The sequence below is a fragment of the Pan troglodytes genome, chromosome 22, assembly GCF_028858775.2.
Source record: "Pan troglodytes isolate AG18354 chromosome 22, NHGRI_mPanTro3-v2.0_pri, whole genome shotgun sequence".
NCBI classification, from domain to species: domain Eukaryota; kingdom Metazoa; phylum Chordata; class Mammalia; order Primates; family Hominidae; genus Pan; species Pan troglodytes.
In genome coordinates this window covers 2610860-2755038 of record NC_072420.2, presented here as the reverse complement: position 1 = coordinate 2755038, position 144179 = coordinate 2610860, and the positions used below count along the sequence as shown (strand labels likewise).

The 144179-nt window shown below is 41.4% G+C and overlaps 1 protein-coding gene, 1 long non-coding RNA gene and 3 pseudogenes across 8 annotated transcripts; 2 read left to right on the top strand and 3 right to left on the bottom strand.

Annotated features, from left to right (window-relative positions):
• Positions 1-34298: 34298 nt before the first annotated feature.
• LOC129138286 (protein VCF2-like) lies at positions 34299-35631 on the bottom strand. Its single transcript, XM_054675121.2, has one exon. The coding sequence runs from the start codon at positions 35450-35452 to the stop codon at positions 35321-35323; it is 132 nt and encodes a 43-aa protein (XP_054531096.1). The 5' UTR covers positions 35453-35631; the 3' UTR covers positions 34299-35320.
• Positions 35632-35845: 214 nt separating this feature from the next.
• On the bottom strand, positions 35846-41184 carry LOC104004661 (C-terminal-binding protein 2-like; annotated as a pseudogene).
• Positions 41185-73267: 32083 nt separating this feature from the next.
• Positions 73268-117809, bottom strand: LOC100614484 (uncharacterized). 7 transcript variants are annotated; one of them, XR_010154478.1, is made up of 5 exons: positions 117194-117391; positions 114698-114791; positions 113082-113179; positions 99261-100455; positions 73268-98099 (listed from the first exon to the last, which is right to left on the bottom strand). It is a non-coding gene; the product is annotated as an uncharacterized LOC100614484 (long non-coding RNA). The 7 variants fall into 7 exon arrangements; XR_010154476.1 differs by adding an exon at positions 103253-103332 and having other exon boundaries at positions 73268-100455; positions 117194-117390; XR_010154479.1 differs by having other exon boundaries at positions 99261-99303; positions 117194-117387.
• LOC134809242 (carboxy-terminal domain RNA polymerase II polypeptide A small phosphatase 2-like) lies at positions 111638-112500 on the top strand (annotated as a pseudogene).
• Positions 140110-140539, top strand: PANTROV1R-PS236 (vomeronasal 1 receptor panTroV1R-ps236 pseudogene; annotated as a pseudogene).

Here is a 144179-nt window from a genome sequence, read left to right as displayed (position 1 = left end):
TTTGAGGGACAAACACTCAGACAACGGCAGGAAAGTTTTGGAATCCTATGTGAGGGAGAAATATTCAGGCCACTGCAGGATTGTTCCGGAATCCCATGTGAGGCACAAACATGGATACCAGCGCAGGAGTTTTCTAGAATCCTATGTGAGGGCCAAACATTCAGAACACAACAGTAGAGTTCTGGAATCCTATATGAGGACAAACTTTCAGACCACATCAGGCGTGTTCTGGAATCCTATGTAAGGTATAAGCACTCAGACTACAGCAGCAGTGTTCTGGAATCCTATGTGAGAGACAAACACACAGAAGCCAGCAACAGTGTTTCTGGAATCCTGTGTGAGGGCTATCATTCAGACCACAGCTGGGTTGTTCTGGAATCCTACGTGTGGGAAAAACATTCAGACCCTCGTAGCATTGTTCTCCAATCCACTGTGAGGAAAACACATGGAGAAAACAGCAGGAGTGTTCTGGATTCCTATGTTCGGAGCAAACATTCAGACACTCATAGCAGTGTTCTGGAATCCTATTGAGGGAAAAACTTTTAGACTCATGAAGCAGTGTTCTGTAATCGTACGTGAGGGACAAACACTGAGAACCCAACAGCAGTGGTCTGGAATCCTTAGTGAGGAACAAACATTCAGACCACAACAGGAGTCTCCTGGAATCCTTTGTGAGGGAGAATAATGCAGACCCTCATAGCAGTGATCTGGAATCCTATGTGAGGGAGAAACATTCAGACTCAAGTTGCAGTTTTCTGGAATCCTATTTGAGGGACAAACCCTCAGACCACAGCAGGAATATTTTAGAATCCCATGTTAGGGGGAAACATTCAGACCACAGCAGGATTGTTCCAGAAACCAATGTAAGGCACAAACACGGAGAACACAAGAGTGTTCTGGAACCCTATATGAGGGTCAAACTTTCAGACCACAGCAGTAGTGTTCTGGAATCCTATGTGAGGGAGAATAATTCAGATGGTCATAGCATTGCTCTGGAATCCTATGTGAGGGACAAACATTTAGAACCCAGTAGCAGCGTTCTGGAATCCTATTTGAGGGACAAACACTCAGAACACTACAGGGATGTTTTGGAATCCTATGTTAGGAAGAAACATTCAGATGACCACAGGATATTTCTGGAATCCCATGTGAGGCACAAACCCTCAGACAACAGCAGGAGTGTTCTAGAATGCTATGTGAAGGTCAACCATTCAGACCACAGCAGTAGTGTTCTAGAATTCTATGTGAGGGACAAACATTCATACCCTCGTAACAGTGTTCTGGAATCCTACGTAAGGGACAAACACTAAGAACCCAGCAGCAGTGTTCTGGCATTCTATCTGAGGGACGGAAATTCAGACCAAAGCAGGAGTATTCTGGAATCCTATGAGAGGTACAATCATTCAGAACCTCATAGTAATGTTCTGGAATCCTATGTGAGAGAGAAACACTCAGAACCCAGCAGTAGTGTTATGGAATCCTATGTGAGAGACAATCATTCAGACCATAGATTGGGTGTTCTTGAATCCTATGTGAGGGACAAACATTCAGACCCTCATAGAAGTGTTCTGGAATCCTATGTGAGGGACAAACACTCAGAACCCAGCAGCAGTGTTCTGGAATCGGATGTAAGGTATAACCATTCAGACCACAGCAGGAGGGTTCTGGAATCCTATGTGAGGGACAATCATTCAGACCCTCGTAGTGGTATTCTGGAATCCTGTGTGAGGGAGAAACCCTCAGAACCCAGCGGCAGTCTTCTGTAATCCTATTTGAGGGACAATCATTCAGACCACACCTGGGGTGTTCTGGAATCCTACATGTGGGACAAACTTTCAGACCCTTGTAGCATTGTTCTGGAATGCTATGTGAGGAAAAGACATTCAGAAAACAGCAGGAGTGTTCTGCAGTCTTATATGCGGGACAAACATTCACAACCTCGTAACAGTGTTCTGGAATTCTATGTGAGGGACAAACATTTAGACCCACATAGTAGTGTTCTGGAATCGTACGTGAGGGACAAACACTCAGAACCCAACATCAGTGTTCTGGAATAATAAGATAGGGACAAACATTCAGACCACAGCAGGAGTGTTCTGCAACCTTATGTGTGGGAGAATAATTCAGAACCTCGTAACAGTGTTATGGAATCCTATGTGAGGGACAAACATTCAGACCCCAGTACCAGGGCTCTGGAATCTTATTTGAGGGACAAAGACTCAGTCCACAGCAGGAATGTTTTGGAATCCTATGTGAGAGAGAAACATTCAGACAACAGCAGAATTGTTCTGGAATCCCATGTAAGGCACAAACACCCAGACCACAGAAGGAGTGTTCTGGAATCCTATATGAGGTTCAACCATTCGGACCACAGCAGGAGTGTTCTGAAATCCTATGTGAGGAACAAACATTCAGAACACAGGAGCAGTGTTCTGGAATCTTATGTGAGTGACAAACATTCAGAACCCAGCAACAGTGTTCTGTAATCCTGTCTGAGAGACAAACATTCATACCACAGTAGGAGTGTTCTGGAGTCCAATGTGAGGTACAATCATTCAGAACCCAGTAGCAGTGTCCTGGTTTCCTATGTGGGGGAGAAACACTCAGAACCCAGCAGCAGTGTTATGGAATCCTATGTGAGGGACAATCATTCAGACCACAGCTGGGGTGTTCTGGAATCCTACCTGTGAGACAAACATTTAGACCCTCGCAGCATTGTTCTGCAATCCTATTTGAGGAAAATTCATTCACAATACAGCAGGAGTGTTCTGGAGTCCTATGTGCGGAAGAAACATACAGACCCTTGTAGGAGTGTTCCAGAATCCTATGTTAGGGACAATCCTTTAGACCCAAGTAGCAGTGTTTTGGAATCCTATTTGAGGGACAAACACTCAGACCACAGCAGGAATATTTTGGAAGCCTATATGAGGAAGAAACATTCAGAACACAGAAGGATTGTTCTAGAATCCAACGTGAGGCACAAACAGCCAGACCACAGCAGTAGTGTTCTGGAATCCTATATGACGGTCAACCTTTCAGACCACAGCAGTAGTGTTCTGTAATCCTATTTGAGGAACAAACATTAAGACCACAGCAGGAGTGTTCTGGAATCCTATGTGAGATACAATGGTTCAGACCCTTGTAGCAGTGTTCTGGAATCCTATGTGATGGAGAACCACTCAGAACCCAGCAGCAGTGTTCTGTAATCCTATGTGATGGAGAAACACTCAGAACCCAGCAGCAGTGTTCAGGAGTCCTATGTAAGGTACAATCATTCAGACCACAGCTGGGGTGTTCTGGAATCCTACGTGTGGGACAAGCATTCAGACCCTTGTAGCATTGTTCTGGAATCCTATGTGAGGAAAATACATTGAGAACACATCAGGAGTGTTCTGGGGTCCTATGTGCGGGACAAACATTCAGACCCTCTTAGCGGTATTCTGGAATCCTATGTGAGGGAAAAACATTTAGACCCACATGGGAGTGTTCTGGAATTGTTCGTGAGGGACAAACACTCAGAACCCAACAGCAGTGTTCTGGAATCCTAATGAGGGACAAACATTCAGACCACAGCAGGAGTGCGCTGGTATCCTATGTGAGGGAGAATAATTCAAACCCTCGTGATAGTGTTCTGGATTCCTATGTGATGGACAAATATTCAGACCTCAATACCAGTGTTCTGGAATCGTATTTGAGGGACAAACACTCAGACGATAGCAGGAATGTTTTGGAATCCAATGTGAGGGAGAAACATTCAGACTACTGCAGGATTGTTCTGCAATCCCATGTGAGGCACAAACACCCAGACCACAGCAGGATTGTTCTGGAATCCTATGTGATGGTCAGACATTCAGACCACAGCAGTAGTAGTCTGGAATCCTGTATGAGAGACAAACATTCAGATTACAGCAGGATTGTTCTAGAATTCTATGGAGGAACAAACATTCAAACCATATCAGCACTGTTCTGGAATCCTATGTGAAGGGACAGACACTCAGAACGCAGCAGCAGTGTTCTGGAATCCTATTTTGGGGACAAACACCCAGACAAGAGCAGGGGTGTTCTGGAATCCTATGTGACGGTCAACCATTCAGACAACAGCAGTAGTGTTCTGCAATCCTATAAGAGGGAAAAACATTCAGACAACAGCAGGAGTGATCTGGAATCCCATCTGAGGAACAAACATTCAGACCACAGCTGTGGTGTTCTGGAATCGTATGTGAGGGCCAAACACTGAGAACCCAACAGCAGTGTTCAGGAATCCTAAGTGAGGGACAAACATTCTGAGCACAGCAGGAGTATCCTGGAATCCTATGTGGGGTAGAATAATTCAGACCCTCGTAGCAGTGTTCTGGAATCCTATGAGAGGGACAAATATTCATACCCCAGTAGCAGTGTTCTAGAATCCTATTTGAGGGACAAACACTCAGACAACAGCAGAAATGTTTTGGAATCATATGTGAGGGAGAAACATTCAGACCACAGCAGGACTGTTCTGGAATCCCATGTGAGGCACAAACACCCAGACCACAGCAGGCATGTTCTGGAATCCTATGTGAGGGTCAAACATTCAGACCACAGCAGTAGTCTTCTGGAATCCTAGATGAGGGACAAATATTCAGACCCCAGCAGTCGTGTTCAGGAATCCTACCTGAGGGACAAACATTTAGAACCCAGTAGCATTGTTCTGGAATCCCATGTGAGGGACAATCATTCAGCCCACAGCTGGTGTGTTCTGGAATCCTACTTGTGGGACAAACATTCAGACCCTCGTAGCATTGTTCTGGAATCCTATGTGAGGAAAATACATTCAGAACACAGCAGGATTGTTCTTCAGTCCTATGTGTGAGGCAAACATTCAGACCCTGGTAGCCGTGTTCTGGAATCCTCTGTGGAGGGCTAACATTAAGACCCACGTAACAGTGTTCCGGAATCGTACGTGAGGGCAAACACTCAGAACCCAACAGCAGTGTTCTGGAATCCTAAGTGAGGGACAAACATTAAGATGCCAATACCAGTGTTCTGGAATCCTATTTGAGGGACAAACACTCAGACACAGCAGGAATGTTTTGGAAGCCTATGCGAGGGAGAAACATTCAGACTACAGCAGGATTGTTCTGGAATACCATGTGAGGTAAAAACACAGACCACAGCAGGATTGTTCTGGAATCCTATGTGAGGGTCAACCATTCAGACCACAGCATCAGGGTTCTGGAATCCTATATGAGTGACAAATATTCAGAACACAGCAAGAGAGTTCTGGGATCCTGTGTGTTGGACAAACTCTCAGAACCCAGCAGCAGTGTTCTGGAATTCTATTTAAGGGGGAAACACCCAGACCAGAGCAGGGGTGTTCTGGAATCCTATGTGACGGTCAACCATTCAGACCACAGCAGTAGTGTTCTGCAATCCTATGTGAGGGACAAACATTCAGACCACAGCAAGAGTGTTCTGAAATCTTATGTGAGGGACAAATATTCAGAACCCAGCACCTTTTTTCTGGAATCCTATCTGAGTGACAAACATTCAGAACAGAGCAGGAGTGTTCTGGAATCCTATGTGAACTACAACCATTCAGACCCTCGTAGCAGTGTTCTGGAATCGTATGTGAGGGAGAAACACTCAGAACCCAGCAGCAGTGTTCTGGAATCCTATGGGAGGGACAATCATTCAGAACACAGCTGGGGGGTTCTGGAATCCTAAGTGTGGGAAAAACATTCAGACCCTGGTAGCATTGTTCTGGAATCCCATGTGAGGAAAATACATTCAGGAAACAGGAAGAGTGTTCTGGAGTCCTATGTGCGAGAGAAACATTCAGACCCTCCTAGCAGTGTTCTGGAATCCTATGTGAGGGACAAATATTTAGACCCACGTAACATTGTTCTGGAATCGCACATGAGGGACAAACACTCAGAAACTAACAGCAGTGTTCTGGAATCCTAAGTGAGGGACAAACATTCAGACCACAACAGGAGTGCTCTGGAATCCTATAGGAGGGAGAATAATTCAGACCCTCCTGTCAGGGTTTTGGAATCCTATGTGAGGGACAAACATTCAGACCCCAGTAGCAGTGTTCTACAATCCTGTTTGAGGGACAAACACTCAGACTGCAGTAGGAATGTTTTGGAATCCTATGTGAGGGAGAAACATTCAGACCACAGAAGGATTGTTCTGGAATCCCATGTGAGACACAAACACCCTGATCACAGCAGGAGTATTCTGGAATCATATCTGAGGGTCAACCGTTGAGACCACAGCAGTAGTGTTCTGGAATCCTATATGAGAGACAAACATTCAGACCACAGCAGCATTGTTCAGGAATCCTTTGTGAGGGACAAACACTCAGAACCCAGAAGCAGTGTTCTGGAATCCTATGTGAATGACAAATATTTAGACCCTCGTCGCAGTGTTCTGGAATGCTATGGTAGGGACAAACTCTGAAAACCCAGCAGCAGTGTTCTGGAATCCTATGTGAGGGACAATCATTCAGACCACAGCTGGGGTTTTCTGGAATCCTACATGTGCGACAAGCATTCAGACACTCATAACATTCTTCTGGAATCCTATCATAGGAAAATACATTCAGAACACAGCAAGAGTGTTCTGGAGTCCTATGTGCGAGAAAAACATTCAGACCGTCGTAGCACTGTTCTGGAATCCTACGTAACAGACAAACATATAGACCCACGTGGCAGTGTTGTGGAATTGTACCTGAGGGACAAACACTCAGAACCCAACAGTAGTGTTCTGGAATCCTAAGTGAGGGACAAACACTCAGACCGCAGCAGGAGTGCTCTTGAATACTTAGTGGGGAACAAATATTCAGACAACAGCAGGAGTGTTCTGGAATCCTACGTGAGGGAGAATAATTTATACCCTCATAGCAGTGTTCTGGAATCCTATTTGAGGGACAAACATTCAGACCATCTTAACAGTGTTCTGGAATCCTATGTGAGGGACAAATACTCAGAACCCAGCAGCAGTGTTCTGGAATCCTATGTGAGGGACAATTATTCAGACCACAGCTGGGGTGTTCTGGAATCCTAAGTGTGGGACAACCATTCAGACCCTCGTAGCATTGTTCTGGAATCCTAAGTGAGGAAAATACATTCAGAACACAGCAGGAGTGTTCTGGAATTCTACATGCGGGACAAACATTCAGACTCTCTTAGCAGTGTTATGGAGTCTTAGGTGAGGGACAAACATTCAGACCCTCATAGTAGTTTTCTGGAGCCCTATGTGAGGGACGAGCATTTAGACCAACGTAGAAGTGTTCTAGAATCGTATGTGAGGCACAAAACACTCAGAACCCAACAGCAGTGTTCTGGAATCCTAAGTGAGGGATAAACATTCAGACCACAGCAGGAGTGTTCTGGAAACATAAGTGAGGGAGAAACATTCCCATGACAGCAGGAATGTTCTGGAGTCCTATGTGAGGGACAAACACTCAGACCACAGCAAGAATGCTTTGTAATCCTATGTGACAGAGAAGCATTCAGACCACAGCAGGATTGTTATGGAATCCCATGTGAGGCACAAACACCCAGACCACAGCTGGAGTGTTCTGGAATCCTATGTGAGCATCAACCATTCAGACCACTGCAGTAGTGTTCTGGAATCCGATGTGAAGAGCAAACATTCTGAGCCTCGTAGCATTGTTCTGTAATCTTATCTGAGGGATAAACATTCAGACTCTCTTGGCAGTGTTCTGGAATATTATGTGAGGAACAAATATTCAGACCCTCGTAGCAGTGTTCTGGAATCCTATGTGAGTGAAAAATACACAGAACACAGCAGCAGTGTTCTGTAATCCTATGTGAGGAACAAACATTAGGACACTCGTAGCAGTGTTCTGGAATCATATGTGAGGGAAAAACACTCAGAACCCAGCAGCACTGTTCTGGAATCCTATTTGAGGGAAACTTTCAGACCACAGCAGGAGTATTCAGGAATCATATGTGACGGACAAACATTCAGACCCTCATAGCCGTGTTCTGGAATCCTATGTGAGGGAGAATAATTCAGACCCTCATAGCAGTGTTCTCGAACCCTATTTGAGGGACAAACACTCAGAAGACAGCAGGACTGTTTTGGAATCCTACATGAGGGAGAATCATTCAGACAACAGCAGGATTGTTCTGGAATCCCATGTGAGGCACAAACACGCAGACAACAGAAGGAGTGTTCTGGAATCCTATGTGAGGGTCAACCATTCACACCACAGCAGTAGTGATCTGGAATTCTATGGAGGGACAAACATTCAGACCCTCTTAGCAGTGTTTTGAAATCTTATGTGAGGGACAAACACTCAGAACCCATCAGCAGTGTTCTCGAATCCTATGTGAGGGACAAACCTTCAGACCCTCGTAACATTGTTCTGGAATCCTATGTGAGGGACAAAGACTCAGAACCCAGCACCAGTGTTCTGGAATCTTATGTGAGGGACAAACATTCTGACCGTAGCAGGAGTGTGCTGGAATCTTATGTGAGGGACAAACATTCACACCCCCGTAGCCGTGTTCTGGAATCCTACGTGAGGAACAAGCACTCAGACCACAGCAGGAATGTTTTGCAATCCTAAGTGAGGGAGAAACACTCAGACGACAGCAGGATTGTTCTGGAATCCCACGTGAGGCACAAACACCGAGACCAAAGCAGGAGTGTTCTGGATTCCTACGTGAGGTAAACCATTCTGACCAAAGCAGTAGTGTTCTGAAATCCTATGTGATGTACAATCATTCAGACCACTGCTGGAGTGTTCTGGAATCCTATGTGAGGGAGAATAATTCAGACCCTCGTAACAGTGTTCTGGAATCCTATGTGAGGGACAAACATTCAGACCGTTGTAGTAGTGTTCTGGAATTGTATGTGAGGGACAAACAGAACCCAGCAGCAATCTTCTGTAATCCTAAGTGAGGGACAAACATTCAGGCCAGAGCAGGAGTGTTCTTGAATCCTAAGTGAAGAACAAACGTTCAGACTCCAGCAGGAGTGTTCTGGAATCCTATGTGTGAGAGAAAAACTTAGACGCTCATAACAGTGCTCTGGAATCCTATGTCAGGGTCAAACATTCAGACCCTCGTAGCAGTGTTCTGGAATCGTATATGAGGGACAAACACTCAGAACCCAGCAGCAGTCTTCTGGAATCCTGTGAGAGAGACAATCATTCAGACCCTCGTAGCAGTGTCCTCAAATCATATGTGAGGAAAACACATTCAGAACAAAGCAGGAGTGTTGTGGAGTCCTATTGGCGGGACAAACATTCGGACCCTCCTTGCAATATTCTGGAATCCTATGTGAGGAACAAACATTTAGACACATGTAGCAGTGTTCTGGAATCGTAAGTGAGGTTAAACACTCAGAACCGAACAGCAGTGTTCGGGAATCCGAAGTGAGGGACAAACATTCAGATCACAGCAGGAGTTTTCTCAAATCCTGTGAGGGAGAATGATTCAGACACTCTTAGCAGTGTTCCCGAATCCTATTTGAGGGACAAACTCTCAGAACCCAACAGCAGTGTTCGGGAACCCTATGTGACTGACAATCTTTCAGACCATATCTGGGGTCTTCCGGAATCCTATGTGTGGGAAAATCATTCAGACCTCGTTGCATTGCTCTGGAATCCTATGTGAGGAAAACACATTCATAATACAGCAGGAGTGTTTTGGAGGCCTATGTGCGGGACAAACATTCAGACCCTCGTTGCAGTTATCAGGAATCGTACTTTAGGGACAAACACTCAGAACCCAAAAACACTGTTCTGGAATCCTAAGTGAGTTACAGATATTGACACCACAGCACGATTGTTCTGGAATCCTATGTGAGGGACAATAATGCAGACCCTCACTGCAGTGTTCTGGAATCCTATATGAGGGAGAAACACTCAGAACCCAGCAGCTGTGTTCTGGAATCCGATGTGAGGGACAATCATTCAGAACACAGCTGGATGCTCTGTAATCCTACTTGTGGGACAAGCCTTCAGACCCTCGTAGCAATGTACTGGAATCCTATGTTAGGAAAATACTTTCAGAGCACAGCAGGAGTGTTCTGGGGTCCTATGTGCGGGACAAACATTGAGACACTCGTATGAGTGTTCTGGAGTCCTATGTGCGGGACAGATATTCAGACCCTCGCAGCAGTGTTCTGGAATCCTATGTGAGGGAGAAGCATTTAGACCCACGTAACAGTACTCTGGAATCGTACGTGAGGAACAAACACTCAGAACCCATCACCAGTGTTCTGTAATCCTATGTGAGAGACAAACATTCAGACCACAGCAGGAGTGTTCTGGAATCTTGTGAGAGGGACAAACATTCAGATCACAGCAGCAGTGTTCTGGAATCCTAAGAGAGGGACTCACATTCTGAACCTCATAGCAGTGTTCTGGAATCCTATGTGAGGGACAAACATTGAGAACCTCGTATCAGTGTTCTGGAATCCTATTTGAGGGAGAAACATTCAGACCCCAGCAGAAGTGTTCTGGAATCTTATTGCAGGTACAAACACTCAGAACCCAGCAGCAGTGTTCTGGAATCCTATGTTAGGGACTCACATTCAGAACCTCGTACCAGAGTTTTGGAATCCTCTGTGAGGGACAACCTTTCAGACCAAAGCAGCAGTGTTCTGGAATCCTATGTGAGGAATAAACATTCACAGCACAGCAGGAGTTTTCTGGTATCCTATTTAAGGGACAAACATTCAGACCCTCGTAGCAGTGTTGTGAAATCCTATGTAAAGGACAAACATTCAGACCACAGCAGTAGTGAACTGGAATCCTATGTGAAGGACAAATATTCAGAACCCTGCTGCAGTGTTCTAAAATCCTATGTGACAGACAAACATTCAAATCTTCGTAGCAGTGTTCTGGAATCCTATGCGAGGGACAAACATTCAGACCACAGCAGCACTGTTCTGGAATCCTATGTGAGAGATAAACACCCAGACCACAGCAGGAGTGTTCTGGAAGTCTATGTGATGAACAAACATTCAGAACACAACAGGAGTGTTCTGGAATCCTGTGTGAGTGACAAACATTCACACCCAGCAGCATTGTTCTGGAGTCCTGTGTGTGGGACAAACATTCAGACCACAGCAGGAGTGTCCAGGAATCCCATGTGAGGGACAAACATTCGGACACTCATAGCAGTGTTCTGGAATCCTATGTGAGAGAAAAACACTCAGAAGCCAGCAGCAGATTTTTGGAATCCTATGTCAGGGACAAAGATTGATAACCCCGTAGAAGTGTTCTGAAATCAAATGTGAGGGACAAACTTCCAGACCCCAGCAGCAGTGTTCTTGAATCTCATGTGAGGGACAAACATTCAGATCAAATCAGGAGTGTTTTGGAATCCTATGTGAGGGACAAACATTCAGATTAAAGCAGGAGTGTTCTGGAATCCTAATTCAGGGACACACATTCAGACCACAGCAAGAGTGCCCTGGAATCCCATGTGTGGGAGAATAATTCAGACGGTTGCTGCAGTGTTCTTGAATCCTATGAGAGGGAAAAACATTCAGACCTCATAGCACTGTTCTCGAATCCTATGTGAGAGACAAACACTGCGAACCCAGCAGTGTTCTGGAATCCAATGTGAGGGACAATCATTCAGACCACAGCTGGGCTGTTCTGGAATCCTACGTGTAGAACAAGCATTCAGAACCTCGTACCATTGTTCTGGAATCCTCTGTTAGGAAAATACATTCAGAACACAGAAGGAGTGTTCTGGAGTCCTATGTGCAGGACAAATATTCAGACCCTCGTAGCTGTGTTCTGGAATCTTATATGAAGGAAAAACACTAAGAACCCAGCAGCAGTGTTCCGGAATCCTATGTGAGCAACAAACATTCAGACCACAATAGCAGTGTTCTGGAATCTTATGTGAGGGACAAACATTCAGATCCTCTTAGAAGTGTTCTGGAATCCTATGTGAGGGGCAAAGTTTTAGAACAAAGCAGCAGTGTTCTAGAATCTTATGTGAGGGGCAAAGTTTTAGAACAAAGCAGCAGTGTTCTAGAATCTTATGTGAGGGAAAAACATTCAGACCACAGCAGGAGTGTTCTAGAAACCTATGTGAGGGAGAAACATTCAGTCCCAAGGAGCAGTGTTCTGGAATCCTATGTGAGGGACAGACATTTAGACCGACGTAGCAGTGTTCTGGAATCGTACGTCAGGAACAAACACTCACAACCCAGCGGCAGTGTTCTGGAATCCTATGTGAGGGACAAACATTCAGACCACAACAGGAGTGTTCTGGAATCCTATGTGATGGGCAAACATTCAGTACCCAGGAGCAGTGCTCTGGAATCCTATGTGAGAGACAAACATTTAGACCCACACAGCAGCGTTCTGGAATCGTAAGTGTGAGACAAACACTGAGAACCTCACAGCATTGTTCTGGAATCCTAAGGGAGGAACAGATATTGAGACCACAGCAGGAATGTTTTGGAATCGTATGTGAGGGACAAACATTCAGACGACGGCAGCAGTGTTATGGAATGCTTTGTGAGGGACAAACAGTCACAACCCAGCAGCAGTGTCCTGGAATTCTATTTTGGGACAAACACTCAGACAACAGAAGCAATGTTTTGGAATCCTATGTGATGGAGAAACGTTCAGACTGCAGCAGGATTGTTCTGGAATACCAAGTGAGGAACAGACAACAGCAGGAGTGTTCTGGAATCCTATGTGAGGGTCAAATTTTCAGTTGATAGCAGTAGTGCTCTGGAATCCTATGTGAGGGACAAACTTTCAGACCCTCGTAGGAGTGTTCTAGAATCCTTTCTGAGGGACAAACACTCAGAACCCAGCTGCTGTGTTCTGGAATCCAATCTGCGGTACCAATATTCAGAAGACAGCATTAGTGTTATGGAGTCCTTTGTGATTTACAATCATTCAGACATTCGCAGCAGTTTTCTGGAATCCTATGTGAAGGAGAAGCCATCAGAACCCAGCAGCAGGGTTCTGGAATCCTATGTGAGAGAAAATCATTCAGAGCACAGCTAGGGTGCTCTGGAATTCTACGTGTGGGACTAGCATTCAGAACCTCGTAGCATTGTTCCGGAATCCTAGGTTAGGGAAACACATTCAGAACACAGCAGGTGTGTTCTGGAGTCCTATGTGCGGGACAAACATTCAGACCCTTGTAGCAGTGTTCTGGAATCCTATGTGTGTGGCAAACATTCAGACCCTCATAGCAGTGTTCTGGAATCCTATGTGAGGGACAAGCACTTAAACCCAAGTAGCAGTGCTCTGCAATTGTATTTGAGGGACAAGCACTCTGAATCCAACAGCAGTGTTCTGTAATCCTGAGTGAGGGACAAACATTCAGACCACAGCAGGAGTGTTCCGGAATCGTAAGTGAGGAACAAACATTCAGACTCCAGCATGTGTGTTCTGGTATCCTATGTGAGGGAGAATAATTTAGACGCTTGTAGCAGTGTTCTGGAATCCTATGTGAGGGACCAACATTCAGACCCTCGTAGCAGTGTTCTGGAATCCTATGTGAGGGACAAACATTTAGACCCATGTAACACTGTTCTGGAATCAAACATGAGGGAAAAACACTCAGAACCCAAAAGCAGTGTTATGGAATCCTACATAAGGGACAATAATTCAGACCCTCGTCGCAGTGTTCTGGAATCCTATTAGAGGGGCAAACATTCAGACCCTCGTAGCAGTGTTCTGAATTCTATTTGAGGGACAACACTCAGAAACCAGCGACAGTATTGTAGAATGCTTTGTGTGGGGCAATCATTCAGACCACAGCTAGGGTGTTCTGGAATCCTACGTGTGAGACAAACATTCAGATCCTCGTAGCAGTGTTCTGGAATCTTATGTGAGGGACAAACATTGAGACTCTCGTAGCAGTGTTCTGGAATCCTATGTGAAGGACAAACACTCAGAACCCAGAAGCAGTGATCTGGATTCCTATGTAAGGGACAAACATTCAGACCACAGCAGGAGAGTTCTCGAAACCTAAGTGAGGAACAAACACTCAGACCACAGCAGGAATGTTTTGGAATCCTATGTGAGGGAGAAATATTCAGACCACAGCAGGATTATTCTGGAATGCCATGTGAGGCACAAACACCCAGACCACAGCAGGAGTGTTCTGGAATCCTATGTGAGGGTCAACCATTCAGACCACAGCAGTAGTGTCCTGGAATCCTATGTGAGGGACAAACATTCAGAACCTCGCAACAGTGTTCTGGAATCGTATGATAGGGACAAACACTCAGAACCCAGCAGCAGAGTTCTGGAATGTTATGTGAGAGACAAAATCTCAGACCCCAGCAGCAGTGTTCTGGCATCCTATGTGAGGGATAAACACTCAGAAAGTAGCAGCAGTGTTCTGGAATCCTATTAGAAGGACAAACATTCAGACGAGAGCAGGAGTGTTCTGGTATCCTATGTGAGGTACAATCATTCAGTCCCTCGTAGCAGTGTTCTGGAATCCTATGTGAGGGACAAACATTTAGACTCTCGTAGCAGTGTTCTGGAATCCCATATCTGGGAGAAACACTTAGACCCATGTAGCACTGTTCTGGATCCCTACGTGAGGGACAAATACTCAGAACCCAACAGCAGTGTTCTGGAATCCTCAGTGAGGGACAAACATTCAGACCACAGCAGGAGTGTTCTGGAATCCTAAGTGAGGGACAAACATTGAGACCACAGCAGGAGTGTTCCGGAATCCTATGTGAGGGACAAACATTCAGACACTCGTAGTAGTGTTCTGGAATCCTATGAGAGGGACATTTAGACCCACGTACCAGTGTTCTGGAATAGTATGTGAGGGACAAACACTCAGAACCCAACAGCAGTGTTCTGGAATCCTAAGTGAGGGACAAACATTTAGACCCACGTACCAGTGTTCTGGAATCCTAAGTAAGGGACAAACATTCAGACCACAGGAGGAGTGTTCTGGAATCCTATGTGAGGGACAAACATTTAGGCCCACGTAGCAGTGTTCTGGAATCGTATGTGAGGGACAAACACTCAGAACCCAACAGCAGTATTCTGGAAACCTAAGTGAGGTACACACATTCAGACAACAGCAGGATGGTTCTGGATTCCTATGTGAGGGAGAAACACTCAGAACCCAGCATCAGTGTTCTGGAATCCTATGTGAGAGATCGTCAGAAAGACCACAGCTGGTGGGTTCTGGAATCCAAGTTTGGGACAAAGATTCAGACACTCGTAGCATTGTTCTGGAATCCTATGTCAGGAAAACACAATCAGAACACAGCAGGAGTGTTCTGGAATCCTATGTGCAGGACAAACATTAGGACCCTCGTAGCAGTGTTCTGGAATCCTATGTGAGGGACAAACATTTAGACCCACGTAGCAGGGTTATGGAATCGTACGTGAGGGACAAACACTCAAATCCCAACAGCAGTGTTCTGGAATCCTAAGTGAGGGACAAACATTCAGACAACAGCAGGAGTGTTCTGGAATCCTATGTGAAGAGAATAATTCAGACACCTGTAGCAGTGTTCTGGAATCCTATGTGAGGGACAAACATTCAGACCTTCGTAGCAGTGCTCTGGAATCCTCTGTTAGGGATAAACATATAGACCTATATAACTGTTTTCTGGAATCTTACGTGAGGGAAAAACTCTCAGAATCCAACAGCAGTGTTCTGGAATCCTATGTGAGGGAGAAACACTCAGAATCCAGCAGCAGTGTTCTGGAATCCTATGTGAGGGACAGTCATCAAGACCACAGCTGGGATTTTTCTGGATCCCTACGTGTGGCACAAACATTCAGACCCTCATAGCATTGTTCTGAAATCCTATTTGAGGAAGAACATTCAGAATACAGCAGTAGTGTCCTGGAGACCTACGTGCGGGACAAACATACAGACCCTCGTAGCAGTGTTCTGGAATCCTATGTGAGGGTCAATCATTCAGACCACAGCAGTAGTGTTCTGGAATCCTATGTGAGTGAAACATTTAGACAACAGCAGGAGTATTCTAGAATCCCATGTGCGTCACAAACACCCAGACCACAGCAGGAGTTTTCTGGACTCCTATGAGAGGGTCAACCATTCAGACCACAGCAGGAGTGTTCTGGAATCCTATGTGAGGGACAAATATTCAGACCACAGCAGGAGTGTTCTGGAATCCTATGTGAGGGACAATAATTCAGGTGCTCGTAGCAGTGTTCTGGAATCCTATGTGAGGGACAATTTTCAGACCCTCATAGCAGTGTTCTGGAATCCTATGTGAGGGACAAACACTCAGAACCCAGGAATAGTATTCTGGAATCCCATGTTAGGGACAATCATTCAGACCACAGCTGAGTTGTTCTTTAATCCTACGTGTGGGACAAGCATTCAGACCCTCATAGCAGTGTTCTGGAGTCCTATGTGCGGGAGAAACATTCAGACCCTCGTAGGAGTCTTCAGGAATCCTATGTGAGGGACATACATTTAGACCCACGTAGCAGGGTTCTGGAATCGTATGTGAGGGACAAACAGTCAGAACCCAACATCAGTGTTCTGGAATCTTAAGTGAGGGACAAACATTCAGACCATAGCAGGAGTGTTCTGGAATCCTATGTGTGGGAGAATAATTCAGACCCTCGTAGCAGTGTTCAGGAATCCTATTTGAAGGAGAAACACTCAGATCACAGCAGGAATCTTCTGGAATCCCATGTGAGGCAAAAACCCACAGACCACAGCAGGAGTGTTCTGGAATCCTTTGGGTGGGTCAACCATTCAGACCACAGCAGTAGTGTTCTGGAATCTTATGTGAGGGACAAACATTCAGACTTTCGTAGCAGTGTTCTGGAATCCTATGCGAGGGAGAAACACTCAGAACCCAGCAGCAGTGTTTTGGATTCCTATGTGAGGGTCAAATATTCAGACCACAGCAGTAGTGTTCTGGAATCCTTTGTGAGGAACAAACATTCAGACCCTCGTAGCAGTGTTTTGGAATCCTATGTGAGGGAAAAACACTCAGAACCCAGCAGCAGTGTTCAGGAATCCTATGTTAGGGACAGTCATTCAGACCACAGCTGGGGTGTTCCGGAATCCTACGTGTGGGACAAGCATTCAGACCCTCGTAGCATTGTTCTGGAATCCTATGTTAGTAAAATGCATTCAGAACACAGCAGGAGTGTTCTGGAGTCCTATGTGTGGGACAAATCTTCAGACCCTCGTAGCCGTGTTCTGGAATCCTATGTGAGGGAGAATAATACAGACCTTTGTAGCAGGGTTTTGGAATCCTATTTGAGGGACAAACACTCAGATGACAGCATGATTGTTCTGGAATCCCATGTGAGGCACAAACATCCATACCACAGCAGGAGTGTTCTGGAATCCTATGTGAGGTTCAACCATTCAGACCACAGCATTGGTGTTCTGGAAATGCTATGTGAAGCAGAAACATTCAGACCCTCGTAGCAGTGCTCAGGAATCTTATGTGAGGGACAAACATTCAGAACCTCTTAGCAGTGTTCTGGATTCTTATGTGAGGGACAAACATTCAGACTTTCTTAGCAGTGTTCTGGAATCCTATGCGAGGGAGAAACACTAAGAACCCAGCAGCTGTGTTTTGGAATCCTATGTGAGGATCAAATATTCAGACCACAGCAGTAGTGTTCTGGAACCCTTTGTAAGGGACAAACATTCAGAGCCTCGTAGCAGTGTTTTGGAATCCTATGTGAGGGAAAAACACTCAGAACCCAGCAGCAGTTTTCAGGAATCCTATGTTAGGGACAGTCATTCAGACCACAGCTGGGGTGTTCCGGAATCCTAAGTGGGGGAAAAACATTCAGACCCTCGTAGCATTGTTTTGGAATCCTATGTGAGGGAGAATAATACAGACCTTCGTAGCAGTGTTCTGGAATCCTATTTGAGGGACAAACACTCAGATGACAGCATGATTGTTCTGGAATCCTATGTGAGAGACAACCATTCAGACCACAGCAGTATTGTATTGGAATCCTAAGTGAGGGAGAAACATCCATACCACAGCAGGAGTGTTCTGGAATCCTATGTCAAGGAGAATAATACAGACCCTCGTAGCCGTGTTCTGGAATCCTATGTGAGGGACAAACACTCATATCCCAGCAGCAGTGTTCTGGAATCCTATGTGAGGGACAGACATTCAGACCCTCGTAGAAGTGTTCTGGAATCCTACGTGAGAGACAAAGAATCAGAACCCAGCTGCAGAGTTCTGGAATCTTATGTGAGGGACAAACATTCAGACAAGAGCGGGATTGTTCTGGAATTAAATGGGATGGACAAACATTCTGACCCTCGTAGCAGTGTTCTGGAATCCTATGTGAGGGAAAAACTCTCAGAACCCAGCAGTAGTGTTATGGAACCCTATGTGAGGGAGAAACATTCAGACGACAGCAGGGGTGTTCTGGAATCCTATGTGAGGGAGAATAATTCAGAACCTCGTAGCAGTCTTTTGGAATCCTATGTGAGGGAGAAAATCTCAAAACACAGCAGCAGTGTTCTGGAATCCTATGAGAGGGACAATCATTCAGACCACAGCTGGGGTGTTCTGGAATCCTATGTGTGGGACAAGCATTCAGAAACTCGTAGCATTGTTCTGGAATCCTATGTGTGGGACAAGCATTCAGAAACTCGTAGCATTGTTCTGGAATCCTATGTCAGGAAAATACATTCAGAACACATCAGGAGTCTTCTGGAGTACTTTGTGAGGGACAAACATTCAGACTCTCGTAGCCGTGTTCTGGAATCCTATCAGAGAGAATAATTCAGACCCTCCTAACAGGATTCTGGAATCCTTTTTGAGGGACAAACACTCAGACCACAGCAGAAATGTTTTGGAATCTTATGTGAAGTAGAAACATTAAGACCACAGGAGAATTGTTCTGGAATCCCATGTGAGGCACAAACACCCAGACCACAGCAGAAATGTTCTGGAATCCTGTGTGAGGGTCAACCATTCAGATCACAGCAGTAGTGTTCTGGAATCCTTTGTGAAGGACAAATATTCAGACAAGAGCAGGAGTGTTCTGGAATCCTATGTGAGGGAAAATAATTCAGACCCTCGTAAATTTGTTCTGGAATCCTATGTGACAGACAAACACTCAGAACCCAGCAACAGTGTTCTGGAATCCTAGGTTTGGGACAAACATTCAGACCACAGCAGGAGTGTTCTCGAATCTCATGTGAGGAACAAACATTCAGACCCTCATAGCAGTGTTCTGGAATCATCTCTGAGGGACAAACACTCAAAATCAAGCAGCAGTGTTCTGGAATCCTATCTGAGGGACAAACATGCAGACCACAGCTGGGGTGTTCTGGAATCCTATGGGTAGGACAAGCATCCAGACCCTCGTCGCATTGTTCTGGAGTCCTATGTGAGGAAAATACATTGAGAACACGGCAGGAGTGTTTTGAAGTCCTATGTGAGGGATAAATATTCAGACCCTCGTAGCGGTGTTCTAGAGTCCTATGTGCGGGACAAACATTCAGACCCCTGTAGCAGTGTTCTGGAATCCTATGTGTGGGACAAACCTTTAGACCCACGTAGCAGTGTTTTGGAATCATACGTGAGGCACGGACACTCAGAACCCAACGGCAGTGTTCTGGAATCCTAATTGAGGGACAAACATTCAGACCACAGCAGGCATATTCTGGAAAGCTATGTGAGGGAGAATAATTCAGACCCTCGTAACAGTGTTCTGGAATCCTATGTGAGGGACAAACATTCATACCCCAATGGTAGTGTTATGGAGTCCTATTTGAGGGACAAACACTCAGACCACATCGGGAATGTTTTGAAATCCTATGTGAGTGAGAAACATTCAGACCACAGCAGGATTGTTCTGGAATCCCGTGCGAAGCACAAGCACCCAGACCACAGCAGTAGTGTTCTGGAATCATATGTGAGGGTCAACCACTCAGACCACAGCAGTAGTGTTCTGGAATCCTATGTGAGGGATAAACATTCAGAACCTCGTAGCAGTGCTCTGGAATGTTACGTGAGGGACAAACATTCAGACCGCCTTAGCAGTGCTCTGGAATCCTTTTTGAGGGAGAAAACTCAGACCACAGCAGGAGTGTTCTGGAGTCCTATGTGAGGGAGAAACATTCAAACCACAGCAGGATTGTTCTGGAATTCCATGTGTGGTGCAAACCCCCACACCACAGCAGGAGTGTTCTGGAATCCTATGTGAGGACAATCATTCAGACCACAGCTGGGATGTTCTGGAATCCTACGTGTGGGGCAAGCATGCAAACCCTCATAGCGTTGTTCTGGAATCCTATGTGAGGAAAATACATTCAGAACACCGCTGGAGTGTTCTGGACTCCCTTGTGCGGGACAAACATTCAGACCATTTGTAGCAGTGTTCAGAAATCCTATGTGAGGGACAAACTTTCAGACTCTCGTAGCATTGTTCTGGAATCTTAGGTGAGGGACAAACATTAAGACCCTCTTAGAAGTGTCCTGGAATCCTATGTGAGGGAAAAACACTCAAAACCCAGCAGCAGTGTTGTGGAATCCCATATGAGGGACAAACATTCAGACCGGGGCAGGAGTGTTCTGGAATCCTATGTGAGGTATAAACTTTCAGACCGTCAAGGCAGTGTTCTGGAATCCTATGTGAAGGAGAAACAGTCAGAACCCAGCAGCAGTGTTCTGGAATCCTATATGAGGGACAAACATCAGACCCTCATATCAGTGTTCTGGAATCCTAAGTGAAGAACAAACAATCAGAACCCAGCAGCAGTGTTCTGGAATCCTTTGTCAGGGAAAAACATTCAGATCACAGAAGGAGTGTTCTGGAATCCTATGTGAGGGACACACATTCAGAACACAGCATCAGTGTTCTGGAATCCTATGTGAGGGACAAACTTTCAGACCACTGCAGGAATGTTCTGGAATCCGATGTGAGGGACAAACTTTCAGACCCCAGAAGCAGTGTTCTGGAATCGTATTTGAAGCACAATCATTTAGACCCACGTAGCAGTGTTCTGGAATCTTACATGAGGGAAAAACACTCAGATCTCCAGCAGTGTTCTGATATCCTAGGGGAGGGACACACTTTCAGATCACAGCAGGAGTGTTCTGGAATCCTATGTGAGGGAGAATAATTCAGACCCTTGTAGCAGTGTTCTGGAATCCTATGTGAGGGACAAACTGTCAGACCCGAGTAGCAGTGTTCTGGAATCCTATTTGAGGAACAATCACTCAGATCACAGCAGGAATGTTTTGGAATCCTATGTGAGGGAGACACATTCAGACCACAGCAAGATTGTTCTGGAATCTCACCTGAGGAACAAACACCCAGACCACAGCAGGAGTGTTTTGGAATCCTATGTGAGGATCAGCCATTCAGACCACTGCAGCAGGGTTCTGGAATCTTATGTGAGGGACAAACATTCAGACCCTGTTAGCATTGTTCTGGAATCTTATGTGAGGGACAATAATGCGGACCCTCTTAGCAATGTTCTGGAATCCTATGTGAGGGACAAACATTTAGAACCCCGTAGGAGTGTTCTGGAGTCATACGTGAGGGACAAACACTCAGAACCCAAACTCAGTGTTCTGGAATCCCATCTGAGGGACAAACATTCAGACCAGAGCAGGAGTGTTCCGTAATCCTATGTGAGGTACAATCATTCAGACCCTCGTAGCAGTGTTCTGGAGTCCTATGTGAGGGACAAACACTCAGAACCCAGCAGCATTGTTCTGGAATCTTATATGAGGGACCATCATTCAGACCACAGCTGGCATCTCCTGGAATCCTACGTGTGGGACAAGCATTCAGACTCTCGTAGCACTGTTCTGGAATCCTAGGTTAGGAAAATACATTCAGAACACAGCAGGAGTGTTCTGGAGTCCTATGTGCGGGACAAACATTGAGACCCTCGTAGCACTGTTGTGGAATCCTATGTGAGGGAGAAACACTCAGAACCCAGCAGCAGTGTTCTGGAATCCTATGTGAGGGACAATCATTCAGACCACAGCTGGAGTGTTCTGGAATCCTACTTGTGGGACAAGCATTCAGACCCTCGTAGCATTGTTCTGGAATCCTATGTTAGGAAATCACATTCAGAACACAGCAGGAGTGTTCTGGAGTCCTATGTGAGGGACAAAGATTCAGACCCTCGTAACAGTGTTCTGGAATCTTATGTGAGGTACAAACATTCAGACCCCCCTAGCAGTGTTCTGGAATTGTATGTGAGGGACAAACACTCAGAACCCAGCAGCAGTGTTCTGGAATCTTATCTGACGGACAAACATTCAGACTAGGAGAGGAGTGTTCTAGAACCCTGTGTGAGGTACAATCATTCAGACCGCAGCAGGACTGTTCTGGAATCATATGTGAGGGGCAATCATTCAGACCACAGCTGATGTGTTCTGGAATCCTACGTGTGGGACAGGCATTCAGACCCTCGTAGCATTGTTCTGGAATCCTATGTTAAGAAAATACAAATGTAAGGCTGAAAGCTGTAAAACTCCTACACAAAAATATAAGGGAAAAATATGCAACGTTATGCCATTGAATTTGGCAGTGGGTTCTTGACTGCCAGCTCCTCCACATCCCTGGAGCATCCATCCGCTCACCGCTGCCGCGTGCTGGGTCCTTCCACACCTGTCGCGCTGCTTTGTGAGGGGCTCTGAGGGGCACCAGCCAGGACCCCACGCTGAGCACAGGGCACAGGCCGGGCATTGTAGTGCTATTCGCTGGCAGGCTATCCCCATGCCCTCCTCAGACGCCAGGAGGAAGGGCGGCCTGATTCGAGTCTGCGGAAGGAGGAAGAAGCACGTTTCCTGAGCCAACAGGGACACAGAGGCAGATGCCATAAAAATATATGGCATATATTTTGAAACATGGCCGCAATTTGAATAATTAGAATATCTAAAAACTCCAAAGATTATTATGCTGAAACGGCACCAAAAATTATCATTCCAGTGACTACAGGGAATTTTTAATAGTTGCTATTTTTATAATAAAATTAAACTTTAATGAAATAACTGACTTTCAAACTTCAGCAACAGGACAAATATTCAGCCAGAGATATCAGTTCCCAGTTTCTGCCCCGGGTCTTCTCTGGTCTTCCACAGCCCCTCCTGCATCACCCAGGGCTAAAGGGCCACCTGGCCTGGCCTGAATCCCCTCGTCCCTCCGCTTCCCCACTCAGCTCCTTCAGCGCCCTCCTGGAGCAGGGGCGGCAAACTGTCCAGAGCTGGAGGCTCCCTCGACCAGGGCAGCACCGCTCCGCCCCTCTCCTCACCTGCCCAGCCCCTGGCAAAGGACGTGCCTGGGCCTGGCCCACTGCACGTCCCCCAACGCCTGCCCTGTGCCTGCAACGGCGACGCTGCCAACAAGAGGTGCCAGAGGCTGCGGCGCAACCCCCCCAGAGCGCAGGGTTCCCACTCACCTGGGAGTGGGGACACGCCCCTCCTGGTAGGTTGTACTAAGATTATTTCCTTATTTATTTTACTTAAAACTGGTAGAATGTTACTATTATATGACGTACCCATGATTCTGCCAGTAAATTTGGGCATACGTTTATTAGTTTTTGTTAGATTAACTAGTTCTTTTGTTTCTGTTATTAAGGTGAAATTTAAATTCTATCTGAAATCAGTAAGATACAGAGAGATTTTAATGAGAAGTGAATATTTTTTTCTAAAGGGGAACTGATATCTCTGGCTGAATATGTGTCTTCTTGCTGAAGTTTGAAAGTCAGTTATTTTATTAAAGTTTAATTTTACTATAAAAATAACAACTATTAAAAATTCCCTGTCATCATTGGAAGGATAAATTTTGGTGCAGTGTTAGTATAACAATATTTCGAATTTTTAAATGTTCTAATTATTCAAATTGTGGTCATGCTTTAAAAATATATGCCATAGAAGTTATGTTATTTTAAAATACCATTCTTTATTATGGGAAGAAGCAGTAAATTCACCGTAGCAGACTCTAGAGCTGGCTAAAACACCCTTTAGAGGTTAAATTGTAATGAGGTAGACCATCAATGCAAAAAAACAGTTTTTTTAGTTGTTCTGCTACCTGTACAAAACTTATTAGAAGAATGTTCAGAAATTAAAATCTGTGTTTGTTAAGACTTGTTTCTGCTGGGGGTTTTAGAATGTAATAAAAGCTAAAAATAAAATTCTAAGCCCCGTATCAACTGAACATACTTCCTCTTGAGCAAGAAGACCCCAGAAAAAAACTTAAAAACTGAATTTCTGGCTATGACAGCAAGAGAGGTGTTATGTGCAGGAGATGCTCCAGGGAAGAAGAAAACACACACACACAATACCTTTAAAGGTCAACAAACTCGATCCCACACAAATGGCAATGCAGATATAATAAGCAAATGATAGAATAAGCAAATTGATACAATAAGCAAATTGCAGTGGGAAGGGGAGAAGGAAAAAAATGTGTATATATATATATATGAGGATAGACTATGGAGGATTCATCACCAGACCGAGAAGCAACAGCCTGGGCTCCAGAGTCAGCCACTCATCCATGCACAAAGGAACACAAAAAGGTCAATTTGCTTTTGCCGTTGTCTGTTGTTTTTCAATAACTAAAGTATAGGAATAGATTGAAATAGAGATTTCTCTGAAACAGTGCTGGATGAATGCCTCAAGGGGCTCAGAAAACCTATTCCGAGACTTGGTGACCATTATTTGTGTCCATGTTCAATTGAGTTTAAATATATTATTTAACTTTTTCTGCGTATTCGGTCCCAATTGATACTCAATTGTAGGAAAATACCCTTACAGATATACGAGGAATACATAATTGGTAGAGGTTACAGAAGCAGGGTAAGCAGAGGAGAATTAAAACACAGTTAATAAAAACCGCACCCACCAAGGCCAACGCCAATGCCAGTTGGACAGCCAATTCATGATGGGGTCCTGACAGTTAGATTCTGTTTTGCTTGTCCTTGCATGTCTTGGGCGAGGAGAGTAATATTGTGAGAACTGTCAGGGATACACACACAAAATTCAGTATGCAGCAAGGCTGAAATGCTCCTTGGGTTGTGGTAAGCATACCTAATGCCATTTGATTTTGCAACACAACAGTACACAACTGAGCAAATTCCTCTGATAACAACATAAGTCCAGTGCTACTACCATTAAGAGCTTTTTCTACACGTAGCTTAATATTTAAATTTTTTGCTGAAGCAGAATTGTACCAGTGGCAGAGGAGAACACTGTTATAGGGTACACCCCATTAGGGATTCTGGCGCATTTGTAACCAGTGATGTTTGGAAGCATCTAGATTTAGGAAAGAGGTTGTGTTTCACTGGGGATAGTGCTGTTGATTTGGAGTATGTGTTGACAATTGTCTGGTGGGAGAAACCCCAGAGTAACATTAAAAGAGCCATTTAAGGCCTCCAGACAAAGGGGGGTGCGGTGCCATATGGAGTTCAGCTACCGGTATGGTAGGTTCCCTGTATATGTCTTTCCAGGTATATTGGGTAGAATACAAAGGCCTTTGATGCATTGCAAAAGTGGATTTCTCCTTTTGTCAGACTTGGGCAAAAATAGACTCTTTGATTTGGTTAAAAGAAGTCCAGGTGGGATTACAGGTGCTATTCTCCTGACCCCCTTGGTAGTGATGTAACCACTTGGAAATGTTGGCAGAGACAATTTTTTAAGGGAGCCCGTTCCCTGCAGCCTGTGGCAATTCGATGAATAGGCAGCACTAACTGCAGTTGACTTCTTTTGCAGCGGTGGCTACCCAGTTGCTAAATGCATTCTTGGCCTCAGACACAAAGAAGCAGGTGCTGACCATCATTCGATAGGCTATTCCTTTTAATAACAAAAACAGAGGGGAACATAACATTGTTTTTAAAATTTTACTACTCCCCTCATTTTCTGCCCCCATACTGTGGCCCCAGGATTTAAGCTGCCCACTTTGGTGGACCCAAATCCTCCAGTTCTATATGATGTTCCTATTGAGGCAGAAATTTCCTCGGGGGTTAATTGGTGACAGGGTACTACCAGTAGCTGAGCAATCTGCATCTGCGGCTTTATGGCAAAAGAATTTTCGGTGGTATTGTGTTAAAAGATTTTTAACTCTCCCTGGTAATCACTATCAATTACACCACCATACACTATAATGCCTCTCATTCCAATGCTTGGACGTGTTGTAATCCATTCATCCACATTTGAGTTTGCAGTTATGGTGGAAATTTTGGCCTGTTGACCTGCCTGCTGATTAATTAGCCTGCCAAGAGAAAGCAGAGATGCATGAGCATCAACATAACAGTGTTAATGGTAGGGTGCACAGGGATTCAGATATCTTCCCTGTATTCTTTCCCCAAACCTCTTTATTCCCAATTAACCATTTGCCTCATTGCCATTGAGGCATCTAGGTAGTAAGACCATTTGCTACTGACCAAGAGTTGGTATACAAGTGTCAAATCCCTCTGGCCTTCTTCTGAATAGCTGGGAAGATGGCTACTAGCTCAGCCAGCTGGCTGCTCCCATCCCTTCCTTCATCAGAAATACTTATGTTTTTAACAGGATTATAAGCCACTGCCTCCCCGCATCGGGTCCCACCAATGTATTTGGCAGATCCATCAGTAAACCAAGCATGTTTCTGATGCTTTTGATGAGGCAGGTCTCTTTCCCTGCCTGCAGGACTTGTTCGGTGGCTTTCTGAGTTGGCAAATTTTTTAAAAACGATACCCCCTTTGGTCCTGGCTTTGCCCAATCTTGTACATACCATTCCATTATGTGATGCTACTTTCTTGAGCATGCCCTATTCGATGGGTTTTGGTGGACCTCATGACCCAAGTCATAATAGGAATTTCAGGCCTTATGAAGACATCATGGTTGAAGCAGAGAGTCTCCATTTCCAGCAAAGCCCGATAGCAAGCTAACAGTCGCTTCTCAAAAGGATTATAAGCTTCGCCAGCCTCTGGCAGCTTCCGGGTTTGAAACCCCAAGAGTCCCCTCTTCCCATCTTGTTTCTGCCAAAGGCTCCAATTAGCATGTTAATCCAGGACAGTTGTTTGCAATTCTACTGGCGCATCCCATATGGGCCATCCAGGGCCAGATGCACTGCTTTCTTAGCTTGCTCAAAGGCTGTGTTCTCTTTCTACCTCCAGTGAAAGTCATTATATTTTCTAGTGACTGCATACAGAGGTTGTGAGATGTTACCCAAATTGGGAAGATGTCTCCAGAATTCAAACAAGCCAATAAATTTCTGGGCCTCCTTTTTAGTGGTAGGGGTTGCAAATTCTAGTATTTTAACGATAGCCTTTGGTAAAATGGACTTTTTCCTTGCGTTTCATGGGATGCAAAGCAATTTTATAGTTTGTGCAGGTTCTTGAAATTTGTAAAGGCTAATTTCCCATTCTTCAGATAGGAACTGGGTTTTTACCCACTCCAAGCCCCAGCTGACTCGTTCTTCAGTTTTACCCTGACCACACCACTTGCACAGCTGTTTTTTTCATCAATAATCTGTTAGCTTTGAGCCTGATCAGTCAAGACATAGGCCTGAAATTGAGCCAGGGCCAGTCTGGAAGTCAGAGTAGTGTTTTCTTTTTCCAGCTTACATTTATCTTGTAGCAATTGATTTCTATCTCAACACATTAACTTATAAGCAGTAAGCAAGCACCATCTATGCTAAGAGATCCCCCTGGCATCTCCTTTGCTGACTGAAATCCCCTGCAGCACTTCATGCACAGTCAAAGGTTCAAATTCCACTAATTTAGATACCCAATTTTCACTAAGGTCAGTTCCCCCGGACCATTCAATTGCCAAGAGGGAGAACTGGAGGAGTTTCTATCCTGGAAGGTGGGAAGTTCCTGAGCTTCCAGCCGTGATCTTGAAGCTGAAAAGTGAATCCTCCACAGTCTGGTGGGTGTAGTAGCCAACTCTGGAGCCTAGGCTGTTGCTTCCCCATCTGGCCATGAATGGTGTATAGTCTGGTGAGTACATATACATAGATATAGATATAGAGAGATAGATACATACATACATAGATATAGATAGATATAGATATAGATATCTGCAATGCCATTTACATGGGATAAAAAGTTGTTTACCCTTAAAGGTATTGTGTGTGTGTCTTTTCTTCTCCCATCAGCATCTCCCACACAGAACAGGAGGAGACAGACAGGCCTTGTTACACACCTGTTTGCTGTTGTACCTCTGTTTGCTCTTTAGGTACAACAAATCATCAGCACTAATGTTAAAATAGAGATCATAAGACTGACAAAACTGACTCTGTGGCAATATAATACCAAATTATTGTCACAATTTAAGGCAGTGCAAGGCAAGTGTTAAGCCATGCCTGCAGGTCAGCAATCTTGCTACATAGCATCCCTATCTCCACTTAAGAGTTAAAACTTTTATATCTGCTGACTCCAAGTTTTAGATAGAACATTACCCCTTTAACAGTTAAGCAAGAGGGAGGAGCCAAGATGGCTGAATAGGAACAGCTCCGGTCTACAGCTCCCAGCCTGAGCGACGCAGAAGACGGGTGATTTCTGCATTTCCATCTGAGGTACGGGGTTCATCTCACTAGGGAGTGCCAGACAGTGGGCGCAGGTCAGTGGGAGCGCACCGTGCATGAGGCGAAGCAGGGCGAGGCATTGCCTCACTCGGGAAGCAAAAGGGGTCAGGGAGTTCCCTTTCCTAATCAAAGAAAGGGGTGACGGACAGCACCTGGAAAATCGGGAAAATCGGGTCACTCCCACCCGAATACTGCGCTTTTCCGACGGGCTTAAAAAACGGTGCACCACGAGATTATATCCCCGACCTGGTTCGGAGGGTCCTACCCCACGGAGTCTCGCTGATTGCTAGCACAGCAGTCTGAGATCAAACTGCAAGGCGGCAGCGAGGCTGGGGGAGGGGCGCCCGCCATTGCCCAGGCTTGCTTAGGTAAACAAAGCAGCCGGGAAGCTCGAACTGGGTGGAGCCCACCACAGCTCAAGGAGGCCTGCCTGCCTCTGTAGGCTCCACCTCTGGGGGCAGGGCAAAGACAAATAAAAAGACAGCAGTACCCTCTGCAGACTTAAATGTCCCTGTCTGACAGCTTTGAAGAGAGCAGTGTTTCTCCCAGTACGCAGCTGGAGATCTGAGAACCGGCAGACTGCCTCCTCAAGTGGGTCCCTGACCCCTGACCCCCGAGCAGCCTAACTGGGAGGCACCCTCCAACAGGGGCACACAGACAACTCACACTGCAGGGTACTCCAGCAGACCTGCAGCTGAGAGTCCTGTCTGTTAGAAGGAAAACTAACAAACAGAAAGGACATGCACACCAAAAACCCATCTGTACATCACCATCATCAAAGACCAAAAGTAGATAAAACCACAAAGATGGGAAAAAAACAGAACAGAAAAACTGGAAACTCTAAAAATCAGAGCGCCTCTCCTCCTCCAAAGGAACGCAGCTCCTCACCAGCAAATGAACAAAGATGGATGGAGAATGACTTTGATGAGCTGAGAGAAGAAGGCTTCAGATGGTCAAATTACTCTGAGCTATGGGAGGACATTCAAACCGAAGACAAAGAAGTTGAAAACTTTGAAAAAAATTTAGAAGAATGTATAACTAGAATAACAAATACAGAGAAGTGCTTAAAGGAGCTGAAAACCAAGGCTCGAGAAATACGTGAAGAATGCAGAAGACTCAGCAGCCGATGTGATCAACTGGAAGAAAGTGTATCAGCAATGGAAGATGAAATGAATGAAATGAAGTGAGAAGGAAAGTTTAGAGAAAAAAGAATACAAAGAAACGAGCAAAGCCTCCAAGAAATATGGGACTATTTGAAAAGACCAAATCTATGTCTGATTGGTGTACCTGAAAGTGATGGGGAGAATGGAACTAAGTTGGAAAACACTCTGCAGGATATTATCCGGGAGAACTTCCCCAATCTAGCAAGGCAGGCCAACGTTCAGATTCAGGAAATACAGAGAATGCCACAAAGATACTCCTCGAGAAGAGCAACTCCAAGACACATAATTGTCAGATTCACCAAAGTTGAAATGAAGGAAAAAATGTTAAGGGCAGCCAGAGAGAAAGGTCGGGTTACCCACAAAGGGAAGCCCATCAGACTAACAGCGGATCTCTCAGCAGAAACCCTACAAGCCAGAAAAGAGTGGGGGCCAATATTCAACATTCTTAAAGAAAAGAATTTTCAACCCAGAATTTCATATTCAGCCAAACTAAGCTTCATAAGTGAAGGAGAAATAAAATACTTCACAGACAAGCAAATGCTGAGAGATTTTGTCACCACCAGGCCTGCCTTACAAGAGCTCCTGAAGGAAGCACTAAACATGGAAAGGAATAACTGGTACCAGCCGCTGCAAAATCATGCCAAAATGTAAAGACCATTGAGACTAGGAAGAAACTGCATCAACTAACGAACAAAATAACCAGCTAACATCATAATGACAGGATCAAATTCACACATAACAATATTAACTTTAAATGTAAATGGACTAAATGCTCCAATTAAAAGACACAGACTGGCAAACTGGATAAAGAGTCAAGACCCATCAGTGTGCTGTATTCAGGAAACCCATCTCACATGCAGAGACACACATAGGCTCAAAATAAAAGGATGGAGGAAGATCTACTAAGCAAATGGAAAACAAAAAAGGCAGGGGTTGCAATCCTCGTCTCTGATAAAACAGACTTTAAACCAACAAATATCCAAAGAGACAAAGAATGCCATTACATAATGGTAAAGGGATCAATTCAACAAGAAGAGCTAACTATCCTAAATATATATGCACCCAATACAGGAGCACCAAGATTCATAAAGCAAGTCCTGAGTGACCTACAAGGAGACTTAGACTCCCACACATTAACACCCCACTGTCAACATTAGACAGATCAATGAGACAGAGAGTCAAAAAGGATACCAAGGAATTGAACTCAGCTCTGCACCAAGCAGACCTAATAGACATCTACAGAAGTCTCCACTCCAAATCAACAGAATATACATTTTTTTCAGTACCACACCACACCTATTCCAAAATTAACCACATAGTTGGAAGTAAAGCTCTCCTCAGCAAATGCAAAAGAACAGAAATTATAACAAACTATCTCTCAGACCACAGTGCATTCAAACTAGAAGCCAGGATTAAGAATCTCACTCAAAACCACTCAACTACATGGAAACTGAACAACCTGCTCCTGAATGACTACTGGGTACATAACGAAATGAAGGCAGAAATAGAGATGTTCTTTGAAACCAATGAGAACAAAGACACAACATACCAGAATTTCTGGGACACATTCAAAGCAGTGTGTAGAGGGAAATTTATAACACTAAATGCCCACAAGAGAAAGCAGGAAAGATCCAAAATTGACACCCTAACATCACAATTAAAAGAACTAGAAAAGCAAGAGCAAACACCTTCAAAAGCTAGCAGAAGGCAAGAAATAACTAAAATCAGAGCAGAACTGAAGGAAATAGAGACACAAAAAACCCTTCAAAAAATTAACGAATCCAGGAGCTGGTTTTTTGAAAGGATCAACAAAATTGATAGACCGCTAGCAAGACTAATAAAGAAAAAAAGAGAGAAGAATCAAATAGACACAATAAAAAAGGATAAAGAGGATGTCAGCACCGATCCCACAGAAATACAAACTACCATCAGAGAATACTACAAACACCTCTAGGCAAATAAACTAGAAAATCTAGAAGAAATGGATAAATTCCTTGACACATACACTCTCCCAAGACTAAACCAGGAAGAAGTTGAATCTCTGAATAGACCAATAACAGGAGCTGAAATTGTGGCAATAATCAATAGCTTACCAACCAAAAAGAGTCCAGGACCAGATGGATTCACAGCCGAAATCTACCAGAGGTACAAGGAGGAACTGGTACCATTCCTTCTGAAACTATTCCAATCAATAGAAAAAGAGGGAATCCTCCCTAACTCATTTTATGAGGCCAGCATCATTCTGATACCAAAGCCAGGCAGAGACACAACAAAAAAAGAGAATTTTAGACCAATATCCTTGATGAACATTGATGCAAAATCCTCAATAAAATACTGGCAAACCGAATCCAGCAGCACATCAAAAAGCTTATCCACCATGATCAAGTGGGCTTCATCCTTGGGATGCAAGGCTGGTTCAATATATGCAAATCAATAAATGTAATCCAGCATATAAACAGAGCCAAAGATAAAAACCACATGATTATCTCAATAGATGCAGAAAAAGCCTTTGACAAAATTCAACAACCCTTCATGCTAAATACTCTCAATAAATTAGGTATTGATGGGACGTATTTCAAAATAATAAAAGCTATCTATGACAAACCCACAGTCAATATCATACTGAATCGGCAAAAACTGGAAGCATTCCCTTTGAAAACTGGCACAAGACAGGGATGCCCTCTCTCACCACTCCTATTCAACATAGTGTTGGAAGTTCTGGCCAGGGCAATTAGGCAGGAGAAGGAAATAAAGGGTATTCAATTAGGAAAAGAAGAAGTCAAATTGTCCCTGTTTGCAGACGACATGATTGTATATCTAGAAAACCCCATTGTCTCAGCCCAAAATCTCCTTAAGCTGATAAGCAACTTCAGCAAAGTCTCAGCATACAAAATCAATGTACAAAAATCACAAGCATTCTTATACACCAACAACAGACAAACAGAGAGCCAAATCATGAGTGAACTCCCATTCACAATTGCTTCAAAGAGAATAAAATACCTAAGAATCCAACTTACAAGGGATGTGAAGGCCCTCTTCAAGGAGAACTACAAACCACTGCTCAAGGAAATAAAAGAGGATACAAACAAATGGAAGAACATTCCATGCTCATGGGTAGGAAGAATCAATATCGTGAAAATGGCCATACTGCCCAACGTAATTTACAGATTCAATGCCATCCCCATCAAGCTACCAATGACTTTCTTCACAGAATTGGAAAAACTAGTTTAAAGTTCATATGGAACCAAAAAAGAGCCTGCATCACCAAGTCAATCCTAAGCCAAAAGAACAAAGCTGGAGGCATCACACTACCTGACTTCAAACTATACTACAAGGCTACAGTAACCAAAACAGCAAGTACTGGTACCAAAACAGAGATATAGATCAATGGAACAGAACAGAGCCCTCAGAAATAATGCCACATATCTACAACAATCTGATCTTTGACAAATCTGAGAAAAACAAGCAATGGGTAAGGGATTCTCTATTTAATAAATGGCACTGGGAAAACTGGCTAGCCATATGTAGAAAGCTGAAACTGGATCCCTTCCTTACACCTTATACAAAAATCAATTCAAGATGGATTAAAGACTTAAACGTTAGACCTAAAACCATAAAAACCCTAGAAGAAAATCTAGGCATTACCATTCAGGACATAAACATGGGCAAGGACTTCATGTCTAAAACACCAAAAGCAATGGCAACAAAAGCCAAAATTGACAAATGGGATCTAATTAAACTAAAGAGCTTCTGCACAGCAAAGGAAACTACCATCAGAGTGAACAGGCAACCTACAAAATGGGAGAAAATTTTCGCAACCTACTCATCTGACAAAGGGCTAATATCCAGAATCTTCAATGAACTCAAACAAATTTACAAGAAAAAACAAACAACCCCATCAAAAAGTGGGCGAAGGACATGAACAGACACTTCTCAAAAGAAGACATCTATGCAGCCAAAATACACATGAAAAAATGCTCATCATCACTGGCCATCAGAGAAATGCAAATCAAAACCACAATGAGATACCATCTCACACCAGTTGGAATGGCAATCATTAAAAAGTCAGGAAACAACAGGTGCTGGAGAGGATGTGGAGAAATAGGAACACTTTTACACTGTTGGTGGGACTGTAAACTAGTTCAACCATTGTGGTAGTCAGTGTGGCGATTCCTCAGGGATCAAGAACTAGAAATACCATTTGACTCAGCCATCCCATTACTGGGTATATACCCAAAGGACTATAAATCATGCTGCTATAAAGACACATGCGTATGTTTATTGTGGCATTATTCACAATAGCAAAGACTTGGAACCAACCCAAATGTCCAACAATGATAGACTGGATTAAGAAAATGTGGCACATATACACCATGGAATACTATGCAGCCATAAAAAATGATGAGTTCATGTCCTTTGTAGGGACATGGATGAAATTGGAAATCATCATTCTCAGTAAACTATCGCAGGAACAAAAAACCAAACACCACATATTCTCACTCATAGGTGGGAATTGAACAATGAGATCCCATGGACACAGGAAGGGGAATATCACACTCTGGGGACTGTTGTGGGGTGGGGGGAGGGGGGAGGGATAGCATCGGGAGATATACCTAATGCTAGATGACGAGTTAGTGGGTTCAGCGCACCAGCATGGCACATGTATACATATGTAACTAACGTGCACAATGTGCACATGTACCCTAAAACTTAAAGTATAATAAAAAAAATAAAAAATAAAAATAAAAAATAAAACAACTGCCCATTTTACCATCTCTTCAGTCCTTGACAAGCACCATTCTAACTTTTTTTTCCTGTGAGTTTGTCTACTTAAGATACCTGATTATGAATGGAATCATAGACTGTCACTTTGTTCCTGGCTTATTTCAATTAACATGATCTTCTCCAGAATTATCATATAATGTGTCTTTTTAAAGACCGAATAATATTCGACTTTGTGTATGTGCCACTTATTATTAATCTGTTCATTGGTCAAGGGACATCTGGATTGTTTCTGCCTTTTGGCTTGTGTTAATAATATTGCAATAAATTTGGTTGTGCAAATATCTCTTCCAGATCTGCGTTGTATATTTTAAGTACATAGCCAGAAGGGGGTTTGCTGGATTATATAATAATCTCATTTTAAATTTTTTGAAGAGCTGTCATATTATTTTAAATATCGGCTTGAGGCCATAGATTATTGTGACTTTGTTTTGCATTTTTCTAGAAGAGTGATGTCGAGTATCCTTTTATTTTTTTATTTTATTTTTTTAATTTCATAAACATTTATTCACAGCCCCTTTAAAAGTACAGCAGTGAAGTAAAACCCCAATTAAACAACTGCCCATTAACTTGTTACTTAAAATGTAGACTTAAAAACCAATAGACTTTTTTTTGGTGTGTATGCAATTACTTTTATAAACACAGTTTAGGTTGGAATAAGGAAGTCCTAATTCATCATGTTGGAACTTGCCCTCACTACTGCAGGCTGTTGAAGTGAGCCTCCTTCAAGGTCTGGTTGATATGGGAGTAAAGACCTTAGCATGGTACATACCCCTCTTGCAAGAACTGGGGAAAGTTTGCATTGGGTCCAGTAACAATGTGGTTTAAGTTGCCTTCTGGTCCACCTGCTCTCTCTGGGATATTAAGGCGGCTGCTGCTCCTTTCATTATCACTCCATGAAAACTGTGTCTTGAGAATCCTGAAAGATAGGGTTTCTCTTATTCCTTTTGGGCTGGGTGGAATGATGGTTGCCCTCTTTACTGCCATTTCTTCTTCTTTTCCGTACAGGGCAGCCTCCCATAGTCCTGCCCTCGGACGAGTATCCTTTTAAATACCTAGTTATTTCTATGTCTTCTTTGGAGAAAGGTCATTTCAAACATTTACCATTCTAAATCAAGTTATTAACATTTTGTTGTTGTTGAATTTTAGGAGTTTATATCTTTCGGAAATTAACACCTACCAAATATGTGATTAGAAAATATTTTTACACTTTTTTGTTATATGTATGTATGTATATGTACCCTATACAAGACAGGGTCTTGATATATTTTCATGGCTAGTCTCAAACTTTTGGCCTCAAATGATCGTTCTGCCTTGGCCTCCTAAATTTCTAGAATTATAGGCATGAGCCAGCATGCCCAGGTTTCACCCACTTATTAGGTGACATTTGTATGCCACTAAATGTTTTCTTTGATGTTTAGAATACTTGAAGGTTAATGTAGTTCCTTTCTTTTTTGTTCTTTTCCTTGTTTCTTATGAATTTGATGTCATACTTAAGCAAAGTTTTAAGACTTATGTCATAAACTTTTCCCCTATGTTTACTTCTAAGAATTTTATTAGTTTTTATGTTTAAGCATTAAATCCATTAAAAAACAACTTTTCTTTTTATATATAATACAAAAGAAGCATCCAACTTTATTTTTGCTCTGTAAACATTCAATTTTGAAAATTCTTTGTTAAAGAGATTCTTATTTTTCTATTGCATGGTCATGGAAAGCATATGGAAGATTATTTTATCACGTATGCGAGGGTTTATTTCCAGGATGTCTATTTTGTTTCATCATCTATGTATCCGTTTTTGTGGCAATACCATATTGTTTTTATTTTTGTAGCTTTGTATCATGATTTTAAATCAGAAAATGTAATAACTCTTTGTCCTTTTTAAAGGATGTTTGCCTAGTCACAGTTCCTAAACAACTTTTAGAATTATACACAAAAATTCTGCAAAAAAAATACCATTGGGATTTAGATGAAAATTACATTACATTTTTATATCATCATGGGTAATACTGACAACTTTTTTTTTTTCCTTTGGAGATGGAGTTTTAGTGAGTCACTCAGGCTGAAGGGCAGTGGTGTGAGCTGTGCTCACTGCAAGCTCTGCTTCCCATGTTCAAGCAATTCTCCAGTCTCAGCCACCAGAGTAGCTGGGATTACAGTCATGCACCAACATGTATAGCTAACTTTTGTATTTTTAGTAGAGATAGGGTTTTGCCATGTTGGCCAGGCTAGTCTCAAACTTCTGATCTCAAGTGATCCACACACTTTGGCCTCCCAAAGTCCTGGGATTACAGGCATGAGTCATGCGCCGGCCCTGACATCTTAACAATATTAAATCACCTGACACTTGAGCAAGACTATATGTAAGATTTTGCTTAATTTCCTCTTATTTACGTATCTGAAACATTTTCTTGCTTTTGATTTCTAGTTTCATTTACATTGCATGACTTCAGTTTTCTTAAATTTAATAAGACATGTATCCTAACAGAATGTACCATGTGTGATTGAGAATATTGCATATTTTGCTGCTTTCGATCGCAGAGTTCTGTAAATGCTTGTCAGGTCTATAATGTTCAGGTTTGGCTTTCTTACTGATATTACATCTGACTATTCTAGTCATTATTGAAAGTGGAGTCTTGAAGTCCGCAATTGTTGTATTGCTATATATTTCTTGCTTGATTTCTGTCAATATTTGTTTTACATATTTGAAAGACGAGAATCAGTTGAACCTGGGAGGCGGAGGTTGAAGTGAGCCAATCGCGAGATCATGCCATTGTCCTCCAGCCTGGGAGACAGAAACTCTATCTCCAAAAAAAAAAAAAATAAGAAAGATATCAGTGTTATTTATAGTAATATAAAAATTTAATGTAATTTTTATCAAAATCCCAATGGTATATTTTTGCAGATTTTTCAAATTATATATATGATTTCTAAATTATTGTTAAGGATTTCTTGCAAGTTAATCCATCTCACTGTTACATAATAACAATCTGTCTCTTTTTAAAATTTTTAACTTAAAATATATTTTGTTTAATATAATTATGACCATGCCCCTCCAATTGTAGCTACTCTTTGCATAAAATATATTTTCTTTATACTGCTACTTTCAACTTATTTGAGTCCTTAGAGCTAAAGTGACTCTTGTAGAGAGTACATTGCTGGATCTTCTGTGTTCTTAATCCATTAAATCATTTTATGCATTTTCTTTAAGGTATTTAACTTTTTGTATTTGAAGTAATTACTGTAGTTAATGAAGTTACTATTATTATTTGTAATTGTCTTCTGTGTTTCTTGTAGATGTGTTATTTATCATTTTTTTCTCTTACTGCTTTATTTTTCTTCATTGATTTTGTAGTGACATGATTCAATTTCTTTCTCATTTGCTTCTGCATACCATCTACAGGTTTTTTTGTAATCATCTTGAGAAATAAAGACTTCATAAAACATCTTAAAGTTATGACAATATATAATGACTATATTTCAATGGAATGCAAAGCTTTACCTCTTTATACCCCCACTTTGTTATTAATATCACTTGTTATCTTTTCTTATTGAGTATCTATGAACCCATATTTATGCAGCTTTCTGCTTCATTTTTTAAATTCCATAGCAATAACGTGAAAGTTCTGTGCACCATCATTATGACAGTAGAGATTTCTATAGCTGTTTATGTATTTACCTTTAATAGAGAGCTTTCTATTTTCATATGCTTTTATGACGCTGTGCAGTATATATTGTCATTTTTGGACGTGATAGACTTTCTTTTACATTTCCTTTAGCACTGTTCCAGTGGTTAGTAACACACTCAACTTTTATTTGTTTTGGAAATGCTTAACTTTTTTTTCTGAAGTGAAATTATTCCAGTTGAAAGTTTTTGTTTAGCATGATTTCTTCTTGTTTAATTACCTTGTCATCTAGGGAGTTCTCAGCTACTTTTTAAAAATATCCTCTTTATTATTTTTCTCCTATACTGTTTTTCTAAGACTCCTTTTATAAATACAGTGGTCCACTTGGTGGTGTGCTGTAAGTCCCAATTTTCATTTTTTCTCTATTCAGTTTAAAAAATTTGTTTTCATGAATCAGTATTTATAAGTGCAATGTTATCAACTGTCTAATTTTTTCTGCTTTATTAAATCTGCTCTTCTGACTGCTGATTAAATTTTTAATACAGTTACTGTGTTCTTCAGAATCACAATTTTTCTTGGTTTTTAAAAATCTTTTTATTGATATCTCATTTTCTTCATGCATCACTTCTAATATTCTTTTGTTGTCTATGTTCTGTTTTTGTTCATTAAGCACTTTTTTCTAATTACATTTTAATGTAATTAGAATGTCCACCTTTACAATACACAAATACAGTAACGGTAACTCGCACTAAAACAAAGCATACTTCTGATAGCCGTTATTTTTCTCTTTGGGACAAATTTAAAGTTTTTCTTTTGTCACAAAAACAGGAATGTACTTATACAAAGGCTCAAAATAGGCCATCTTTTTAAACAAAAAGGCAATGATTCACAAAAGACTATGAATAGAACATGTAACTAATTGATACAAATCTAATAGGATTTGTGAAAATCAGCCACATCCAATACATCTGAAGTGTTCTTGTATAAAATATCACGTGAAGAAAAGAAGACTTTATCAATATCTTAAAAAGTGGGTTTGTTCATAGTCTGACAAGTTACCATTAAAAGTGTTTCCTGTGACATAAGGAAATGCAATATTATTTTTCTTGAACCCTTTCAGCGCAAGACTTTCCACTCAATAAAATCGCAGAGGATCTGAAACTGAGAAAATATACTTGATTACTAACAGCTTGTGAAACTTAATACTTTTTTTTTTTTTTTTTTGCATCATCAGCGGCTTTTACTGAACTTACGACCAACTTGCCCCTCAATATGCAGCTCAAATGTGAGAGACGCGTCTCCGTACAGGAGCCGGTACTGTCTTCAATCTTTTGCATGCAGGTGTTTACCACAGGCAAGCAGTTTACTCCACATTTTCTAGTAATGTAATCTTCCTATTAGCAAAAAGCGGTAACCAGTCCCTGTAGACTGAAGGGACTCAAGTCACAGGATGCAGATTTCCTCTTCATGGTTTTTATTTTGATATTTGAACTGCTGATGCAACATATAAGCAGGGTGTTCAGGACCTGCTGTGCCTAAGGGACTGATAAAGGGAAAAGTTCTATTTATTCTTTGTGATTTGATGCACAGATGAAAAACTTAACACACAATAATAGAAGTTGGTCGTTAATAAATCACACCCTAGTCTTTCAGAGCTTCCGTAAGCAGACGACATTGTCAGTTTTCTAGCTCTTGTTTTAACACTGCAACAACAATGATGCATATGTCCGGAATCAGCTAAAAAGGCCGTCAGATTCTTTTTCTCTTAGATTATCTATTTTTCACTGTTCCCAAGTATATCTGAATAATTACCTTCCAGCATTCTCTGCTATTGCTCGTTGGGATGCTCTCGATTGTCCCCGTGTTTTGTGGGCTGTTGGGAGAGGGCCCTTGGGAAGGATGTACCACTGTTTGGGAGGTTGTCAGTCACTGGGATGTCTCCAGGGATGATGCCTTCCCTGGCTGCAGAAGTCCTCCTGGAGCCACGCCCACCATGCCTGGCAGATATCTGTTGGTAGCACCACTGAGCTCAGGATGAATTTCTTGCTGGTCTATTACGGACCAAAGCGCTGATGTGACAAAGAATTCCTTGTTCACACAGTTTCTTAAGCTTCCCGGGTTGCGACTTATGATGGCTTGGCGGATCTCAGTGGCAACTGCCTCGCTCATCTCCAGTGACACCTGCTGGCTGTAGCAGGCAGTGAGAGGAGTGCAGATGAGATTCCAGGCATCTTTCAACAGACCCTGAGCAAAACTAAAGTGTTCCGACTCATTCACGTCGAGGGCTGCCCCTCGTATTCTGCCCTCCTTGAGGGTGTGTGCTCAGGCTTTCTCGTCCACCAGGCCACCACGGGCTGCGTTCACAAGGAATGCTCCCTGCCTCATCTGCTTTATGGTAAAGTCATGGATAAGGTGGTAGTTTTGTTCGTTGAGATTGCAATGCAAGGAGACGCAGTCGTTCTGATACAGCAAATCCTGCTGGGTGTAGACCCTATGCACACCCAGGGACCGCTCGATCCCATCCTGCAAAGGCCTTGGCTCGAACTGCAACCTCCTGCGTGAGACCGAAGCCGATGAGGCCCAATATCTCCCCACGAATGCAGGCCTTTACTGAGGCCACCTCGCCAATCTGCTCCACGCTCTGAACTCGCTTGCCTTCCCTCAGTGCCTGGTACAGCGACCTGTTCCCCCAGTACAGATTGAGGATGTGGCCGGTGGTGGAGTCGGCTGTCTCTTCCACGGCTGCGGACGGGATGCTGCACACAGCAATTTCGAGCTCGCCAGCAGCCTTGATGGCCACGTTGTCGTAGCCACTGCCCACCTGCACGATCACTCCCAGGGCCTTGAAATTTTCCAGGTCCTCCCTGGTGAGGGAGAAGGTGTGGTACATCATGGAGCCCACGACTTCGTTTAGAACTTTCTCGTGGATCTCCTGCATGGACTGAGCCTCACAGAAGGCCAGGTGGCCAGGTCCTTCAGGATGGGCATGTCCACAGTGCAGTCCCGTCCATCCAGCAGAGCCACCACGAGGCGGGGTTCAGGGTGACTTTCATGATCTGGGGGCGAATTCCTCACAAATTGTGTCCAATCGCTGTCTCTTGACTTAGCGCTTATCCACAAGGGCCATTCTTTAGGGAACTTTGCAACTCTCAGATCAAAAGGCAAAACAGTCCTCTAAGAACTTAGGGGAACTCGCAGGAGTCTGCGTGCCTGACGCCACTATGAACCCAATATAAATTTGTTCACAAACTCTATAATTCACACGATGGGCTGTCCGTCTTTTTAAGGGAATACAGCTTCTTTCGTTCAAAACCATTTAAGGTGATGAAACCGGTTTGCTTGCAACTCCGCCACAATCGCGCAGCCACCAACGAATCTCACCACGACACCAGGCCGAAGACGCCTCCATTCCCAGGGATCGCGGACTCCGGGCGCTCTAGACCTGGGGTCGTGGTGAGATTCTCCCTTGGATGCCCCTGTTCTACAGTAAAGGAAATATCTTTGGAATGTAAAAAGAGAGAGAATAATAGGCATCACCCCAATAGGCAAGAATGAACAAATAACAAAGATGAGAGGTGCAAAGGCCAAGGAGGAAACTTTAAAAATGTTATGTGGGAAGTTCTGCTTCAATGAAATTGGTTCTGGAAAATCCTAGATTTACTTCTTTTGCTGCCACAGATGGACATTTCCTACCCTATGCTTATTATGCTCTTAAATCTTCTAAGGCTCCTCCTGTCCCTCCACTAACATTCCAGGGCATTCACAGTGACAGCCAAAGTTCTCCTCTTCTTTCTGTTATTCCCTTGAAGGCCTTGTGGTCTGAGTGCTTTTCCATTGTTTTGGAGGATCTGGGGAAATCTGCACATTTTGCGAGACTTCTATATTAAGCTATTTTGTAAAAATCTGTGCCTCATGTCAGAAGTTTTTGAGAGTAAAAGTGCAGGCATTGGGGTTTGGTTCACATATTTCAGAAACACCAAGGACAAATGTTTCTGCTTCATAATTTTCAGTCCTATGATTTCAAATGTGATCCTGCAAAAAAATCGGAAAAACTTTTATCAGAGCCCAAAACACCTCAGCACATATGATATAGTGAAGCTTCTATTTCACTTTATTCTTTTTTTTCATCTCTGGTAATGTAGGTCAAAAAGTTTTCTTTTCTTTGGTAGAAATTAACTTAAAAACGTGAACTCTCTATGCCAAGCACCTCACCTGTGGAATAGTTTATTGTATCTACTCACCTCAAAGAATTTTTAAAGACCTTAATGCCATAGAAAAACTTAGAAACCTGCCAAGAATAGAATAAATTCTTAATTGTTACATTATTTCTTATTGAGTTACTTTATTATTTAATCTTATATAAAGCTTAGTGGGACTGTGATCTGCACGTTTTCACTTTTTGATTTTTATGTATCCCAAATTAGCCTATAATTTTAGCTTCAGGGATTTCAGAATAGCATACTTGAATTTATATGTTATATAAAAAGTGAATTAGTATGCACCTCATATTAATAAAATTTCAGTTTGTGTGTCTAAGTTTACTGCATAGAAAAACTTATCATTAGTGTTTCTATTTACTTTCCTCAACATTATCTGAATGATAGTATAATTTATTTCTCATTGCTTATTATATAGTAGTGTTTCATTGCATATTTTTCAATATTCATGTTTTTCCCATATTTAAAAATGTAAAGCTTTTCTTTACTTAAAAAAAAATAAATTATAGGCCAGTGCGGTGGCTCATGCTTGTAATCCCAGTACTTTAAGAGGCTGAGGTGGGTGGATCACAATGTCAGGGGTTCAAGACCAGCCTGGCCAACATGGTGAAACCCCGTCTCCACTAAAACCACAAAAAGAATGAGCAGGGCATGGGGGCGGGTGCCTATAATCCCAGCTACTCGGGAGGCTGGGGCAGAGAATTGCTTGAGCCTGGTAGGTGGAGGATGCAGTGAGCTGAGGTCTCGCCACTACACTCCAGCCTGGGTAACAGAGCGAGACTCTGTTCTCTAATATCATTGAAATCTTCATTAAAATTTTCTTCTAAATGTTCTTTATAGAAGATTATAATGCATTTGTTGTGAAATTTTGTTACTCTAACCATATGCTAATAATTCAAAATCTGTTCTTTATGGGTGTCCAGTTATGGTCGAATATTTCAGTTATCTAGAAAGAGTCTTCTTCAGTTGCATGATTTGTTTATTCAGTATTTCACAGGTTAATGTTTATCCAATTTTGTTTTGTAATATTTTATATTCCTGTATTTTCCTGTTAGGATAGGCTGTCTTACATCATTTAATTGTGTTTTTAGTTTCTGCTTATATGTTATAATTTTTTATGACTATATTTAACTGTGTACACTTTAAAAGAGTGTAGAAAAAAGTCAAATATGAATCAACCATATGTGTATTGCCAACATAATTCTCTGTTCGTTTGACTGTATAAACATTACCCATGCTTTATTTATGACTTCTGTATTTATTTAATTAGTTGGTGGTCAATTATTTTTTTAATCCTCTCTGGGTGAGTAGTTGTGGAAATTGCCCTAATTTCCACATCTATGTATTAATGAATCTATATTACGTTTGCGTGAGGAAAACACCTCTGTGATGCGAGGGTAATTTTTTTTTTTTTTTTTTTTTTGACCACAGAAGTTTTTATTGCCCTCCTGCTCCGCAAAGGGACCTTGCTTCTGCTGGCTTAGCACCTCAGGACGTCTGTGATGTTGGTCTCAGACACCATTTTGCCGTCCACTATCCTGTGGGTGTTGGTCTTTTGGAGGCTTTACAGGTATTTGCTGCTGTCCAGAATACCACCAAGATTGAAGTCCTCCCTATCTTCTAGCAGGCGGCAGTAGGTGGCAATCTCTGTGAAATGGGACACAGAGATCCAGGAGCCCCAGACCCCATGCCTGCATAGAAGCTCTCCGCGCTGCTGACCTGCTGAGCACTTTAGCTGGGCGACTGGACAGATCCCAGGGACAGGTAGTAGTTGATGGAGAAGGTGCGGAGCAAGTGGTGAAGCTCGCTGTGTACGGGGAGGAAAGCGAGAGGACAGGACTCAGGTTTTGCCGAGGTCCTGAAGATAATTATTGAAATGCATTAAAACGGTATCTCACTTAGATATTATTATTGTTTACATTGTTATAAGAAACATATAAAATTGACAATTATTTACAATTTTACAATAATTTACAATGACAATAATTATATAGTTTAGACTTTTCAGCACATTGACATTATTCGACATAACTCTAGAACATTTTTATCTTACAAAACTAAAACTCAATACACCTGAAACAACTGCCTGTCTTCTTTGTTCAGCCCTTTACAAATGCTATCTCATTCTCTGTTTCTAAGGATGTTACTACTTTAGATATTTTATACATGTGGATACACTCAGTATCTGTCTTGTAGCTGGCTTATTTTATTTAGCATAATGTCATCAAGATTTTATTTTTATTATAGACAAAAGGTTTTCTTCTTTTCAAAAGCTGGGTAATATTCTATTGTTTTTATATTCCAAATTGTACCCATTCATTTGTTTGTTGAAGGAAGTATGGATTGCTTTAACCTATTGATTTTTGTAAGTAAAGCTACAATAAATATGTGAGCATTTACATCTTTTTTGCATTCTGTTTTATTAGTCTATTTGTCTGTCTTTATGCCAGTAACAAACTACTTAGATTACTGTAGATTTGTAACAGGTTTTGAAAACAGGAATTGTAATGTTTCCAAAATTTTTCTCTTTTTGAAAACTATAGAGTTCTTTGTGGTCTCCTGAAATTCCATATACTTTCAGGAGTCACATTTTCTGTATCTGTCAAAAATAAAATTAAGAATTTTATAGGGATTGTATTAAATCTGTAGGTCACTTTTGGCATTATAGACATGTTCAAAATATTAAGTTTTCTAACTGTTGAACAAAAGCATGTTCAAGAGTAAATTGCTTAATTTTTACATATTTGTGAATTTTATGAATTTTCTTCTGTTATCGATTGCTAGTTTTAATCCTTTTTGGTCAGAAATTATAGTATGTAACATTCAATTTTTTTATTATACTTTAAGTTCTAGGGTACATGTGCAGAACGTGCAGGTTTGTTACACAGGTATATATGTGCCATGTTGGTTTGCTGCTCCCATCAACTCATCATTTACATTAGGTATTTCTCCTAACGCTATTCCTTTCATAGTCCCTCACCCCCAAACAGGCCCCAATGTGAGATGTTCCCCGCCCTGTGTCCATGTGTTCTCATTGTTCAACTCCAACCTATAAGTGAGAACATGCGGTGTTTGGTTTTCTGTCCTTGTGATAGTTTGCTGAGAATGATGGTTTCCATCTTCATCCATGTCCCTGTAAAGGACATGAACCCATCCTTTTTATGGCCGCATAGTATTCCATGCTGTATATGCTCCACAATTTCTTAATCCAATCTATCATTGATGGACATTTGGGTTGGTTCCAAGACTTTGCTATTGTGAATAATGCCGCAATAAACATATGCGTGTGTGTGTCTTTATAGTAGCATGATTTATAACTCTTTGGGTATATACCCAGTAATGGGATTGATGAGTCAAAAGGTATTTCTGGTTCTAGATCCCTGAGGAATCACCACACTGTCTTCCACAATGGTTGAACTAATTTACACTCCTACCCACAGTGTAAAAGTGTTTCTATTTTTCCACATCCTCTCCAGCATCTGTTGTTTCCTGAAATTTTAAAGATCGCCATTCTAACTGGCGTGAGATGGTATCTCATTGTGGATTTGATTCGCATTTCTCTGATGACCAATGATGAGCAATTTTTCATATGTCTGTTGGCTGCATAAATGTCTTCCTTTGAAAAGTGTCTGTTATATCCTTTGCCCACTTTTTGATGGGGTTGTTTTTTTTTCTTGTAAATTTGTTTTAACTATTTTTAGATTCTTGATATTAGCCCTTTGTCAGATGGGTAGATTGAAAAAATTCTCTCCCATTCTGTAGGTTGCCTGTTCAATCTGATAATAGTTTTGTTTGCACCCTGGTTTCGAACCAGGTACGCTACGGTCCCGGGGCCGTGAGCAAGGGCTGATGAGAAGGCACTTTCGTGCATGGGGGACACAGGCCCCGCTTCTCGGCTGTGAGGTTTTTCTTTTCTTTTTTTTTTTTCCCTGCCACATGTGACTCACCTCCCCTCCCTCAAACCTAACCTTCCCCTCAGGGGCCTTCTGCCCGCTTTGGGGTACCCATAGCGGGACCGAGACGCTCCCTGGGTTCGAACCAGGGTCCGGGGCCATGTGCAGGGGCTGATGGGAAGGCACTTTCGTCCGTGGGAGACCCAGGAACGCTTCTCGGAGGCGCGGTTTTTTTGTTTTTTTTTTTTCCCTGACACAGGTGCTTCACCTCCCCTCCCTCAAAACTTACCTTCACCTCAGGGGCCTTCTGCCCGCTTTGGGGTACCCCTAGCTGGCCTGAGAAGTTCCATGGGTTCGAATCAGGGGTGCCAGGTTCCCTGGGACCCAGAACAGGGGTTGAAGGGAAGGCAGTTTCGTGCATGGGGGACCCAGGCCCCGCTTCTCGGCGCGATTTTTTTTTTTTTTCCTGCCACACGTGCCTCACATCCCCTGCCTCAAACCTAACCTTCCCCTCAGGGGCCTTCTGCCCGCTTTGGGGTACCCCTCGCGGGCCTGAGTCGCTCCCTGGGTTCGAACCAGGGACGCCGGAGTCTCCAAGGCCCAGTGCAGGGACTGATGGGAAGGCACTTTCGTCCGTGGGGGAACCAGGAACGCTTCTTGGCGGCGAGTTTCTTTTTTGTTTTGCGTTTTTTTTTTTTTTTTTTTCTGCCACAGGTGCCTCACCTGCACTCCCTCAAACCTTACCTTCCCCTGAGGAGCCTTCTGCCCGCTTTGGGTACGCCTAGCGGGCCCTTTACAAGAAGCTCTTTAGTTTAAGTAGATCCCGTTTGTCAATTTTGGCTTTGTTGCCATTGCTTTTGGTGTTTTAGTCATGAAGTCTTTGTCCATGCCTATGGTATTGCGTAGGTTTTCTTGTAAGTTTTTATGGTTTTAGGTCTTACATTTAAGTCTTTAATCCATTTTCACTTAATTTTTGTATACAATGTAAGGAAGGGATCCAGTTTCAGTTTTCTGCATATGGCCAGCCAGTTTTCCCTGCACCATTTATTAAATGAGGAATCCTTTCCCCATTGCTTGTTTTTGTCAGTTTTTTTCAAAGATCGGATGGTTGTAGATGTTTGGTGTTATTTCTGAGGCCTCTGTTCTGTTCCGTTGGTCTATGTATCTGTTTTGGTACCAGTACCATGCTGCTTTCCTTGCTGTAGCCTTGTATTATAGATTGAAGTCAGGTAGCGTGATTCCTCCAACTTTGTTCTTTTTGCTTAGGATTGTCTTGACTATGCGGGCTCTTTTTTGGTTCCATATGAACTTCAAGGTAGTTTTTTCCAATTCTGTGAAGAAAGTCAATGATAGCTTGGTTGGGATGACATTGAATCTATAAATTACCTTGGGCAGCATGGCCATTTTCACAATATTGATTCTTCCTTTCCATGAGCACGGAATGTTCTTCCATTTGTTTGTATCTTCTTTTATTTCGTTGAGCAGTGGTTTGTAGTTCTCCTTGAAGAGGTCCTTCACATCCCTTGTAAGTTGGATTCCTAGGTATTTTATTCTCTTTGAAGCAATTGTGAATGGGAGTTCACTCATGATTTGACTCTCTGTATGTTATTGTAGGAATGTTTGTGATTTTTGCACATTGATTTTGTATCCTGAGACTTTGCTGAAGTTGCTTATCAGCTTAGGAGATTTTTGGCTGAGACGACGGAGTTTTCTAAATATACAATCATGTCATCTGAAAACAGGGACAATTTGGCTTCCTCTTTTCCTAGTTGAATATACTTTATTTCTTTCTCTTGCCTGATTGCCCTGGCCATAACTTCCAACACTATGTGGAATAGGAGTGATGAGAGAGGATATTCTTGTCTTGTGCCGGTTTTCAAAGGGAGTGCTTCCAGTTTTTGCCCATTCTGTATGATATTGGTTGTGAGTTTGTCATAAATAGTTCCTATTATTTTGAGATACATTCTATCAATATCTAGTTTATTGAGCATTTTTTAGCATGAAAGGCTGTTGAAATTTTTCGAAGGCCTTTTCTGCATCTATTGAGATAATCATGTGGTTTTCGTCATTTGTTCTGTTTATGTGATGGATTATGTTTACTGATATGCATATGTTGAACCTGCATCCCAGGGATTAAGCACACTTGATCTTGGTGGATAAGCTTTTTGAAGTGCTGCCTGATTCGGTTTGCCAGTATTTTATTGAGAATGTTTGCATCGATGTTCATGAGGAATATTGGCTTAAAATTTTCTCTTTTTGTTGTGTCTTTGCCAGACTTTGGTATCAGGATGATGCTGGTCTCATAAAATGAGTTAGAGAGGATTCCCTCTTTTTCCATTGATTGGAATAGTTTCAGAAGGGTTGGTACCAGCTCCCCTTTGTACCTCTGGTAGAATGTGGCTGTGAATCCGTCTGGTCCTCGACTTTTTTTGGTTGGTAGGCTATTAATTATTGCCTCAATTTCAGAACCTGTTATTGGTCTATTCAGAGATTCAACTTCTTCCTTGTTTAGTCTTGTGGGGGGTGTATATGTCCAGGAATTTACCCATTTCTCCTAGATTTTCTAGTTTATTTGCTTAGAGGTGTTTATAACATTCTCTGATGGTAGTTTGTATTTCTGTGGGATCGGGGTGATAGCCCCTTTATCATTTTTTATTGCTTCTCTTTGATTCTTCTGTCTTTTCTTTATTAGTCTTGCTAGCAGTCTATCTATTTTGTTGATCTTTTCAAAAAATAACTCCTGTATTCATTGATTTTTTGAATTTTTTGTAACATTCAATTTTTCAAAAATTCTGTTAAGAATTGTTTTTTGGCTTAATAGTTATTTTTAGGAGAATGTTTCATGAGCTTTTGAGAAGATTGTGAGTTTTGTTTTTGTGTAGAGTGTTCTCTATGCATCTGTTATATCTAATTGCTTTACAGTATTTTCATGTCATCTGTTTACTTTTTAATATTCTATCTGGCTTTTTTATTAATTACAGAACTGGTGTATTAAAATATTATACTTTTAATATATTGCCGTTTTTGCTTATGTTCTGTCAAGATATTATTGATATATTTAAAAATACTCATGTAAGGTGCATACATATTTGTGTGTATACATAATTAGATATATACACACAATTATATAAATGTGTATAATTGTCATGGGTTTCCAGTGAATAAACCCTTTTGTTATTTTGTCCTTTGTTTTTTTAACAATTTGATTTCATAATATATTTTACAAACTAAGACAGTTATTTAAAAAGCATTTTGCATACTATAATTGTGACATAGTCTGTCCTCATTTGGTTATGATTTGCATAATTTTTTGGATGCATCTTGCCACATTTAGTCTGTTTTTGTTACTATAGAGTAAGATGGCTCATATCTGTCATCCTAGCATTTTAGGAGATTGAGGTGGGAGGATCACGTGAAACCAGCAGTTTGAGACCAGCCTGGGAAACAAAGCAATACCAAGTGTCTAAAATAAATAAATAAATAAATTGAGTCCCTTTAGACAGATGTAGTTAGATTTTCTTTCTTTTTTTTTTTAATTCCTATACTCAATTTATGACTTTTGTTTGAGAAGTTTAGTTTGTGAGTAGTTACATAATTTCCTGCATTTAAAGGAATTACTTTTGACACTATGTGGAGTAAAATTTAAATATTAAATTTGAACTCAATTGAATCTGGACTCAAACAATGGTCACTAAGTCCTGGAACAGGTTGTGTGAGCCCCTTGAGGCTTTCATCCAGCGCTGTTTCGGATAAATCTCTATTTCAATTTATTCCTATATGTTAGTTACTGAAAAACAACAGACAATCACAAAAAACAAGTTGACATTTTTCTTTTCCTTAAGCCCAGAAATGAAGGGCCCTCCTGACTGGACGTCATGCCAGATAACTCATTACAAAAAGAGCTAGGGTTCCAGACTGTGCCAAAACTTCATGAGATCTCTTCTCATCTGTTCACGGACAAGTGGCCAACTCTGGAGCCCAGGCTGTTGCTTCGCAGTCTGGTGGTGAATCCTCCATTGTCTGATGAGTGTAAATATATATATCTCTTTTCCCTTCTCTCCGTCCCATTGCAACTTGCTTATTATATCATTTGCTTATTATATCTGCATTGCCATTTACATGGGATACAGTTTGTTTACCCTTAAAGGTATTGTGTGTGTGTGTGTGTGTGTTTCCTTCTCTCCTTGAGCATTTCCTGCACAGAACATTTTTGGCTTCACGAACAGGATCCGAAAGCAAAAGCATGCCATTTTTTGGTGCAGGGACCAGACTGGGAGCTCAGGGACTTTCCATGTCTTCAGAAGGGAACTCTCCTAGTTCTTCCCCTTGGCCATTCAGTGATCCAAGGGAGCTGGCCTTTGTGAAAATTGGGAATCTAAGTTAGTGCATTTTGAACCATTGGCTATGTGTGAGGAGGTGCAGGGAATCCCAGTTGGCAAATGGGATGCTGAGGGAATTTCCCGGCATGGATGGTGCTTGCTTACTGCTTATAAGTTAATGTGTCAAGATAGGAATCAGCTGCTACAACAGAAATGTAAGCCAGAAAATAAAATGCTAATCTGACTTCCAGGCTGGCCCTGGCCCATGGCCAGGCCTACGTCTTGACTCATCAGCCTCAAAGTTATCAGCCTATTGCTGAAAAAAGCAGCTGCCTGAGTGGCCCAGTCAGGGTAAAACTGAAGAACTAGTCAGCTGGGGCTTGGATCCGGTAAAAACCCAAATCCTATCTCAAGGATGGGAAGTTAACCCTAGTAAAATTCAAGGACCTGCACAAACTGTAAAGTTCCTTGGCATCCTATGGAATGCAGGGACACAGTCCATTTTACCAAAGGCTATGGCTAAAATACTAGAATTTGCAGCCCTACCACTGAAAAGGAGGTCCAAAATTGTATTGGTTTGTTTGGATTCTGGGGACATCATATTCCCCACTTGGGTAACATTTTACAACCTCTGCATGCAGTCACTAGAAAACGCTATGACTTTCACTGAAGACAGAAAGAGAGCGTGGCTTTTCAACCAGCCAAACAAGCAGAGCAACAGTATGGCCCTTACAGGATGGGCCAGTAGAACTGCAAGTAACTGTCCTAGATCAACACGCTAATTGGAGCCTTAGGTAGAAACAAGATGGGAAGAGATACCTTTGGGGTTTTAGACCCAGAAGCTGTCAGAGGCTAGCAAAGCTTATACTCTTGGAGAAGCAGCTGTTGACCTGCTACTGGGCTTTACAGGAAACAGAACACCTTTGTCTTAATCATGATGTTTTTATGAGGCCCCAAATTCCTATTATGACTTGGGTCATGAGCTCCCTCAAACCTCATTGGATAGGGTACACTCAAGAAAGTAAATGGAAATGGCACATACAAGACCAGGCTAAGCCGGAACCAAAACAGGTATCATTTTTAAATGAAGATGTGCAAAACTTGCCAGCTCAGCAAACCACTGAGCAAGTCCTGCAGATAGGGAAGGAAACCTCCCCTGCCCAATGGGGCAAATCCTTTAAAGAACCAAGCCCAGATGATCAGAGACATGCTTGGTTTGCTGATGATTCCACCAAATACACTGATGGGACCTGATGCTGGGAGGCCGTGGCTTATAATCCTGTTAAAAACATTAGCATTTCTAAGGAAGGGAGGAGTGTGAGCAGCCAGCTGGCTGAACTAGAATCTGTTCTCTGAACTATTCAGGAGGAGGCCAGAGGGATTTGTTACTTGTATACCTACTCTTGCTTAGCAGAAAATGGTCTTACTACCTAGTTGCCCGAATGGCAATGAAACAAATGGTGAATTACGAATAAAGAGGTTTGGAGAAAACAATACTAGGAAGATATCTGAATCCTGGTGCACACTACCATTATTGCTGTTTTCCAGATTGATGCTCATGCATCTCTGCTTTCTTTTGACAGACTATTCCATCAGCAGGTAGATCAACAGGTGTGAGATTCGGAACCTTAACATTGGGCTGTGTTCATGTGAAAAGATGACAATTTTTGCTCTTGGCTCAGTGTACATATGAGTATCACAAACTCACCTTTGTTCTGGGCCCTATCAGGACACTCTCTTCACCACATGAAGCCTTTATAGAGTATGCATGAATGTAACAATTCTCTCTGAAACCTTAAGCAGGCACGGACCCCTCCTTGTACCTTTAGCTTTAAGCCCTGGTATGACAGTCAACATCTTTCTGCTTGGATGGGTCCAAATAAGAGTTCTTAACTGCCTATGAGCTGCGTTTAAAAATGAGTCACCATCCCACCTGTGGCTGGATGTTCACATATGAAAGTCAGAATCCCAGTTGTGGACTATGTCTGCATGTGTAATTCAGGACCTCAAGAGTGGGCTCTCTCCACATGTGATAGAAACCATCCTGAATATTGGTGTGGTGTGAATCTGAGAAGTATAATCTCACCAGTGTGCTGAGCCCTTTGGTGACAATTTCTCTACCATAGTTTACACAATATGCAAGACAGTGGTACTCCTCCATGTGATGTATCACTGGGTCTTGCACACAGGTAATGTGAGTCTCCTCTCCTGCCTTGGAATGCTCACAGGAGGCATTGGGACATACCACTGATCCTGATATTCAGGTTATGTGACTGTCTTTCCTGTGCTCTGTCCATGGGCTTTTGTGACATATTTCTGGGTCCAAAACACAGGCGACATAGCTCTCCTGTCTGGATCCTGCCTAGAGAGGGCATGGTGGCATATCCCTGCACCAGCCACCAGATGATGTAACTCTATCTTCTGTCTAGTCCCTGCTTACAGGGTGAATTGTGACTTATCGCTAGGCGCAGCATTTAGCTAATATGACTCTTCCCTTTTTTCAGGTTCTGCCCACGGGGAAGATTGTGAAATATCGATGGGTAAAACACCAAAATGATTTTACTCTTTTGTCTTTGTTCTGTCCTTAGAAGGCATTGGGACATATTGCTGAACCAGCACCAAGGTAATGTAAGGGTCCTACCTGAACCCTGCCCACAGGGAGCATAGTGACATATCTCTGAGCCCATGAACTATTTGATATGGCTCTATTCTCTTACCTGGACTTTGCCCATGAGAAAGATTGTGACGTATTTCTTGGTCCAGTGCTTAGGTAATGTGATTCTCCTCTCCAGCCTGAGACATGCCCACAGAAGTAAGAGTGACATCTCTGGGCCTAGCCCACAGGTGATGTGAATCTTATCCCTTCTTTCTGCCCAGGGGAGTCATTGCGATGTATATCTGAGACCATTATAAGAATGATGTGACTCTCCTGTTCTTACTGCGACCTGTCCACAGTGGGGATGATGATGTATCACTTAGGCCAGCACATATGTGGTGAGACTCTTCTCATGCCTGTGCCCTGCCCCCTGGGCTAATTGTGACATATAACTGGGCCCCTCCCCTAGGTTATGCAACATATCCCTGTGATAACACACTTTGTACCATTTAAGGGCTTTATATAATATAAGAGAGAGTGGTATTCCTCTCAGACCTTCATACAAAAGGAAGACTTAAGACCTACCGATTTTCCAAAGCCTCACTAGGAAAAACAGCATTTCTCTTAGTGGCAGGTTTGAGGTATGAGAGTCATTATTACACCTGTGAGCTGGCCAAGATATATGTTTCAATCTCTCCTGTGGGTAGGGAGTGAGCAGGAGAGTCGCATCACCTGAATGCTTGGCCAGAGATCTGTCAATATCTCCCCTGATGGCAGGGACCAGGTAGGAGAGTCACATACCTAAGGCTGGGCCAGGGATATGTAACAATCTTTTATGAGGTCGGAGGCTAGGAAGGGAGTCCCATTACTTGTGTGCTCACCCAGGATATGTTACAATCCCCTCCTGAAATCAGAGTACAAGCAACAGTGTCAAATCACCTGAATATTGAGCTCAGTGATATGTCACCAGAGCAATTAGGCAACAGGAAGAATAAAACTCATCCAAATTGGAAAGGAAGAAGTAAAATTGTCCCTGTTTGCAGACAACATGATCTTATATATAAGAAAACCCTAAATACTCCATTTAAAAAATGTTAGAACTAATAAACCAATTCACTCCCTGTGGGTAAAGCCATGGCAGGAGAGACACATCACCTGATTACTGATTACTAGGCCCAGTGATATGTCAGAATCTTTCCTGTGGGCAAGGTGCAGGCAGAAAGGAGAGTCACATCATCTGGTGATGGAGGCAGAAATATGCTACAAGGCAGAAATATGCTCTGCCTCCCTGTGGGCAGAGTTCAGGCAGGAGCCCCCAATCTCCTAGGTGTTAAGTTCAGTGATATGTTACAATGCTCCCTGTGGGCAGCACAAGGCGAGAGAATAGAGCCACATCACCTACGTTCTAGGTCCAATGATATGTCCCAATTTTATTTGTGAGCTGGGCTTAAACAGAAGAGTCTAGTCACTCAGGTGCTGGACAAATGTGTATGTTTGTCACAATGACACCTGCAGGAAGTTCTAGACATGGGATGAATCCCGCACATATTCTGGTTTTAGGCATGAGAGTGAACACCTTCTGTATGTTTGATCTAAGTACACAAGTCACTATCTCAATAGTGGACTAAATTTGTGCATGGCAGCCCCATTTTCTCTTGCAGACTTTCTCCCCTAATTGAAATCACGGCTTCACAGTTGTGCCGACACATGATATGAGAGTCATCAACATATCTGTGACTCTCACATATGAGAGTCAGTTTTTCAACTTTTTTTTATTGTACTTTAAGTTTTAGGGTACATGTGCACAACGTGCAGGTTTGTTACATATGTATACATGTGCCATGTTGGTGTGCTGCTCCTATTATCTCCTTATTTACATTAGGTATATCTCCTAATGTTATCCCTTCCCCCTCCCCCTATCCCACAACAGGCTCCGGTGTGTGATGTTCTCCTTCCCGTGTCCAAGTGTTCTCATTGTTCAATTCCCACCTAGGAGTGAGAACATGCTGTGTTTGGTTTTTTGTTCTTGCGATAGTTTGCTGAGAATGATGATTTCCAGATTCATCCATGTCCTTACAAAGGACATGAACTCATCATTTTTTATGGTTGCATAGTATTCCATGGTGTATATGTGCCACATTTTCTTAATCCAATCTATCATTATTGGACATTTGGGTTGGTTCCAAGTCTTTGCTATTGTGAATAATGCCACAATGAACACACGTGTGCATGTGTCTTTATAGCAGCACAGCATGGTACTGGTACCAAATCAGAGTACATGGTACTGGTACCAAATGGAGCAGAACAGAGCCCTCAGAAATAGTGCCACACATCTGCAACTATCTGATCTTTGACAAACCTGACAAAAACAAGAAATGGGGAAAGGATTCCGTATTTAATAAATGGTGCTGGGAAAACTGGCTAGCCATATGTAGAAAGCTGAAAATGGATCCCTTCCTTACACGTTACACAAAAATTAATTCAAGATGGATTAAAGACTTAAATGTTAGACCTAAAACCATAAAAACCCTAGAAGAAAATCTAGGCAATACCATTCAGGACATAGGCATGGACAAGGACTTCATGTCCAAAACACCAAAAGCAATGGCGACAAAAGCCACAATTGACAAATGGAATCTAATTAAACTAAAGAGCTTCTGCACAGAAAAAGAAACTACCATCAGAGTGAACAGGCAACCTACAGAATGGTAGAAAATTTTTTCAATCTACTCATCTGACAAAGGGCTAATACCCAGAATCTACAAAGAACTCAAACAAGTTTATAAGAAAAAAGCAAACAAACCCATCAACAAGTGGGTGAGGATATGAACAGACAGTTCTCAAAAGAAGATATTTATGCAGCCAAAAGACACATAAAAAATGCTCAATTTTTCAACTTTTGAAACTGCCTTTGGGTATGGGATTCAGAGCCTCAAAAGTGAACTATGATCATGTGAAAGAACGACAATTTTTAATGTTGGCTGGGTGTGCATCCCAATGTCATTATATTACTGTGTGCTGAGCCCTATTAGGAGTTTCTGTGTTGCATCTGAGGGCTTTATATGGTATGCATGACAGTCTCAATTCTTTCAGAGATTTTCATGCTGGTATGGACCCATGATCAAACCTGTGGCCCTAAGCCTATATATGAGTCAACATCTTTACAATTGGCGGGGTCCAGATAAGAGAATCATCACCTTTCTATGCGGTGGGTTTATAACGAAGTTCCCATTCCAACTGTGGCCAGAACTTTATATATGAGATTCGCAATTCCAACTATAAACTGCATTCATGTGTGAAATTCAGGACCTCACAAGTGGGTTCTGTTTATACGTGAGGGTGAAAATCATAATGGCCAGGAGGGTGCAGGGGGTGCATATGAGAAAAAAATTTCACCTGTGCGCTGGGCCCTGTGATGAGACTCTGTACCACCTGAGGGCTTTATGTAATATGTGAGAGAGTGGATGATCTTAACGAGGAGACCCAGGGATTTTTATTTTTATTTTTTCATTTCCCTCAGTGTCGGTAGGAGAAGCAGGATCTCTCCTATTGGCTGGTTTGACATATGAAAGTCATCATTGTGCCTGTGAGTTGTGCTCCAAGATATATGTCACAATTACACCTGCATAAAGGAAGAGAGCAGGAGAGTAAAATCAGTTGGACGCTGGGCCAGTGATATGTCGCTTCCCTGAGAACAGGGACCAGGGAACAGAGACACATTACCTGAATACTCAGGCATGGGTATGTAGCAATCCACTCCTTAAATTAGGAACCAGACAGCAGAGCCACATCACCTGGGTGCTGGATCTAGCAATATGTCACAATCCTCTCTGTGGTCAGGATGCAGGTAGGAGAGTCACATCTCCTTGGTGATGAATGCAGAAAAACATCACAAGTTTCTCTGTGCATAAGGTAGAGGAATAAGCCTTTTATCCCCTAAGTGTTGGGCCCAGGGATATGTCACAATACCCAAAATATGCAAACCCAGGCAAAAGAGAACAGTCACATCACCTTGGTGGTAGGGTCACTGATATGTCACAATCCCCTCTTTTGGAAGGGCCCAGATAAGAGTGGAGAGTCACATAGCCTAGGCAACGAATAGAAAGGTATGTCATAATACCCCTGTTGGCAAGACCTATGCAGAAGAGTCACATCACGTATGTGTTCAACCCAGATATATGTTACTGTACACAATGTATGCAGGGCCCAGGCAAGAGAAAAGGCCACATCACCTCGGTTCTGGGCCCAGCAATATATCACAATACCTCCTAAGAGGAGGTAACAGACAGGAGAGTCACATCACCTAGGTCTGAGGAGCAGAGCTATATGGTAATGCCCTGTGTGTGTGCGCCCCAAAATAGAGGAGAGTTACATCACCTGAAGACTGTACCCAGCTATGAGTCACAATGACCCCTGTGGGCAGCACCCAGGCATGAGAAGAGAGGACCATCATGTAGGTGCTGTGCCAGGCTGTATTTCACAATCTCCACTATGGATAGGTTTCAGGGAGAAGAGGACCGTCACATCATCTAGTTGATGAGTCTGGAGATATGTCAAAATGACCCCTCTGAAGAGACCAGGATGCAGAATCACATGACCTGTGTGCTGGGTCTAGGAATAACCCACTCTCCCTTCTGTAAACATGGCCACGCAGAAGATGAGGGTCACATATTTAAGGTGATGAACGCGGAAATATTTCACAAGTCTCCCTGTAGGCAAGACCCAGACAGGAGATTCCCTTCCCTCAGTTGTTGGGACCAGAAATACATCACAATGTGGGACTCAAGCAAAAAAACTAAAGAAACATCACCTATTTTCTGAGCTCAGAATTAGTCACAATCTCTCCTGTAGGCAAAGCCTTTGTTAAAAAAGAAGAGTTTTATCAAATAGTTGATGGGCTCAGAGATATGTCCCAATGCCATATGTTACAAATTGCTGTAGGCAGGCTTCAGGCAGGAGATGGGCCTAATAATGTGTCACAGTGCTTTCTGCTTGCAGGGCAAAGTCAACAGAGTAATGTCACCTCAGAGTTGGACCCACCAATGTATCACAATCTCCTTCCAAACAAATCCTAAAAAACAAAAGAAGAGTAACATGAGCTAGGTGCTGGGCACAGTGATATGTCACAATCCCTCCTTTAAGCAGGGACTAGGCAGGAGAAGAAAATCACACCACATGGGTGATGGGCACATAGATATTTCACAATGTCCCCTTAGGCAAAACTCAGGAAGGAGAGGTAGATCATCTAGGTTTTGGATGCAACAGTATGTCACAATGGCCATTGTGGCCTGGGCACCGGCAGAAGAGTCACATAACATGGATGTGGGACCCAGCAATACATCACAACGCCCCGGTGAGTAGCACTAATGCAAGACAGAAAACTTACATTACCTAGGTGCAAGGCCAAGTGATATGTCCCAATGTCCCTTGTGGGCAGCACCAAGGCAGGAGGTAAGAGTCACATAACTTAGGTGCTGGCTTCAGTGATATATCAGAATCCCATCTGTGAGCTGGGCACAGGAAACAGAGCTAAAACTCTCGGGAGCTGGGCAGAGATGTATGTCACAATCCCACCTGCAGAAAGCGACAGGGATGAGATGAACAACTCCACACATGTCTGGATTCCAGGTATGAGAATTTGCATGTTGGGCCTAAGTACACCAGTCCCAATCTCAACAGTGAACTGGATTCATAAATGTGTCTTCTCTGGCTGACCGTGTCCCCTTAGGAGAGTTACAGTCTCACAGATGTAATGAATTTTGGTTTGAGAGTCACACACCTACCTGTGGACAAGATCCATATATGAGAGTCAATTTTCTTTTTTTTTTCTTTCTTTCTGTTTCTTTCTTTCTTTCTTTTTTCTTTTCTTTCTCCCTTTCTTTTCCTTCCTTCCTTCTTTCTTTCTCTCTTTCTTTCGTTCTTTCTTTCTGTCTTCTTTCTTTCTTTCTTCTTTGCTTTCTTTTTTTTTTTTTTTTTCCTCCCTTGAGATGGAGTCTCACTCTATTGCCAGGCTGGAGTGCAGTGGGACGATCTCGGTTCTCTGCAACCTCTGCCTCCTGGGTTCAAGCGACTCTCCTGCTTCAGCTTCCTGAGTAGCTGGGATTACAGGTACATGCCACCATGTCCAGCTAATTTTTGTATTTTTAGTAGAGATGGGGTTGCCAGGCGCAGTGTTCCATGCCCATAATCCCAGAACTTTGGGAGGTCGAGGTGGGTAGATCACTTGAAGTCAGGAGTTTGACACCAGTCTAATCAATATGGTGAAACCCCGTCTCTACCAAAAATATAAAAATTAACTGGGCATGGTGACATGAGCCTGTAGTCCCAGCTACTCAGGAAGCTGAGACAAGAGAATTGTTTGAACCTGGGAGGTGGAGGTTGCAGTAAGACTAGATGGTGCCACTGCACTCCAGTCTGGGTGACAGAGCAAGACTCTGTCTCAAAATAATAATAATAATAAATAAATAGTAGAGAGGCGGGGTTTCACCATGTTGGCCAGGATGGTCTTGATCTCCTGACCTCGTGATCCACCCGCCTCGGCCTCCAAAAGTGCTGCGATTACAGGCATGATCCACCGCGCCAGGCCGGTTGTGCTCATTTTTGAGGATAACTTTTATTGTCACCAGAGTGTGCATGAGTGTTAGAATCTCACCTGTTTGCTGGGCCCTGTTAGGACACTATGTACCTCCTATGGGCCTTGTCGAGTATGCATTAAACATAATCCACTCTGAGGTCTTCATGCTGATATGAACCTATGATCATACCTGTGGCCATAAGCCCAGGTATGAGAGTCAACATCTCTCCAGCTGGCTGGATCCAGATTAGAGGATATTTACTTGGCTGTAAACTGGGTTCAGAAATAAGTCACTATCCCAACTGTGACTGGATGTTCACATGTGATAGTTACAATTCCAGCTGTGGACTGCATTCAGGTATGAGATTTAGACCTCCCTAATCACCTCTGTTCCTGTGTAAGAATGACAATTCTGATGATTGGTGGGTGTGTATACAGAGAACAAAATCTCACCTGTGTTCTGGGCCCTGTGATGACACTGTACCATCTGAGTGCTTTACATGATGTGCAAGAGTGCTTATTTTCTCTGACCTTCATAGTAAAAGAAGACCCATAATTTTGTACATTTTGTAAAGCCTGGCTATGAGACAAAGTATCTCTCCTATTGGTTGGTTTAAGGTATGAATGTCATCATCACACCTACATGCTAGGCCAAAATATATGTGACAATCTCACATTTGAGTAGTCAGCAAGCAGGAGGGTCTCATCACCTGGGTCATTGTCAGGGATATGTCACATTCTCCCCTGAGGACAGGGACAAGGCAAGAAAGTCACATCCCTAGGTATTCTGCTAGGGATATGTTCTTGCCCCCTCCTGAAAGCATGACACATGCAGCAGAGTCACCTCACCTGGCTTCTGGGCCCAGCAATATGTCACAATTTTCCCTGTGAGCAAGGCACAGGCAGGAGAAACACATCACCTGTTTGCTGGGCCCAGAAATATGCTACAGTTTTTCTTGTGAGCAGGGCTCAGGCAGAAATGGGGGGATCACATTTTCTAGGTGATAAATGCAGAGCTATGTCACAAGGTCCCCAGTAGTCAGGGCCTTGGCAGAAGATTCCTATTGTCTAGGCGATTGGCCCAGTGATACAACACAATAGTTAAATTATGCAGGGCCCAAGGCAAAGAGGAGAGTTGCATCAGCTAAGTGATGAACAAAAAGATACGTCATAATACCCAGGTGGAAATGGCCCATGCAGGTGAGTCACATTACCTAGGTGTTGGACCCAGTGATATGTCACAATACACAATATATGCCCGGCCCAGCCAAGAGGGGAGAGTCAAATCACCCAGGTGCTGGGCCCGATGATACATTGTAATCTCTCTTTGGTCAGCGCCCTAGCAGTAGAAGAAACTCACATCACCTCGATGCTGAGGTCAGCCATATGTCACAATACCCCTGAGAAATGAGCCCAGGAAAAGAGTCACATCATTTAAGTGAGAGGCCCATAGATATTTTGCAATTCCTCCTGTGGGTAGTCCTCAGTAAAAAGACAGTCACATTACTTAGAGTCTGTCCCCAGCGATGTGTAAGAATCCCAGCTGTGAACAGGCACCAGACAGGACAAGAGAGTCCCATCACCTGGGTGAACAGTGCACAGATATGTCACAATGACCCCACGTAGGCAAAGTCTAGACAAGAGTTACATCACCTGGGTGTTGGACCCAGCAATATGTCACAATGGCTCGTGTGGGCAAAGCACAGGACCGAGTCATATAACAAAGTGCCAGGACCAGTGTTAGGTCAGGATACCCTTTATGGGCAGTGCCAAGACAGGAGATTAGATTCATATTAATTAGATGCTGGATTCAAGGATATATCACAATCTCATCTGTGGGCTACACCCAGGCAAAAAAGTCAAATCACTCAGGAGCTGGCTAGAGGTGTACGTCAGAATCACACCTGCAGGAAGGTCCATGGACGAGACTAACAATCCCTCATAAGTGCCAGTTCTGGATATGAGAGTGAACGCCTCCTGTATGTTGCATCTATGTGCATAAGTCACAATCTCAATGGAGGAATGGGTTTTTTCCATGAGAGTCTTAATCCCTTTTGAAAACTGAGTTATCTTAGTGTAGTCACAGCCTCACAAGTGTTTTGGATCTTGGTCAGGGAGTCACAAACCCACTTAAGGACAATATCCACTTATAAGAGCCAATTTTCCAACTTTTGGCTGCCTCTGGGTGTGAGTTTCAGAACCTCATTTATGTTCCATGTTCGTGTAGGAGAATGACAATTTTGACAGATGGCTGGGCTCAGGCAGGAGCCTTTCATCCTGCAGGTGTTGAGACAAAGGATACATCACAATACCCAAAATATGCTGGGTGCAGGCAAAAGAGGAGACTCATATTAGCTGGTTGCTAGGTCGTTATATGTCACCACCTCCCTTTTTGGCAGGGCTAAGGAAAAAGAGGAGAGTCAGAGCTAAAGAAATGTCATAATGTCCCTGTGGGTAGGGCCTATGCATGAGAGTTGCAACACCTAGTCATTGAACCCAGCCATATATTATAATACACAATGTATACAAGGCCCAGGCAAGAAAGGAGAGTAATATCACATAGGTACTAGTTCCAGCAATATGTCACAATACACCCTGAGTGGAGGCTCCAGGCAACAGGGTAACATTACCTAAGTGAAGTGCCCAGAGAGATGTTTCAATGCCCCTGGTGGGTAGGATTTTGAAAAAAGAGAAGTTACAGAACCTAGGGGCTAGGCCTAGCTATGTGTCACATTCATCTCCAAGACGGAGCCCAGACATGAGAGAAAAGTCACATGATGTAGGTACTGGGCAAAGTAATATGTCACAATCCTTATGTGAGCAGGCCCTAGGAAAAAGTAGAGAGTCACATTACCAGGCTGATGAGCACAGAGATATGTCACAATGCCCCTGCAAGGCAGGGCCCAGACAGTTGGGTTACATCGCCTGAGTAGTGGACCCAGCAATATAACACAGTGTCCCATATGGGCAGTGCACAAGCCGGAGAGTCACATAACCTGGGTGCGAGGCCAAGCTATATATAAGAACGCTTCCTCTGGGCAGCGCCAAGGCAGAAGAGGAGACTCACATCTCCAGGTGCAAGGTCTAGCGATATGTCAAAATGCTCACTGTGGGCAGTGCCAAGGAAGGAGAATAGAGTTACACCCTCAATGTGCTGGATCCAGCAATATGTTAATATCCCATCTGTGGGCTGGGTCCATGCAAGATCATCAAGTCACTCAGGTGCTAGGCACCGGCAAATTTCACCATGAAAGCTGCAGAATGGTCCAGGAATTAGATTAACAATCCCACAACTGTCTCAGTTGTAGGCATGACATTCAACACCTCCTGTATGTTGGGTCTAAGCCCACGAATAACCCTCTCAACAGCAGACTGGATTTGTGCATGAGAGCTTCAATTCCTCTGCAGACTGACCTGTGTTCCCGTGAGAGGATGACAATAGTTACTGTTGGCTGGGTGTGCATATGAGTGTCACAATCTCACCTGTGTGCTCGGCCCAGTTAGCACTCTCTGTGTACTACCCAATGGCTCTATATAGTATGCATGAGAGTTGTAATCAATTTTGAGACCTTCCTAACGGTAGGGACCCATGATCGTACTTGTAGCATTAAGCCCGGTATGAGAGTCAACATCATTACAATTAACTAGGTCAGGATAGGAGAGTCCTCCCTCGCCTATGAGCTGAGTTTAGATGTGGGACACCATTTCAACTCTGGTTGAATGTTTATATATGAACACGGGCCTAACACCGACGTGATGTGAGTGGCCTAGACACTTCAAGCAGGAGGCAATGTTACATATCTCTGGGTCTATCAACTATTTAATGTGACCTTCCTTTTTTACCTGAGCTTTCCCCATAAAAGAGATGTGACATATGTCTAGAGCAAGCACCTGGGTGATGTGACTCTCCTTTATTGACTGAGCCCTGTGTATTTTGGGTATTCTGACGTATCCCTGGACCTAACTTCTGGAAGATAAGAAGATCCAACATGGGCCCTGCCTAAAAAGTTTCTTGTGACAAATTTCTACATGAATCACCTTGGAGATTTGACTCTCCTCTCTTACCCGAGTTTTGCCCATAAGAGAGATTGTTACCTCTGCAGCAAGCACCTAAATGCTGTGGCTCTTCTTTCTTGCCTGGGTCATGCCCAGAGATGAAAGAGTGGCTTATCGCTGTGTCCAGCACACTGGTTATGTGATTATGCTGCCTGATCTCTGCTCACAGGAGCCATTGTGACATATCCCTGGGCCCAGAAACTATTTAACACGACTCTCTTCAATGACCTTAACTTGGTGCCTGGGATAAGTTGTGACACATCTCTGGATCCAGCACCTAGGTGATGCGACTCTCCTTTTCTGCATGGGCTATGCTTACAAGAAGGAGGCTGACTTATTGCTGTGTTGACAACTGATGTGATACCTCTGTTCTTGTCTTCTTAGTTTTTAAGAATTTAAACAAGAGACACAAGGAAAAAAAGTACAGCATAATTTATTGGAAAAGAAAATATTTGAAAGTTAAGTGCAGAATACAGTACACCCTGAGAGAGATACTCCAGGGTGGGCTGCTCGTAAGAGTGAGACAGCGTGGATTGTCGCTGGAGAAACCCGCTTACGGGAGTTTTACATTATTATTAATAAGGAGGAGGGAAGAGGAGTTGCCAATAAGCATGTTCTGAGTGATATTCTGGGTGCACATACGCAGTGACTGTACATGCTTGTTCATATGTTGCATGTCTCGTTAGCATCTTAGATCTCCACCCAGGAGTGTATTTCTGTTTGTTTGTTTGTTTGAGACAGAGTCTCCCCGTGTTGCCCAGGCTGGAGTGCAGTGGTGTGATCTCTGCTCACTGCAACCTCCGCCTCCTGAGTTCAAGCCATGCTCATGCCTCTGCCTCCAGAGTATCTGGGATTACAGGCATGCACCACCATACCCTGCTAATTTTTGTATTTTTAGTTGAGACGGGATTTCACTATGTTGGCCAGTCTAGTCTCAAGCTTCTGGTTTGAAGTGATCCATCTTCCTCAGCCTCCCAAAGTGCTGGGAGTACAGGTATGAGCCACCTTGCCTGGCTAGGGCCTATATTTTTTGCTATTAAAATAAGCAAAAGTTAAGTTTGAGGACAGGTGAAATCAAAATGCACATGCTTTCTAGAACAGAAAGTCCTTGATGAGGATAACTTTGCTTGAATAAGCCCAATTACAATGCGAATGCTACGGCTTATTGTGTTGGCTGTACAGTCACCATGGTTTCTGTATCCTGAGATCATGGTCATTTTCTGTACTATCTATTCTGCCTCAATTTCCCCCTAAGAGATTTTAGGGCAATAATCATATTGGAGGTTGAGGGGTTAGGCCATTATTTCTGGAGCTGTTTCCTGCTGAGTGGGTGTTACTTCTGCCTAGCCTGGGCCTTAAAGTTTCTTCCTGTGTGATCTAACAGGGTGTAAACCATGTCGTTCGTGGAACCAGTGGGAAGATGTTGGCAGCCAAAGGTTGAAAGCCTTGCAAAACCATCATGCAAACATGGAGTTGCCGTAAGCAAGAGAGCAAGAAATCAGTTAACATTTTAAACAAAATTGGAACAAAACTAAAAGCTGAAAATATAATAATGACTCGTACTATTAAAGAGAGCAAGGCAGACAATGGACATTGCTTTCATGTTCCCATGGAAGTTCCTAGAGATTCAATTTTGTCTGCCTGGGTGATGATATTATTAATATTTTCTTCGACTAAACCAGACTGATTGATCTCAAAAACAGCATTCTGCTTTTAGATATAAACATGTTCCTCTTTACCCGGCTGGGAGAAGATCCCAGGCTCTTTGGTTTTGTCAGACTACAGTGGCCATGGAGTCCAGATGTTGCTGAAGTCTATTGAGGCCCTCTGCTGCTTGTTGGGGACCCATTGAGTTTTCCTGAGATAGTTTCTATTGGATTCCCGAGGCTCCACCTTATGGTGACATTTGTGCTGCAAAGGAATTCTGCATTAAAATGGTGAAAGCAGCAAAAGTTTTAAGTCTTTTCTATTTTTTGCCAATAAGCAAAAGTTTTCTGCAGCTACGTGGTCAGCAGTCATTGGGTCCATTTATGGATGGTGAAGTTGAATGGTGGTCAAAGTTAGAGCCTGGAAGTCTTCAGTAAATGCGCTGAAGTTCTCTGGGAGCCATCAGAGCTGTTGCTTGCATTGGATTAGATCATTTGTTGAGAAGAGAACAAGCACTCTCATGGTCCTCTCTCCATTTGGGACTTTCTGTAAGGGGATCAAATTCTCTGGCCCTGCATGGTGTGAAGTTCCACCGTGAGTAACTACAGCTGGGCTGGTCACTATTGTACCTGGCAAAGGCTGATAGAGAGGAGCATAAGGAGGAGGTGAAACAAGCTTAGATTCTACAGAAGACTCTGATAGTGTGGGGATGCTGCGGATTCTACAGGAGGTGTAGGCCCCTGAGGGTCCCTATCTGGAGCTGGTGTTGGGCTGTTGGGTCTGGGGTCCCTTCCCCTTAATAAGATATGATCTTCTAATGCTTCTGAGGGGCTTTGTGGCTTACTAGGCTTTAGCCCACAGGTGCTGCATAGAGCTGGGTTTTGTTGTCAGTCCATAAAGGTTTGCACATAGGATATTTCAGACCATTTTCCCTGATTTCTACAGAAAAGATCTAGCTGTAGGAGGGTGTTAAAGTTCACAGTCTCATTCCCCAGACATGTTTTGTGAGATAATCTGTATGCAAGCTAAATAGTATTACAAAAGAAGATAAGTTTTTTTTTATTATTATTATTTTTTGGTTCATCTAGCCAAAAGCTGTTTCAATTTTTAAATATACATCTCAGGGGTGTTTCAATGACAGTAGAGGAAGCAGCTCCCATGGTGCCGACAGAATCTTGCAACGTCAGAACATGTACTAAAGTCCAGGAGGCCATGGGCATCACAATGGGACAAGTGGAACCACCAAGGTGTCCAGCACATCCCCTCAAGACCCCATTAACTGAAGCTCTAGGAGGTCATAGGCATTTGCCATACACCTTCCTATCTCTCACCAGCGCTGCCCATCTCCAGCCCTGCCGAGATGACCCCCACTGCTGGCTGGGGGGCACATGTCTGGCTGACAAGCCTTTCCCTAATTTACTGGTTTGCCATTTATGATGCCCAATTATAACACCTGCAATGCTCAGACTCAAACCCCACGACCGGGCATCTACATGACTTTGAATCGTTTGTTCAGCAAAGAAAACCTGTTGAAGAACAATTTCAAGGAGGTGGGAAATGCATAAAGCCTGAAGGGACAGGGTTCTCTTAATATTCCACTCAAAACAAAACAAAACAAAATTGTAAACAGAAAACCCGATCAGAAAATAAAGTACAATAGCCACTAGGTGGCGATCGAGTATTGCTGAAGGGACAGCAAACGATAAGCTGAGTCTGAAGGGTGGCCAGAAAGATGTGAAACTAAGCAGCAAACTAGCCCGAATATGAAATGTTGAGAGCAACCCATGTGGTTAACGTCATTTATGGATAGTACAGATTCAGCAGCCAAAAGGAGAGCAGACATATATTCTCTCTGTAGAGAATATAGGTGATTTAAACACGTTTCCCCCAGAACTTTAGTGAAACAGCGCTGGAACAACCAGCGATAGTTAACCAGGTATTCTGGAAGTGCCATAGTATTCACTGCAAGTAAAGGGAAACTGAAATTAATGAAGCAGACAAACCTCTCTCCGGGCCATGGCAAAAGAAATGTTGATGGCTGATGTAATACCTTGGTTCTTATCTTCTTAGCTTAAAAGAATTTAAACAAGAAACATGCAGCAAAAGAAGTACAACATAGAGTAATTTATTGCACACAAAAAAGGAAAGAATACGTTGAAAATCAAGTGCAGAATAGACGGTACAGTCTGAGAAAGAGATTCCAGGGCAGCCTGCTCATAAGAGTGAGACAGCATTAATTGTTGCTGGAGAAACCCTCCTTCAGGGAGTTTTACATGATTATTCATAAGAAGGTGGAAAGAAGTGTTATAGAAGGCATGCTTTGAGTGGTCTTCTGGGTGCACATGTGCAGTAGCTGTACATATTTTTGCATATGTTGCATGTCTCATTAGCATGCAATGACATTTCACCCAGGAATGTCTTTTTACTTGTTAAAATGAGCAAAGGTTCAGCTTGAGGACAGATAAAATCAAAATGCACATGCTCTCTAGATGTAAAAGTCCCTACTGAAGATAGTGGGTTTCAAACGACCCCAAGTGCTCCACAACTAAAAAGTCGCTCCCACGAACCTGGAACACTATCTGTTCCTGAGGGATCAGGTCCCATTTGTGTCTCTGAGACACTGGCAAGTCAGGCACGACTTGGGATGAGACGGATGATTTTAATTGTAAAATGCCTAAATAGTCAGCAGCTTCAGGTTATATTTTGGAGCTTGTCCACTTAAATGGGTTGATGAAAATGGCTCCCAAAGCTCACGCTTTGGAAAGGGGGTTTTCTCCTTTGCTCTTAGATTTTCTGCAACCCATTAAACTAACCTTCCTGATGCCTCGACTTTCACATTCGTGAAAAAGGCGCCATTGAGAGTGACGTTTCCAGGAAGGCTCAGCCCTTGTCAGCCCCTGCAGAGCTCTAAAGCTGTTCACAAGCAGGCCATGTGGAAGATTTCTCTCAAAAGCGATTGAGCACGCGCTCTGGCTAGACAAAAAAGAGGGCTGCTGCACAATGGACAGTGTCTCAGACATCAGGATAGTTTCCACAGCAGTTTAGGAAAGAAGGCAGTGCCCTGAGCTGCAGAAGGTGCAATGCTCTGGAAGGAACCCTGGGTGCAGCTGAAAGAGGAACCTGAGAAGCATAGGGCCAATCGGGTGAGGACAACCCGCCCGATTTGGGCAAAGGTAAGGTGCCTACATAGGGTAATACCCTCCTCAATGCTCAGCCCAGACCTGTCCTCCAATTCCACCTCTGTACTCACTCTCTGTGACAAAGAGTCGGCATAGCATAAGAACTCAGCAGTGCTTTGGACACTGGGAAGTCCACACCGCTCTGTCCCTCCCTCCAGGGCTATGCACCCCGGATCCCGGTATATGCTGGGATTATGGTTCTGAAGCCTACCGACAAATAGGCTGACAGCAGTTAATGGACTACAGCTCCCAGCATATTAGGTGGGGCATGTACCACTTTGCCCCTTCTTCCAGGGCTATGCTTTACCCCGGAGACTGGCGCATGCTGGGATTGTAGTCCTGTAGCCATTTGACCAAAGGGCTGGGAGTGTTTATGAGAATACATCTCCCAGCAATCCTAGGGAGGAGCACACAGCCCCGCCTCTTCCTCCAGTGACACTCATTGTCCCTGAGACAGGTGCATGCTAAGATTGTAGTCCTGAATCTCTGCGACCAAAGAGCTGGAAGTGTTTATGAGCATATATCTCCCAGCAAGCCTAGGAAGACGCACACAGCCCCTCCTCTTTTTCCACTGACGCGGACTGTCCCTGACCCCAGTGCATACTGGGATGGTAGTCCTGCATCCCTGTGATGAAAGTTCTGGGAGTCTTTATGAAACTACATCTCCCAGGAAGCAGAAGGAGGCGTCCATAGCCTAGCCTTTTCCTCCAGTAATGCGCACTGTCCCTGAGCCGGGTGCATGCTGGGATTGTAGTCCTGCAGCCCGGTGATGAAAGGTCTGGGAGTGTTTATGAGACTACGTCTCCTACCAAGCCCAGGAGGTGCACACAACCCTGCCTCTTTCTCCAGTGACGCCAACTTTCCCTGAGCCCGGTGCATGCTAGGATTGTAGCTCTGCAGCCCTGTGACTAAAGGGCTGTGAGTGTTTATGAGACTGCATCTTCCACCAAGCCCAGAGAGGCGTGCAGAGCCTCGCCCCTTCCTCCACTGATTAGCGCATGCTCCCTCAGTCACATGCATGCTAGGATTGCAGTGCTGCAGCCCTGTGACCAAAGGGCAGCCCAGTGACCAAATGGCTGGGAGTGTGTGAGAATACATCTCCGAAAAAGCATAGCGAGAAGAGCACAGGTCCACTTCTTCCTCCACTGAGGCGCGCTCTCCCTGAGCACGGTGCATGCTGGGATTGCAGTCCTGAAGCCCTGTGACAAAAGGGCTGGGAGAAATAATGAGACTACATCTCCCAGAAAGCCCAGCGAGACGCACGTACCCCTTTCTCTTCCTCCATTGAGGTGGACTGTCCCGGTGCCCCGTGCATGCTGGAATTGTAGTCCTACAGCTATGTGATGAAAGGGCTGGGATTGGTTATCAGAATGCATCTCCCAGCAAGCCCAGCGAGGCACGCACAGCTCCACGTCTTCCTCCAGGGACACACACAGTCCCTGAACTCGCTTCATGCTGGGATTGTAGTCCTGCAGCCCTGTGACCAAAGGGCCAAGAGTGTTTATGAGACTACATCTCCCAGAAAACGTAGGGAGACGCACACAGCCCCACATATTTTCCCAGTGACGCATACTGTTTTTGATCCTGATACATACTGGGATTGTAGTCCTGCAGACCTATGACAAAAGGTCTGAGAGGCTTTATGAAACTACATTTCCCAGCAAGCGCAGCGAGGTGCGCACAACCTTCCCATCGTTATCCAGTGAAGGGGAATGTCCGTGAGCCCCAAGCATGCTGGGATTGTAGTCTTATAGCACTGTGAGCCAAGGGTAGGGAGAGGACACGAGACTACATCTCCGAGAAAACCTAGGGAGACGCACACAGCCCCACATCTTTTCCCAGTGACGCATACTGTTTTTGATCCTGATGCATTCTGGGATTGTAGTCCTGCAGTCCCGTGACAAAAGGTCTCAGAGTCTTTATGAAACTACATTTCCTAGCAAGTGCAGCGAGGTGCACACAACCTTCCCCTCATTCTCCAGTGACGTAGATTGTCCGTGAGCCCCAAGCATGCTGGGATTGTAGTCTTATAGCACCGTGACCAAAGGACAGGGAGAGGCCATGAGACGACAACTCTCAGGAAACCCAGCAAGGCGCACACTGCCCTGCCTCTTTCTCCTTAGACTAGCGCACTGTCACTGAGCTGGGTGCATACTAGGAATGTATTCCTGCAGCCCTGTGAGCAAAGAGCTGGGAGTGTTTATGAGAATACATCTCCCAGTACTCCCAGGAGGTGCACACAGCCCTGCCTCTTCCTGCAGTGACTAGCGCACTGTCCCTGAGCTGGGTGCAGGCTGGGATTGCAGTCCTTGGCGATCTATGACCAAAGGGCTAGGAGTGTTAATGAGACTACATCTCCCAAAAAAGCAGAGTGAGAAGCGCACAGCCCTCCCTCTTCCTCCAGTGATGCGTGCTGTCCCTGAGCCCAGTGCATGCTGGGGCTGGAAGTGTAGTCCTTCAGCCCTGTGATGAAAGGGCTGGGAGGATTGATGAGAATACATCTCCCAGCAAGCCCAGCGAGTAACAAACAACCCCGCCTCTTCCTCCAGTGACGCGCAATTTCCTTGAGCCCGGTGCTGGCTGGGATTGTAGTCCTGCAGCCCTGTGACCAAAGGTTTGGGAGTATTTATGAGACTACATATCCCACCAAGCCCAGCGAGACGTGGACAATCCCTCCTCATCCTCCAGTAACGCGCACTATCCTTGATCTTGGTGCATACTGGGATTGTAGTTCTGCGGCCCTGTAATGAAAGATCTGGGTGACTTTATGAAACTACATCTCCCAGCAAGCCAAAGGAGGCACACAAAGCTTTGCCTCTTCATCCAGGCACACGCACTATCCCTGATCCCGGTGCATGATGGAAATGTAGTCCTTCAGCCCTGTGACCAAAGGGCTGGGAGTGTTTATGAGATAGCATCTCTCAGCAAGTAAAGCAAGGCCTGCACAGCCCCGCCTTTTCCTCCAGTGACGCTCACTGTTCACTAAGGAGTGTTCATGAGATTACATTTTCCAGCAAGCCCAGCGAGTTATGCACAGCTCTACCTCTTCTTCTAGCGACGCGCACTGTGCCTGATTCTGTTGTATGCTGGGATTGTGGTGCTGCAGCCCTGTGACCAAGGGGCTGGGAATCTTTATAAGACTACATCTCCCAGCAAGCCCAAGAGGCTCTCACAGCCATGCACCCCCACCTCCCGCCCCACTTTTCCTTCAGTGACGCGCACTGTCCCGTGAACATGGTTCATGCTGGAATTCTCCTGTTGCGGGATTCAGGAGGACGAGACAGACCTCAGGTTGAAACAGGAGAATCTTTATTGAGTGCACTCAGGACCAGCTGACTCACGTCAAAAAGACTGGGCCCGGAACAGAGACAACACCTGACTTTTATACACACTTCACAAAAGGGGGTGGGCTAGCTTGAAGCGAGCTTACAGTGGCGTGAAAGCAGGAATACAGAGGCAGGACAAAGACAGGATTGCACATGACCATTGCCAAGCAACCCACACGTCCATTATCTAGGTTTCCCTGGGCATGGGCTTATCCTATAACCCTCACTATGGTTCCCAAACAGCTGTAGTTCAGCCTACTCAGGCTTCTCATGACTTTCATTGTACTTCTTCGATAAAACACAATATTTGAAGTCACTAGTTACAGAGAACAAGAATCTATAAACTCATTCCATAAAACAAAGGGAATTTCTTTTTCTTTTCCCTGTGTTGGGGGAGTGTTGGGAGAACCTCCAGAGCACATTACATAATATTATCAAGAATTTTCCTGGGTCTGGGCTGTGCCTATTGCTGCCTCTGGGACAAGTCAGCCTAATACAAGAAAACTTATTTCTCTTTCTTTTTAATTTCATTTTTCTTTAATTTCCTTCCTTAGTCCTGCAGCCCTGTGACCAAAGGACTGGGAGTGCACAGTTACACATCTGTTCACTTGTCATGAGACAGTTTGCCTTTACCCCCATGAACATACTTACCATAGCTTCTTTCAAATCTTATCTACAGATTACAGCATCTTGCACATCTTGAGAATAGGTTCTATTGTCTGCTTTTTATCTTGTGAATCGATTACATTTTCATGCTTCTTCACGCATCTCATAAATTTTTAAATTGTGTGATAGGAACTACAGGGACTCTGGATTCTGTTGTATTTCTTTGAAAATTATTATTTTATGAGGGAGTTAATTTGAATAGGTGCAAACCCCAATCCTTATCTCTTCTACAGTGGCACAGCTAAAATCTTCATTCAGTTCTTCTAAACAGTGTGCGTTTCTATATAGCAAAATATAGTATTTCATTAAACTTTATTATAGTATCTGTGAAACAGTTATTGAACAATCTACTCTACTTCATTATTACTGGAAGCCAGAACCTCAGTTGTGTTCACTTTCTGGATTTTATATAAGTGAAATTGTACAACATGTATACTTTTACATCTACTTTCTTCTATGCAATTTTATATTTATGATATTAATTCATCCTATTGCAGATAGCTATAGTTTGTTTATTTAAAAAATATTTTTTACATTGTGGCAAAGTATACATAAAATTAACCATTTTAGCTATTTTAAGTGTGCAGCTCAGAAAAATTAACTACACTCACATTGTTTTGCAACTATTATTCCCATTCATAGGGACCTTCTTTCAACTTCCAAAACCAAATTTTAATTTACATTAAATAACAGCTCCCTGTTACTCCCCCTCCAGATCCTAGGAACCACTCTTCTACTTGGATTTCTAGAATTTAACTACTCTAAGTATCTCATAAGTGGAATGATACAGTATTTGTCCTTTTATGACTGGCTCATGTCACTTTGCACAATGTCCTTAAGGTTCTTGCATAACGTACCATGTGTCAGAATTTTCTTATTTTACATAACTGAATAACGTTCCAGTGTATGTATAAATTACATTTTATCTATTTATTCATTGATGATAATTCAAACAACACGGGTAATTCAAAAACCTTTTGGGTGATGTGAGTAATGCTGCTATGAGCCTAGGTGTACATGTATTATTTTGTGTCTTTGCTTTCACATCTTTTGCTACATACCCAGATGTGAAATTGTGGGATCATATGGTGACTTTAGGTGTACATTTTTTAGTTATTATACTGTTATTTTATAGCAGCTGCAGCATTTTACATTTCCAACAACAGTGTACAAGGGTTCTAATTGCTCCACGTCCTCACCAACACTTGTGATTTTCTGTTTTGTTTTGTTTCTTTTGGTAGTAACTATGCTGATGTGTATTAAGTGATATGTCATTTGGAGTTATATTTGCATTTTACTAATGATTAGTTTTGTTGAGCACCTTTTCATGGACTTATTAGCCATTTCACATAATTTTTAAAGAAATGTCTGTTTAAGTATTTTGCCCATATTTTAAACAAGCAGTTTGTTTTATTATTGCTGAATTGTACTTTGTATATTCTGGATAGAGTCCTCTTTATTTTTCTTTTGTTTCTTGCATTTTTTGTGTCCTGTTAAAAAAAATCACTGCCAAATCCAGCGTTATGACGTTTTACCTACATTTTATACTAAGAATTTTGTAGTTTTAGCTCTTACATTTAGGTTTTTGTCCAGTTAGTTAATTTTTTCTTATGGTATAAGTTAAGGGAACAGCTTCACTCTTTTACTTGTAGGTACCCAATTTCCCCAGCACTAACTGTTGTAAAGGCAGTTCATTTCCCATAAAAATCATTTGACCATATATATGAGGGTTTATTTATATTGGCTTTCTCTATTACTCCATTAGTCTATTTGTAGCGTGCTATTTTGGAATTTTGTAGTAAGTTTTGAAATCATTAAGTGCGACTTCTCTAACTTTGGTATTTTTTTTTCAAAATTATTTTTGCAATTTAGGGTCCCTTGAGATTCCTCATAAACTTAAAAATTGATTTTTTAATATCTACACAAAATAATTGGCATTTTGCTTCTTGGTTACTTCCTAAGTATTTTATTCTTTTGATGCTATTGTAAATTGAGTTGTTTTCATAGTTTTCTTCTCAGATTATTCGTATTAGTACATAAAATACGGTTTATTTTTCTATGTTGATTTTGTATGCTACTACTCTGCTGAATTTATTAATTTTAATATTTTTTGTGTGGAATCTTTAAGATTTTCTACATAAAAGAATATATTTTCTGTACACACTTTGATGCAGTTTATTTCATTGTCTTTTTTAATTTCTCTGAATGAAACTTCTAATACAGTGTTGAATAAAAGTGGCTGGCAAGAGCAGACATTCTGTCTTCTGAGCTTAGACGAAATAATTTTGGTCTTTTCCTCTAGAACATATAGTTTGCTGTGGGTTTTTTATACGTGAATTTTACAAAGATGGTTTTCTTTTATTCGTAATTTATTGTGTTTTTATTATAAAATATTTTGAATTTTGTAAAATACATTTTCTGTATTAGATAATGTATTCTAAAAATTTTGTTAATGTGTCATATGCATTGATTATTTTTCATATGCTAAAACTTTTGTTAAGAAAGGCTAGCTAAGTGAACCAGTGAGACTGGAAAAAGGATAAAGAAATCTATGCTGGTTGTGATCAATTAGTTGTAAACACCATTGCACTGAAACCATCCATACGCTAAATCTTCCTTACATTCCAGTAATAAATTCCCCTTGGTCATGTGGTGTAATCTCCCTAGTATGCTGCTGAATGTGGTTAGCTAGGATGTTGCTGAGTAGTTTTGCATCCGTGTTCATAAGGGATATTAGTCTATGGGTTTTTGTAGTCTCTTTGTCTGGCTTTGGTATGAGCTAATGCTGGCATCATGGAATAAGTTTGGAACTGCTCTCTTCAGGCTTTTGGTAGACTTTGGAAAGGATTTTTGTTCTATATATGCTTGATCTAAATCACTAGTGAAGCCAACAAGACAAGGGCTTTTCTTCATGAAGAGGTTTTTAGTTACTGATTCCATTTCCTTAGTAGTTTTGTATCTATTCAGATTTTGTATTTCTTTGTAATCAAGTCTTGTATACCTAGGAATCTGCCCAATTTATCTAGGTGGTGGCTCACACTTGTGGTCCCAGCACTTTGGGAGGCGGGCGGATCACCTGACGTCGGGAGTTCGAGACAAATTTTGTCTGCTCAGAGATTATTGATAAGTGATCTCCATTTTAATTTATTTTAACAAATTTTCTGTACTTTTACTTTCCATCCAAACTGTAACTTATAAATTATTATTGTTGTACATATGTAGGCCCATGTTGTGTATGCTTTGAAGACATGTACTGCTTTCAAACTCATTTGTATTATGTTATTATTGAATTTGCCCCATTTATTGGAATTATATACTGCAATCTCCCAACTACAAGAGGTATGAGTTCTGAGGAGATCACAGTAAAGATGAGTCAGAAGTGAAAACGGTTCTCCAACTCATGCATGCAGTAAAAACAAATTTCACGTGGATACAATGAGTAATTATTTAAAATTTAAAATACCCTGAAAACATTAACGTTTATCTCATTACTATGTAATATGGAAATTACAAGACCAAAAAACCCAAAGACTTATTTTTAAAATAGAAATAGAGTTTTTTATATGATGAAATGGTCTATAATTTAAATGTAAAAAGTGAATAGGAAATATATGAAATAAAATAAAATTATTTGTAAAAGTGACAATGCCTGTATTAGATTTAACAATATCTTACAATAAAATAAGTTGAAACCTACAAAATAGAAGAAATTTTAAAATTAGGCAAATGTTATGAGCCAGATGAAGAATAAATACATATATCAATAAGTATTTAATGTATTTAGTCATAGATTTTATATGAAACAATAAAAAGTAAGCAAACCAATAGCAAGGTAATTTCACCCTGATTGATTCAAACTGAAAACATATTAACATTTCTCCATTAGAAGTTGGATCCATGGATTGGACTCATGCTGCTTTCAAGGCACTTTGGCCAGGACCCAACACTCATTGCCAAGAGTCAGCAGGCTAGAAGTTTGCTTTTAAGATGTTCCCCGGCCTGCAACCCAGACACTTTTTCTTGACTACTTCTTCAACTCTGACATAGGTTTTGCTGATATAAATGGAAACCCAGCTCTATATCTACCAAGCATCTACGTGGCTAGAGCTGCACATTGAGCATTTAGGCACTAGGCAAGAGGTCATCCGAGGTTTCCAAGCAGACTTTCTAGAATTTCCCCAAAATACTGACATTGTCTTTTTCAGACCCCATCTCCCAAAGAGAATCAGAGAGGCGGTCTGGAAGCCATTTAGAATCTCCAGCCTCCAACCTAGTAACAACGGACTTGGATACAAAGACGCAACCTACTGACCTCAAAGACACCAGCCCAGATTCTGGGCATTGAATTCCTGCCTCCCCATGAAAGATGTCATCTGAGTCACATCAAAGCCCACACTCTTCTTCAACGTTCACCTTCCAGACACGCTCCAAAACAGCCCTTCAGAATTGTCTTGAGATGAAACAAAAGGTGATGAAGCTTCAGGTTTGGAATGCCTGCCTCATTCCTCACTCCTGAAAGTCTACACCTGCTGTTTAGAACTCTCACACCTTAGGGAGCCCGGGCTCTCAGAGTGCATCCTCTAACAGGACCTCCTGGCCTTTTCCTCCTTGGAGGAGAGTGCCCAAGAATAAGAGGGAATACATGGCCTCCACTCTCACTTGACTTGGTTGACTGATGAACTGATGTCGGAGGAGGAAACATATGTAGGGAACAGCCTGGGTCTTTTGAATCCCTGTTTCCCAGCTATGATGCCTGTGCAAATGGAGGGAGAATCCCAAAGTATTATCGGGTGGTAGAGAGACACTGGCTAACACAATTAAGTAAATATAAGGTTACTTGAAGGGGAATTTATCATATGTCATATACAAAATTTTAGTTAGTGAACTTTATTTAAAAACAGTCACAATTTGTAAGGGGAGTAAAATATAATTGTAATAGGGAGCTATGAAAATTATCTGCACTTGCTATGTAAATGATTGAGTTAGGGGTAACTATCTGAAGGTCATGAGCTTGATATCTGCTACTTAATTTCATAAGACATTTACTTGCAAATGGTTGTCATTTTTGCTCTCACCATATGAAAATTTTTTCTTGCTAAGAGCATTCCTATGAAAGAAAAACTAGAAATTTTGCCAATTTCGGTTATTAAAACAATAAAATTGGTTTGTTTGTTATTCTTAACAAAATGCTCCTACAGATGGCACATAGTACCCATGCTTTGATTGTTTTTTTTTCCCACCTTAAGTCAATTGCCTTTCAATTTATTCATCAAACCGTATTTACTGTGGATAGACATTGCAGTTGTCATGTGCCCTATGGATTTGTACTTTGTTAGAAATATGAATTCTCAGGCCGAGTATATTGGCTCATGCCTGTAATCCCAGCACTTTGTGAGGCTGAAGAGAGTGGATCACCTGAGGTCAGGAGTTCAAGACCAGCCTGGCCAACATGGCAAAACCCCATCTCTCTACTATTTACAGTTGGCATTGTACCTTGCAATGAATATACGCTTTATCCAAAAAGCCTAAAAACAATAATGAAATTGGGGGTGGGGGCATGGCTGGAAGTATAGATAAAACAAAAATGACAATGACTAGTAGCTGTTAAAGCTGGGTGACTGGTCTGTTATACTTTTTTTGTATTGTGTATACTTTTTTAATGATCTGTAATAAAACACTTGTAGAAAATGACAAAGTTTATCTGCACTTAGATCTTAAGATCTTGGTTACCTTTGGGAAGGAGAAAGTGTCAAGGGCATGAACAAATCTGATTCTTATATACACAAGTGCACTTATTTAGTAATAATTCATCAAGCATTCCCTAAATGTTTTGTGCCTATATTGCTGTATGCATGTTATACATCAATAAAAATTTAAAGAGTACATATTTGCATAACAATCTTAAATTAATATTTTAGAATAATAGCAATGTTTTGTTTTGTTTTAAAGTGGGGCGTGTTCACTCAGGACATCATCAGGTGTATGTTAATGTTCCAAGTTATTTATTTATGTTTTAACTTTTGGGTGAGCCCCCCTGGGTCTTTTAATTTTTACTTCAACACTGTAAGTAGCATGGTTTTAACTTTTTGGAATGCAGCTTTGTTTTCAGAAAGGTTCTCCCCGAAGAATGATGCTCACCCAGGCCAGGGCACACAATGATCCGTGCACAGGATGCACTGAGCACACACAGTACTGGGTGAATCAGGAACAGAGGGAGCAGCACTGCCTGGGTCTGCAAAATATACTTTGCAAGAAAAGCAGGTAAAATTGAAAGGTCACAATTCAGCAGCAAACGTTTTTACATTCATTTGAGAAATCATTTCTAACAAAAGCTCCTGGTTAAAGCCATGGTTTTGTGGCTTGCCTACACATTGTAATCACCTGCACAACTTTCAACCATATTTTTTTTCAGATCCAGCTCCAAGGATTCTGATTTAATTGAGCGGTTACAACTTCAGTTTAAGGGATTTTGAAAGTTTTCCTCCCCGCAGGTGATTCTCTTGCGCCAGGGGTAAGAAGCGCTGGATAGGGGTGAGGGATGCTTTAGCTGTGAGAGATAGCCATGTACACTTCAGGATTTGCCCCATCGCATATCTGGAGTTCGGGGTCTTAGAAAGCTTTCTTGCCCTGTTAAAAATTAAAGGATGGCTTCAATACTTACTTAGCTGCTTGGCTACATTGCAGAAAAAGAAAATGCCTTTCCAGAGATCAGTTTTTTGAGTCAGGGTTTTGTTCTGTCAGCCAGGCTGGAGTGCAGTTGTGTGATCATGGTTCATTGCAGCCTTGACCTCCCAGGCTCAGGTGATCCTCCAGCTTCAGCCTTCTGAGTAGCTGGGACTGAAGTCACGCTCCACCAGGCCTGGCTAATTTTTCAATATATATATTTTTTTTTTGTAGAAATGGCTTTCTCTATGTTGCCAGGGCTGATCTCAAACTCCTGGTCTCAAGTGATCCTCCCACCTCAGTCTCCCTAATAGTTCGACCTACAGGCACAGGCAAGCACGCCCGGTGTATTTATTAAAATGTAGCTACTAGAATATTTAAAATTTGCATGTGCCTCACATATTATTTCTTAGAGAATTGCCTCCCTTTTAAATCTCAGGCTGCCTGCTCTAAAGCCTAGATGTACCAGGAAAGTAAAGCATCTGAAATTTTAAAATAATTCTCATTATATTGTTTCCATGTATGAATAACACATATATATTATTCATTAATACAAATAATCTTACATACAAATGTAAATGCAAATATTTTACAGGCAGGGCCAGTTTCTAGTTCGCGGAGGAAGCCCTGCCAGAAAAGGATCCAGGGAAAACCTGTAATTCTTGCTTTATTCAACCCAGTGTCAAATCACATATGTCACTCATGGCCTGAGGGGGCAGGGTAGGGATTTGAACTATATCCAATCATGGGTGCCGGAGTGGAAACTATATAATCAGGTGCACAGCTGGAGAAGAATGGGCAGCTTTTTGGAACTGGGGGGGCCTTGGCCTGTCTCTCCACTCAGAGCTCAGGACACTAGAGCCACCTCAACATAATCACCTGTTTTTTAGTTATTTTAACACTCCAAAAGAGAACTAGTTTTCTGATGCATTTTCCAAACGTGTGGCAGGCAGAGACTCAAATCTACCTCCCTGTTGCCCCAGCCTAACTCTGGCTTGCAATCGGATTTTAAATTTCCAGTTCTTTCCTGACACTTACCAACAATAACTAACCTTCGATAATCCACAACATTATCAACTGTTCTTTACTGTACATTTCAGACACAGTATTTTAATTCTTCATTTTGTCAAAAAGCAGTGGACGTCATTTAAAAAATTTTCATTTGTAAACATTTTACAGGAGATGAAAGCAGAGAATAATCCCCTGACACCCCACTGTAAAAAAAAAATAAAACGCAGAAAACCTTTGTGCCCCTTTCTTTAATCTTCCCTTGGCACAGACACCCCATCAGAATGTCTTTGGGTTGAGGTTTCGTTTTGGAAACTTCACAGGGCAATACATCCTCAGCCATCCTGTTATTTTCTTGGTTTTGAGTTTCAAAACTGCTTGAGAATTCCCAAAGATGCCAACAGTGGCCATGACTCTTGAGGTGTCTAGTAAATAGCATCCCTTGTGTCACCTCCTCTCAGGGAACAGCCCAAGGTATGGGAATGCAGCCTCTCTGTGGAGTGGTTGGATGAGCTGTGCCTGGAAGGAATCTCCAGGTATACCCTTGCACTAAAAGCAAACCCCTTAGGACATTAAGATTTTCTTACCCCAAAGATTAGTTTCCATTCCTTAGAGACACATTGCAGGCCAGGCAAATGGATGCTGATATTGAGGAAAAAATGTCCTCAGAATGGTGAAGGGAGAGAAAATATTTCAAAGCACAAAGAAACCCAACCCGGTGAGGCAGTGCAAAAACCTGCAAAGTAAAATGCACCTCACAGACACAGTGGAGCACAGCGTAGCGGCTCCTGGTAGGACGCTCATCACCCACTTCACTGAACCAGATGTGAGTGGGGAAAATATCCCAAGTTATAGAATGGCTTGACTTGACACTTGGGTCTGATATGTCTGTGTTTCAATTGGCATTGTCACCTCCTAAGTTTGTCACCTTGAAAATATTTTTGTACTTAGTTTAAATTCACTTTTTAATTAAATGTAAATTATGTTTTTATCAGTAGAGCTTGAAAGGTATGAAAATATTTATAAAGCACATTAAGTTGGTGAATTTTGAATAAAATTAAGTAGTAATATATTTCACTTGTTAAAAATTGTTACTTGCCTATTTCTTTAACAGAATGAGCATAGTATCTTTCCCAGTTCTGTTTTTTATTTGTTTGAGAGGTGATTTCAAGCAGAATCTCATGGCTTACTGTTGGAAATGTTAAAGACAGTGATAGTCTCTCTTCCACTACTATGGTAGGAAATGAATACATATCTACAAGCACATGAGGTAGATTAATTGTCAAATTACATACATTTATTACATCAGTTGTTCTTTTTTTCAAAACAGAGAATTTGTGAAAGTGAATATCTCTGTTCCATATGCTGCTATCTGGGTGTTTGAGGGTAATGCTAAGTTTTAGGAGCTGGGACTTGGCACCTCCTGGAAGTGTTCACATATGATTAATTGTTTACTAAATGATTTGTTTTGAACATAATTAAATTACATGTTTATTTTCTGAAAGGGGTAGATACTTTGGCTTTTCTTGTTGAGTTATAAAATGTAAGCCCCTTATAATTTTCTTTTTTTATTTTTATTTTATTTTTTAGACTTAGTTTCACTCTTGTTGCCCAGTCTGGAGTGCAATGGCACGATATTGACTCACTGCAACCTCCACCTCCCAGGTTCAAGCAATTCTCCTGCCTCAGCCTCCCAAGTAGCTGGGATTACAGGAATACACCACCACCCCCGGTTAAGTTTGTATTTTTAGTAGAGAGGGTGTTTCTTCATGTTGATCAGGCTGGTCTCGAACTCCTGACCTCAGGTAATCTGCCCACCTCGGCCTCCCAAAATGCAGGGATTACAGTCATTAGCCACCATGCCTGGCCATAATTTCCTCTCTTTTAAACCTTAGATTTGAATAATTTTTGCTGGATTCTTCAAACATGAAGTATTTTTTAAATTGAAAACTAACTGAATGAATAATTGGGAAGTAGAAGTCTTAGACCATTGACTAAAAGCTAAGGCTAACGGTGACCCTGCAAAAGGGGGCCACTGATGGCCCAGTTGATTATTCCTGAGTGTCTGTCCTGCAGGTATCGAAGCCTGCTGACACCAACCATGGAAGAAGCCTTTGTCACTGTCAGAAGATACAGAGCTTTGGTAAGTTGGAAGTTCACAGGCAGATGCAGTTGAGATTGAGATAGAAGAAATGTTGGGAGATTCTTTCTTGAATAGAATTGTTATTGTCCTGAGACTGTTTCTAGGCTTTGTCTAAGAAGTTACTTAAGAAGTGTTGCAACAAAGAAAAAGTACAAATGATTAGATCTTTGGGGATCTCAAAGGTTAGGCGGAAAAGGGCTTTATTTCCTAGGAAGGAGAAAACAAGTTTACAAAGAAGGTTGGAAGGGAAGCACAGGATGGAGGGTAGCAAAATCAGATCCCAGATAAGATAATGTTTCACCTTGAAGTCAGCCTGTTCTTAGGAGGGATGTGTATAAGTATGGGTTGTAGGTTCTCTGAGGCTGTGGGTGAGTCAAAGTTCAGGGGCTGAGGGAAGAAGAGGAACAAGCAAAGTTTTGTTAACAAGTACTCTGTTTTGACCACTGAAGACTAAATTACAGAATGGTTGTTCATTTTTAAAAATGGGAATTTGCAATCTGTGTCCATCTTTGTGATAGGTTAAAAAAAAGGGGGAGAACATCCACAAAGTCATAATGGGAAGCACGTTCTCTTCACTAAGCTGTTCTTTGAGAACACAAAGAATGGGGGAATTTCTTTAAATATAGCTATTTCAAGGATTACCTTCACCCACAACTGTTCCTTGTCCTAGACATCTCTTCCATTTGGCAGTTTCTGAGTTATATTTTTATAATAAAGTAGTAAATATAATTAGGCTTATTTGTTGAGTTTTTTTTGAGTAATTCTATCAAATTATTTAACTTGAAAAGGGGTTTATGGGAGTCTCAGATTTATAGGAGGTAGCTCAGAAGTATAGATGGGCTTCTGGGATATGTGACTCTCCTCTGCAGTGAGAGCGGTGATGTGGGACTGAGCCCTGAATTTGTGGGATCTGTGCAAACTCTAAGTGGTGTCAGAATTAAATTTTTGGGCAACAAATGGATGTTGGAGAATCAGTGGGTTTTCAGGGAACTTTACACATTTAGGATCAAAATTGTTGTAAGAAGAAAGACAATGTGGAGCCTCTGCTGGAGAGAGACTCCAGGTATCTTGGGGAAGGTAGGCTCTGCTCTGCACACAGGCTGCTACACCATGCACTGCCCTGTGGTTCCACGCATCCTCCCACGGTGAGAAGGACCGAGGACTCTGAGGGAAGAAGTTCTGAGAACAGATGCCTTCTACCCTCCTGCCAACCTGAGGCCACCACATATCTTTCACCCACTGAACATACGCACTGCGTGTTGATGTGATCAAGCCCCTCCCAGCACAGGTCTCTGGCATCAAGATTTTTGCCCATGCTACTTTTCCTCATAGACTTTCCCACCAAAAACCCACACACATGCCTACAAGATCCCTGGCATATGTTCTATCTTAGACACCGAATCTGCAGTGGCAACCTGTTTTTTTCACCATCCCAGGTTTCTGTGCCACCTGATCATAATCTCGTCTTCCTGCATGGACATAGAAATAACTCAGAGGAAAGTTTCACCTGGGTCAGTATCCATAGCATGAACCAGTCCTTCCACCAACCCTGTACTGTCTCCCAATTGTGGGTTCTTAATAGCACCTTCCCCTCTTTTACCTTTTAGTACACCTCAAACTCTTTCTTTTATGTGCACACAGTGTGCCCAAGGCCACCCCTCAGTTGCCTGAATCCAGCACCTACTAAAATCCAGATGTCCAGTAGTTCAAGACCATGGGCCTAGACCAAGTTTTTGCAGAAGGAAATACAAATTAGAAATGAGAGGCTCTATTCTCCCATTTGAAAATAAAAAAAGATTTTTTTCCCTTTTCTTAAACAATGTAATTTAGAAAAATTTCATTATTAATTTTTTGAGACAGAATCTTACTCTTTTACTTACCCTGAAGTGCAATGGCATAATCATAGCTCACTGTAACCTTAACCTCTTGGGTTTCAGCAGTCCTCCTGCCTCAACCTCTTAATTACCTAGGAATATAGGCATGAACCACCATGCCTGGCTAGCTTTATTTATTTTTGTTTTTATTTTTTTTTCAAGACGGTGTCTTGCTCTGTGGACCAGGCTGGAGTGTAGTGGCATGATCTTGTCTCAATGCAACCTCCACCTCCCAGGTTTAAGCAATTCTCCTTCCTCAATCTTTTGAGTAGCTGGGATTACAGGCGCACACCACCATGCCTGGTTAATATTTTATTATTATTATTTTTAGTAGAGAATGGGTTTCACCATTTTGGCCAGGCTGGTTTCAAACCCCTGACCTCATTATCCACCTGCCTCCAACTCCCAAAGTGCTGGGATTACAGGTGTAGGCCATCATGCCCAGCCATATTTATTTTATTTTATTTTATTTTTTTGTAGTGACAGAATTTCACCATGTTGCCTGCACTGGACTCAAATATTTGGCTTCAAGGGAACCTCCTGCCTTGCCCTCCCCAAATGTTCGGATTACAGGCAGGAACTACCATGCCTGGCCTGGAAAACTTGTATATGTACCTTTTTTTCTCTGCTTCTTTGAAATATAAGCAAATCATTTTAACAGCTAAATAAGCCTTTTGTCATTCTTCATGACAAAGAATTGTCTTTATCTAAGACCTGGAAACTATTGCTTTATTTTTAATTTGGCAAAGATTTATCGATTTTTTATTTTCAGTCTTTTGAAGTAGGCACAGCTCAGTACAGTGGCTCATGTTTTTAATCCCAGTGTTTTGGGAGGCTGAGATGAGAGAACTGCTTGGGCCCAGGAGTTTGAGACCAGCCTGGGCAGCATAATGAGACTCTTTCTTTATAAAAAATTAAAATCAACTAGCAGGGCGTGGTAGCACAGGAAGCTGAGGTGAGACAATCATTTGAACCCAAGAGTTTGAGGCTGCAATGAGCCATGATCACAACACTCTACCACTGTACTCCAGCTTGGGTGACAAAGGGACACCCTGTCTCTAAATAAATAAGTAAATTTAAAAATGCGTTTTTCCATACATAAAAATAAGTAAACAGATAAATAAAATAGACATAGATTTGCTTAGAATAAAGCTAATTATGAGATAACAGAAAAGTGAGCACCAAAGATGAGGTTCACCCTAGCAAGTGAGTCCAGCCTCTTAAGACACTCACAGAATATTCCCTGCAGCATGACCGACATGAAAGTAGAATGTCATCATGTCAGGCTGTACCAGCGTCGGAAGACTAAACACTGTGGGGAAGAACCTCCCTTATGGAATATTATCAAAAGGTGAGAGCCCAGCCCCTACCCTGATGCACTACAGAGATGAGTTCTTGAGATAACACATTGCAGAAACATGCATAGAAAAGTTTAACCTTTTTTGTGTGTAACCCTTTCTCCATTTTCCTGTGAAATCCTCCCTAGTAATAGTGTTAGCTTTTAAGTTTTGAGGGTCTGGTAGGACTGAAGCTGCATGCTGCAGCAGATACCTGGGGCAAGAAACTAATACAAACTGCAGCCACAGGCACAAATACTCATGGCCTAATGCAAAGTGAAAACAATAGAAAGGCCTTTACTGTTATTCACACAAGTTGAGTGAACAGAGACTTTCCACATAACCAACTTGCAACTGACACTAATGTAGGCCAGATTCCACTGGATCAAGACTATCAGTTACTCATGGGAAGGCCATAGGACACAGCCCAGAGAGTTTTCCTATATGAGTCTGGGTACTGGGTCTGTCCCGGTCTTCTCGGGTTTCTGTCTGTAGAGACCCCTATGTGGCTGCTCTTACCACAGCCCGGTGCTGGCTGTGGTTGCTGGTTTAGTGCACCTGCTCTTTTTCCAAAAAGAGGGTGGAGTTGGCCACATCAAACAGCTCCTCATCAATCTGAACGCAGCTCTGAAAAACGTGCCTAGAAACCACGCAAAGAAAAATCAGTGGTCTGCCTTGTTTTCACCATATGTGACACCTCCACTACAAATTCTGCTTTTCTCTGCACTCCAGCCTGGGTGACAGAGAGAGACTTCCTCAAAAAAAAAAGAGAAAGAAAGAAAGAAGAAAAGAAAAGAAAAGAAAGAAAAGAAAAGAAAAGAAAAGAAAAGAAAAGAAAAGAAATTCTGCTCTTCAGATTAGGCACATAAGGAGAATCTGTATAAATCTCCAGCAAGGAAGGAAACCAGAGGACAAGTTAAAGTCTTGGAATTCACATCTGAGTACACAGACTCGGTCTTCAACCCTCTTCTTTTTATTCTGACAGCTTTGGCCTAGGTATGAACATGACAGGTACACAAGAGTTCCAACACCTGACAATCTGCTTCAGTCCAAGAAGAGTGCCCTCCCTCTTGCTCCCCATACAACTCATGGTACTAAGAAGTGGTGTGGGACTGCCCAGATGAGTTGACAAGAGAGGACTCACGTGGAAGGGCCTGTCCTGGGCTGCCCTGTGTTATTTGTAGGTGCACTCGACCAATAGCCAGGGACATCAGTGATGAGGGCTGAGTTGACATCCGTGTTTTCAGATAAGACTTTTACATTGAGCCTTTGTAAGGCTGAAACTCAGAAATTTCAGGGCACAATGAAAGAACATCTCACTCTCTTGAGCATCTCTCACTAACAGAGGTGGATACAGAGCTGTCTCAACGATGTGGCTTCCTGGTTTCTTAACTGCTGTTGGATTTTGTCACCAAGAAAGTGTGTTAAACTCTTCAAGGTTCCATCTACTGGGCCCCTTCTTTCTGTAAGACCTACCCAAAGGTCCCACTATGCTACTAACTGCTCAGTCTCCTCTTCAATGTCAACTCTTCATTTGTACACAATTATGCAAACACAACTTCCCCTTAATTCCCTGGAAAGAACTAAATGCAGCCTAGGTTCCAGGATATAAGAGACAGCTGGAACATAAACTTGTTTTTCTTACCAGCTCTGGGACCCAATAAAAGTCACTGTGTATTCGAGGCTTCCCCAGCCTCCTAGCATGCACAGTGGGGATGATGCTAACATCTACTTCCTAGGGATCGTATTAAGTGTATATAAGATAAAACATAAAAATCATGATGTGGTGTTACCTGTAGATAATGCACACACTTAGAGATGGAAGCATTAGGAGAAAAGCTGGGAGGTAGCATGGGCCACAACTCAAACAGTCCTGGGTCTGGCAGGGTGATCTTGGGAATGTCACTTCTCCACTGGGCCTCATTTTCATTCTGCTCCAGTATGGAGTTGAAATTAAATGTAGATATTGTCCTCTGGCATTCATATAGTTTAGCTGTGTGTCCCACCCAAACCCCTCTGTGTATTATAACCCCCAGGTGTTTAGGGAGAAACCTGAGGGGAGAGGATTGGATTATGGGGACGGGTTCTCCTCATGCTGTTCTTGCGATAGTGAGTTCTCATGAGATCTGATCGTTTCATAACCATCTGGTACATCCCATGCCCTCACTCACTTCACTTGTCAGCCACTGTAATTGGAAGGTTTCTGAGGTGCGCCCCCAATTATGTGGAACTGTGAGTCAATTAAACTTCTTTTCTTTATCAATTACCCAGTCTCAGGTACTTCATCATTGCAGTATGACAATGACATAATACAGCCATTCAACTTTCTAGTGCTTTCTCTGTATATTTAGAATCATATCCATGTGCCTTATCACACCTGTGACAGGGGAAGTCTTCACAAAGCCTCCCAGTACTAGGTGGTGAGTGACTCCGTTTTTTATTGAATAAAATGGCCTACTGCCTGATGCCAGTAGTATGGCCCTTGGGTTTTGAGGAAAATATCATGTTGTAGGTTGGCCAACAAGGAGATAGCAGTCCAGCTGAAATTTGTTTTCTTATACTGGCTTCAAGACAGTGATTAGAAAAGGCCTAAGAGGTGGGTTCTATAAGGGATTGCTGGAAGGAAAGTAGGAATATGGAAAGTCATGAGACATACACAGTCATCTCTTCTTGCTTCCTCTCAGGTGACATGCAAATTCAGGGAGAGTTAGTATGAAACACACAATGGAAATTTGGGCTCTAACATCTGCAAAGTGGTTCTTCATGGACTTCATTTAGCCATATTGGTTCCAACAATTTCAGCCAATGTTCAAAAATCTTATAAGCCGATAAAATTTTAGTGTTTCAACAAGCCGTTTCCTATCTTTCATTATGAAAATCCATTTTAAGTCTTTTTTTTAACAGTGTAGTGGTACAAATTCAGCTTCTGTCCAATGAAATACAGAGAAGGATATCACTTTTCTATTACTTCAGGCTGCTATGCCAAAGAACCATAGATAGGCAGCTTACAGACAACAGTACTTAATTTCTCATACTTCTAGAGGTTCGAAATTTGAGATCAGGTTGTCAGCATGGTTGAGCTCTGGTGATGACTAGCTTCTGAATTTCAGACTGCACACCTCAAGTTTTATCCTCATTTTGCAGTAGGAGGATGAGAGGCCTCTGTGGTTTCTTGTATAAAGCCGGTAATCTCTATAATGAGGGTCCCACCCACGGGAGTTAATTACATCTTACATCCTTACAGCATTACACCGGGGGTTACAATTTTAACACAAATATAGGAGAAAAATTATTTTAACTCTCAAGATTTTTTTTCCTTTTTTTTTTTTTTTGAGACACAGTTTCGCTCTTGTATCCCAGGCAGGAGTGCAGTGGTGTGATCTCGGCTTACTGGAACCTTCACCTCCCAGGTTCAAATGATTCTCCTGCATCAGTCTCCCAAGTAGCTGGGATTACAGGCATGTGCCACCACACCTGGCTCATTTTGTATTTTTAGAAGAGACCGTGGTTTCACCACGTTGTCCAGGCTGGTTTCAATCCCGTGACCTCAGACGATCCACCTGTCTCAGCATCCCAAAGTGCTGGGATTACAGTTGTGAGCCACCGCACCCTGTCAAGATATTCTAAAGCTCTCATTTTTCTCCTACTGGGTTTTTCCTGTTTGTGCCCTCGATTTTTCTCTCTCTGTGTCTTTTTGTGTAAACCTTTTTGTCTAATTCTGTCCCTATATTGTATTCCTCAAACACAGGAAGCAAGCTTCAATGCTATGAGATGCTCCATGTAGTGACTCACATAACAGAGAGCTGAGGGGGTGCTCAGACCAGTAGAAAGAAGGAAAGTCAGGCTCTCCAGCCACACTAAACCCTACCAATTTTCACATGAGTCAGCTTAAAGGCTGATGCTTTCCCAGTCCTGCTTCAGTTAAGACCACAGCCCCAATCTCATAAAAGACCTGAAGGCAGAGGTAGCCAGCTGAACTGTGTCCAAATTCTGGTCCACACATTATGAGATATTATATGTTGTTGAAAAGTGCTGAGTTATAGGGCAAAGTTGTCAGAAAGGAGCAGATATCTAACCTCATCTCCCAGGCCCTAGGATTCTCCAGCCCTCTGCTTATCTCTTCCTCAGGCTGTCTGCAGCCAAACTAGTCCCTTTCTAACCTCTGCCAAACTCACACCTATGAACCTATTCACTAAGGGTGGCTTCTTCCTGACACATACTTGTGCAGAGACACCTCCCTGTTGTCATCCTTATCATGGATTAAAAGTCAACTCAGTGAGGCCTTAGGTCCTCCCATGCAATAATTTTCCAGCTTTTCTTCTCAACATTCTACTTTATATTATAGTCCTTGCTCTTTTCTTTCACATATACTTGCTTTAGTGCTTTTGTCCAGCTGTCCTCAGACTGTTTGGTCCTGAGTTGGGGGGTGCAGGCATCATGTAATAATTTTCTGTACCACGTTGCACCCACCTGGTTAGCTGGCAAAGGGTGAGCACAAGGGAAAAAAGACTGGCTAAGTGATTATATGGGGGATCTCTAATATCCCTTCCTCTTTTGACCACCTGATAATGTGGAGATCATTGATAACATGAGGTGTGTGACTCTTACTTGTTCCAGCTGCTCCAGCAAAGCTCAGTGGGCACCAGAAACAGAGGTGGCTGTAACCACCTCCAGGCCATCACTAACCCTACAGCCCCATGCAGGAGCACTATGGAACAAATCAGGTACCTTGATTTTTCTGTCCTCAAGACACTGGTTCTTCAAGGTCCTAGGGGATAAAGTAGCAGAATCTGAAGGCCCCAAGTACAATGAGTGACCTGGGAATCCCCCTTTGCCTTCTGTTTGCCTCTGCCTTTTAGGTTGTGCTATTTATTCATGAGGTATCCTCCCCTTATCCAGTGAAATTATTTTCTACCACTTTCAAATGAGGACCTTAAGAGCCCAACAGGAGCTGGGATTTTCCGTGGACTTCAGCCTCAGAGTCCAATGCTCTGGCATATTTAGCTCCGTCTCATCTTCATCTACCCAAGATGCCTCTGAAGCTGCCATGCCTCCCTCTGATTTGAAGGACCGGAAGAGAGTGGATGCATTTTTGCACAGTCTCAGAGCAAGAACCCAGGCTGGCAGACACTTATGAGTATGTGAAATCATCGAGGTCACGCACTTCAAGCACTCCTATTTATGAGGAAGAAAACAGGCTTTCCTGTAGGCATTGTCTACATTAGGCTGAGGTGGAGCATAGCTCATTTTACTTCCAGGTGCCCTCAGAGCTGGATGCAAAACCCCAGTCCTGTTATCTTGAAACTCACATGGAGAGGTCCCCATGTGAACAGAACCCTGGATCTGCTCATTCTCTGTGCCCCTGAATGTGAAGCTACAGGCTCTAACTTCCAAAGCAAACCTGATAGGTGGGATGGAGCCAAGGCCTAGGAAGCTGGAGCCCTCCCTAATGCTCTGGAGCCTGCCCACCTCCTGAGATCTGGATCAGTCCCTGCCTCTTTTGGGGCCTCACTTTCCCAATTGTAATGTAATGAGAAATTAAATGTAAAACTGCATAAGCATATGCTCTGGGAGAATTTGGTGTCAGAGTCCTCGATACTGGATGATATATTAGGATGGGATGGGTTTGGGCCCCAGGGGTTCTTAGGCTGCCTAACATATCCAGTGCAGTAGGTGTAGAGCTCAGGAGAGCCAGGTCTTCTTTCCTGAGCCAGCTGATTACAATACAATGGAGCAAGGGCTCTGAACTTAAATATGGTTTCACAGGATATCCCACCTTCAGCCACCACCTGCTCTGTGTTTCCCATATTTTGGGGATCTGATGACAACCCCCATTATAGTGAGGAAGTCCAAGAAACTAGACTTGTGGGCCTGGAGAAAACAAAAAACACTTTTCTATTTCTCTCAAACTGTAGAATCTGTTGTCAAATATTTAATTTTGATTATATCTGAGCTTGATATTATGTTCATGTGTTAACAGCTGCTTAAATTTATTTTTTCTGTGAAGTGTGGGATAATGCCTTTTCTCATATTTTAAATCAACTTCTAAAAGCTCTCTTTAGAGTGGAGATGTGAGCATCTTTGTGATATAAACTGCACGTATTTGTTGCCAGTGTGTTCTTTTTGTTTTTGTTAAAATGTTTTGTTTTATTCTGGTTTGGATGTCCTTCGGGGTTTTGTTTTGTGGCTATTTATTACTACAGTGCAACTTCTCCCCTAATTCACTGACTGGTTTGTACATTCTCAATAAAATATTTTGGTAAAATATTTGTAAAAACTGTGTAGTCAATTTTACAGTTTACATAAACATAAAACAGTCAAGACTATCATGATGAAAAAGAAAGATTGAGGGCTTAAAAAGTAAAATACGACACAGCTAAAGTAGTGTGCAAAGGGAAATTTATAGCACTAAATGCCCACAAGAGAAAGCAGAAAGGGTCTAAAATCGACACCATAACATTACAATTAAAAAAACTAGGGAAGCAAGAGCAAACAAATTCGAAAGCTAGCAGAAGACAAGAATTAATTAAGATCAGAGCAGGACTGAAGGAGATAGAGACACAAAAGCCCGTCAAAAAAATCAATGAATCCAGGAGCTGGTTTTTTGAAAAGATCAAGAAATAAATAAACTGCTAGCCAGACTAATAAGGAAGAAGAGAAGAATCAAATGCATGCAATAGGAAATGATAAAGGGGATATAACCATTGATCCCATAGAAATAAAAGATACCATTAGAGAACATTATAAATACCTCTTTGCAAATTAACTAGGAAATCTAGACGAAATGGATAAATTCCTGGACACATACACACTCCCAAGTCCAAACCAGTAAGAAGTCGAATCCCTGAATAGGCCAATAACAAGTTCTAAAATTGAGGCTGTAATTAATAGCCTACCAACCAAAAGAGGTCCAGGACCAGAAGGATTCACAGCTGAATTCTACCAAACGTACAAAGAGGAGCTGGGACCATTCCTTCTGAAACTATTTCAAACAATAGAAAAAGAGATACTCCTTCCTAACTCATTTTATGCGGCCAGCATCATCCTGAAACCAAAACTTGGCAAAGACATAACAAAAAAGGAAAATTTCTGACCCGTATCCCTGATGAACACCAATGCGAAAATCCTCAATAAAATACTGGCAAACCGAATCCAGCAGCACATCAAAAATCTTATCCACCACGATCTAGTCAGCTTAATCCCTGGGATGCAAAGCTGGTTCAACATATGCAAATCAATAAATGTAATCCATCACATAAACAGAACAAATGACAAAAACCACATGATTATCTCAAGATGCAAAAAAAGCCTTCAATAAAATTCAACACCTCTTCATGGTAAAAGCTCTCAATGAATTATGTATTGATGGAACTTATCTCAACATAATAAGAGCTATTTGTGACTAATGCACAGCCAATATCATACTGAATGGGCAAAAACTTGAAGCATTCCTTTTGAAAATCTGCACAAGACAAGAATACCCTCTCTCACCACTCCTATTCAATATAGTATTGAAAGTCCTGGCCAGGGCAATCAGTCAAGAGAAAGAAACAAAGCGTAATCAAATAGGAAGAGGAACTCAAGTTGTCTCTGTTTGCAGCTGACGTGATTTTATATTTAGAAAACCCCATCGTCTCAGCCCAAAATCTCCTTAAACTGATATGCAACTTCAAAAAAGTCTCAGGATACAAAATCAATGTTCAAAAATCACAAGAATTCCTATACACAATAATAGACAAACAGAGAGCCAAATCATGCATGAACTCTTATTCACAATTGCTACAAAGAGAATACCTAGGAATCCAACTTAAAAGGGATGGGAAGGACCTCTTCAAGTAGACCTACAAACCACTGCCCAAGGAAATAAAAGAGGACACAAACAAATGGAAAACAATAAGTGCTCATGGATAGGAAGAATCAATATTGTGAAAACGGCCATACTGCCCAAAGTAATTTATAAATTCAGTGCTATCCCCATCAAGCTCCCGTTGACTTTCTTTACAGAATGATTAAAAAAACTACTTTAAATGTCATATGGAATCAAAAAAGATCATGCATAGACAAGACAATCCTAAGCAAAAAGAACAAAAGTGAAGGCATCACGCTAGCTGTCTTCAAACTATACTAAAAGGCCACATTAACCAAGACAGAATGGTACTGGTACCAAAAAAGATATATTGACAAATGGAACAGAACAGAGGCCCCAGAAATAACATCAAACATCTACAACCACCTGATCTTTGAAGAACTTGAGGAAACCAAGTAATCGGGAAAGGATTCCTTATTCAATAAATGGTGTTGGGAAAACTAGATAGCCATATGAAAAAAAAATGAAACTGGACATCTCCCTTACTAGTTATACAAAAATTAACTGAAGATGGATTAAAGACTTAAATGTAAGACTTAAAACCATAAAAACCCCGAAGAAAACCAAGGCAGTACCATTCAGGACATAGGCGTGGGCAAAGACTTCATGACTAAAACACCAAAAACAATGGCAACAAAAGCCAAAATTGACAAATGAGATATAATAAAACTAAAGAGCTTCTTCACAACAAAAGAAACTATCATCAGAGTGAACAGGCAACCTACAGAATGGGAGAACATTTCTGCAATCTATCCATCTGACAATGGGCTACCATGCAGAATCTGCAAAAAACATAAGCAAATTTACAAGAGAAAACCAAACAGCCACATCAAAAATGGGCAAAGGACGTGAAGAGACACTTCTCAAAAGAAGACATTTATGCAGCCAACAAACATGAAAAAAAGCTCATCATCACTGGTCATTAGAAAAGTGCAAATCAAAAACACAATGAGAAACCATCTCACACCAGTTAGAATGGTGATCATTAAAAAAATCAGGAAACAACAGATGCTGGAGAGGATGTGGAGAAATAGGAACACTTTTACACTGTTGGTGAGAGTGTAAATTAGTTCCACCATTGTGGAAGACAGTATGGCAATTCCTCAAGGATCTACAATGAGAAATACCATTTGACCCTGCGATCCCATTACTGGGTATATACCCAAAGGATTATAAATTATTCTACTATAAGGACACATGCACACATATGTTTATTATGGCACTGTTCACAAGAGCAAAAACTTTGAACTACACCAAATGCCCACCAGTGATAGACTGAATAAAGAAAATGTGGCATGTACACATCATGGAATATGATGCAGTCATAAAAAGGATGAGTTCATGTCCTTTGCAGGGACATGGATGAAGCTGGAAACCACCATTCTCAGCAAACTAACACAAGAGTAGAAAAGCAAACATCACATGTTCTCTCTCATAGTTGGGAGTTAAACAAAGAGAACACATGGACACAGGAAGGGGAACACCACACACTGGAGCCTGTCAGGAAGTGGGGGACTATGGGAGGGATAGCATTAGGAGAAATATTCCCGGTCTAGGCCACTATTTACATTTTCTAAATTTTGTTTCAAAAACATGATATGTTTCAAAAATCGTTATTGATATGTAATTATACAAATATATAGTTCAGAAAAAAGAATCAACATTAATTATGCTTTTTCCAAAATACTTTATGGTTTTGAGCTCTTCTAGCAGTGACATTTTTGCTGTAGGTAATTGCTGTATATCTGGTATATTCATCATAACATCCTTTGTGCCCTTTACACTTATCCTTCAATTTCCCACTTTCCTTACGTGTAAATTTTCAAGGCCAGGGCTCCCAGATCTTCCCAATAGTACTTTTTGAAAAGAAGCTTCTATGTACTGTTTTCTCTGGGTCTTGGTTGGATATAATGCTAAAAGAGCTGAAAAATATTAATTTTTTAAAAAATTCGGTTATGAGATTAAGGAAAATATATTTTATAAATCGAATGTACAAAATGAGGCCAGCTGAGAACACAATGACAGTTGAAGCAGAACCTGAGATCCTGTTTCTCTCAATGGATGTATGAACTTAACTACAATTGGGCGAGCAAAGCCAGTTGAGTTTGTAGCACCCCACATCAGAAAAAAGCCAACCATAACCACATTTAGAAGAAAGAAAATTTGGTTACATTTGTGCACTACAGAACAGTGCAGTTAGATAAAAATCTGTCCATTCTATGATTCTCCCTCGGGAAAGAAAAAAGGGTGAAATGTGTATGCAAACTTCTGACTTATTGAGTCATACCGGGGTTCTCCAAAGACTGGATATTGCTTCCTTTAACATTTAATGTTGACCAGAATAGAGATAGAGTTTAAATGACAGCTTGGGTCAACTGAGAATAAAGATAAATATTTCTTACAACAACAGAGATGGTAGTGCCTGTAACAGTGACAAAGGGAAGAGGCTAAAGGCTCCTAAAAGGAAACAGAGGTAAACCTTATTAACACGAAAATACATACACTAGTCCAACGAAGACACATTTTGACAACAGATTGGAGAAGCTCCCAGAATGACTAGTGTGGCAGAATGTTGTCAATTTTCCCATGTACAAAGCTATTTCATAAAGGATAAAATAGGTAGTGGTTTCTTAATTGACCAAAACCTTAACAAAACCACAGTATGTAAAAGCAACCAGGAAATATAGCCTAATCTAATGAGAAAAATATATATTCAAGAGAACCAAAAGAAGTGGAGATCTATGAATTTATTTTTAACTTAAAATAATTTTATTTTTCTTTATTTTTTCATTTTATACACAGGATCTTACTCTATATCCTGGGACAGAGTGAAGTGGTGCAATCACAGCTCACTGTAACCACAAATTTCTGAAGTCAAGCAGTCATGCCGCCTATGTCTCCTGAGTAAATATGACCACAGTTCTGCACACTACCACACCTGTGTAGTTTCTTTAAAAAAATTTGTACAAACAGAATGTTGTTATGTTGCCTCAGTTGGTCTCAAACTCCTGGTCTCAGGCAATCCTACTGCCTCAGTCTGAAAGTGCTGGGATGAGCCACCATACCTGGAATTGTTTCTCTTTTAAGAAAAAAGGACTTTAAATCATTAATAGTAAAATAAAACAAAGAAAGGCATTGCATAATGATAAAGGGTTCAATTCAACAAGAAGACTTAACTATCCTAAATGTAGATGCACCCAACTTTGGGGAACATAGAGTTATACAAGTACTGCTAGACCTACAATAAGACTCAAGTAGCCACACAATAATAGTAGGAGAATGCAACTCCCCACTAACAGTGTTTGTCAGATTATCTAGGCAGAAACTTAACAAAGAAATTCTGGAGTTTGATTTCAGGCTTGATCAATTGAAACTAATAGACACTTATAGCTAAGCCACACATCATCTAAGGAACATAAATTCTTCTCATCACTCACAGAATATACTCTAGGATTGACCACTTCCTAGCCATAAAGCAATTATCCATACATTTTTTAAAAATGAAAATTATGCCAACCATACTGTCAGGCCACAATGGAACAAAGATAAAAATCAATACCAAGAAAATCTCACAAAATCACAGAATGACATTGAAATTAAACAACTTGCTCCTGAGTGAATTTTGGGTAAATAACAAAATTAAGGCAGAAACTTTAAAAAAATTTTGAAATAAATTAAGAGACACAATTTACCAAAATGTCTGGGTTGTAGGGAAAGCACTGTTAAGAGGAAAGTTGAGAGTGCTAAATACCTGCATCAAGAAGTTGGAAAGATCTCAAACTAACAATTTAACATCACACTTAGAGAAACTAGAAAAATAAAAACAAACTAACCCCAAAGCTAGCAGAATGGGAAAAATTTTCACAACCAATGAACCTGACAAAATCTAATACTCAGAATCTATAAGAAACTTAAAGAATTCACAAGCAAAAAATTACCCCATGAAAAAGTGGACAATAACAGACACTGTTCAAAAGAATACATACAAGTAGCCAAATAACGTGAAAAAATATTATCATCACTAACCATCAAGGAAATGTAAATAAAAACCACAATAAGACACCATCATACAACAGTTAGAATGGCTTTTGTTAAAAAGTAAAATGATAGTAGTTGTTGATGAGATTTTAGAGGGAAAAAAACCACTGATACAGTGTTAATAGGAATATAAATTAGTTCAGCCACTGTGGAGAGCAGCTTGGAGATTTTCCAAATAACTGAGAATTGAACTATGATTCAACCCAGCAATTTCTCCACTGTGTATATACCAGAAAGACAATAAATTATTCTACCAATATAGCACATGCACTTGTTGGTTCATCGCTGCATTATTTATAATAGGAAAGTCATAAATCAACCTAGGTGCCTATTAATGGTAATTTTTTTTTTTTTTTTTTTTAGATGAAGTCTCACTCTGTTTCCCAGGCTGGAGTGCAGTGGCATGATCTCAGCTCACTACAACCTCCACCTCCCAGGTTCAAGGAATTATTCTGCCTCAGCCACCGGAGTAGCTGGGACTATAGGCACATGCCACCACGCCCGGCTAACTTTTGTATTTTCAGTAGAGACCGGGTTTCATTATGCTGTCCAGGATGGTCTCGATCTCCTGACCTCATGATCCACTCACCTTGGCCTCCCACAGTGCTAGGATTACAGGCATCAGCCACCGTGTCCAGCCTATTAATGGTAAATTGAATTTAAAAAGTGTCACTTGTACAGAAATACTACTTAGCAAAAAAAAAAAAAAAACTTGTCATTTGCAGCAACATTAATGCAACTAAAGGTCATTCTACAAAGCAAATTAATGCAGAAATGCAAAACGAAAATACTGCATGTTCTCACTTATAAATGGAAATTAACACTGGGTACACACGGACATAAAAATAAAAATAATAGACAACTCTTAGAGGGTGGAGAGAGGGAGGGAACAAGAACTGAAAAACTGTCTATTTAGTATTATGCTCGCTGCATAAGTGATGGAATTACTTATACTTCAAACCTCAGCATTATACAAAATACCCATGTAAAAAACCTGTGTAGGTACCTCCTAAATCTAAAACAAATTTGAAATTCTAAAAAGAGGTCTTACTCTCTCACCCAGACAGGAATACAGTACCATGGTTATAGCTCAATGCAGCCTCAAATTCCTGGGAGCTCAAGGAATAATCTTACATCAGCCTCCAACTTCCTGAGACTACAGGAACATTCCACCATGCATGACTAATCTGTAAAAATATTTTTTACATATAGCTTCTCACAATATTGCCCAGGTTGGTCTCAAACTCCTGGCCTTAAGTAATTGATATTGTTTGGCTCTGTGTCCCCAACCAAATCTCACCTTGAATTGTAATAATCTCCACATGTCCTGGGAGGGACCCTGTGGGAGGTAATTGAATCATGGGGGTGGGATTTTCCTGTGATGTTCTCATGATAGCAAATAAGTCTCATGTGATCTGATGGTTTTATAAGTGGAGATTTCCCTGAACAAAGTCTCTTGCTTGCTCCAATAATTGTGAGACCTCCCCAGCCATGTGAAACTGTGAGGTCATTAACCTTTTTCATTATGAATTATCTAGTCTTGGTTATGTCTTTATTAGCTGCATGAGAATTTATTAATACAGAAATCCTCTTGCCTTAGCTTTCAAAGTAGCTGGAATTAGACACACATGTCATTGTGCCTAGCTAAAACACCTAGCTTAAGGATGCTCAGTCAGCTAAAGAAGAACATAGAAAACTAAACAGAAAAAGAAAACAACGCATGAAGATAATGAGACAATCAACGAAGTGATTAAAAGTACAAAATAGAAACATAAAGTGTGGAGCTGAAAAGTAAAATACCTGAATTTAGAGAGTCACTAGAAAGTCCAACAACAGGTTTGATCTAGCAGGAAAAAAATCCAACAAGATTGATAAGAAGTCATTTGAAATTATAGGGTGAGGAGGCTAAAAATAATTTAAAAAATTAAGAGAGCCTAAGGGACTTATGGGATACCATTAAGATAGCCAATATACTTATAATGGGAATTCTAAAATTAAAAGAGAGAAAAGAGAGCAGCAAAGTTATTTCAAGAAACAAACAGTGTCTGAGAACTCTCAAAATTTGAGGGAGAAAATGGCCTAAAATTTAATGAAACTTTACCAACTCTAACTAGTAGCAACACAGGGAGACCCATGACAAGACACATTATAATCAGAGATTCAAAAGTTAAAACACCGAGAATCTTGAAGTCAGCAAGAAAAAAGTGGCTTAGCATGTACAATGTTACCCCTATAGGATGACCTGCAGGTGTCTCAGCAAAAAGCATACAGGCAAGAGGTTGTAGGATGACATATTCAAAGTGCTGAAAAAATGTTAAGTACCAACCAAGAACACTAAGTCTGCCGAAACTATCATTTCAAATGAATTAAAAAATAAAAATAAAGAATATTCAAGATCAACAGAAACTGTATAAATTTATACACACTAGGCCTGTCTTAAAAAATGCTTGTCATTCACATTGAAAAATAAAATAATGATGAGAGCAACACAGAATTATGTAAAATATAACGTTTTCTAATAGATAATTATGTGCACAATTACAATATTCTTTGTTATTATAATGAAGATGCACAGAATACTTTTAATTCTGTTATGTATTTGAGATAACAAAGACTTAAAAATGACTATATAACTTTGCCAATAGATTCACAATACAAAATGATGTAATTCGCAACATCAATAAAACACATACGGAGCCATAAAGAGGCAGAGTTTTACATGCTAGCTATAGTAGTTATTTTTGGTAATATTTATAGTAACAACAAAGAAAATACCTATAGTATTTAGGATTTTGAGACTAGTCTGGGCAACATGGCAAAACCCTGTCTCTATGAAAAATAACAAATATTAGCCAGGAGTAGTGGTGCACATCTGTGGTCCCAGGTACTCAGAAGGCTGTGGTGGGAGGATTGTTTGAGTTGAGCCTGAGAGGCAGAGCTTGCAATAAGCAGAGATTGTGCCACTGCCCTCCAGCCTGGACGACAGAGAAAGACCCTGTCAAAAAAAAAAAAAAAAAGGAAATACCTTTAGTACACACAAACAAAGACACACACACACTCAGAGTAGTGAGAAAAGAATTAAAACATGTCACTGCAAAAACCAATAATACACTAAGAAAGAGAACAAGAGAGAAAAACAGGAACAAAATAGCTACAGGACCAGCCAGGAGCGATGGCTCACGCCTGTAATCCTAGCAATTTGGGAGGCCGAGGTGGGTGGATCAACGAGGTCAGGAGATTGAGACCATCCTGGCTAACACGGTGAAACCCCGTATCTACTTAAAAAAAAAAAAAAATAGCCGGGCATGGTGGCGGGCTCCTGTATTCCCAGCTGCTGGGGAATATGAGGCAGGAGAATGGCATGAACTCGGGAGGCGGAGCTTGCAGTGATCCATGATCGCACCACTCCACTCCAGCCTGGGCGACAGAGCGAAACTCCGTCTCAAAAAAAAAAAAAAGAAAAAAAAAAAAAAAGCTACAGGACCTAAAACAAAAAAGAAACAAAATTCAATAGGAAGTCATAGGAAATCATTCCCTTTTAGTAATGATTTTATATATACATAAATTATGTCAATCAAAAACATACTTTCACTAAACAAATTCATGAAACAAGATTCAACTCTCTGCTTCCTACAAATGACCAAATTATGACCTGGAACAATTATAACCTGTACATGAAAGAATAAAAAAAAAATTAAATGCAAAATCAAATACTGTCATGGTAGACTGAATATATATTATATCAAAAACTTCCTCAAGAGAGAAGAAAAAAAGGACAATAAAAACAACAATAAAAGCAACAACAATAAAACAACATACATCAATAAAAGCAACAATAAAACAACATACAACAATAAAAGCAAGAGTAACGTATGGGCCTTACATCACAGTTCCCAAAATATGAAGCAACATTTTACAGAATTGAAACATGAAGTAGCCAGCACATGATAACAGTAGATGACTTTTATATCTGACTTTTAGTAACGTAAATTAAAAAACAAACATAAGATGAATAAGTAAACAGAGGATTTCAACAACACAATAGAACAATTAGACCTAACAATCACATTTATATCTCTCCACTCAACAGTAGAATACGCAATACTTTTAATCACACATGCCACAATATTCCAGATAGACCACCTGTTAAGTTAAAAAACACATCTTAGCAAATTTAAGCAGATGGAATTACACAAATTATTGCTAACTATGATACAATAAAACAAGAAGTTAAAAACACTAGCATGTCAAAGAATAAGTAAAAATTAAACAACAAATTCTCAAACACACTCTCGTTCAAGAGGTTATAGACTTAATATTGTTAACATGTCGCTACTACCGAAAGTGGTCTACGGATTCAATGTTCTTTCTTTTCTTTTCTGTCTTTTTATTTTGAGACGGAGTTTTGCTCTTGTTGCCCAGGGTGGAGTGTAATGGTGTGATCTCAGTTCACTGTAACCTCCACCTCCTGGGTTCAAGCAGTTCTCCTGCCTCAGCCTCCTGAGTAGCTGGGATTACAGGCATGTGCCACCACACCTGGCTAATTTTGTATTTTTAGTAGAGATGGGGTTTCTCCATGGCTCGTCTTGAACTCCTGACCTCAGGTGATCCACCTTCCTCAGCCTCCCAAAGTGCTGGGATTACAGGCATGAGCCATGACCCTCAGCTGATTCAATATACTTTCTATCAAAATACAAAAGAAAATTTTTGTGGAAGTTTTAAAATGTTCTACAATTTTTATGGAATTTCAAGTGATCACAAACAGCCAAAAAATATAGGGAAAAAAATATAAAGACAGAGGCATCATACTTTCTAATTTCAAAACATACTACAAACATATAGTAATCAAAACAGTTTGATACTGACATAAAGACAAATGAATGATGAAACAGATGAGAGAGTCCAGACATAAGTCCTCATGGGTATAGTAAACATATTTTTAAGATGTGTTACAAGAATTCACAATAAGGAAAGAACAGTCTCTTCAACAAACAGTATTGGGAATAATAAAAATTTACAAGGAAAAAATAACACAGTTAGACCTTACCTTGCACCAGATAAAAACATAAACTCAAGGCCAGGTGCAGTGGCTTACACCTGTAATCCCAGCACTTTGGGAGGCTGAGACAAGTGAATCACAAGGTCAGGATATCAAGACCATCCTGGCCAACATGGGGAAACCACGTCTCTACTAAAAATACAAAGAAAAATTAGTTGGCGGTGGTGGCACACGCCTGTAGTTCCAGACACTCGGGCGGCTGATGCAGGAGAATCTCTGGAACCCTGGAGGCAAGAGTTTCAGTGAGCCAAGATCACGCCACTGCGCTCCAGCCTGGTGATAGAGAAAGTCTCCACCTCAAATAAAGAAATAAACTCAAAATAACTAATTTTGGTAGCTATTAAAATGGAATTTAAAATTTTATTTTTCAGACAGTTTGCTATCATCATACAGAAAGCTACTAATTTGTTGATTTTCTGCAATTTTACTGAATTTGTTTAGTAGTTCTAATAGTTTTTGGTGTAATGTTTAGAGTTTTTCACATATAAGATTATTTTGTCCACAATGAGAGACCATTTGACTTCATCCTTTCCAATTAGTATGACTTTTATTTCTTCCTCTTGCCTAATTTTCTTGGCTAGTACTTCCAGTACTATTTTGAATAAGAGGCCTGAAAGTTTGGATGATATGTCTTGTTCCAGATCTCAGAGAGAAAGCTTTCAGCCTTTCCTTATTCAGTATAATGATAGCATTGATTTGTCATAAATGGCCTTTATTGGGTTAAGACACATACCTTCTATTCCTAACTTGTTGAGAGTTTTCATCATAATGAATGCTGAGTTTCATCCAATTCTTCTTCTGCATAAGCAAAAGCTAAAAAAATGAAAATACTTAATGTGATGGCTAATACCGGGTGTCAAATTGATTGGATTGGAGGATAGAAAGCATTCATCCTGGGTGTGTCTGTGAGAGTGTTGACGAACGAGATTAACATTTGAGTCAGTGGGCTGGGAAAGGGAGATCCACTCTTAATCGGGTGAGCACCATCTAATCAGCTGCCAGTGAATATAAAGCAGGCAGAAAAACAGAGACTGGCCTAAGCTCCCAGCCTACATCTTTCTCCTGTGCTGGACGCTTCCAGCCCTCAAACACCAGACTCCACGTTCTTCAGCTTTGGGACGTGGACCGCCTCTCCTTGCTCCTCAAACTTGCAGACAACCTATTGTGGGATCTTGTGATCTCTCTAGGGAAGCCCGACTAATACACCTAGCAAAAAAAAACTAAAAAGGTAAAAGCTCTCTACTCTGAAAACGACAAAACATGGATAAAAAATATAAAATACAATTGAATAAAGGAAAAAATATTGTGTTTATACACTGGAAGAATACTGTTAATATAGCTACCCAAAGTGATCTACAGACTTAATGTGATTTTTATCAAAATACCAATGACATTTTTTCACAGAAATAAAAAATATTTTAAATTTATATGGATCCACAAAAAACTCTGAATAAACAAAGCAACATTGAGCAAAATAAGCAAAGCTAAAGGCATCACTTTATCAAACTTAAAAACTTCCTATAAAGCTACAGTAACCAAAACAGCACTGTACTGGCATGAAAACAAACTCATAGACTAATGTGCCCAATAAGCCCAGAAGTTAATTTATGCACCTAAAGCCAACTGATTGTCAACAAAATTGCCAAGAACACACTTTAGAGAAGAGCTAATCTCTTCAATAAATGGTGCAGGGCCATTTAAATATTTACATTCAGAAAAATAATACTAGACCCTTGTGCCTTGCCATATTTGAAAATCAACTAAAACTAAAGACTTAAATGTAATGCCATCAATTATGAAACTATTAGAGAAAAACATTAAAAAATGCTTTATAACATTGGACAGTGAAAAGAATATTTAAATAAGATTTCAAAACATAGGCAACAAAATCAAGAATAAGCAAACAACATTATGTCAAACTAAAATGCTTTTTCATATTAAAAAACAACTAAAAGATTGAAGAGACAGCTTAGGCGATGAAAGAAAATGTTTTCAGGCTATACATGTGACAAAAGGTTAATATTCAGAATATATAAGAAACTTTAAAATCTCAAAATGAAATACACTTATAATCTAATTTAAAAAATGCAAAAGACCTTAACAGATGTTTGTCAAAAAGAGATACAAAAATGGCTAACTGGAACATAAAAAGATGTTCTACATTAGTAATCACCAAGGAAATGCAAATCCAAGCCACAATGAGGTACCACCTCATTCCCATTGGAATGGCTATAGTAAAAGTAAATAAATAAATAAATAAAAAATAAAACAAGTACTAATGAGGATATAAAAAAGAGTGAATGTATACCTTGTTGGTGGACTTGTAAATTAGTATGGCCATTATAGAAAATAGTATGGAGGTTTCTGAAAGAAATTAAAAATATATCTATTATATGATCCCGCAATTTTACTTCTGGGTGTATATCCAAAAAAAAAAGGATATCACTTTGTCAAAAAGATATTTGCATTCCCATGTTCGTTACGGAACTATTTATAATAGCTTACATATGGAATCAATTCAAATGTACAGCAACAGATAAATGGATAAGGAAAATGTACTATATATACACAGTGAAATCCTATTCAGCCATAAGAAAGGATAAAATTCTGTCAGTTAAAAGAGCATGGATGAACCTTGAGCATACCATGTTAAGTAAAATAAGCCACATAGAAAAACACTTTATGATCTTATTATCTCACTCATTTGAGGAACCTGAAAAAAAGGGTTGATATAAGCAAAGAGTACAACAGGGGTTACCAGAGACTGAAGCGGGAGGCACAAGTATTGTGTTATGATTAGATAGGAGAAATAAGTTTTTGTTTTTTATTACACAGTAGGATAAAAATAATTAATGAAAAGTTATCTCATATTACAAAATAGCTAAAAGAGACCAGTTGTGTTGGCACATTCTTGCAATCCATACATTTTGGGAGACTGAGGCAGGAGAATTACTTGAAGCCAGAAGTTCAAGATTAGCCTGGACAACATAGTGCGACCCCGTCTCTATGAAAAATTAAAACATTAGCCAGGCATAGTGGCAGCTTCCTGTAGTCTCAGCTAATTGGGAAACTAAGGTTAGAAGATTGTTTGAGGTTACAGTGAGCTAGGATTGCACCACTGCACTCCAGTCTGGGTGTTAGGGCAAGATCCTGTTTCTAAAAAAAATTAATACATAAAGATAAAATAGCTAGAGAAGAAGTTTTTGAATATTCTCACCACAAAAATAAAACATGCATGAGGCAACAAATATACTAAGTACTCTGATTTTTATTGTTATACAACATATATATATAATTATTTCCCCCAAATATGCACAACTACATGTGTCAATTTTTAAAAATGAATGAAGATTACAATGTAAAACCTATAGCTGTAAAATTCCTGGCAGAATAGAGAAGGGTGAAGCTTCATGACAATTGGTCTCAGCAATAATTTGGGGGATGTAACATCAACGGATCAGACAACAAAAGCAAGGGAATACACATACAACTGAATCAGTGTATGAAAAAATCCCAAACAGGCAAAGCAGAACATGGAATAGATATATGCACATTTATGTACATTGTAGTATTACTCACAAACGTGCTACCTCGAAGCAAATGTACCTTTAAGGATGAGTAGATTCAAAAAACAGGGCTTGTATATTCAATGGGATAGCATTCAGCCTTAAAAATAAGGAAATCTTGAAAAGTACTACAATAAGACAAATCTTGAAAACATTCTGTTAAGTAAAATAAGACAGTCAAAAGGAAAACTGTATAATTACACTTAACGTAAAATATTTAGTCAAACTCAAAGAAACCAAGTGTTGTAGTCTCAGCAGTGCACCAAGATGTAACAGTCCCTCGTAGTCTGAGATAACACCCAGAGTTCTTTGTTCTACCTCTAAGGAGATTAAGGAGCATGAACACAAAGGTGAGGTTGGAGTGAAAGTTTGATAAGCAAGAGAAGAAAGCTCTTTGCCAGCAGAGATAGGTGTCTGAAAGGGGTGCCCTCTGCGACGCTGGGGTCCAGGGTTTTTATGGATTGGGAAAGGAAGGGAATGTGCCTAGTTCACAGGCTGTCTTGAAAAACGTGTGGCTCAACTTGGCCCAGGACTTTGGCCCGGGAACAATAAGGAGCTGAAGGGATGATTGACAGAAGCTGCTTAGCTTGGCCCAGGACTTATCAGAAGCTAAGGTGAAAGCTTGGCGTGGGAGCAATCAGGGACTGAAGTAATTATTCATACAGGTCAGACTTACACAGTCCAAATAAAGGAGAGCATCGACAGGAACGTACCCGAGCCCACTGTGCCCATGCCCACAAAAAGAGAAGAAACTTTTTCCTGGGAGACCACTGACTGCACAAAGACAAAGGCATTTCTTTTTTTCTTTTTCTTGTCTTTCTTTTTTTTTTTTTTTTGAGATGTACTTTCTTTTTTTTTTTTTTTTTTTTTGAGTTGCAGTTTTGCTCTTTTTGCCCAGGCTGGAGTGCAATGGTGCGATCTCGGCTCACAGCAACCTCCGTTTCCTGGGTTCAAGCAATTCTCCTGCCGCAGCCTCCCAAGTAGCTGGGATTACAGGCATGCAGCACCATGCCCGGCTAATTTTGTATTTTTAGAAAAGACAAGGTTTGTCCGCCTTGGTCATGCTGGTCTCGAACTCCCGACCTCAGGTGATCCACCCACCTCTACCTCCCAAATTGCTGGGATTACAGGCATGATCCACCGTGCCTGGCCAAACAAAGGCATTTCTATGCTAGGTCGTTCTTGTTCCTTTATCTGAGTAAGCTGGAGTTTTGTACAAATTTTTATCAAAATGGGCCAGAGGTTTTTCTATCTGTGCAGCCACGGGCATGTCTCCAAGCACAACAACATATGCTAGTTCCCTTGTTAGTGTCTGCAGCTTGATTTTTTCCAGGCTTCTTTATATGTTATGCAGGGATGAGGCACTGACCAGGGACTTTCCAGGGACTCTTCTCTTGCTATCTACCTAAGGCAAGCTAACTAACTTCTTTCACAAGTAATGAGTATTCACTTTTACTTTTGTAAGACACAAATTATCTAAAACCTACTGCAAAACAATAGAACCATACTAACCACTTCTAAACCATATACTTAAAATGTCAGAAATGACAATGGCATGTTTTTAACTACAATTAGAAATTTAAGACTAACTAAAAGGCACAGTTAGAAAATCTTTCAAACATCACCTTCAAATAACAAAGCGTTCTTCTCACACAATTATATGGATTTAAACTATATGTTGATTGTAAATTTAAGATTATTTCCCTGATGACTCACCAAGATAGAATAAAATAATCACTGGACACCAAGAAAAGAGGGAAATTTATAGCACTAATGTCCACATTAAAAAGCTAGAAAGGGCTGGGCGTGGTGGCTCATGCCTGTAATTCCAGCACTTTGGGAGGCTGGGGTAGGCAAATCACTTAAGGCCAGATGTTCAGGACCAGTCTGAACCACACAGCAAAACCCCACCTCTACAAAAAAAATTCAAAAATTAGCTGGTTTTTGTGATGCACATCTGTAATCCCAGCTACTCAGGAAGCTGAGACAGCAGAAATCACTTAAAACTGAGAAGTGGAGGTTGCAGTGAGTGGAGATCATGCCACTGTACTCCAGCCTGGGTGACAGAGTGAGACTCTGCCACAAGAAAAAAAAAAAGAGAAACTAGACAGATCTAAAGTTAACAGCCTAACATCTTGATTAAAAGAACTAGAAAACCAAGTGAAAACTAACCAGAAAGGTAGCAGAAAACAAGAAATAACCAAGATCAAAGTAGAGCTGAAGGAGATAGAGACACTGAAAACTCTTCCAAAAAAAAAAAGTCAACAAATCCAGGAGCTGTTTTTATGAAAAAAAGTAATAAACTAGATGGAACACTAGCTAGGCAAATAAATAAGAAAAGAAAGGAGAACCAAACACAATTAGAAATAATAAGGGAGATATCATCACTGATCCCATGGAAATATGAACAACCATCAGAGAACACTATAAACATATGTATGCACATAAACCAGAAAATCTAGAAGAAATAGACAATTTCCTTGCAAAATAAACCCTCCACAAGACTGAACCCTGAATAGATCAATAATGTGTTCTGAAATTGAGGCAGTAATAACTAGCCTACCAAGCAAGCTGAATTTGACCAGAGGTACAAAGAGGAGATGGTACCTTTTCTCCTAAAACCATCCAAAAAAAATTGAAGACAAAGAAGTTCTCTCTAACTCATTCTATCGGGCCAGCATCATCCAGATACCAAAACCTAACATAGATACTACAACAACAACAACAACAACACATCATGCCAATGTCTTTGGTAAACATTGTGCAAAAATCCTCAATAAAATACTGGTAAACCAAATACAGCAGCACATTAAAAAGTTCATCCGCAACAATGGAGTTGGCTTTGTCCCCAAGATGCAAGGTTGATTCAACATATGCAAATCAATAAATGTGACTCATCACATAAAGAGAACTAAATACAAAAACCACATGATTATCTCAATAAATGCAGAAAAAGCATCCAATAAAATTCAGCATTCCTTCAGGTTTAAAATTCTCAATAAACTAGGAAGTGAAGAAACATACCTGAAAATAATAAGAGCCATATACAACAAACCCACAGCCAATATCATACTGAATGTGCAAAAGCTGGAAACGTTCCACCTGAAAACTGGCACAAGAAAAGAATGCCCTCTCTCACCACTACCATTCAATATAGTATCAGAAGCCTTGGCCAGGAAAATCAGGCCAGAGGAAGAAATAAAGAGTATTCTAATAGAAAGAGAGGAAGTCAAATTATCTTTGTTTGCAGATAAGCTGATCCTACATCTAGAAAACCTCATTGTCTCAGGCCCAAAGCTTCTTAAGGTGATAAGCAACAGTAGCAAAATCTCAGGATATAAAATCAACGTGCAAAAGTAGCTAGCATTCCCATACACAAACAACAGGCAAGCAGGGAGACAAATCATGAATGAACTTTCATTCACATTTGCTACAAAGAGAAAAAAATACCTAGGAATACAGCTAAGAAAGAAAGTGAAGGACCTCTTCAAGGAGAACCACAAACAACTGCTCAGAGAAATCAGAGTGGACACAAAACAGATGGAGAAAGATTCCATGCTCATGGAGTGGAAGAATCAGTATCATGAATATGGGCATATTGCCCTAAGTAATTCATAGATTCAATGCTATTCCCATTGAACTACTGACATTCTTCAGAGAATTAGAAAAATAAAAACTTTTAAAGTTCATATGGAACCAAAAAAGAGCCCAAATAGCCAAGCCAACCTTAAGAAAAAAAAAAAAAGCTGGAAGTGTCACTCTACCTAACTTCAAACTATACTAGAAGAGTACAGTAACAAAAACAGCATGGTACTGGTATAGAAACAGACACATAGACAAATGAAACAAAGTAGAGAACCTAGAAATAAAGCCAGAAACCTACAACAACCTGATCTTTGACAAAGTCAACAAAAACAAGGAATTAGGGAAAGGTCTCCCTATTCAAAAAATGGTGCTAGGAGAACTGGCTAGCCATATGCAGAGAATTTAAACTGGAACCCTTCCTAACACCATATACAAAAATTAACTCAAGATGGATTAAAGACTTAAATGTACAACCCAAAACTATAAAAGCCTTAGAAGAAAAAATCTAGATAATACCATTCAGGATATAGGCATGAGAAAAGACTTTATGACAGAAAGGCAAAAAGCAATAGCAACAAAAGCAAAAATTGACTAATGGGGTCTAATTAAACTAAAGAGCTTCTGCGGAGCCAAAGAAACTATCATCAGAGCAGACAACCTAGAGAATGGGAGAAAAATTATGCAACCTATCCATCTCACAAATGTCTAATATCCAGAATCTAGGAGGAATTTAACAAAATTTACAAGAGAAAAAAAAAAGGCCTTATTAAAAAAGGGTCAAAGAACATGAACAGACATATCTCAAAAGAGGACATACATGTGCCCAACAAACATGAAAAGCTCAACATCACTGATAACTGGATAAATATAAATCAAAACCATAATGAGATACCATCTCACACAAATTATAATGGCTATTAATAAAAAGTAAAAAAAAAAAAAACAGATGCTGGTGAGGTTGTGGAGAAAAGGGAACACATTTACACTGTTGGTGGGAGTGTAAATTATTTCAAGAATTGGAGAAGAGAGTGTGGAGATTCCTCAAAGACCTAGAAGCAGAAATACCATTTGACCCAGCAATACCATTACTAGGTATACACCCAAAGGAATATAAATAATTCTATTTTAAAAATACATGTATACATATGTTCATTGCAGCACTATTTACAATAGCAACATCATGTAATCAATCTACATGCCCATCAATGATACGCTGGATAAAGGAAATGTGGTACACATACACCATGGAACACTATGAAGCCATAAAATGTAATGAGATGATGTCCCTTGCAGGGACATGGTTGGAATTTGCAGCTATTACTCCCAGCAAACTAATGCAGGAACAGAAAACCAAACACCACCTATTATTATTCTAACTTATTAGCAGAAGCAGATCAATGAGAACACATGGACACATCAGGAAGAACAACACACACTGGACACCTGTTTCATGGCATGGGGGAGGGGAAGGAGAGCAGCAGGAAGAATAGCTGCGGATACTGGGCTTAGTACCTGGGTGATGAGATGATCTGTGCAGTAAACCACAGTGGTACGCATTTATGTATGTAAGAGACCTGCATACTCTGCACATGGACCCCTAAACTTAAAATAAAAGTTGAAAAATAAACTTTATCACATATGGACCCCTGAACTTAAAATAAAACTTGAAAAAAAAAAATGTGTTTCTGGTGGATTCTCTATGTTAGACCCAAACTGAGGATCTTGAAGCTCTCACTGGGGGAATCGGGGCTGGGGGCACACTGGGGAGCCGCTGCCAAGGCCATCCACCCTCCCTACAAGCCACCTCCCTTCCCTGCCAGTATGGAAAGGAGAAGGGGTATGTGAACAGCTGTGGAGGTCAGAATCTCGGGAACTGAATCAGGCCCCAGCCCATGCCCCCCAGCCCAGTCCAGCCAGCGTGCTTGCCAGTCTTCCCACCCAGCCAGCCCAGCCCTCAGGATTGTTAGATGGAACAAGGCTCCATCATCACCCAGGCATGGAGGGAAGATGCCCTGGTCCTTACCAAGCAAGGCCTGGTTTCCAAAGTCCTCTCCGAAGAGGCCTCATGTTTGTCACATCTTAAAAGTCCCCTTTCTGCTGTTCTTGCACCCAGCATGTTGGACAGTCAAGTTCCCCCGCTGAGCAATCCACACATAAGGAGGGAGTCAACACCATTGCTATGTCGGATCAGCTCCAGCCTCTCCATTATCAGTTTTATCAGATCCCAGGAACCTGCCTGCTCCCAGAGGTGACAGAGAAAAATCAAGGAAGGATCTGTATGGTCACTGACCTGGATGAAACCCTTGTGCATAGCTCCTTTAAGCCAATCAGCAATTCTGACTGCCTAGTGCCTGTAGAGCTTGAGGGGACCATGCACCAGATCCATGTGCTCATGAGGCCTTATATGGATGAGTTCCTGACATGAATGGAGGAAATGTTTAAATGTGTTTTCTTCATTGCTCTCTTCTTCCCAGCCTGAACAAGTAGGCAGATCCTGTGACGGGTGAGCTGGACGGGTATGGGATGGTCTGGGGCTGCCTGTCCCATGAGTCATGTTTGTTTCACCAGAGCTGCTATGTCAAGGACCTCAGCCATCTGGGGAGGGACCTGAGGAAAACTCATCCTGGACAACTCGCCTGCTTCTTACATCTTCCACACAGAGAATGCAGTGCCTGTGCAGTCCTGGTTTGATAACATTCCAGACAGCAGCTGCTGCACCTGATATCATTCTTTGAGGAGATGAGTGGAGGAGCAGAGGGTGTCTACACTAGCCTTGGGCAGCAATGGGCCCTTAACCTTCCCTGCTTCCCAGCAATGGCCATCACAGTAGGGGATTTTCCCGCACTGTCCTTTATGATCAGCCTGAAAGAGTGAAGCCTGGAACACCTACCCACATGGGCCTGGAAAGAGTGAGAAGTGATTGAAAAGAGCTTTAGGACAACTTAGATGCCCAGTGGGTGAATGCCAGACCAAGGATACCCAGAGCTACCTGCCATCAAGTTGTTGGGTTCCCGAGATGTGGGTGTGAGAGAAAGAAAGAGAGCATGTGTGTTTTGCTATGAACTGTGGCCCCAAGTATATAGTGTTTCAGTAGGGGAGAAGCTGAAGGACAAAGACTCTTCCCAAGCTAGCTTGTCTCCTCTCCTGTCACCCTATAAGCCCCTGAGATCCATAGGGATGAAGAGTATTGAAGGCTCCGTTGCAAACCTGGTCTTTCTTCAGTGCTGCAAGGTCTATGCCAAGGAGAAAGGAAAGGTATGCCTTTGGGTGTTCCAGGCACACATCTTTCTGAAATATTTCTCCAGCCAGTTGTTGCAGACAAAAGACGACATTTCTGGGAAGATGGGGACTTATGTTCAGACGAGTACCCAAACTATCAGGTCTTCTGGCCCAAAGGCTATTTTTACTTACCTCTAGCCAAGTGCCTGGGATGGATCCTTTCTGCATCTCCCCAAGGCTCACCACTTAGCCATAGCCTCAAACCCGTGGGGAAGGAAGGTCTCCCCGCCCTGCAAGAGGACAAATAACTGATTTTTGTTCATTTGACTCTGTTTTAAAATTCTCTTTAAAAAAAAAAAAAAAACAAAAAAAAGAAAAAGAAAGCGTATCTGAAACTTAAAAAAAAAAAAAAACAAGGAAAAAAGATGAAAAAAATGACACACTTACATAGGCGAAAAACACATAGATATATCTATAAGCAACAAACACGGCTAATTCACATATAAATTAAATATCACATTGTCATAAAGTGTACCGAGTTAAAAAATTATCATTCAACTCATGATATCAAGCTTTAAAAGCAAAAATACAATTAACTGATCTGAGAAAACATACCCACCCAGAAAAGAAACACAACAACACAGAATTGAAAATAAGAAGAGAGATTTTAATGCATAAAATCCTGAATACGACATAAATATACAATGAAAAATAAGCCCTTTTTATTTTTTTTTTTTTTTTTTGAGACAGAGTCTCACCCTGTCACCCAGGCTGGAGTGCAGTGGTGCCATCTCGGCTCACTGCAAGCTCCGCCCACTGGGTTCACACCATTCTCCTGCCTCAGCCTCTCGAGTAGCTGGGAATACAGGCACCCGCCACTATGCCCGGCTAATTTTTTCTATTTTTAGTAGAGATGGGGTTTCACCGTGTTAGCCAGGATGGTCTTGATCTCCTGACCTCGTGATCCACCCACCTTGGCCTCCCAAAGTGCTGGGATTACAGGCATGAGCCACCGTGCCAGGCTGAAAAATAACCCTTTAGATATCTACAGCTTTAAACTGTGTGCAGTCATGAAAAGCAGACATTGGAAGTCATTGGCATTTAATAAATTGCAGTAAAATTATACAGAAAATACATTACAATCATTAATAATAGGCTCTAATGAGAAGAATTTAATAAATAATCATTAAAAAGACAGCAGAATTTTATTCTGTTCTCAATATGTTGCTGCTCTTCTTATCAAATACTATAATAAAACTATATGACTATAATATAGCTTTCAGGAGCTAAAAAAAAGCCTTATATTTTCAAATAAAAGAACAATATAAATTTTGCAAAATACAATGAGCATTACTGAAGCATAAAGTAAATATTTGGAATTAAAATATGTGGTCATTTAGATACAGACTAAAAAAGAATAGAAATCTTAATGATTCCTTTCTGCCTACAGTGAGCTTAAAATTACAACCAAAAATTTTAATAAATATGTAGCACCTACAAGACATTTTATTAACAGCTTACATAATGTGTAAATTTGAGCAATTTATTTTAGAACTTTTGAATCTGAAAATCACCTGCTTGACATTCATTTGAGAAAGTGAAACATAAAGGAGAGTAACATAAGCAAGATGACAGAATGTGAGGTTCTGCATCCACATCCCCCACGACATAATGCAGCTGCCACAGCAAACATAAGTGAATTCATGAAAGCCTTGGAATCCAGTTCAGAGTTTGTGACACCCAGCTGGAGGCAAAGACCAAGGAAGACATCTTCAGAGGGTGAGCACTTGACCAAGTGGCAAGCTTACCAATCATGGTCCCGGCTTCAAAACAGAATACTGCCACATCTTACTGTAGACTTGGCTATAACTCATTTGACCTTGGTCCTGACACTGCAACAATCTGCCAAAAACACAAGAGAATTCATACTCACCTGAGACTTAGGTGACAGGCCTGCAGAACTTGGTTCTCTCTATAGTCCCTGAATCAGGCAAAACACACCTTCTTTCCTTCTCCAGCCATGGTCTGGAAGAAATCTTCACACTGATATGATGAAATGCTAACTAACAATATGAAAAATACTAAAGTATAAATGTCACTAAAAATGGTAAATACATACTGAAATTCAGAATACTCTAAATTGTTATCATCTTAAACTAGACTATTAAAATACAAGATGTTTTACATAAGTCTCATGATAACCACTAGGAAAAAAAAAAAAAAAAACCATAGTAAAGAAAAAGAGAAAGTAATTAAAGCATACACAAACAACAAAAATTACACATTGGATACGGTGGCTCCTGCTTATAATTCCAACACTTTGGGAGGCCAAGGCGGAAGAATCAAATCTCCTTGGGTGTTGTGGTACATGTCCAAGTAGTCCAAGCTACTTGGGTGGCTAAGTTGGGAGGATTATTTGAGCCCAGGAGGTTGAGGCTACAGTGAGCTGTGATATGCCACTGCACTTCAGTCTGAGAAAGCATAACTTTGTCTCAACAAAAATGAACAATACCACAGGAAAGACAGAACCAGAAAAAAAAGAAGCAAACTTAAAATGGACAGAAAACTACAAATGTACAATAGTAACTGCTTACCTATCACTACCTTACAAATAAAAAGATTAAAGTATCTACTAAACAGATACTGCTGTAGACTGAATGTCATCTCCAAAATTTAGGATAAAATTTAATAGCCAACATGTTAGAATTAAGAGGTGGAACCTTTAAAAATTAATTAAGCTATAAGAACTCTGCCCTCATGAATGGATTAATGTTCTTATTATAGGAATGAGCTAATTATAAAAAGAATGGATCTGTTATATATTTTTAAAAAAAGCTCTCTCTCCCTCACATCTTTGTCTATGTTATTATCCAGCAACTAGACCTTCAACATATACCAGTATCATGTTGTTTTGGCTTCCCAGCCTCCAGAATCATGAGTCAAATAAAATTCTATTCTTTTTTAATTACCAGTGTGTGATATTCTGTTATAGCAGCCAAAAGAGACTAAAGCAGACAGAATGGATAAATTAATCCTTTAAACCTCATAATATGCTGCTTACAAGAGACTCAATTATGAATTAAGACCATAGGCTAAAAGTGAAAGGATAGAAAATGATATTCCATGCGAATAATAACCAAAGGAGTGCAATGGTAATGCTTAAATTAGACAAAATAGACTTTCTAGCAATGTCTCTCACAAGCATGAAATGAGTTTACTATACAATAATAATAGAGGTTAATTTCTCAAGAGAATATAGCTTTATGTATTTATGCACCCAAAAGGGAGGCTTCTAAATATAAAAAGCAAATATTGCCAGAACTGTAGGGAGAAGTAGAAAGAAACCCAATAATAGAAAACTTTAATGAAATGTATAATAAAGGACATATAGTTAACAGCATTGTAAATTGGCAAGGGAAAGCTGGTCTCATGCGTTGCATTTGAGAATGCAGCAAAGAAAGTGGGAACCGATAATTTTACTGCAAGCCTGAGTTAGGATGAAAAACAGGGTGGTCGATTAGAGGTTCCATTTGCCATACATTAAAAAAACACAGGAGAAAACCAGTCCTCCTCTGGAGTGTTAAAATAATTAAAGATCAGAAAATTAGTCTAAAGTGGCTCTAGTGCCCTGTGTTCATAGGTAAAAAAAAAAAAAAAAAAATCTAAAACCTAACTCAAATACATTTCCTATAAAACCCTATCTTAGCCTGAAGCAAAATGCAGGTTTAACCCATGACAAACATGCAATTAACCTCTGAATATGTAACCAGGACATTTCCATCTGGATAGTTCAAATAAGGCTACCATATAACTGGAACCAATTATTGAATTTGGGTTGCTTTCTCATGCATCTTATAAAAGCCTTTCCTTTATGCCCCTCTGGTGGACCAGAAATCATGGCTGGGTGCTTTCCATTTCACCAATCACTCTTTGTTCAGATAAACTGATGAAACTTTTAACATAGACTCCCGTTAATTTTAACAAGAGAGACTGGGGACCCCACGGGCCGCAGCTCCTCCCACGCAAACACCCAGTCGCGGTTTTTCCCTGATGACCCATCTGGCCTCCTGAACAATCTGGGAAATACTCATGGCTGTGGGCGCAGAGCAGGGCGCTGCCCAGGGACAGGACCGGATGGGCCGGGCGGGACGTGGGGGCCTCGCTGCTGGCCCAGCGGCCATCTTGCAGCAACAGGGTACTGAGGGCCAAGCTGCGGGAGACTCGGAGCTAACCGTGGAGAGGCCGGTCCTGCCGGTTTCACAGCCTGTTCTCCCCTCTCGGGATGGCGAACCCCGTATACTCACCATTTCCCAGCTTCCAGGATGTCCTGGCACCTTAACTATGCGTCCCCAAGGACCTTCAGATCACAGGGCAACAAGGGCTGTGAGAGAGTAGCCCGGGGCTCCCAAGGTGGAGGAGGCGAAAGAGGAGACGGATCCCAAGCTCCTGTGCCAGCGCCAGCGAGAGACAAAGACCCCGCCAAATGCAGGAAGCCACGCCCTCCTTTCCTCGCCTCTGCCACGGCGCGCCTGATTGGGCGGTTCCCACATCAGTGTCAATGATTGGATAAAACTCCAGGACGCACCCACCCGAGCCTGACTCCTGCCCTTACCCCCACTCCCCCTCAGCCTTAGTGCATTTTTGTTAGTTTGTTTTTCTTTAAGTTCTGGAATACATGTGCAGAAAGTGCAGGTTTGTTACATAGTTTTACATGTGCCATGGTGGTTTGCTGCACCTATCAACCTGCCATCTAGGTTTTAAGCCCCACATGCATTAGGTATTTGTCCTAATTTTCTCCCTCCCCTTGACCTCAACCCCTTAACAGGCCCCAGTGTGTGATCTTTGGCTCCCGGTGTCCATGTGCTCTCATTTTTCAACTCCCACATATGAGTGAGAACATATGGTGTTTGCTTTCCTGTTCCCGTGTTAGTTTGCTGAGGTTAATGGTTCCCAGCTTCATTCACGTCCCTGCAAAGGACATGAACTCATTCTTTTTATGGCTGCTTATTATTTCATGGTGTATACGTGCCACATTTTCTTTTTCCAATCTATCAATGATGGGCATTAGGGTTGGTTCCAAGTCTTTGCTATTGCACACAGTGCTGCAATAGACATATGACTGCGTGTGTCTTTATGCTAGAATGATTTATATTCCTTTGGGTATATACCCAGTAATGAGATTGCTGGATCAAATGGTATTTCTGGTTCTAGATCCTTGAGGAATCACCACACTGTCTTCCATAATGGTTGAACTAATTTACACTCCCTCCAGCAGTGTAAAAGTGTTTCTATTCCTCCACAGCCTCACCAGCATCTGTTGTTTCCCAACTTTTTAATAACTGCCATTCAACATGGTGTGAGATGGTATCCCATTGTGGTTTTGATTTGCATTTCTCTAGTCTCCAGTGATGATGAGCTTTTCTCTTTTTTTCTCTTTATGACCATATAAAGGTCCTCTTCTTCTTCTTCTTCTTCTTCTTCTTCTTCTTCTTCTTCTCCTTCTCCTTCTTCTTCTTCTTCTTTTTCTATTTATTTTATTTATTATTATTATTTTTAAGATGGAGTCTTGCTCTGTCACCCAGGCTGGAGTGCAGTGGAAGGATCTCGGCTCACTGCAACATCTGCCACCCAGGTTCAAGTGATTCTCCTGCCTTAGCCTCCCCAGAAGCTGGGATTACAGGCCGCCGGCCAACACATCCTACTAATTTTTTGTGTTTTTAGTAGAAATGCGGTGTCGCCATGTGGCCCAGGCTGGTCTTGAACACCTGACCTCATGGTCCACCTGCCTCCACGGCTGAAAGTGCTGGGATTACAGATTTGATCAACCGTGCCCAGCCAAATATCTTCTTTTGAAAAGAGTCTGTTTATATTCTGTGCCCACTTTTTGATGGTTTTTGTGTGTGTGTGTGTGTGTGTGTGTGTGTGTGTGAATTTGTTTAAGTTCCTTGTAGATTCTGGATATTAGACCTCTGACACATGGATAGAGTGCAAAAATTTTCTTTCACTCTGTAGGTTGCCTGGTCACTCTGGTGATAGCTTCTTTTGCTGTGCAGAAGCTCGTTAGTTTAATTAGATCTCATTTGTCAATTTTAGCTTTTGTTGTGTTTGCTTTTGGTATTTTATTCCTGAAGTCTTTGCTCATGCCTATGTCCTGAATGGTATTGCCTAGGTTTTCTTCTAGGGTTTTTATGGTTTGGTGTTTTACATTTAAGACTTTAATCCATCTTAAGATAATGTTTGTATAAGGTGTAAGGAAGGGGTACAATTTCTGTTTTCTGAATGTGGCTAGCCAGTTCTTTCAGCACCATTTCGTAAGTAGGAAATCTTTCCCCATTGCTTGTTTTTGTCAGGTTTGTCGGAGATCAGATGGTTGTAGATGGGTGATGTTATTTCTGAGGCCTCTGTTCTGTTCCATTGGTCTATATATCTGTTTTGGTATGAGTACTGTGCTGTTTTGGTTACTGCAGCCTTGTAGTATAGTTTGAAGTCTGGTAGCAGGATGCCTCAAGCTTTGTTGTTTTTGCTTAGGATTGTTTTGGGTTGACAGGCAAACAGGCTCGTATATTTGGGGTCACATGCCCAGAGTATCACAGCTAATTAAGAAGTGAGCTGAGACTTGAAATGCACATGCTCTTTCCCTTACCTGGGTCTGTTGTATAATGCATCTTAGCAGCTATGTAACAGTAGGAATTAGAATATTTAGACATCTTTTTAGCAACTTTTTAACCTGCATTTTTGTAACACGGTAAAGACCTTCATCCCATCCCTGAGCCCCTCTCTCACAACACTGCACCCCACTGCTGACCACACTGTGGTGTGGCCATTAGGAATCAGGGGGGCAGCGGGGGCTGGAAATAAATAAGAAAGGATTATGTTGCCCAAGTTTGCTCACCTTAGAAAGTCTCCTCAACCATTCTGTGTGAGGTGATTTTTCCAAGGTAATTGTGCCCTGACTGCGCTGGATGTCAGTGTGTCTTGTCTTTTTGAAAATCACTGGATTACTCTCATGAACGGGGTATTTCTCTTTCTATTTGAAAATGGTCAACTGTCCTCTGCAGGTGTCCTGACTTGCTAGTTTAGACCCTGAAGGTAGCGCTGAGAAAATATTTGGGCCACATCAGAATACCTATTCTCAGCTGGAGGATATATAGAAATTTCTTAATAATATCTAACCATTTTCTCAATAACTATTATATTTAACATTGATAGCTTGGAGGGCAGGGAAGGACACAGATGACACAATCTTCAAAGTTTAATTTATTTATAAGGTTTTTTTTTTTGTTCTTGTTTAGTTTTGCTTAGTTTTTGGATACAAGGTCTTGCTCTGGTGCCCAGGCTGGAGGGCAGTGGCATAATGATAACTCATAATTTGGTTGTAACAGTTCTTTAAAATATATTTTTGCTGAGAGTGCTAGCTCACACCTGTAATCTAAACAATTTAGGTGGCCAAGGTGGGATTATCGCTTGATACCAGGAGTTCAAGACGAGTCTGAGCAACATAAGTAGGCTCAGTCTCTAGAAAAAAATTAAAAAATTGTCTGGGTGTAGCTTTGCATGCCTGTAGTCCCAGCTACTTGAGAGGCTGATTTGAAAGCATTACTGGAGCCTAAGAATTTGAAGATGCAGTGACCCATGATTCAGCCACTGCATTGAGAGAGTGAGATATGTGTGTGTGTGTGTGTGTGTGTGTGTATAAAGAATTTGTATGTGAAAAAAATTCAAGCACAGGAGAAAAGTGAAAGCCCATGGTGGGGGATGTGGAGAAATGTCAGTGTGGCTCCAGCAACTCAGTGAGAGTTGGTTTTCCATCTTGAAGGATTGCCCATCCACACTGAAACCATAGCCTAACATATGCCAGTTCTCACACTACACCTGCTGGGATACCAGTATGTAGCCTTTTGAAAAAAATAAAATCTTTCACCTAAGAGAAGGACAAGAGAAAACGAGGGTTTCACATCTAAAGCCTTCATTTTCTTTATGAATCAACAGCCACTTGTCATTTCAATTGTCCAGAGGCGACTGACAGCACTAATACACTTAATGAATCAACCAGGAAAAATGGGCCTCTCAGGTGAGGAGGAGGCACAATGGTCACAAAACCCAATCCGTTCTCAGCTTTGCATGGTGCTCGCATCTCAAGAAGTGGTGTTAGCCATGTGAACCGTGTTCACTGGACAAGGCCAGAGGAAAGAATATTTAGTACAACACAACTATGGGGCTGCAAATCAAACTGGTAGTGGGAGCATGCATGAGGCTTCAGTGGCCGAGACACTGGTGGCTACCCTTCGGTGTCACTTAAACCTTTGAGGTGAAGGACATCTTTTTTCCCAACTGGCTCAGAGAAACTAATCAACATTAAAATTGAGATTTGTTTTTCTTTTCAAAATTTCTAAGACATAGAGGACTCTCTAACACTCCAAAAGACATTCAGCTATACATGCAGCTGAGGACCTGCCTGCTCTGTAGAGGGATGGCAGAGCAGCAGCCACCAGCTTTAGTAGCTTTAAGCTCCTCCTCTCATAGGGACAGGCCACCCCCACACAACCCCCCTAACTTCATAGGCTCTGGCTGTCAGGTGTACCTGGGGGACTGTCTTCCTCCCATCTCATTAGCTCTCGAAGACAGTCCAGCTCAATCTAAAACCTACCTTAGGATGGCGAGTTGTAGGCTCTCCTCCATTCTCCCAGCGCAGTGTGACTTCTGGAGAGTGCTTCTCCATCCTCTTACCTCAGATGATGTGAAAAGAGCCGGTTCCCGGGCAGTTAGATGCTCAGTGACCTAACAGGCCCAGCATGCACAGGCCTGGCCCCACAGCCTGGCACCTCTCCCCTACCTGGCCTTCACGCTAGACTTTTCTCTTCTGCCACAAATATCAGGTGATGATCACCTCTGCCACACTCTCATGAGCTTGGTAAGTAGCAGGGGTGTAAACCCCAACAGATTTCCTGTGACTCTACCCTCTTACCACCCACTCAAGTGACATTATAAGCATAATTTTACATTTGATCTTATTTATGCATAATTTTTTTTATAACATTTCTGACAACAGCCCACACAAAGAAATGAGTCTGGGTTACAGAACACACGGGCGAGGCTGGGGTAGCAGGTTTCAATTACTTTATTTCAATGTGAAATGAAGATTGATGATTTAAAAACAAGACAAAGTTGTTTATCAGCTGTGGGGTGGCTACATTTGCTAGCTCATGCTCACTTCCTTTGAAACAAGGTATCTGGACAGACCATACTCATAAGTAGCTCTTCACAAAACCGCAGACAGAAGCCCCAGTCAGACACAGCTTCCTCAGGCTCAAAGGGCAGCAACATCCTCCTCCATGTTAGGCTCTGACAGCAGGCAAGGGAAGAAGCACAGGCAGCAGGGGACAGGGAGATGTCCCGGACTGTAGGGATCCCCAAATGCCCCAGAGCTATCCTCTGTAGAAGGGCGCACGCAGGTCTCACTGTGTCAGTGCAGTGGCTGAATCATGGGTCACTGCAGCCTCAAACTCTTAGGCTCCAGTGATGCTTTCACCTCAGCCTCTCACGGAGCTGTGTGGCAAAAAGCCTCCTATTTTTTTACTTAAAACCTGGACTTTAAGCCAGGTTGGGCCTGGGGATAGTGGCAGCAAAAACAGCAGCCAAATGTATACACTCCAGATGTCTACACTCATGGGCACAGGCATATTCCACACTTGCTGGAGCACGAGAGGCCTGAGAGGCACCTATTTCCCAGTTGCTAACTGATGTCCACACACCCCATTCACGTGTCTTCATTTAGGTCTCTGCATCGTGTATTTGCTCAGCCAGTGCAAACACATCTTCTGGGGGGCATCATTAGTTACAGCACCTGCCCCACTTGTTCTGGAAGGGAGTCAGGAGGAATCTGGTCAGCTCCTAATCCCCCAGGACAAAGGTGCTGCCCCCTTTTCAGCACTCACATCCAGCAATGCCATCTCTGGATGGGTTTTTCAAACACAAGCAGCATGAGGTAGCAAGAATGGTGTGACAGGCTCAGGGCCGTGGGCAGCCAGTTGCTGGAGAAGCAGCACAGGGCAGGCACATCTGTGGGTGGCACCATGACAAGCCAAGGCAGCCACAGCCCCTAATCCCAACAGCTCCAGCCCAGATGGCATTCAAATCTTCCCGGATAGTATTGGGGTACCCGATGCCCATCACTCGCCCTCTCATTAGCACGGCCTTGTTGGTTACTCAGGGACTAAGGAGAGGGGGTGGGGGATGTAGATCCAGGGTGGGCACTGCCTCACAGCCAGAATCCACCTGACTGCAGGCCAGCAAGCAAGCCCAAGCAGCTCAGCTCTAGTCACCTCTGGCTGTACTTTATGTGTATACATTACACAAAGGTAGAAAAAGAGGTCAACATTAGCTGTTGTGACATGAAAGTCTATGCCTCATTAAGACCTTAAAAGGCTATTGTCTTAAGCTCTCTTTACTCTAATAAAATTTATACAAATAAACACATGCAAGCTGAAACTACTATAAATGAAATATTAGGATTTTTTAAACCCATAAACAGACACGAAGACAGTCACTGTTTGATTGCAGAGAAAGTGAGATTCTAAAGCAGCTGACCACAAAACAGCCTCACCAAACCCCAGGCAGGCCAGGCAGTCTGAACACTACAAGGCCACGTGATGGTCACAGAGGATGACAGCTCCCATGAGTATTGCAAGGCACTGTGTTAGCTTCTCACTCACAGTCTCAGAATACCCTGTGAGGGGAGGCCCCATCTCACTAGAGCACAGGAGGTTCCGGAGCTCTTCCCAAAAAATGGTCATCAAATGATGGAGCAGGGGGAAGCCCAGACAGAACAAGTGAGTCCCTAGGGTCTCCTTAACCTCCCTCAGCTCCTCCACATGGGTCCCTGAGGGAAAGTGAGCAGCCTCCTAACCCCTTTGTTAGGGTTCCAGTCCTGCAGGTCTGGACTCTCTCATTTTATGCTACCATAGGGGGTGACAATGCAAACCCAGGCCCCTTATTTGCCATCCCTCAATGCCAGGCCAGGCCCAGAGTCCTTTGCTGACACAGCCCAGGGGATGCTAAAGGCCCACCTCGGCACAGTCACTGTAGTGTACTGAGATGAACAAGGAGGTGCAAGTAGACACAAATCCGCATGTGCTTGTCCTCAGCCATGTTCCACAGGCTCAGGGCCTCGCAGATGAGCTCACAGCCCTCCTTCAGGAATCCTGCAGATCACACCCTCAGGGAGCAGTGCTCAGATCAGCAGGCAGTCTCCACATCCCCCACCCCATGACGCTCTGTTCCACTTTGCAGGCTTCTGCATTGGCCAGTCCCCACTGCTTTCTGGTGAGATGTCCGAGTTGAAGTGAATGTTGAAGGCCACACAGCTGATGGAGCTCACTGCCTTGCACATGTTGTAAATCACCTCCTGGCTTCAAGGGTCAGCTGTGGAGACACAGCTTGATGGGAGGTAGGCCCACTCCACCATCAGTGGTGCTGGGTGGCCCTGATCTGCACCTTCCAGGTCCTTCCTGAGATGTCTGCATGCTTCTCTAAGGGACTGTGTCACGAGGCACCCCTGGCATGAATCAGGTGGCAGAACAGGCTGGACACTCTCCCTCAGCCTCCCCAGCAGCCCTGCCTGTGCTGTCATCTGTGCTGATGATCTCCGTTGTATGATTATGGGAAATTTTTTAAAGCATCTTTTCCCCGTTCATTTCCCTATTTTAATAACAGCACTAATGACTTTTAAGCCCTAGCAAGCTGAAACTGCAAGACACATGATCTTCTGCCTTAGAAGGGCCATGTTTGGGCAGTGTGCGCCCAGGTGAGAGCCCCATGGTTGTTAGTGGAAGCGGGGAGCTGGATAGGCCTGGCCCCATAGCCTAGTGAAAAGTAGGACCCTCTCCTTCCAGAGCATGAATGTCTCAGAGGCCAGAAAAGGGTCTTGGGTGGCCTGCCAAGAAGCAGAAGGCTAGAAGGCCTGGAAAGAACCCCAACAGCCTTCAAGCTGCCTGAGAGGGCTGGCTCATTCCAGCTTTCTTTGCTTTCATCCTGTTAGCAAGAAAACCTGCTCACAGATGGCAGGCGGGCCTGAGGCTGCCATTCCCTCATCAGGGGCTATAGGCACCTTTAATGTGGCTCTTTCTTGAAGCAGCTGCTCAGGCCGGTTCTCGAAGAGCAGTTCCCTTATTATCCACAGGTCCTTCTTCCAGCCCCGTGTCTGCAGAGGGACTAGGGAAGGAGACAAGGGCTCAGCTTGTGCCCCACAACCTGCTTTGAGACATCTCTTTTGTTACTTCCTCACAGACAGCCTGAAACTTCCAAATGAACAGACCAGAATGGAGCCTCCAGGAAAGTGTACAGAATTCTGTCTAGTACCCAGAGGGAAGGGGGTTCCCAGTGAAGGCAGGGCCAGGCTGCATGCACCTCTTCAAAAATGTTCTCCTCATAGTCCACCCTCAAGGTGTACATCCTCTGTGTGCTTGCAGTCCATGGCAGCCTCTGCCTTGGGAACCGTCCAGCTGCACACCTGCAATATGGTGGTGACCCTCTTGAATGGATGGTTCTGGGCCCCATTGCAGGCAGCAGATAGGGAGATGCTCAGCCCATCAAGCCCAGAGCCCTGCCACAGGCTTCGTTGAGGCCTCCACCTGCTCTGGGTTCTTGCCCTGAGAGGCTGCCCTGAAGTCAAACAGAAGCAGGTGGGCCTCTCTTCCACAGCTGCTCTCTCTCCCACTGACAGCTCCCTAGAGGGTAACTCAGACAGAGGGGATAGATTTCTCAGGCAGAAGGACTGGAGTTTCATCTGATGATTCATTCCATAGCCCCACATGACATGACACAAGGCAGGGGCTGTGGGACAAAGGCATTGCCTTTCCTTCTGGCATGAGGAATGGCTTAGGAAGCAGGTCTGGTGGGGCTAGGGTTGAGCGATAGGCTTCAGGCCACAAGGAGTGGACGGACACTGAGCAAGTGTCCTGGTTATCTGTCCACAGGCCCAGAACAAGTGGCATCCCAGGAGCCTGGGAGGGGCTGGCAGAGACTTACTGTTTCCAGCAAAAGCCCCATGTGGATGCGGTAATGCTGCCTGCTGGTCCTTGGCTGTAATTACAAACAGGTACATGAGGTCCCCATGCATCTTGCAGCTCTCAGGGAGTGGGTTCCAGCTGCTCATGGTAGGCACTTTTAGTCACTGAACATCCTTCAGGAATGGCCAAGTTTGATTAAGCCAGGCGTCTTGCTGTGAGACCCTCCACCCAACTGAGGATGCTCTTCCTTGTCCCCCCTGACAGTTTACCTTCCAGTTCTGGTTCTGGAGACACGATGGTCCTTCTTGGACCCCTGGGAGAATATGCTCAGATGACACACAGTCGACAGGGCCCATTTCCAAGCCATTCTTCCATTTCCCACTGTTTGAGGGGCCGAGGCCGGTGATCAGCATAGGGCCACCCAGGGCCAGCTGTCTGCACCTAAACGTCATGCTGGTCTGGATGTCTCAGGGCCAGAACTCTCCAGGTAAGATGGCCTGGTCCTCAGCACCTGGCCTCCATGCTCCTTTTTCCTCTGTTCAATCCTGGCCCCAATGCCTCCCGCAACTCTCAGGTCACCATTGGAGAAGATGCTCAGGAAGAAGAAGCCGCTGCAGTCAACCCTGCTGAAGGTGGCATATGGGTCCAGGCTCTTGAGCTGGTCTTGGACATGGTAAATGTGGATGCAGGCTTTGAGCAATGTGAGTAGCTCTTTCCGGAAGGAGGGGAAAAGTGTGTTACCAGGGTCCTACACCCTAGAACGACCCATCTAGCACAGAAAATAGTTTGCAACGTGCTATCATGTGTGATTTTAATTTTCGGCTTTAGGCTTTCATTTCCAAATTCCACAATAAACACATAAGGTAGGGTTCTGATTTCAACACACACACACACACACACACACACACACACACACACACACACATTCTCTCTCTCTCCCTCTCTCTTAGAATCTTCCAGTGCATTCACACTGAAAGCCAAAGTCCTCCCAGAATCTTGTGAGAACCTAAATGATCTGAATAGTTTGTCATTGCTTTTGGGGATCTGGGAAAATCTCTGCATATTTCTGGAGACCGCTGTTATGCCATTTTTAATAAATCTGTTGTGCTTCAATTCAGAAGTGTGTGAGGGGAGTTGTGGAGGAATTGGCATTTGGGTTAGAAATTCCAGGAACATCAGAGACAGATGACACCTGTTTTCTGCTTCATAATGTCAAGTTTTATGAAGGCTAAAACCTAATTCTACAAGAAAATTAGACTGAAAAACTTTATAGGCAAAAATTATCTTATTAAATAGGAAACTCTAATTATTTTATTTTAAAATTTTCTTTTCCTTAGTAGGACCTAATCATAGAAATTTAAACACTGTATGCCAACAGCCACTACTGTAGGATGATTTATTGTAAGTACTCATTTTACAGATTTCTTACAAAAACATTTTCCGTAAGGGAAATTAGAATATTGTTCAACATATATTGAATTCACAATTATTACCTTATTTCTCACTTATTATTTTATGATTCTGTTTTCTTTAACATGAAGATTACTAAGACTGTGTTTTCACTCTCTGAATTATCATGTGTCACATTTTTCTGTAATTTCAGTTTGAGAAGTTGTAAAATAGCATGCTCAAATGTATATGTTATGTATAAATTATATAATTAATTATTAAAATATTTGGCTTGTATGTTTAATTGACTCTAGGCACAATGTTACTACTAGCATTTTCTTCCAGTTTTCCCAACTTTTATTTGACTAATAGTACAATTTATTTCCAATTTTTATTTTATATGTCAATGTTTTATACTGTATTTACAATATTTATATTGTTACCATATATAAAAATGTAAGACCTTTCTATTTATTGTTACCATATATAAAAATGTAAGACCTTTCTATTAAAGGCTAGATTACAGCCTTACCCTTTTGTGTAAGGAAAGCAACAATGCATCAGTAGCATAATTTAAAACTTTCTCTAGTATTACTTAAATTTTTATTCCTTAAAACTTTCTTATCACATCCCTTTTTAATAATTATAATGTGGTTTCTTTGAAATGTTGTTGCCCTAACTGTATCCAAATAATTCAAAATTTATACTTTTTATGGATTCAAAGGAAGAGTTGAAAATTGTAGTTACCTAGGATTCTTTTTCAGTTGGACACTATGGTTATTCAGGATTTTATAGATTAAAGTTTCTCTTAGTTATGTTTTATAATTTTATGTTTCTGTATTTTTTAGAGTAGGCTGTCTCACAGCAGTTAATTGTGTTTTTACTTTCTACCTATTTATTATGATTTTGAATTTCATTATTCAAGTAAGAATTCGGAGATGGTTTCTTTTAAATTTGTTTAGCAATTTTACATTTCTGTGTTTCATGTTTTAGGGTAGGGCACCTTACATCAGATTATTGTTTTTAGTTTTAATTTATATAATATAATTTTCTATGACAATATTCAACTCTGTACACCTTAAGACAGTGTGAGGCAAAAGTCAAATATGAACCATCCCTATGGTCTTTTGTTAATATAATGATTTAATTGTTTGTTTGCTTGTATAAATATTGCCCCTATTTTGTTTATGACTTGGGTATTTTCTTCTTGTTTGATGGCCAATAATTGATTCTGTCTAAGTGAGTAATCATGGAAATTGTCTTAATTTCAACATCTATTGTTTATATTATCTTAGTGTGAAAGAAAGACTTATGCAATTTGAAGATAATTTTTCAAAAACTTTGTAACTCTCTCTCTTCGGGTGTCTTTATTTATTTATTTATTTTTTGACAGACTCTCACCCTGTCACCAAAGTGCAACGGCACAATCTTGGCTCACTGCAACCTCCAACTCCCAGGTTAAAGCAATTCTCCAGCTGCTGCCTCTTGAGTAGCTGGCATTAAAAGTGTGCACCACCACGCCTGGTTAATTTTTGTATTTTTCATAGAGCTGGGGTTTCACCATGTTGGCCAGACTGGTCTTGAACTCATGGCCTCAAGTAATCTGTAATCTGCATGCCTCAGCCTCCCAGAGTGCTGAGATTACAGGCATGAGCCATCTCTCTTCGCCCTTGGGTGTCATTTTCAATTTTGATTGTGGTAAAAATACATAACATAAAATTTAGAATCTTTAATATTTTTTCTTATGCAGTTCAGTCATGTTAATGTATTTACATTGCTTTGCAACATATTTGTAAAACTTTTTTCTTTTGCAAAACTGAAACTCAGTACACATGAAATGACAACTACCCATTTTCCTTACCACCTGGCTCCTGATAAAAATAATTCTATTTTCTGTTTCTAAGTTTCAATACTTTAGATATTACATATAAGTAGAATCATAGAGTATCTGTTTTATTGTGACTAATTTTACTTAGCATCATGTTCTCAAGATTTCCCTTTATTATGGATGGTACAAGATTTTCTGCCTTTAAAAGCTGAGTAATATTCCATTACTTTTGTATTACAAACTATATTTATTTATTCATTCAGTGAGGAAAGTTTGTGTTGCTTTCACCTATTGGCCTTTCTGAATAGTGCTGCAATCAATATGGGTGTGCAAATAACTATTTGCTCATATGTGCGAGGTTTATGTCTGTGCTACCTTCTGTTTTATTGGAAAAATTGTCTGTCTTTATGCTAGAAACAAACTGTTTTCATTGCTGTTGCTTTGTAATGTGCTTTGAAATCAGAAAAGTTGAGGCCACTAACATTGTTTTTTTTTTTTTAACATTTTTGGGCTCTTTATGGTCGCTTGACATTCCATATAATTTGTTGGTTCCTTTTTCTATTTCAAAAAAATTGCTAATTTAAAAGGGATTGCATTGAATCTGTAACTCTTTAGGCATCATGAGCATTCTTCATAATATCAAGTCTTACAACCCTTAAACATGAGCATGCTCAAAAGTGAGTTGTTTAATTTCCATATATATGTTGCTATTTTTGTTTTCTTCTGTTATTCATTTCTAGTTTTATTCCATTTTGATCAGAAATAATAGTCACTGAAAGGCTAAACCAGTCTGGGAAGTGACCCCATTATAGAACATTACAAAGATATGTGAGGGCACCACTTCTGCCCTGATGGGCTAGAGGGATGTGTTCTCTGGGATGACACATTACAGACAAATGCAGGGAACAATATAACCCCCTTTTCATGTAAACTCTTCCCTATTTTTCTAGAGTATTAGTGATAGTGGTGGCTTTCAAGTCTTGGAGAAGGTCTGGCAGTGCCGTGAAGCTGCCTGCTACAGGTGATACCAGGGGGGAATAATTAAAACCATACAAACTGTAGAAACATGAATAAATACAGCCTAGTGTAAAATAAAAACAACACAAAGGCCTTCTCTGGTATTTCTACAAGAATGTAAAAAGGGACTTTACACTTAACAAAGTTGCCTTTGGGACTACTTAAGGCTAGATTTTTGGGAGGCAGATCTTTGGGTCACTCATGGAAATCCCCTAAGAGAGAGCCCAGAGAAATTCCATATTTGGGTCTGGATCCTGGGCCCGTCCTGGTTTTGTCAGACCCCTGTCTGTAGAGACCCCCATGTGCCTGCTCTCACCGTAACTCACTGTATGCGATGCTTGGGGGTGTGGTGAACCTGCCAGTTGTCCAAGGAGATGGGTGACTTGAACCCATCAAATATCTGCTCAATGATTTTAATGAAACTCTACAAAGAGTGTTCCCAGCAGTGAAGCAGAAAAAAAAAAGAAAAAAGAAAAAAAAACTAATTGTCTCCTTTGTTTTTACCACCAGGTGACATCTCCATTAGAAATTCTGTTTCCTAGATCGGGAACATAGGAGTATCTGCATAGACCCCCAGCCAATGAAGAAACCCGAGGACAGCTTAAGGCCTTGGGATTCACATCTGAGTAGAGACACTTGGTCCACAATGCTCAACTTTTTATTCCACCAGCCATGACCTGGGTATGAACATGACATGCCCGCCAGGGTTCCAATGCCTTACAACCTGCCCCTGTGAGAAAGAGCCCTCTCCTTTCCTGCTCCCCTTGCAACACATGGTAATGGTAGGCAGGGTCGGGTTGCCTAGATTAGATGACACGGGTGGCCTGGCATGGACGGACCTGACCTGGGCTTCACTGTGTTACCTGTGTTTGCCTCTTGTCGAATGGCCAGTGGTATCAAGGATGTGGGCTGAGCCAATATGTACATTGTCAGAAAAGGCCCTCACTTTGAACCTTTCTCAGGCAACAGCTTAGGAATATAGCACACAATGAGAACACAGTGCTCTCTCAAGCATCTCCCATGAAATTAGCTAGATACAGGGCTGTCTCTAGAATGTGGGTGTCTGGTTCCCAAAGTTCTAAATTCTGTTAGGTTCTGTCACAAGGGAAGTCTGTTAACTTCTTCAAGGTTTTATCCCCTGAGCCCTTTTCCTCCATAAATCTATGCGAAGGCCCTGCTGGGCTGCTGATTGCTCACCCTCATCTCCCATGTTAACTCTTTTCCTGTAAACAGTTATGCAAACACAATTATGCCCCTTACTCCCCAAAAAGATCTAAATACAGCCAGGGCCCCAGGTTTGAGAGAACAGAGTTGGGTTAAAATCTTCTTTCCCTTTTCATTTCTGTGACCATATGAAAATGACTGTGTGCTTCAGGTCTCCCCAGCCCTGAAGTATGCATAATTGGATTAGGCTAGCATCAACTTCCAAAAACAGTCATTGGTGATATATGAGATAGAACGAATCAAAATCGGTTGGATGTAGTTGCTCTTGCCTGTAATCTTAGCAGATTGGTAGACCAAGACGGGTGGAACACTTAAGGCCAGGGGTTTGAAACCAGCCATGGCCAGCATGGCAAAAACCCTTCTCCACTAAAAATGCAAAAATTAGCCAGATGTGTTGATGCTTGCCTGTAATCCCAGCCACTCAGGAGGCTGAGTTGTAAGAATCACTTGAGCCAAGGAAGCAGAGATTACATTGAGCCATGATCGTGCCTCTGCACTCCAGCCTGGGTGACAGAGAGAGACTGTGTCTCAAAATAATATATATACTATGTATATATATATTTATATTTATATATTATATATAATATATAAAGTTATACATATACACCTTTATGTATAAAAGATACATATTTCATATATCTGTATACATAAAAGATATATATTTTATATATATGGCCTTATTTTTCCATTCTACAGCAGAAGAGGTTGAAATCAAAAGAAAATCAGATACTGTCTTCTGGCATTAAATATTCCAGTGCTGTGCATTATATTTGGAATCACATGTATATGCCTCATCTCAGCCTATGTGGTGGGCGCCCCCAACAAAGTCTCACAACAACACTAAGTTGTGAGTGACTCTGTTATTTAAAAACGCAGCTCACCTCTCAGTGCCTCAGAAGCAGGTACTATAACACCGAGTTTCCAACAAAGACATTGGATTCCAGCTGAAGCCTCTTTCCCTGTGCTTACTTAAAGGTAGTAATATTCTCAGAAAGGTTTAGGAGGTGGCTTCTTGTTTAGCAGGGAATTGCTGAAAGGAAAAATGTATGGAAAGTCATTGGGCATGAACAGCCATCTTTTCTTGCTACACACAGGTTATGTGCAAATTTGGGGACAGTTAGTACAAAACATGTGATGGAAATTTGGGCTCTCACATCAGTGAGCTTATTTCACACAGACTCCAGTTGAACATATTGGTTCTGACCAATTTTAGCCACTTTTTAGAAGTCTCATAAGTGGAATAAATTTTAATCTTTTGACAAGTTCTATCTTTTCTTATCTGTCATTCTGCAAACTGAAGAATTTCTGCTAGTCATTGGTTGAACTCTTTGGGGACCTGGTTCTAGTTTCTGTCAAAGAGAATACAACAAATGTGATAGGTTATCACTTCTGACTTAGTTCAGACTTCTATACCAAAAAACATAGACTAGGCAACTTATAAACACAATACTTTAGTTCTGGAGGCTAGAAATTTGAGATTGGCTTCCAGCATGGTTGGGGTCTGGTAAGGACTCTCTTCTGAGTTTCAAACTCCAGACTTCAGGTTGTATTCTCATTTAGCAGAGAGAGGGAGAGACAACCTTCTGCAGTTTCTTTTACAAAGACAGTAATCTCTATCACGAGGGCCTCATGCTTAGAACTTAATTACCTCTGACCTGCTAAGGCCATTACGCTGGGGATTAAGGTTCTGGAATGTGAATATGGTGGGGAATCACATAGTCTACTACAACTTCCAAAGTTACATTTCTAAAACAGCTATTATTTTCCTCCCACTTGCTCTGTCCTGTGTTTCATCTCTCAATCTCTCTGTCTCCCTTTCTCTTTTTTTGTGCATATGTCTGTCTATCTCTTTCATTTTCCATCTCTCTATTGTATTCTTCAAGATGAGGAAGCGATCTCCAGTGTCCTAAGATGCTCTAGGCACAGACCCTCATGATAGAGAACTGAGGAACTGCCCAGGCCAATCAACAGGAAGAAACTAGGGTTCTCAGTTCACACTGAATCATGCCAATTTCCATGAGGCAGATTGGAGGCTGATCTCTCCCCAAATCCAGCTTCAGTTGAAATCACAGCCCCAGCCTCATAGGGGACGTTGAGGCAGAGGCACCCAACTAAGCTATATCGAGATTCTGGTTCACAAAAATTGTGAGATAGTATTTGTTGTCAAAATGTGCTAAAATTCAGGGCAATGTTGTCAGAGACGGGCAAATGACTGACCTCCTCTTTCAGGCCCCAGGATACACCCTCTCCTCTGTTCCTTTCTTTCTCAGGCTGCCTGCAGCCACACTTGTCCCTTTATAACCTCCTCTGCTAAACTGACTTGTGCCTCTGAGTCTTTTCACAAAGAATGGCTTTTCCCTGACACACTTTCCACACCTGCGCAGTTGTCATTCTGGTCACAACATAATGTCAGCTCAGTGAGGTATTCATGTCCCCTCCAGGCAACCTCTCCCCAGCCCTCCCTCCCAACATTCTACTTTATTTCGATTATAAAATGCTCTTTTCTTTCGCATGTACTTGCTTTAGTGTTTTTGTCCTGCAGTCCTCAGACTGTGGGCTCCCCGCGGTGACGCAGGGATAACATAATCATTTTTGGTACCACATGGTGAACCAACCAAGGTTGCTGCCACAGGGTGAATGCTAGGGGAAGAGCCGCTGAGTAAAATAACATGGAAAATCACAAAGTCCTTCCTGCTTTCGGTCACCCAATAATGTGGAGATCAAGAATGATAACAGGAACTGCAGGACCTCAGCCTGTCTCTCCCCCGGCTCCAGCTACTCCAGTAAAGCCCAGCTGGCATAAGAAACACGTGGTCTGCCACCACCTAGAGACCTCCGCTAGCACTGTAGTCCCAGGCAGAAGCATCACAAAACAGGCACCTGCATTGGGGAATTCTCAAGGCAGTGGCTCTTCAGTGACCCCTGGGAAAAGGAGCAGTATCTGAAGGCTCCAAGGGCCATAAAAGTGACCTCGGAAGCCTCCCTTGATTTCTATTTTCCTCAGCCTCTTTGGGTGTGCTGTGCACTCATTAAACATTTTAACAGCATTCGGCGACATTATTTCCTTCCACTTCCGAATGAGGACCTCAAGGACAGCCCAAAAAACTAGTATTTTTTCTGGGCCCCACACTCCAGAGCCCAGTGCATTGTCACGTTCTGCTTTACTCCAAGTCCTCATCCGCCCAAGTCTCTAGGCCTCTCTCTTCTCTGAAGGACCTCTAGAAACTGAAAAGCCTCTTCCCAGAGTCTCAAAGCACAGTGAGTTACCAATGAAAACCCAAGGGCAGCAGACACCTATGAGTATCTAGAATCCTTGGTATTATTCCTTCTGAGTACCCCTATTTATGAAGGATAAAACAAAGGCTTTCTTTCCCATAGCCTCTCTTTATATCACACGGGGTGGTGGGTGGAGGGCATATCTCATTTTAGTTCCAGGTGCCCACAGAAGTGGGAGTCACAACCCCAGTCCTGTCCTCTTGAAACAGCTGGGAAGGTGCCCAGGCTTGGAAGAACCCAGGGAACCTGGAGGATCCTTCATCGCATGCTGTCAGCTCCTGGTAATGTAGCTGGGGGAGTGGTTGCCTCTGCCTCATGGCAAAGCTGCATCTACTGTTTCTTCCCCTTTTGTCACTTCTTTGGTTTCCTCTTCCCTAACCTCACTTTAGAATCTCCACTTTAGATCTCCACTTTAGAAGCCTGTGTGTGTGTGTGTGTGTGTGTGTGTGTGTGTGTGATGTGTTTGTGTGTGCATGCCTGCACGCCTACATGACAACTTTGAAGAGTAGAAAGCCCAGGTAGAAAGTAGAGCACAGGGTTTTCCAGGACTCATGGGCTCTCATTTCCAAAGCAAACCTGATGGGTGGGGTGCATGCAAGGCCTAGGAAGCTTGCTCCCTTCCTAATACTCTGTGCTCTGCCCAATTTCTGGGATATGGACCAGTCTTTGCCTTTTTTGGGGGCCTCTGTCTTCCTGTTGTAAAATGAAGAGTTGGCTACAAAACTGTATGAGCACATGCTCAGTGAAGACAGGGTGTCATGCTCAATACCACAGAGAATATTGGGATGGGGAAATTTTGGGCAGACTTAGGTGTCCACACATGCTCAGGACTCTGAACAGGGCCAATGCAGGCGAACATAAAGCATGGCACAGCCAGGTTTTCTTTCCAGGGCTACAGGATGAAACAGTGCACCACAGGATCTGCTCTTGAGGTCGGTCCCGCAAGATTTTCCCACCTTCAACCAGCAACTCTTTGATGAATTTCATGTCCTGTGAAGCCCATATCCACCCCCATTACAGTGAGGGGCACAGGGCACTAGACCTGTAAAATAATGTCTTTTGCCTTTTTTTCTTTTCTTTTCTTTTTCTTTTCTTTTTTTTTAACTGAGTGGATGTTTCTTCTTTCTCTTTTTCTGTTTTGTTTGTTTTTTAACTAATTTTTAGGAGATCTTTACAGGTCAGCTGTGGTGCCTCGCACCTGTAATTTCAACACTTTGGGAGGATGAGGCAGGTGGATTATTTGAGGTCAGGAGTTCAAAACCAGCCTGGTGAACCTGGTGAAAATCCATATCTACTACACTTACAAAAAAATTAGCCGGGAATGGTGGCACAAGCCTGTAGCCCCAGCTACTCAGGAGGCTGAGACAGAAGAATTGCTGAAACTTGGGAGGCAGAGGTTGCAGTGAGCCGAGATTGCACGACTGCACTCCAGACTGGGTGACAGAGTGAGTCTCTGTAAAAAAAAAAAAAAGAGAGAGAGAGAGAGGGAGAGAGAGAGTGCTCTTTATGGAAATGTGAGCCCCTTTGTAATTTCATGTGTTGAAAATATTTATTCCAATTTTGGAATTTCTTTTCTTATTGTGGTGTTCTCTTTAAGTTTGGTTTGGATGTTATTAGTGTTTTCTTTTGCTTTGTTTCTATGTAACTTCTCCCCAAATTGATTTATAGATTTCCATTTTCACAATACAATATTTTGGCAGAAATCTTGTGGAAACTGTCTAATCAGTTTAAAAATTTAAATACATATAAAAAAATCAAAGAACTGTAAAAACTGTCCTGAAGAATAACAAAGTTTGTGAGCTTACAATGCCATATATTCAGACTTAGATTAAAGCTATAGTAATAAAAGCTATCTATGGTAGTAATGCAAAAATAGGCACAAAGAAAACTAGAAAAACTCGAGAGTCCAGCTCAGACTCACACATTTGGACATTTTGTATATTACAAAACAGGCACAGAAGAGGAGTGGAGAGAAGACAGCATCTCGGTAATTAGCCTTGTGTCAACTGGTCATTTATGTGAGAAAGAAATAAACCTATCTTATACTGTTAACAAATTTCAAGACAAGTGGATTTTAAATTTTAAGGTGAAAATTGAAAACAATATTTCTAGAAGATAACATAGATAAATATGTCCATGACTTTGGCACAGGCCAAGATTTCTTGGGAGACAAAATGCATAAATTATCAAGACAAAAATATGACAAATTGGACTTTATTAGAATTAAAACCTTCTCTTCATAAAAAAAAACCTTCAGGAGAGCTGAAAGGCAAGAACAAAGTGGAAATCAACATTTGTCATATATTGATGTGGCAAAAGCTTTTTATCTAGATTATTAAGCTAAATCCCATCACTTAATAAACAAAGATGCATACATTGAACAAAATTGGCAAAGATATGACTAGGAGTTCCACATACAGAACCGAAGGGCCAACAAGTAGATGAACATATCCACATCCTTATGCATCAGAACAGTGCATATTAAAACTACAATTGAATACCACTATGCAATCATTAACATTTTTGAAAACTGACAAAATTAAGTACTAGTGATGATGTCAAGCAACTGGAACTTTCTTATACCATTCTGTGTGTAAACTGTTATAACCACATTCAAAACCACTTGAGTAGTATCTCCTTACATACACGATGTATGTAAGCACACTCTAGAAACCAGCAACTCTGCTACTAGGTATATACACCCAATAGAATTGCCAGCATATTTTCCAATGTAGTAAAGTGCTCGAAGCAGCATTATTTGGTACTTTTCCAAACTGAAAAAAACTCAAATGTGCATCAATAATAAAATAAATAACTAACACAGCTACTTATTCCTTTATAAGGGGACATTATACAGATATAAAATTAATTGGAGACATATTGAAATATACAAAAATCTAACAAACACAATTTAATTAGATTTAAAAGTCCTATCCACAGCAATCAGCCAATAGAAAAGAAAAAGGCATACAAATAGAAAAAAAAAATTGAATTCTCTTTCTCCATTTGCAATATGAGTCACTACGTAGAGAATGCTAAAGCCTCTCCAAAACTACTTTTGGGGAAAACTTGAAAAGCCTCCTGAAATGGATAAGCAAGTAAAGTTTTAGGACACAAAACCAAAGTACAAAAATCAGTAGCATTTCTATGCATCAACAACTTTGAATTCCTGAACATCTACTGGTTTTATTGCATTTTCAATTTCTTCCCTCTGTTAACTATATATTTTTTTCTTTTTTCAGCTAAACTAATTTATTCTTCTGTATAATTTCACCTTGTAAATAAACCCCAGGCCAAAAAGTGAGAATAAAGTATTTGTCTGCATCCTGTTTCCTCATTTTGAAAACTAGTCTAGATGAAATCTATACTTGTTCTAGGGAGTTGGCATAGACAGCATTTATTTCCGTTCTCAGCAGTGATGCCAGCGAGAAGATGGAGTTCCCCATTTTCACTTTGGTTAGACAGGACTCTGGATGGTTGTAGGGGAAAAGTTCCAGACTCTAAGGGAGCCAAATAGGACATTGCAAAGATTTATGTGTTTACTCCGGGAGTAATTATTGTGTTAAATTTTGTGCAAAACACTGCGCAAAGAGCAATTAAAGTGAAAATTATTAAGTCATTACCTTTACCTTGGGAAACTCACACTAGTCAGATTCTCCGAACCCCAGAAATTAACAGCAACATAGTAAAATCTTGTTCAGAGTGAAGAGAGGGTGAACAGCAACATAGTAAAATCTTGTTCAGGAAGGTAAGTTTAAAAATTAGGCTGGGTGAATGAGATAATTACCCCTAGTAATGCAGGGGAAGTATGGATGGCTTTGGGATGGGTGAAGACAAAAGAATCTCAGCAGAGAGTGCAGATAATAAAGGGCAGAAACCCAGGAGGCTTATGCAGAAAGAGGTATGAGTTTGCTGGACTGGGGAGAGTGACAGTAAAAAGCAGAGGATAGTAGGCATCTCTGGTCATCTAGGGACTATAGGGTGCATTAGTTGGGGGTTACAGAATCAGTGAGGTACTTTTTAACAGTAGGATGGATAAAGAAGAGGTATATTTTGGAATAATTATGTAGCAATGGTGGTTAGGAGCAATAGAAACTCAAAGTATTACATAAATATGTTTTTTTCTTATTCTCTCACACAAGCCTTTCGCCTTCCCTCTTAAACTGAGAAAGGAGTTGTTTGCTATGATGTTTTTAAATTCTCACAGGCAAGCATTACTCTGTGCTGCCTTTTAATAAAGGCTAATTTTAACCAAATTAAAGAAGATTGAATGGATTTTCTTGCTCATAATGGTTGAGTACAACATCTCATACCTTCTACTAGTTTTCAGTATAACTGAAGTAACAGAGTGTCAATACTCCATGGAGGGGTGCTCCTCTTGCTAAGGCTCCCTCCTCTGGGCTAGGCCTTCTACACAATGGCTGTCCTGCTGTGGCTGGAGCTGGAATTTGGATTGACCTCTGTGTGTCTTCCTAGCACACAATAGGTGTCCAATTAGCATGGGCAGAATCAAGCTCCTCCCTCTCACCATTTATTTCTCCATTTGTCCCTTGTTGGGAATGGAGAGTCCTGCAACTGAGTTCAGCCCAGGGTTGAAGTTCAAATCTCAGCTGATACTTGGTGGATGTTGACTTTTTTGAGAAGAACTTGGGAGAATAAAACATTATAAAGGCGCTGGCCAGGCACGGTGTCTCATGCCTGTATTCCTGGCATATTGATGGGCTGAGGAGATAGAATTGCTTGAGGCCAGGAATTTGATACCAGCCTTGTCAACATAGCGAGACCCCATTTATACAAAAAACTTGAAGCATTAAAAAAATTTAGCCAGCTGTGATAGTTCCAAACTGTTGCCTCAGCTATGCTGGACATTGAGGCAGAGGATCACTTGAGCCAGGAGTTCTAGGCTACAGGGAGCTATGATCGTGCTGCTGCACTCCAACCAGGGCAACCATGCAAGATGATTCAAAAATAAAATATTTTATTATTCTTCACCCCTATTATCTCTCCAGAACTTGTGCACTATGTAGCAGAAAGAATCAAACTCCCCAAGAGTTTGGTTCTTGCTTATGATTTGGTTTTCTGCTGCTTGGCTGCCCCCTCATTTCCCCATTTTGTATAAATAAGAACCCCCAGGTGAAGTGGAGTTTCTCCCCAGCAGAGGGTCTCACCAAGGCCCCAGGACTGGCACTTTAGGTGGAGGCTTGCCTTTCAACCTCTGAATAATAATTGATACTAAAATTGAGAAGTTTTCCAGACACCAGCTTCCTTAAAGGAGCACCCAGTCGAGACAAGATGAGGTCAGTAGCGAAGGTGACCCAGGCTGAGTGGGCCGTACATTCCTCTACTTTTCCCAAACTTTCCTCTGACATCCTCCAAACTTTCTATCTTCCCAGGACTTTCTTGCCAGGGAGTCTAATGAAGTAAAAGCTTTAAAATTGTTTGATTTTAAAAATAATTTTATTGGTTCTTAAAATGTACTGTTAAATATTACTGTTTTTCTTCCCCCAGGGGCTACGTGAACATAAGCTCATTTTTCACACTAGCAGCATTTAGAAATGTCTCTTATGGAGGAACACTGATGCTCTCAAATCACACGTGGTAATTCTCTCCTCCAGGCACAAAATGCAGTCTCAGCATCTCTGTATCAGGAGTCACTGTCTAAGAGTCTCTCCAGAGAAATAAACTACCTAGGCCGTCCAGCTGCTGGTGAGTTGCTTTGTGGTCATGAACTGGGTAGATTTCCTCATCTCATGCTCATTGGCCACATTCAGGATTAATGATTCAATGCTTTTGTTGTTCCAGAAGCTGTGGTCAGTGGCTATGCAGGAGTCAGTCTTTCAGTGCTGATCTTTGCTGAGAAAATAATAGTATTGTTCAAACAGTATATAGGATTTGCACTCAACATTTAATAATTTAGTGACAAAAATCTCTTAAATACACATTATACTGATATAAAATAAGTTACTCATCTATTACCAAATTTACTCTTTTATTTAATATAACCCTTGGGATAACATTTTCTTTTATGCTTCCATAAATATGCTACAAATGGATATATCACATATTGTGTATAATTTCACACAGTGTTAATATAGTTTCCATCTATTTAGATGTTTGCGCATTTATTTTATCTCAATGTTTGTTCTCAGGAAGAGTATTTTTCTTCATAAACTAAATTTTCAGCAAATTTTAAATGCATTTCACTGACGTAATTATACTGTTTACATTGTATTTGTGTATTAAGTTACATTTTGTCCTTAAACCTGAAAATAACTTTTCAAATATATGTAATTTTAAATTTACATGTTTTTCCCTCAGAACTTTGAAAACCATAACCCATTGGATTCTTGATCTTATTCACATATTGAGAAATGTGTTTCTTTTCATTGATTTATAATTAATTTGAATTTTATCTTAGATAGCTTTACGTGATTTTCTCTATTATGGTATTATGCTTTTAACTATTGTTTTTCTTTTGATCAGAATGTCTTTAAGCTATTATAATTAATTATTTTAATAATTATATATTTTTATTCCCTATTTGACATTCACTCCATTTTATTTATTCGAACTTGCACTTAAACAACATAACTTATTCTACATTTTTATGTATTTTAATTTTTCATATTGTTTATTTGTTTTATCCCTATTGGGACTTCTAAATATTCACTTCATCATATCTTCTAATTCATAATTTCTTTTTCAATTATGTAATTTTTCCATGTATTCTATCCTTTAAATTTAAAATTTTTACCTAATTATTTTGATAATATACCTTATTTTGATCTTACTTTTAAACTTTTCCTCTAATATATTTAAACATTATAACTACTTATATTATTTCTACAGTATATATACAATTTTGGGATTTATTAAGATGTAATGGTACAGCTGTGTTTTTCTTATAATTTTGTTTCTTAATAACTTTGATCTTGATGACTTTTACTTTGTATATTTTAAAAAGAATAGTAGACTTCATTTTATTATAAATGACTGACCTCAATTGATGGGGCCATTGAAGATTCTGGGTCGAGGTATTTTACTGCAGTGAAAAGTTATCTGTAATGTTAATAATGCACCCTTTACAGACACCTGAAAATGATTAAGTCTATATGTTTACCTAAATTGTCCTGAGTAAAACACATAGTGTACATATGAACCAGAAACTCATATGATGATTGGTGTTAATTCCCAAATCAACCAAAGAGGAGAAATACCACCTCCACTAACTAACCTATTTTTCTAAACTTTTGAAAATGTAAGGATTCTAGCTTTAGATAGCATAGTCAGATCCAAGTACTCCTGCATCTATGCTGCTGTTACATTATATTCACCAATCAGACATGTTAAATTCTAACAACCTGTGCTTCCATTATTAGCAATTCCCACAGGTAGCATCAACTTCCAGCCTAATTTTTATTCTACAGCTGTGCTTCTTTATTCTTTCCTGAAAAATTATTTGTGGAGGTACATGCCTTTGAAGTTTCTCAGCATATATTGTTATTTGAGGTTGAAAAGATAAGATTATCTAAATTTTTGCCAGAAACTCTGATACCCACATTATATCTTTGAAAGCATTGGTTGTCACACTGCTCCTGACATGTGCATGTAGGAGAAGCATGTAAATGTCAGTGCTTTGCAGTCTCTGAGGGGTTAAAATAAACAATACCGGAAATCTTGGCCACTGAGGCTCACATGTAGATTTTCATTCCCAGTCCAGGCATCTAGATTCAGGGGCACCTTCCTGAGGGGCTTTTGGTTGAGGCCTTCTTCAGAAACTTTTGTTCGGATCCCTGTTTCTGGAGAAGAAATAGAACTTTGATAATAATTTTTATACATTCCTATTAATATTCAATTCTCTTTAATCTTGCTCATACAGTCTCCTCTACGCTGTCCTGCCCCCTTTTCCACAAAATTGTGGGCCTGTTTTTTATGAGGGTGCCACCTCGGCAGTGAGACAGTGCCCCATGTTTGTGCTGATCCATCTGACCCTTTCCTGGTGCTTTTCCATGAGGAAAAAATGGAACAATGAAGAGTCGGTGCTTGATCTAATGTTGCCTGTTGTTTAACACAATCACAGAAAGGAAGACAAAAAGGCATAACTATTTCTTTGATGTGGGTCTCTTGCTTTAATTTAAAAGTCTGATATTAAGCAGGTTAGCTCTCCCCAGCTCAGCTCAGCTCTTGAAATTTCATGGAAGAAATTCTGTTTTTATTGGTCTAAATTTTGTGTCTTTTATATAGAAAAACGGTAATAAAATTGCATCGTATATTTAAAAATTGAATGCCTTCTGTTTTGCCATTTTACTGAAGAGAAAACTTGTGTAGCCTATTGGGATTATTAACAGTGAAGCTCCAAGTACTAATATTCAGAAAAAATAATGAATCAAAATCCAACTATTTCTCAGTAGCATTTTCTTTTTATAAACTTTCTATTTTATTGTCTGTAATTTAAAAACTTCTGTAGAAAAGAGTTTAAAATTTTCAAAGTTAATACAAAATTATTTTTAGAATTTCTTTTTGCATAATGTTTGTCGTAAGTAGCTAATATTAATAAATTGTAATCATCAATTCTTATCTAAGCTGCACCTTAAAAAATATGTTAATATTTGCTGCTGCCTAAAATATAATACATATTTACATAATCTAAGTTACTAAAAATAGTAATAAACACACATATAAATAATCAACATACTCAGGTCATTTTTTCTATTTCTTACTTATATTTTATGTTTCATATTTGTATCAGCACACTTTATGTCCTACTATTATATATGGAAATGTGCCTATTTTGCATCTTGTTATATTAAATAATAAGACATATGCTTAGCTTCCCCTAGGTTAAATATTTACATAATTGTTATTAACGTAAATAATCCAGAAATTAAAGTTTTTAAAAAAATTTCCAGTGCCCTCACTGTGCATAATATAATTCTATTTTTTAAAGTGTTAGTGCTGTTTGCATTATATAAAAGAATATTTTAATGTATCAACTAACTACATACCTGAAAGCATGGCTTACTTTTTCATTAGTGTATACTTTTGGTTGTGTTCGGCTATTTCTCTAAAAGTGCTTGCAAATCAGTTCCAGGCCACAGGGCTTTGTCTTCAACAAAATAAGAATGCCTCAGAGACCCACAGAAATAACTGTGCCAAGTACTCCTATAAACAGGCTTCTGATAGAATGACTTACATAACTTTGAAACACTATCAGTGGACTAAGTTATTTCTCTAATTGTAGCAGAGAAGCATATGTGCTTACAAGATAGAGTAAAACAAGTATGAGTAAAACAGGACTAAATGAACTGACGATGAATGATAATAGGTTTTGTTTGGAATGTGAACATAAAACATTCCTGCTATTATTTCCTTGGTATCTAAACATGAGCTAATGGGAGCCGTTGTTACATGTTGTACACCCTTAAGAAGGTTTACAGTTTTTCGTCTCACCTATATTCGTAGTTGTCTGTATTTGTGGTTTAGAATCTCAGCTCTTTTCATAGTTGTAGCTATATTTAGAGTTGCATGCAATGAGTTGCATGGTTGCAC

What these genes read in the sequence shown, in the direction of transcription:
- LOC129138286 (XM_054675121.2), bottom strand. Translation starts at nt 35,452, where the DNA reads ATGGGAGGCTGCCCTGTACGGAAAAGAAGAAGAAATGGCAGTAAAGAG.